Below are 144179 nucleotides of genomic sequence, written 5' to 3'. Positions count from 1 at the left end.
CTAGTGATGCTGAGCATCTTTTCATAACTTTCTGGGCCCCCTGTATGTATTCCTTGGAGAAGTGTGTGTTCAAGTCCCATGCCCATTTTTTAATTGGGTTGTTTGTCTTCCTGGAGTGGAGTCGTGTGAGTTCTTTATATATTTTGGAGATCAGGCCCTTGTCTGAGGTATCATTGGCAAATATGTTTTTCCATACTGTTGGTTCTATTTGTAATTTGGTGCTGTTTTCTTTAGCCATGCAGAAGCTTTTTATTTTGATGAGGTCCCATTGGTTTATTCTTCCCTTTATGTCCCTTGCTAAAGGGACGTGTCTGTGAGGATGTTGCTGTGTGGAATGTCTGAGATTTTCCTGCCAATGTTTTCCTCTAGTACTTTTATTGTGTTACAACTTATATTTAAGTCTTTCATCCACCTTGAGTTTATTTTTGTGTATGGCGTAAGTTGGTGATCAAATTTCATTTTTTTGCACTTACCTGTCCAGATCTCCCAACACCATCTGTTGCACAGGCTGTTTTTGCTCAATTTTATGCTCCTGAATCCCTTGTCAAATATTGACCATAAAGAATTGAGTTTATTTCTGGACTGTCTGTTCCGTTCCATGGGTCTATGTGCCGGTTTTTATGCCAGTACCAGGCTGTTTTGATTACAGTGGCCTTGTAATACAGTTTGATATCAGGTATTGTGATCCCTCCTGCTTTGTTCTTCTTTCTCAAAATTGCTGCAGTTATTCGGGGTCGTTAATGGTGCCATATAATTTTCTGCAATGTTTGTTCTATATCTGTGAAATATGTCATGGGTACTCTAAAAGGGATGGCATTGAATCTATAAATTGCTTTGGGTAGTATGGCCATTTTGATGATGTTCATTCTTCCAATCCATGAGCATGGTACATGCTTCCATTTGTTTGTGTCTTCCTTAATTTCTTTCTTCAGTGTGTAGTTTTCTGAGTACACTCTTTTACCTCCTTAGTTAGGTTTATTCCTAGGTACTTTATTTTTCTTGTTGCTATATCAAATGGGATTTTTTTCCTGATTTCTGTTTCTGCAGTTGCGTTGTTGGTGTACAGGAATGCCTTTGATTTCTGAGTATTGACTTTGTATCCAGCTGTTTTGCCAAATTCATTTATTAGGTTGAGTAGTTTTTTGGTGGCGTCTATAGGATTTTCCATGTACACTATCATGTCGTCTGCAAAGTGACAGTTTCATTTCCTCCTTTCCAATTTGGATGCCTTTTATTGCTTTTTCTTGTCTGATTGCTGTGCCTAGAACATCCAATACTATGTTGAATAGGAGTGGTGAGAGAGAGCATCCTTGTCTTGTTCCTGATCTTAGTGGGAAAGCTCTAAGTTCTTGTCCATCGAGTGTGATGTTGGCTGTAGGTCTCTCATATATGGCCTTTATTATGTTGAGGAATGCTCCCCTTATTCCCACTTTGCTGAGTCTTTTTATCAGAAATGGGTGCTGTACCTTATCAAATGCTTTTTCCGCATCTATTGATGTGATCATGTGATTTTTGTCTTTGCAGTTATTGATGTGATGCATTATGTTTATTGATTTGCGAATATTGTACCATCCTTGCTTCCCTGGGATGAATCCCACTTGGTCATGGTGGATGATCTTTTTAATGTATTGCTGGATGCGGTTTGCCAATATTTTCTTGAGAATTTTAGTGTCTATCTTCATCAGCGATATTGGCCTGAAGTTTTCTGTCTTCATTGTGTCTTTATCTGGTTTTGATATTAGGATCATGCTGGCTTCATAAAAAGAGTTTCGGAGTCTTACATCAGTTTGGATTTTTTTGAATAGTCTGTGAAGGATAGGTGTTAGCTCTTCCTTAAATGCTTTGTAGAATTCTCCTGTGAAACCATCTGGTCCAGGGCTTTTGTGTGTTGGGAGTTTTTTAATGACTGCTTCAATTTCGTCTGCTGTTATTGGTGTGTTCACGTTTTCTACTTCTTCTTCATTCAATTTTGGAAGATTATATTTTTCTAGAAATGTGTCCATTTCATCAAGGTTTTCAAATTTCTTAGCACACAGTTCTTCGCAGTACTTTCTTACGATCCTTTGTCTTTCTGTGGTATCAGTTGTAATCTCTCCTCTTTCATTTCTAATTCTGTTTATTTGGATCCTCTCTCTTTTCTTCTTGATGAGCCTCCTTAAAGGCTTGTCGATTTAGTTTATCTTTTCAAAGAACCAGCTCCTGGATTCATTGATCCTTAGAATTGTGCTTTTAGTCTCTATGTCATTTAACTCTGCTCTGATCTTGGTTATTTCCTTCCTTCTGCTTGCTCTGGGCTGTCTTTCTTGTTGTTCCTCATGTTCTTATAGGTTGTCTCTTTGAAATGTATCTATCTTTTTAAGGTATGCCTGTATTGCTATGAACTTCCCTCTCAGGACTTCCTTTGGTGTGTCGCATAGGTTTTGGGTTGTTGTGAGTTCATTTTCATTTGTTTCCAGAAAGTTTTTGATATCTTCCCTAATCTCATTCTTGACCCATTCATTGTTTAATAGCATGCTATTCAGTCTCCATGATTTTGAGTGTTTTGGGTTTTATCCTTTGGGGTTGGTTTCTAGTTTCAGTCCCTTGTGGTCAGAGAAAATGCTTGATATGATTTCAATTTTCTTGAATTTGTTTAGGTTTGCTTTGTGTCCTATCATGTGGTCTATCTTTGAAAAAGTTCCATGGACACTTGAAAAGTATGTTTATTTTGCTTCTTTGTGATGAAAAGCTCTATATATATCAGTTAAGTCCATTTCCTCTAGGGTATTGTTAAGTGACACAATATCCTTGTTGATATTTTGTTTGGAAGATCTGTCCATTTTTGATAGTGGGGTGTTAAAGTCCCCTACTATAAATGTGTTGTTGTCAATATCTTTCTTGAAATCCTCCAAGATATTCTTTATGTATTTGGGTGCTCCTATGTTGGGTGTATATATATTTACAATGTTTATGTCTTCTTGGTGGATTCTTCCTTTGAGTATTATGAAGTGACCTTCTGGGTCTCTCCTTATGGCCCTTCTTTGGAAGTCTATTTTGTCTGATATGAGTGTTGCTACCCCTGCTTTTTTTTCCTGTCCATTTGTTTGGAAAATTTGTTTCCAGCCCTTCACTTTCAGTCTGTGTAAGTCTTTTGTCCTGAGATGGGTCTCTTGTAGGCAGCATATGTGTGGGTCATGTTTTCTTATCCATTCAGCTATTCTATGTCTTTTGATTGGAGCATTTAATCCATTTACGTTTAAGGTTATTATCGATAGGAAGTTATTCATTGCCTTTAATCCTACCTGTGTTCCTCTCTCTTTCTCTTTTCCTTCTTTTCCTTAAAGCAGTCCCTTTAGCATCTCTTGCAGAGCTGGTTTGGTGGAAGTGTATTCTTTTAGACTTCCTTTGTCTGGGAAAGTCTTTATTTGGCCTTCTATTTTGATTGAGAGCCTTGCTGGGTAATGTAGTCTTGGTTGCAGGTCTCTGGTTCTCATTATTGGAATATTTTTTGCCATTCTCTTCTGGCTTGGAGCGTTTCCATTGAGAAGTCAGTTGCTAACCTTATTGGGGATCCCTTGTATGTTACTTCCTTTTTCTCCCTTGCTGCCTTTAAGATCCTCTCTTTGCCTTGGAAATTTGCCATTTTAATTATGATGTGTCTTGCAGTGGGTCTCTTTGTATTCCTCTTGCTTGGGACTCTCTGTGTTTCCTGGATTTGGGTGACTTTTTCTCTCTTCTATTAGGGAAATTTTCCATCATTACTTTTTCAAACAGGTTTTCTATCCCTTGCTCTTCTTCTTCTCCTTCTGGTATTCCTGTTATACGGATATTGTTATGTTTCATGTTGTCCTACATTTCCCTTATTGCCTCTTCATTCTTTCTGAGCCTCTTTTCCTTTTCTTGCTCTTCCTGGGTGTTTTTTTTCTACTTTGTCCTCCAGCTCGCTGATCCGATCTTCTGCTTCATCAAGTCTTCTTTTCATCCCTTCTACTGTGTCCTTCAATTCAGAAATTGTATTCTTCATTGCCTCTTGGCCCTTTTTGATAGTTTCTATGTCCTTTTTCATGTTGATATAGTTTGCAGTGGATTCATTGTAGTTTCCCTGTATTTTCTGGTAGTTCTCTTTGAGCTCATAGAGCTCAGTGAGCTTCCTGATGACCACTGCTTTGAACTCAGTATCTGATAGTTGACTTTCCTCTTTTTCAGTTAGCATTCTTTCTGAGGCTTCCTCCTTTCCTTTCATTTTCGGATTGTTTCTTTGTCTTCCCATTGTTTGTGAGACTCCTCTTGTTAGCCTTTGCTTCTTAAATTGCTCTATTCTGACTCCCTGGGTTTATGGTATGAACTTATACGGTAGAATGCCAATGGGATTCAGTGGTGCTGTCTCCTTAATCTCCTGTGGTCACTGCTCCTGAGCTGATGTTTATGGGTGTAACACAGTCTTACTCTGTTCTTTTCAGTACTCCAGGTTTTCTTGTCTCACCTGTGGGAAAAAAGAGGAATCGGGGCAAAAAAAAAAAAAAAGGAACGGAAGGAGGGAAACAGGGAATAGAAAAGGAAAGGAAGGAAGGGAGTAGGAATAAAGAAAGATCGGAGGCAAGATAAGAAGGAGTTTTTTAACAAAAATTAAAACAAAAGAACAAATCAAATAAGGCAGGAAGAAGGAATAAAAAAGGTAAAGGATGGAAGGAAAACGGAATTAAAAAAAAGAAAGAGGGACAGAAAGGAAGAAGGAATTCAGGGGGAAAGAAGGAAAGGAAAAAAAAAAGAAAGAAAAGAAAAGAAAAGGAAAAAAAAAAAAAGGTCTTCTGGTGGCTTTAAACTGGTCAGGTTAGTTCTGCTGGTCGCTGGTTGTCCTGTCTGTGGAAGGGGTGGGGGTGGTTGGAAGGTTTGGTTTCACTTTTCTCCCTTCCTGAGCCACACTCTTCGCTGTTGTTCAGCCTTCAGTCTAGTTCCTCTGGCTCCTTCTGTTCCCCACTAGGGCTTTAGTTCACCAGCTGTGGCTGTCCTTGAGTTTCACCAATTAGGGGCAACTCACATTCCACCTTCTTTCTCTTTGCTGTCTTAGATGCTAGGGGCTCTCGGTGCTGCTATGGGGTTGTTCAACCCCCTACTGGGTCGAGTCTTTCCAGGGAATGCAGTCTCTCCTAGCCCTGGAGCTCCCCTCTGCTGGGCGTTCTGCCTTCCTCCTAGAGAGCCCGTAGGCCCTGCAGAGTTTTTTGTGCAGGGGGTACATTGGAGTTTTTCAGAGCCAGTGGTTTTGGCTGTGGTCGCCTGCTGGCAGCCAGGCCAGTGGTCAGGTTGTGTGGCGGATCTCAGCTTTGGACTTCGGTTAGTTGTCGATCCCTGGCTTTGGGTCTGTGTGCGGGGGCAGCCAGCCACTGATCTGGTTGCGAGCTCACCCAGGAGCCTTTTGTCTGTGCTCCCAGGCAGCCGGGCCCTTATCAGGGTGCCCACCCACCTGGGTTTTCAGGTGTGGGCCCCAGGCCACTGATTGGGGTATGCACCTACTGGGACACTTTGGGTCTGGCGCCCAGGCAGCAGGGCCGCTCATCAGGGCTCGCGCTCACCCGGGGTTTCAGGTGTGGGCCCCTAGTTCGCTAATTTGGGTGCGCGCCACCCGGGCTTCAGGTGAGCGCCTGGGCTGCTTTTCCGCGTTCACAGTCCAGGGGCTGAGGGGGGAGGGGCGCCAGAGGCTGTAGCTGCTGTGGAGAGTTCTCTAACTAGCTACTATGTGCCTCTATTTTCTTTTCCTTTTTGAGAAATTCTTCCTATTCAAGCCCCCCTGGTCCAAACAAGCACCTGGCTGCTCACACAGCTCAGCCTGGCTCTCTCCCAAGAATCCTGCAGCAGACCCTGTGCCCGGGCTGGGGCTTCAGCCACCCTGTTCCCGCATTGGTCCCAGGGACCTTATTGTCCTTAAGCAGTCTTCTTACCGTCTGATCTTTCAATGTCCTCTATCTTTGGTCTCCGATCTTCATATATGCTGGAATACTGTTGGCTGTTCGCTCTGCTCCTCAGATCAGCTAGGTATTTCACTGGCTTTGAGAGGAAGTGGACTCTGCTCCCACCTATCTCGCCGCCATCTTCCCACCTAGCACAATTACTTTTCTTACAGCTTTAGAAATTCCAGGACCTGTGAGCCACAGTTTGACATAGGTGTTTAATGAGTCTCTTCCATAGTGTGTGGACTCATGCAAATGCTTCATGACTGGCTTCACTAAATGTTCATGAAAGCAGTATAACTCCATTTTCATTCTTTTTCCATCCACTACCAGCTCCTTCTTCATCATACCTCAGCTCTCAGCTTTGTCTAATTCTGCAGTCGAATATTCAGTGTCAAGTTGTGACAAGTCCAGATCAGGTTCCAAAGGCATTATAAACATTCCTTTAGCAGTCTCTTTTGCTGCCTAATCAGCTGGATTGTTTCCTCTAGACACTTTAGTGTCCTATTTGTGATGCCCTATGACACCTGTAAAGGTACCTGAATAGCCTCTAATAATTTTAAAATTTTTGCTGCTTGCTTAATCTCCTTTTTATTTGGAGGTTATCAGTTCTGTCTTCCCAGATGACCATGTGCATGCAAAATTAGGAAAGCTTACCTTGAGTCGATACACACATTCAGTCTTTTTACAAAACAATTCCAGAGCCCACATCAATGCAATCAGTTCAGCTTTCTGAGCAGAGGTTCCTAGTGGCAAATCCTTGACCTCTACTACTCCTTCAAGAGTCACAACTGCATGCCAAGCCTTTCTGCTTCCTTTGTCCGTATAACTGCTTCCATCTGTACAGAGTCCAGTTTGCATTTTCTACAAGAGGGTCCTGTAAATCACTTCTTCTAGAATCAACTTAATCAATTATTTCAGCACAGTCATGCATCGGTGCAGCCAAATTGGGCTCTGGGAGGAGAAAGGCAGGATTTAACTTACAGTTTTGAGAGAAACGTAGGGATTGTTGAGAAGACTGGCTTGGTACCTGCCCATTCTTCCAGCAGTGAGCCACATATTTCCTTTTCACTCCAACAGGCTCAACACTTGCTGGGGCACATAACTAGTATAGGCTGTCCCAAGGAAACCATTTCATTTTCTTGTAAGAGCTCAAAGGTAGCTGCCACAGCTTTCAAGCAGGCTGGCCACCCCTTGACAGTATGATCTAGTTTCCTTGACAAGTATGTGATGGGCTGCAAAATGTCACTAAGCATTTGGTTGAGGAATCCTAGAGCAATGCCCTGTCTCTCATGCACATATAAATGAAAGGGCTTTAGTAGGTTTGGAAGCCCCAAGGCCAGTGCAGAATCCAGGTGTGCCTTCCGGGACTCAAAAGCCTGAGTGCACTCCTTTGTCCACTCCAAAGTGCTATATTCCAGTCGTTTCAAAGCTTCATACAGTGGTTTAGCAGTGAGCCCAAAGTTTGGAATCCAAATGTGGCAGTAACTTGCCATCCCCAGGAATCTCTTAACTGTTTCCTGGTATTGAGAGCTTTCAGGTGGATTTTTGTTGTACCGCCTGCACCATATTCAGACTTTTCTGCTTAGGGATGCCTTTCCCTCAAGGAGGCACCTCTTATAATGCTTTAACAAAGGAAAGCCATTCCCATTAGGGTCCCAGTTGGGCTCAGTTAGAGGTATTGCCTTGGGAGGGCCCAGTGCCCCATCTGGATTTTCTTGGTGTAACCTCCGAGCCTCTTCATTTGCCTTATCCAACACCAGCCTCCACTCATGCCCCATAACCAAGATATTTAATAAGGCTTGTATGTCTGCCCAGTTGGGATGATGGGTGGCAAAAAGTGATGCAAACAAATCAGTCACTTTAGTAGGATCATCTGTGTAAGAAGGGCTTGAGCTTTTTCAGTTTAACAGGTCCAATGCAGAAAATGGAGTATGTGCCCAATAATATCCAGCAGGCTGTCCCTCTGGCCCTACTCCCCCTGGAAGTCTCCACAAAAGATATTGCCCTACCCGAGTAGGGTTTTTTCCTCCACCTAATTTGGTTCCCTGATAGGTTCGAGAGAGTGATGCCAGTTCAGGTGCACTTTCCCCAGTTCCCTCAGCCAAGCAAGGAAGATACCCTGGACCCGGATGGGCCACAGGAACCCTGATCATGCTCACAGCAGTCATAATATCTAGATCTTCCTGGTCTCTCCCCTCTGAGCTTCTATCTTTTACATGCAAATTCCCTTTTCTTTGAACCATTAACTTTTTTTTTTTTTAATTCTGCATCTTTATGCTGTAAACTCATAAAAAGCCTTCTAGGTAAGACATTTTGTCCCACTTCCCTGATTTTTGACAAAACAACTCTAGTTACAGTATAATACAGTAATTTAAAGACCCATTCAGTGACCAGCGCTCTCCTGAGTTTAAATTATACAATATACAAGCGGAAGTGTGTTACCATAAAACCACATTCATTCCAGTTATACATTTATAAGTTGACAAATTAGCCAGAACTCGTGTCCCAATGGGCTGTTTCCCAGAACGGAGACTTTTTTCCCCATTCTACCAGATGGACCTTCTTCTGACAGAGGGTACCCAAACCAAACTGGAAGTCATTTTTCAGGCTGAGCTCTGTAATCCGGAAAGGTACCTTTATCAGATGACCTAAGTCATGACCGAGGATTGTAAGCTGAACCAGAAAGTGCAATGATTCAATCAAACGTGATAAATGATGAGAAATGCCTGGAGTGAGGGGGAGAGTCCCTAAGTGAAATCACTTGGCAGCTGCTTGGGATTCTCCAAATCCAAACCCCCCAGGACTTCTTAGCCTAGGCAGCCAATGGGACTCCTCACCAAATACTCAGACTTACCGGAGAGTCCCAAAGTCTGTCCCGGTGGAGTTGCCAAAATATGAAACCGGAAAAGACACAGGAACTCATGCTGCCTGTAACGTGCCAAACCCAATAAGCAGAGTCAGGGATTGAATCTTTATGGGCACTTTATTCAGATGGCCAGCAATCTGAGAAGATGGCGGGTTTGCACCCTAACAAAACTGTCTTACATTTTCTTTCCAGGCTAGACTTTTATAATAGAGAACAAAGTGTGGTGATGGGTTTTGAAATTCAGGGAAAATTAGATTAAAAAACTGCAGTATTCTTGCCCTGGGCAGTTAGCTGTTCCCAGGGGCAGGTGGTTGTCTGTCTCTCCCTGGAACAGAAAGGCCCGGATGCCTCCACTTGTCCGTCCCCAGGCAGTAATTTTTAGCAGTGCCCCAGGAGGTTGGCTGTCTTTCCCAGGAGCCAGGATGGGCCTTACCTGTAGTTTCTGAAACAATAGCTTTAACATGTGTATTATTCACTAGGCTTATAACTATTTACCTTTAAAAAATTTTCCAACTCTTGAGTCCTCTATCACTGCTGCCCTCCTCTGATCAGTCTGTGTGGCACCCCTCCTCCTCCCTCTTCACTGGCTTGGGTACTGTGAGGGAGAGGTCCTTGCACAGTAGCTGTATGCCATTTTTTTTAGTGGGCTTCTCTTGGTTTCAGCCTGCCATTTTTATCAAGTGTCAGGCTTTTCACACAGCCCAACTCTCTGCCCAATCCTGAGACTCTCTGGGTCAGTCAGTCATGGCCCAACTCTTCTCCAATCACCAGGTTTCTCCCTGCTCCCCTATTTCTGTGGTACTTTTGAGCCAGTGACCACAGTCCAAGCTGGGGAACACCCCTGCTGTGTGTCTCCCACTGCTTCTTTATCCCCCCAGAGACTTCAAGCACCCACTTATCTCCTAGGTGGGGCTGGATTCCCTGCTCTGATATAGGAGGGAGCTGTGAAGTTACAATTGCTGGCCCAGCTCTCCTCCAAAACTCCTAAGACAGCAGAGACCAGGACCACAGCCGCCACACTGCAGTCGCAGGCACAGCGCCTGATGACTTTCCCGGTTGCCTACAATATTTCCTTACCATCCATTTTTTAATATCCTCTGCAATCTTTGACTTCCAAAATTCCTATAAGCTGGGATTCCATTTGCTGTTCACTCTGTTCTGCAGAAAATCAGCTGTATTTTTTCTTCTTCTGAAAGAAGACCCTTTAACATGTCTTGTAATACTGTTTTGGTGGTGATGCCCTCCTTTACTTTTTCATGTCTAGGAAGCTGTTCATCTGACCTTTGAGTCTTAAAAAAAAATTTATTGTTCAATTACATTTGTTTCCATTTCTCCCCATTACTCTCCCCTTCCCTACCCATCCTCACTTTCCATTTTTAGTCTTCTCCCTCCCAGGGAACATGTCCTTTGTTTCTAAATGACAGCCTTGATGGGTCCCAGCTGGTGTGGCTCAGTTGGCTGAACATCAGCCTGCAAGCCAAAGGGTCACCAGTTTGATTCCTGATCAAGGCACATGCCTGGGTTTCAGGTTAATCTTTGGTACATGGGGGCACCTATGGAAGGTAGCCAATTGATGTTTCTCTCACATTGATGTTTCTCTCCCTCTCTTTCTCACTACCTTCCCCTTTCTCTAAAACCAAAAATAAAAAATAAAATTAAAAAATAAAATTAAAAAAATGATAGCCTCGATGGGTAGTGTAATCTTGGCTGTAGGTCCTTGCTTTTTCATCACTTTGAATATTTTGTGCCGATCCATTCTGACCTGCAAAGTTTCTGTTGAGATATCAGCTGACAGTTTTGTGGGAACTCCCTTGTAGATAGATAACTGTCTTACTCTTGGAGCTTTCAAGATTCTCTCTTTGCCTTTACCCTTTGCTATTTTAATTATGTTTCTTGGTGTGGGCCTCTTTGGACTCATCTTGTCAGGACTCTCTGTACTTCCTGGACTTGTATGTGTGTTCTTTGCACCAGGTTAGGGAAATTTTCCATCATTATTTTTTCAAATAGATTCAGTTCCTTTTTCTCTTTCTTCTTCTTTATCCCCCTCCCCCCACACACATTGATGTATATGTTGGTCTGCTTGAAGTTGTCACAGATGCTTCTTAAACTATCCTCACTTGTGGGATTTTCTTTTTTTCTGTTCTTGTTGGGTGTTTCCTGCTTCCTTACCTTCCAAATTTCTGATTTGAGCCTTTGCTTTATCTATTCTATTTTGATTCTCTGTAATGTATCCTATACTTCTGACTGGTTTTTTAAATGTTTTCTATTTTCATTTTTATCTTTCCTATCTTTTTTTGAAGTTCTCACTGAAATCATTGAGTACCCTTATAACTAGTGTTTTGAACTCTGCATCTGGTAGACTGCTTGCCTTGCTTTTGTTTAGTTGTTGTTATGGAATTTTATTTTGTTCTTTTATTTGGGACATATTTTCTGTTTCTTCTTTGTGCCTGTCTCGCTTTATTTATTTATATGTATTGTCCAGAGCTGCTATATTTTCCTGCACTTGGTAGAGTGACCTTATATAGTTTGTGTCCTATAAGGCCCCGTGGTGCAGCTTCCCAGGTCACTGTGTGCACCTCCTGTTGTAGTTGAGTCTTGATTGCTGTTGGGAGGGATTTACTCTCAGGCCTATTGGCTGTGAGGACTGGCCTCCACCTACTCGAGGGTATGCTGTGCAGGTGTCCATCCCATAGTGCAGGACTCACTTCACTGTGGTTCTGGTGCCTTCTGAGTCTACCCCTTGAATACGTCACTCATGCAAGTGGTTGGTTAGTGTTTCAGCATGCTGTGAAACTATCCACCAGGTGTGCTGGTTTAGGGGGCCTTGTAGAAGGTGCAGGCCAAGGTCAGCTGCTTCCTGTGCCTTGCTTGTGGTCCACATGGCATGAGCTATGAAGTGATCTCTACATGACTACTACTTGTTCTGGAATTTAAGGTGTACAGTGAAGCCTAACCTTCAAACCAAGGCCAGCTACCACAAGTTCTGAATCTGAGGGAACTTTGAAAGGGGTACAGTGCATGCCAAGGCCAGGTACTGTTTGTTTGAGAGATTTTGGGAAAGTCTGCAACATGAGGCAAAACAAGCTGTTTGTATGGAAAAGCCACTGGAAATAGCTTGGGTGGTCCTGCAAGTTAGGTGGGGTGAGGTCTGTGGGAATTACCAGTGCAGGGTGACCTGTGTTATCCAGACTGAAGAAGACTTAGATATGGCACCTTTCTGCCAACTCTGTTGGGGGGGCCTCTGCCAGCACTTTTGTCTGTCTGGGAAAAAGCTGCCCTTCCTGCACTCAACCTTATGCCAGACAATTCACTTCCAACTGTATGTCCCTGGCACCTTTTGAGCTAGTGCCACAGTGCTGGAGCTCACAGTGGGTGAGTCGGTCAGTGAGTAAGTTATTGTGCAGGGTGCACCTGTGAATTTTTTTATGCATATTTTCATTAAATAGATAGGGATCCACTATTGGCCAGGCAATGTGCTAGGCCACAGTGAATGATTTAGAAAGTTCTCCCACACCAGCAAGTGTGACCTATGCATTCTCTAACAGTCTCAATCACTGCATATATGTACATGCAGCTCAAAACAGGAGAAAAAGTCCAATTGGGTTGCCATTTATCCTATACACAGTTCCTTCTTTTATGATTTCTGTGAGTGATATTTTAAATGTGGGATTTCTTTTCAAACACGGCTCTCATGTCTACAACTCTCTATAGAGTGGCTCAGAAGAGCAATTTGCTGTACCTCATTGTGGTTCATTCCAACCTGCTCTTTAGGTGCAGCCTTCTCTCCCTGATGGGCCTACTCTTGTCATCTCCTCTGTCAGTCAGACCTCATTAGGCTGGCATCATTAGCATCTTAAAATGAAAAATGAAATTTTTCATTTGCAAGAAAAAGAGTGAAATTTTCATTTTGCCCCCAAGTTCCAATTTAGTGAGTGATTTTAGGACCACTGCAAACATTTCCTAAAGAGAGGACTCTGCAGATAGGCATTTGGTCATCCTGTGCTGACACACCACTCTTCTATCAGTTGTGAAGTCCACTTTTACATATGCAGAAAACAAAATGGTGGATAAATAACTAGAGAGCACAGTGGTCACCTCTTGGTGAAACTTTCATAGTGCCCTATATTTCAGCTTCACTCAGTGTTCATTCATTCATTTATTCATTCATTTATCCATTCATTCATCAAATATTAAATGATGGCATACTATGTGACAGACACTTTGCCAGGTGACAGAGATGCAGCAATGAACAAAACCCTGTCCTCACAAAGTTTACAGAGGTCCCAGACTGTATGGTAAATAACATTATGTAGATTTCAAGTGTACAGCTTTATAATATGACATCTGTATACTCCATCATGTGCTCATCACCTGAAGTCTAGTCTCCTTCCATCACCATATATTTGACCCTCTTGACACCCTTTCTTCTCCCCTCATCCCCTTTCCCCTCTGATAACCACCATTCTGTTGTCTGTATCTGTTTGTTTTGTTTTAAAACAGTTATTCTTGATGTGTGGTCCATGGAACTATAGAAGTCCCAAGACCATTCGAGGAGCCTATAAAGTCAAACCTATTTGCATTATTTGTACTTTTCATTGTGTTGACATTTGCATTGATAGTACAAAAGCAGCATGGGGTCAAACTGCTGGCACTTGAGCCAAAATCAAGCCAGTGACTCCAAATCATACTAGTTTTTGTATTCTCCACTGCTACCCACTTGCGGTTTGAGGAAAAAAGCCATTTCTACTTAAGATTGTCTTTGGTGAAGTAGATAAATGATGACTAATTTCATTAAAGTTCATATCCTCAGTATACTTCATATGTCTTTTTAATATTCCTTGTGACAAAGTGGGGACGATGTGTAAAGTATTTGTCATACACCATGGTAAGATGGTTGACTCAAAGAACACCATTGTGCGATTGAGTTGTGAGCTGAACTGGCTGAATTTTAGTTTTAGTTTTTTAAATATTTTATTTATTCATTTTTAGAGAAAGGGAGGAAGAAAGAGAGGGAGAGAAACATCAATGGGTGGCTGCCTCACATGCACCCCCAACTGGGGACCTGGCCCACAACCCAGGCATGTGCCCTGACTAGGAATCGAACCAGCGACCCTTTGGTTCTCAGGCTGGCACTCAATACACTGAACCACACTAGCCAGGGCTAGTTTTTCATAAAGCTTAATTTCTACTTGAAAGAATGAGCAACAAACTGAAATGCCTATGTAGAGTTGTGTATTTAGTAGGCATTTTCATGAAAAAGGGAACAAAGTGAGCTTGTCCCTTCAAGAGAAACAATTAACAGTAACTTTTCCAATGATAAAAATTGAACTTTCAAGTAAAAATTAAAATTTTGAAAAACTCAATCCACCGCTCTGAGGTTGACGACTTTGCAATACTTAAAAGATTTTTTCTATCACATTGTTGATAATATTAACAAATGTGGCTTTAGGTACTGTATAACAAAAAGTGTCATTATTTGGAAGATTGACAACTCAGGGCACAAATGTTTTCCAGATTACTAATGCATAGTGTAATAAAATCATGGCTTTTTAAAAGATCCTTTCAAAGTGTGAGATACTAGTGAATTTTATTTTAGCAGAATACAAAATGTTCATTGATGCAGCAGAAAGAAAGAAGGAACTCCTACCTTTTGCAACAGCATGAATAGAACTGGAGAATAGTATGCCAACTGAGATAAGTCAGGGTTGAAAGACAAATACCACATGACCTCACTTATAAGAGGAATCTAATGAACAAAATAAACTAGTAAACAAAATAGAACCACAGGCATGGAAACATCCTGAAAGAGACCAGAAGGGAGGAGGGAGGGTGATAATGGTGCAAAGAAGGGGAAAGGACTAGACAAAGAACATGTATGAATAATCCACGGACATGGACAACAATGTGAGAATTGACTGTGGCAGTGGAGAGGTGGGATGGGTGGAGGAGGGCAAAGGGGGGAAAATTTGGAAAACTATAATAGAATAACAATAAAAAATGATGTAATAAAAAATGTTCATTGATATGGTTTCAGAACTTTATTGCTGCTAACCTTTAAAACAGCTCCCTGTTATTGAGATTTTTAAAAAAATGAAACAATAATATTCCCACTTATCTGAAAAGTTGATTAAAATAGACTTCACTTTTCCAAATGTATATCTATGTGCATTTTCTTCATATACTTCAATTATAACAACACATTGCAACAGATTCAATGCAGAAGTAGATACGAGAGTCCAGCTCTTTCATTAGATGATATTAAAAATTTTCAAAAATGTAAAAACAATGCAGCTCTTTTCACTATTTTTTAAATTTTGGAACAGTTACTTTTCTTAAAACTATGTTATTTATATTATTTTGTATTGGATTTATTTTTTTAAACTGAATTAACATATTATTTTTAATTACCAGTTTTAATTTATAATATGGTAGATAATGATAGATACAACCTACATAAATATAAGCCCTTTAGGGTCTTAAATAATTTTTAAGAATATAAATGAATGCCAGAAATAAAAAGCTTTATGGGGTTGAATACAAAGAATTATGGAGGTAGCAGAACTGTCTTGTATCTTAATTTTGTTGGTTAGCACTTATCAAAACCATCAGAACTGTATGCTAAATAGGATAAATTTTACTATATGTAAATTATATCTTAACTTTTTCAAAAGTAACATAAAAAAACCAAAAAGCTTGAAATCTACTGATGTAGAAGAAGTAGTGAGGCATATGGCCATAAGTTCACACCACAGATCACTTAGCACAGGTTTTATGGGAGCCTCTTGTTAGACTCTTCCTTTTTTAAAAAAGATTTTATTTATTTATTTTTAGAGAGAGGGGAAAGGAGGGAGACAGGGTGGGTGAGAAACATCAGTATGTGGTTGCCTCTCGCATGCCCCTTACTGGGGACTTGGCCTGTGCCCTGACTGGGAATCGACCCGGTGACCCTTTGGTTCATAAGCTGGCACCCAATCCACTGAGCCACACCAGCCATGGCTGTTAGTCTCTTCTTGAGGAGGGGAGTCTGTTGAATTTATTTTGTATCCTTCATGCCCAGCAACATGCCTGATGCATAGTGCACATCCAGTAACTATTGAGCTCATGAAAGAATGAGTCAATAAGACACTGAATAACTTCAAAGAAGAGGAGACTAGGAAGTCAGACAAAGCAGTTCAATTCAGCACGAAGCCAGGCCTGGGTGGACCTAAGCAATGATGTTGTACCTGAAGACCCAGTCCATTTCCTTCAAAAGTTCTGCTTATGCTACAGGACCAGCTGTCAAGATTTATTCCAATGGCTTCTCTCAGGCTGATCCAGTTGGCCAGGTTGAGTCATGGAAACTCTGGGGAAGGATTGTTATATGACAAACAAACCTCAAATGATGTGTTTTGCTTGGCTCTGTAACAATGACACAATTCAAAGGGAAATCTGCATTGTTCTGGCTGCTGCCATCATACCAACCAGGCTCACAAAGATAACAGCAAATAATGAGAGTCTTTGTAGATACATGCTTATGAGTGGAACCCTCTCAACAAAATAAAGGGCATTACAATGTGCCAGTGTAGTTTATTTAATTCTTTCTGGCCTAAATTTATATCCATTGTGTACAATCTCTAATGGCCACTGTCATGTGCAACAGGCAAAATATGTTGTTCAATTTCCTGCAACCAAAGAACCAGGTCATTCCTTCCATGCAGGTTCTGATAGACCACTACAATGGAAATATCTTTAGTGGTTCTGCCAGGCCATGACCTCACACTACAGAAAATGGGAATTTTTTAATTAAAGAGATAGGAACATACCAGTGTACATTAAAATACTAATGCAGAACAATAAATTCTTTGGTTCAGTTGTAACTCTGGCTGCTGTTTGATGGGATACCAACAGAAGTCTCCCTGACACCCACACGAATTTGATCAATTGAGAAATATGCTTCTTTCTACGCCAGAAAGTACTGCCAGATTTGCCCAATTCCTGCATGTTCTTCCAGCTGACTGTTTTCAAATTAACACGAGTGTATGCTTTTAAATATCCTCCCTGACATGAACTTCCTGCTTTATAATGGTAATATCTTCCATATGAAGGAGACCTTCATTATTCTACCCCTTACCTTGGACTAACTGGGTCCTAACAAGATCAAAGAAATCCTTACAGGGAGTCAACTTTCTACCTTGCCTTTCTGTGGTCTCCAAACCACTCTCTTGGCATGAACTAACCCTTTACTGGCCATTGTCTTATTTGTCTGTGGCAGGACCTTGATTGCTTTAAAATACCCCTTTGTAATAACCCAGGAATAAGAAGAAAGGGTTAGTGATCCAGATGCGCTGGTTTTGGCTGGGCCTTCACTCTCAGCATTTGTGGAAGGGAGAGGGCAGAGCAACTCTGAGCTTCTCATGTCTCATGCAAGACTTCCTTGGAGGAATATTTGGGGAGCCCCATGGCCAGCTGTCTTAAGGTATCATTTTGTGTTCAAATGGAACATGACAGCCTCTTGGATTTGACAACTTTCTGGAGAAGTTAAGTTTCCTCCTTTGAAAAATAAAGACAACAAGAAGGTGTAAGAGTGAATGGAAGTCACACTAACCTCCTCCCAGGACCAATCTGGAATTACAACTAAATTGTGGAGAAATCACCCAGAGCAAACAACTGAACAATAGTGAGAGAGAAGCCTTATAACCTTGGACAGACAGAAGAATCAGCTTCAGTACAACCTGCGTGGTAAGGAGTGCAGTGGAGACTCAAAAAGTCTGGCTGGGCACCCACAGGCAGCAGTGCCAGAGGGATAATTAAGTAGTTGGTTGGATCCCCCTGAAAAGAGTGGGGTCTAAATCCTAAGCTGGGCTCTCCAACTTAGAGCACTACAGCCCCCAAAAGACACAGATAACAACCAGTGGCAAAAGATGGCAGGCTTGCTCTCTGCCAGAGATGGATGGATGGAAATGCAAAGAGCTGTTTAAAGGACCGACAAAAAACTTCTCATTTGTAGCCACTTACCTTGGGCTCCAGCAAAGATGAGGGCAGAGTGGGATGGAGACACCTGAGGAGAGACCAGGGACATAAGCTTTGGAGAGAGAACTGAGAGAGTAGCTGCCAGGATATGGGTGCTGAGTCATCCCCCTTATGGCAGCAGCCATCCTGTTCAGGCAAACCACACCCCTCTGAGGAGGAAGAGCCTGAGGAAAAACAATAGCCCCACCCCAGAAGGGATACTGCCCTACCCTACGGTGCTTAAGCCTGACTGCTGAGTGCAGAGTGCCTAGATTAACAATTGAAGGAGACAGCTACAGACAGTAGATCCTTGAAAGTCTCCAACGGGTTGTCTAAGGTCAGACGGGGTCAACATCTAACATCACCAGAGGTGGATCCAGAAAGAAAAAACAGTGGTAAATACTAGAGACCACTGAAATGAAATCCACTGTGGTCTTCTCCATGATTTGGGATATTTTCTTTCCTGCGTAGCTTTTTAACATTCATTTCTTGTCCATCAAATATGTGCATATGCCGCCTTCTTCATTTTGTTTGTTATCTTTACTTTCTCTCTTCACATTGTTCTGATTCCCAAATCTTATTAATGTTCCTACCTCTGTCCTCCAAAAATCATTTTTCTTTCAGTAGGTCATCTCATATTCACTCTCCTTTCTTATAATATTCTTAATCTCTTTATACCTTTTTTAATACTGGTTCACTTGCTGTTGATAGTGGAATTACTGGCTGAGGAGTTATTTTTGTGGGTTTGGGTGTGTTTCCTACCCTTTGTGGTTTTGTTCTGATAACACCTTCACAACAGCATAAAAGGTGTGGTGAGCAGAGTGAACCTCAGTCAACCAGCTGGAGGGAAAGACCCACCAAAATATAGAACCAGCAACAATCAAAACCCATTTACATCCAGGGAGCCAACATATATGGCAGAAAGGGCATCCCAAGAACACCAAGTTCAGGAGATCAAGGAGATTGCACAACTGAATCTCACAGGTCTCCTACATTATGGAATGACACCACAAAATCAGGGACTCAAAACATCATTTTAAGAAGGAGAAGCAAACAAGAACAGTACCACAAATAATGGGATGACAAACAAACAACCCCCAATGAAAGGAAAGGAGGAATCTTCAGAAAAAAGTGCTAAATGAAATAGAGGCAAGGCAACTATAAGATATTGAGTTCAAAACAATGGTTATAAGGAAACTCAATGAGCTTAGTGAAAATTACCAAAATCTACAGGGAAGCTATAAGGATCTTAATACAAAATATATCAGCATGGGATAGGACATAGGAAGAATCAAAAAGACCACAAAGGAAATGAAGAATACAATTTCTGAATTGAAGAATACAGTAGAAGGAACAAAAGCAGGCTAGATGAAGCAGAGGATCGGATCAGTGAGCTAGAGGAGAAAGTAGAAAAAAACACCCAAAAAGAGCAACAAAGGGAAAAAGACTCAGAGAGAATGAACAGGGTTTAAGGGAACTGCAGGACAGCATAAAACGTAATAATAACCATACAATAGGGATACCAGAAGGAGAAGAAAAGGAGCAAGAGATAGGAAACCTGTTTGAAAAAGTAATGATAGAAACTTCCCTAATTTGATGAGAGAAAAAAATCACAGAAGCCCACAAAGCACAGAGGGTCTCAATCAAGAACACAAAGAGGCCCACTTCAAGACACATCATAATTAAAATGAAAGAATTCAAAAACAGACAACCTTAAAGGCAGCAAGAGAGAAACAGGAAATAACATACAAGGGACCCCAAATAAGGCTAGCAGCAGACTTCTCAATGGAAATGCTACAAGCCAGAAGGGAATGGCAAGAAATATTCCAAGTAATGAAAAGCAAAGGCTTGCAACCAAGACTACTGTATCCAGCAAGCCTTTCAGTTGAAATGGAAGGCCAAATAAGGAGTTTCTTGGACTGAAGAAGGCTGAAAGAATACACCTCTACAAAACGAGCACTGAAAGATATGGTAAAGGGACTGCTACAAGAAGAGGAAAAATAGTGAGACAGTGAGGAACACAGATGCAAAGAGGGTAACATGGCAATGAATAAGTGCCTATCAATAATAACCTTAAATATAATTGGATTAAATGCCCAAATCAAAAGACATAGAACAGCTGGACATATAAGAAAACATGACCTGCACACATGCTGCCTTCAAGAGACCCACATCAGAACAAAAAACCTACAAAGACTGAAAGTGAAGGGTTGGAAAAAAATAGCCAGAGGGGATAGTGGGGAGAGGGGTCTATAGGAGCTACTATAAAAGACACAAGGACAAAATCAAGGGGGAGGGTAGGGGTTGGGGAGGGAGGTGGACTGGCTGGCATGGGGTGGAGGGGTGGGGAGAAAATGCAAACAATTGTAACTGAATAAAAATACATAAATAAATTTTTTTAAAAAAGAACTTTCACCAAAATTTCACTAAGTCGAGAAAATTATTACCAAGGAAATGTTGTGTTGGATGAAATTGGCACATCCAGACATGAGTTTCACTCAGAAGGACAAAAACACAATTGGAAATTGTCAGCAGAGTGAGGGGAATGGTGTATTTCAATAAAACAAATCACATGCAATATATTAACAAATGTAAAATGGAAAGAAATAGGAACATTTGCCCTTTCTGTCAAATCTACTAGTGGTAAATTATTGTTATTTGGAAAAATGACAGTTCACAGCTTCACTGGTTATTCCTTTTCTTTCCATATGAAAATGATTACCTTTTTGCTGTTTTTGTTATCAACTGTGGCTATGATTTAAAATACTGAACCATATCTTATTTCTAAGGAATGTAAAAAGTGGTGTGTTCAGCCGCTAACAGGCACAACCCACTGCGGCATTTTGTTAACCCAAGTATACTTGAAAATATTTAGATCATAACTTTTACAAAATAATGTTAAAAGTAATTGTTTAGCATTGAAGAGATCCAAAGACCAAAACCATTTCCCAAACTAAACCAGAATTAATAAAGACTGTAACTGAATGATCTCAAAAAAAAAATTCCATCAAATGGATAGGAATAAAAGCCAGGGTTACAATACTTATATCAGACAAAATAGGACATCAAAACAGAAGCTATAAAAAGAGACACAGGAGGTCACTTCATAACACTCAAGTGAAGTATCCATAAAGAAAACATAAATATTTTTTTTAATTTTTTATTGTTATTCAATTACAGTTTTGTACCTTTTCCCCCATCCCTCCACCCCACCCCACCTGAAAACCCCTCCCTTCCCCACCTCCACCCTCTCCCTTGATTTTGTCCATGTGTCCTTTATAGTAGTTCCTGTAATCCCCTCTCCTTACTGTCCCCTCCCCACACCCCCTGCACATTGTTAGATTGTTCTTAACTTCAATGTCTCTGGTTATATTTTGTTTCCTTTTTTCTTCTATTGATTATGTTCCAGTTAAAGGTGACATCATATGATATTTGTCCCTTACCGCCTGGCATATTTCACTTAGCATAATGCTCTCCAGTTCCATCCATGCTGTTGCAAAGGGTATAAGCTCCTTCTTTCTTATTGCTGCGTAGAATTCCATTGTGTAAATATACCATAGTTTTTGGATTCACTTGTTTGCTGATGGGCACTTAGGATGCTTCCAGTACTTGGCTACTGAAAATTGTGCTGCTATGAACATTGGGGTGCAAAGGTTCTTTTGGATGGGTGTTTCAGGGTTCTTAGGGTATAATCCCAGCAGCGGAATTGCTGGGTCAAAGGGCAGTTCCATTTTTAGTTTTCTGAAAAATTCCATACTGCTTGCCACAGTGGCCTCACCAGTCTGCATTCCCACCAACAGTACACTAGGGTCCCATTTTCTGCACATCCTCTCCAACATTTGTTTGTTGATTTGTTTATGTTGGCCACTCTGACTGGTGTGAGATGGTACCTCGTTGTGGTTTTAATTTGCATCTCTCTGATGGCTAGTGATGCTGAGCATATTTTCATATATCTCTGGGCCCTCTGTGTGTCTTCCTTGGAGAAGAGTCTGTTCAAGTCCTTTGCCCAACTTTTAATTGGGTTGGTTGTCTTCCTGGAGTAGAGTCGTGTGAGTTCTTTATATATTTTGGAGATCAGGCCCTTGTCTGAGGTATCATTGGCAAATATGTTTTCCCATACTGTTGGTTCTCTTTGTAATTTGGTGCTGTTTTCTTTAGCCATGCAGAAGCTCTTTATTTTCATGAGGTCCCATTTGTTTATTCTTTCCTTTATGTCCCTTGCTTTAGAGGATGTATCTGTGAGGATGTTGCTGGATGGAATGTCTGAGATTTTCCTGCCAATGTTTTCCTCTAGTACTTTTATGGTGTTGCGACTTATATTTAAGTCTTTTATCCATCTTGAGTTTATTTTTGTGTATGGCGTAAGTTGGTGATTGAGGTTCAGTTTTTTGCACGTAGCTGTCCAGATCTCCCAACACCATCCGTTGAAGAGGCTGTTTTTGCTTCATTTTATGCTCCTGCTTCCTTTGTCAAATATTAATTGACCGTAAAGACTTGAGTTTATTTCTGGGCTCTCTGTTCTGTTCCATTGGTCTATGTGCCTGTTTTCATGCCAGTAGCAGGCTGTTTTGATTACCATGGCCTTGTAATACAGTTTGATATCAGGTATTGTGATCCCTCCTGCTGTGTTCTTCTTTCTCAAAATTGCTGCAGCTATTCAGGGTTGTTTATGGTTCCATATAAATTTCTGAAATGTTTGTTCTATATCTGTGAAATATGTCATGGGTACTCTAATAGGGATTGCATTGTATCTACAAATCGCTTTGGGTGGTATGGCCATTTTGATGATGTTAATTCTTCCAATCCATGAGCATGGTACATGCTTCCATTTGTTTGTGTCTTCCTTCATTTCTTTCTTCAGTGTTGTGTAGTTTTCTGAGTACAGGTCTTTTACCTCCTTGGTTAGGTTTATTCCTAGGTACTTTATTTTTCTTGTTGCTATATCAAATGGGATTTTTGTCCTGATTTCTGTTTCTGCAGTTTTGTTGTTGGTGTACAGGAATGCCTTTGATTTCTGAGTATTGACTTTGTATCCAGCTGTTTTGCCAAATTCATTTATTATGTCGAGTAGAAAACATAAATATTGTCAACATATATGCACTCAACATAGGATTACCCAAATATATAAAGAAAATGTTGGAGGCCTTCAAGAAAGATATGGATAGCAATGCAATCATAGTAGGGATTTTAACATCCTACTGTCAGCAATGGCTCTTGCAAACAAAATATCAACAAGGATACCTGGCTTGTGTGGATCAGTTGATTGAGTACTGACCTGTGACCCAAAGTGTTGCTGCTGTGATTTCCAGTCAGGACATATGTCTCGGTTGTGGGCAAGGTCCACAGCAGGGGTCTCAGGAGTGAGAACCACGCATTGATGTTTCTCTCCCTCTCTTTCTTCCTCCTTTGGCTTCTTTATAACATCAAATAGCCCTGGCTGGTGTGACTCAGTGCATTGAGCACCAGACTGTGAACCACATGGTCACTAATTTGATTCCCAACCAGGGCACATGCCTGGGTTGCAGGCCAGATCCCCAATGCGGGGTGTGCAAGAGGCATCCATGCATTGATGTTTCTCTCCCTCTCTTTCTCCTTCCCATCCCCTCTCTAAAAATGGATAAATTAAATATTTAAAAATATATCAACAAGGATATTGTGCAACTGAACAATGCATTAGATAAAAGGGACTTAACTGAAAAAAAAAAAAAATATATATATATATATATATATATATAGAGAGAGAGAGAGAGAGAGAACCTTTATGCCAAAGAAGCAAAATGTACTTTCTTTTCAATAGTATGTGGAACGTTTACAAAGATAGACCAAATGATAGTACATAAAACAAACCTCAACAAATACAAGGAAATTGAAATAATTTCAAGCATTTTCTCCAACCACAAGGGACTGAAACCAGAAAACAACCTCATGGAAAGAACTGAAAAACACTCAAATTCATGGAGATTGAATAGCATGTTATTGAACAATGAATGGGTTAATAATGAGATCAAGGAAGAAATCAAAAAGTTTCTGGAAACAAATTAAATAGAATACACAATAGTACAAAACCTACGGGACACAGTGAAGGCAGTCCTGAGAAGGAAGTTCATAATGATATAGGCCTACCTAAAAAAAAAAAAAAAGAAACATATCAAATAAACAACATAACTCTACATCTATAAGAACTAGAATAACAATAACAAACAAAGCGCATAGTGTGTAAAAGAAAAGAGATAATCAAGATCAGAGCAGGATTAAACTACATAGATACTAAAAGAACAATTGAAAGGGTTAATAAATCCAGGAGCTCATACTTTAATAAGATAAACAAAGTCAACAAGTCTTTAAGCAGGCTGGTCAAGGAAAACAGAAATAAATAAAATAGGAAATGAAAGAGGAGAGATGGTAACTGATATCACAGAGATACAAATGATTGTAAGAACTTATTACAAATAATTATATGCCAAATAATTTGAAAACTTGGAGGAAATGAACAAATTTCTAGAAATATATAATCCTCCAAAACTGAATGAAGAAGCGTAAAGCCTGAACAGACCAATAGCAGCCTATGGAATTGTAGCAGTAATTAAAAACAAATAAACAACAAAAAACCCTCCTGGCATACAAAAGCCGTGGACTGGACAGTTTAACAGAAAAATTTTACAAAACATTAAAAGAACAGCAAACCCCTATCTTTCTCAAACTTTTCCAAAAAAATCCATAAGCACAGAAGAATCCCTTACTCCTTTTATGTGGAGAGTATCATCCCAAACTCTCTCTTTTTTTTTCATCCCAATCTCAAAACCACAAAAAGTCTCAACTTAGAAAACAATAGGCCAGTATCACTGATGAACATAGACACTAAAATCCTCAACAAAATATTGACAAACAGCATCCAGCAATACAATTAAAAGATCATGCATCATCACAAAGTGGGGTTCATCCTAGGGATGCAAGGATGATACACTATTCACAAATCAATAAACATAATACATCACATAAACCAAAGGAAAGACAAAAATCACATGATCATATCAAAAGATCAGAAAAAAATTATTTGATAAGGTACAGCACACACTGATGATAAAAACACTAAGCAAAGTGGATTAGAGGAGCATAATTCAACATAATAAAGACCATATACAAGAAACCTACAGCCAACATCATAGTCAAAAGGGGAAAACTAAAAACTTTCCAACTAAGATCAGGAACAAGAAAAGGGTGTCAGCTTTCAACACTTCTATTCTACATAGTATTGGAGTCATAGCCACAGTGACTAGACAGGAAATAACAAATAAAAGGCATCCGAATTTGAAAGGGGGAAATAAAATTGTCATTGTTTACAGATGACATGATAGTGTACATACAAAACCCTACAGGCTTCACCAAAAAAGGAATTGACCTAATAAATAAATTTTGCAAAACAGAGGATACAAAGTCAATACTCAGAAATCAAAGGCATTCCTGTACACCAACAACAAAACTGCAGAAACAGAAATCAGGAAAAAAGTCCCATTTGCTATAGCAACAAGAAAAATGAAGTACCTAGGAATAAAAGTCTTGTCCTCTGAAAACTACACAAACTGAGAAAAGTAATTAAGAAGGACACAAATAAATGGGAGCATTATACGGTATTCATGAACTGGAAGAATTAATAACATCAAAATGTCCACACTACCCAAAGCAATTTATATATTCAACACAATCCCTATTAAAATAGCAATGACATAATTCACAGATATAGAACAAACATTTCAAAAATTTATATAGAACCATGAATGACCCAAATACCTGCAGCAGTTTTGAGAAAGAAGAACAAAGTAAACGGATCACAATACCTAACATCAAACTGCATTACAAGGCCATGGTAATGAAAGCAGTCTGGTACTAGCATAAAAACAGACACATAGACCAATGAAACAGCATAATGAATCCAGAAAGAAACTCATGTCTCTATGGTCAATTAATATTTGACAAAGGGGGCAGAAGCATAAAATGGAGTAAAAATAGTCTCTTCAACAAATGGCTTTGGGAGAACTGTAAAGCTACATCAAAAGAAAAAAAAAAAAAGGAAACCTGATCACCAACTTACACCATACACAAAAATAAACTCAAGATGTATAAAAGACTTAAATATAAGTTATGACACCATAAAAGTCCTACAGGAGAACATAGGCAGGAAAATCTCAGATATACCACACAGGGGATATTTTCACCTATATGCCCCCTAGAGCATAAAGGAAAGAATAAACAAATGGGATCTCATCAAAATAAAAAGCTTCTGCATGGCTAAAGAAAACAGCACCAAATTACAAAGAGAACCATCAGTATGGGAAAATATATTTGCCATTATACCTCAGACAAGGGTATTGTCTCCAGAATGTATGAAGAATGCATATGACTCCACTCCAGGAAGACAAAAAAAGAAAAACAATTAAAAAATGGCCAAAAGACTTGAACACACCCTTCTCCAAGGGGGACATACAGAGGGCCCAGAGATGTGAAAAGATCCTCAGCATCACTAGCCATCAGAGAGATGCAAATTAAAACCACTGTGAGATACCATGTCACATCAGTGAGAATGGCCATCATAAACAAATCAACAAACAAATGTTGGAGAGGATTGGAGAAAAGGGAACCCTAGTGTACAGACTGGTGCAGCCACTGTGGAAAACTGTATGGAATTTCCGCAGAAAGCTAAAAATGGAAGTGTCTTTTGACCCAGTAATTCCACTGCTGGGATTATATATCTTAAGAATCCTAAAACACCAATCCAAAAGAACCTATGCACCCCAATGTTCATAGCAGCACAATTCACAGTAGCCAAGTGCTCAAAGCAACCTAAGTGCCCATGGCTGGGGTGGGAGGAAAATGCAGACAACTGTAATTGAATGACAATAAAATAATTAAAATAAATATATATATAGATAGATAAATATTTGAAAGTCTTTCAAAAAAAACCCCCATGGTACATTTACACAATGGAATACTACACAGCAGAAAGAAAGAGGGAGCTCCTACCTTTTGTGACAGCATGGATGGAACTAGAGAGCATTACGCTAAGTGAAATAAGCCATATGATGAAAGACAAATACCATATAATCTCACCTATAAAGGGAGCCTAATGAACAAAACAAACAAGCAGGGACATGGAAATAAAGAAAAAACTGACAGTAACCAGAGAGGAGGGGGAATGTGTATAACCAGGAATAGAAGGGTAAATGCCATCCAGAAAGTTGTATAAAGGACACATGGGCAAAGCCAAAAGTGGGTAGGATTAAGGGTGGGAGGTGTGGGTGTCTGTGGCATGGGGAAAGTGGTATTGCAAAAATGGAGAGAACTTACTTGAACAGCAATAAAAGAAAATAAGGGCAGTAGTGCAGTTCTGGGAAGAGAAGCATTAACAAGACTAAGGGAAAGGTAGAATGATTCAAGTTAGCAGACAACTCCAGGCTAGGCCTTGTACTAATTGCTAGGAAGAAGGAAAGGAGGGACACAAAAATGAATTTTATTTTGCCAAGCAAGAATGGAGGAAATAGGCATTTCAGGTAAAGAAGATAACATGGGAAAAGAAGGTCACAGGACTTTAGGGGGAGGGGGTAGAACATGCTTGGTTATGGCTGGAGTGGAAGGCGTGCGAATGTGTGTTAAAGGGACAGATGGCAGGGTGCGTGGTGAGAGATAAAATCTATGAGAGACTCAGCTGAAACAAGTTGGTCCTTGAGTTAGGCATTTATTTTCTAGTAACATTTCCTGAACAATGTTTTTGAATACTACATTTCATTCTAAGGTGTTTGTGCCAATGCACATTGCCTTCCTTTTTGTCAGAATGAACTGTTTCTCTTCCTATCTAGCACCAACCCTTCCCAGGCATCCTTGTGCTCTACTTTAGCAGCATTTACTACCTGTGTTCTAGGTATCGTATACAGGTTTATTTTGTGCACTGTCTTCTTCATTGGAACATACAATCCATAATGGCAGACTTTGTCTTTTCATTTTCAATGATGTGTTCTCAACAACTAGACAATTTAGAGCACAAAGAGAATACTTGATCAGTAGTTGCTGAATGAGAGATGGTAATGGTCATTTAACAAAAGTCATTGCCAAGAATATCTGGGAACCTGAGGGTTAACCATAGTTAAACAGCTTTCATTTTCCAGAGATTTTTAAGAGTCTTTAATATGCTAACATGCTGGTAAAATATGATGATGACTTGGATTACAGTGGAAGCAGAGGAGAGAAGGAGACAACTTATGGATATTTATTTAATGCAGAGTTGGCAGGTGTACCTGATGGATTCTATATAAATAATTATGGAAAGGATAAAATCAAGGATAGTGTGTGTGTGTATAATATGAGCATCTAAAAGATAAATACCATATGATCTCACCTATAAGTGGAACCTAATCAACAAAACAAACAAGCCAGCAAAATATAACCAGAAACATTGAAATTAAGAACATACTGACAGTAGCCAGAGGGGAGGTGGGAGGGGATGATGGAGGGAAAATGGGGAAGGGTTTTCAGGAACATCTATAAAGGACACATGGACAAAGCCAAAGTGGGGTAGGATCAAGGGTGGGAAAGCTCTAAAGGAGTTGGTAATTTTTTGGATGAGAAGAGAGAGGTCAGCTGGAAATCAAAGCAGAAGCCAGGTCATCCAGGCTTTGTGAAATCATGTTAAAACTTCTGGTCTCTGTCTTGGGGTAATGTGGAGTCCTTTAAGGATTTTAATTGGAGAATGACATGATCAGATTTGCATGTTAGAAAGGTGCCTCTGGCTATTGTATGGCCAGAGTACATTGAGGCAGTAGGGTGGCAAGAGCAGAGGCAGAGAGAAAAGGTAGGATACAGTTGCTATAGTGCAAGGATAGAGAGTCCTGAACCTTAGAGTTTGCCAAGCAGGTGCCCGTCAGGCTACCTTAACCAGTTGTATGTCTAATACCCTCAGTGTTTATATAACTCCTTTATCTTTACATTCCCTCTTGCAGAGGACCCTGGTTATAATGGACTCTTCACACATTTGTGTTGGTTAAGTGAATGTGCAAACACACACACACACAGAGACCATGTACTTAGCAACCAATCCTACTACTGAGCTTCAGGTGCACTGCCATGGATACCTCTTCAATTGGATTAGTTTCCACCCAGACTTTGGCTATGGCAGGGCAACAGGTCCACATAGTCAGCTGGACTCACCACTACATCTTATTTCAAATTCCCATTGGTGCCTCTTTAGTTATAGTCTAACTTCACTTTGTTGTAGTTCTGGCAAATCATAGCCTATAAAGTATGCAAAGCCCATTCCATTGGAAGAAAATATGTAGCCATGAAATAGTGGATGACATGAGTCTGGGCCACAACAAAGTATGGATATTGAATTCATGAGGTCCAACATTTAAGGAGGAGATGATAGTTCCGTTGTAGTAATGGCCAGGTGGCATGGGTGAGACTGGATAGATGTACACATGTCTAGAGCTGCAGACTGTCAGAGCTGGATGAACACTTAGGACACATCTAATTCAACTCCTTTCATATGTCAACAGAGAGACTTAAATACAGGGAGAGGCAATGAATTTCCCAAGACAGTGAATAGTTGGACTGTATGACTGAACAACAAGGAGGGAGCTTCATAGGTATCAGAAAATGAGAAAATCTGTCTGGAGCATCTGGATATCTGCTTTTAGATCTATATCAGCTCCTTACTCCCTGGGCTTCAGTTTCCCTATCTGAGCAAAGAGGGCTTGGACTGATATTCAAATATAACACATGGGAAGATGGCGGCAAGATAGGTGGGAACAGAGTCCACTTCCCCTCAACACAAGTGAAACACAGGGCTGATTTGAGGAGCAGAGTGAACAGCCAATGGTATTCCAGCATATATGAAGATCGGAGACCAAAGAGAGAGGCCATTGAAAGATCTGATAGTAAGAAAAGTGCTTAAGGACAATAAGGTCCCCGGGACCCAGGACCCACGCAGTACAAGGGTGGCAGAAGCGCCAGCCCAGGTGCAGGGGCTGCTGCAGGAGTCTTGGGAGAGGGCCAGGCTGAGCTGTGAGCAGCCAGGTGCTTGTTTGGACCAGGGGGGCTTGAATAGGAAAAATTTCTCAAAAAGAAAAAGAATATAGAGGCACTCAGGGGATAGTTAGAGAACTCTCAGCAGCAGCCGCGGCCCCTGGCTCCCCTCCCCCCTCCGCCCCTGGACTGCGAGCACCAGATAGCAGCCCCCAAGCCCCAGTGCTCACCTGAGGCCTGGTTGCACACACGCAGATTAGCCAACTGGGGGCCCACACATGAAACCCCGGAGGGGCGCCCACACCTGAAACCTCAGGTGGGAGAGCATCTGGAGCAGAGTCTAGCTGCTCCACCCACAGGCCCAAAACCTCGAACCTGAATGCCGCCTGATTCAGTCCCAGGGAGGCTGGATCTGCCTCCCAAGCACAAAGCGGCTGGATCTGCCTGCTGTGCGTGACCCAAGCCCACTCGGCTGGATCGGCCAGCTGCGGGCTTCCCAAGCACAAAGCTGCTGGATTGGCTGATCAATGGCCTGACAGCCTGCCAGGGACCACACCTACAACGCCTACCTAACACCTGCGCACATAGCCCTGCAAGGCCTACTAGCTCTCTAGGACAAAGGCAGAACACCCAGCAGAGGAGAGCTGCAGGGCTGGGGGAGACTGCAGGGTGAACAACAGCAAAGAGTGTGGCCCAGGAAGGGAGAAAAGTGAAACCAATGCTTCCAACCACCCCCTCCCCTTGCACAGACAGGAAGACCAGCAGAACTAACCTGACCGGTTTAAAGCCAGCAGAAGATTTTTTTTTCCCTTTCCTCATTTCCCCCTGAATTCCTTCTTCCTTTCTTTTTTTTTTTTTCATTCCTTCTTCCTCCCATCCTTTACCTTTTTTATGTCTTCTTCCTGCCTTCTTTTATATATTTCTATGTTTTAATTTTTGTTAAAATTCCTTCTTATCTTGCCTTCGATCTTCCTTTATTCATTCTTCCCTCCTTCCTTCCTTTCCTCCTTTTCTATTTCCTTTTTCCCTTCTTCCCTTCTTTTTTTTTTCCTTCTTCCCCCCTTTCTCTTTTTCCCACAGGTGAGACAACAAAACCTGGAGTGCTGAAAAGACTAGAGTTAGACCGTGTTAAACCCATAAACGTCAGCTCAAGACCAGTGAGAACAGGAGATTAAGGAGACAGCACCACCGAATCCCATTGGCATTCTACCATAGAAGTTCATACCATAAACCCAGGGAGTCAGAATAGAGCAATTTAAGAAGCAGAGGCCAACAAGAAGAGTCTCACAAACAATGGGAAGACAAAGAAACAATGCCCAAATGAAAGGAAAGGAGGAAGTCTCAGAAAGAATGCTAGCCGAAAAAGAGGCAATCAACTATCAGATACTGAGTTCAAAGCAATGGTTATCAGGAAGCTCAATGAGCTCTCTGAGCTCAAAGAGAACTACCAAAAACTACAGGGAAACTACAATGAACTCACTGCAAACTATATCAACATGAAAAATGAAATAGATACTATCAACAAGAGCCAAGAGGAAATGAAGAATTCAATATCTGAATTGAAGAACACAGTAGAAGGAATGAAAAGCAGACTTGATGAAGCAGAAGATCAGATCAGCGAGCTGGAGGACAAAGTAGAAAAAAACACCCAGAAAGAGCAAGAAAAGGAAAAGAGGCTCAGAAAGAATGAAGAGGCAATAAGGGAAATGCAGGACAACATGAAACGTAACAATATCCTTATAATAGGAATACCAGAAGGAGAAGAAGAAGAGCAAGGGATAGAAAACCTGTTTGAAAAAGTAATGATGGAAAATTTCCCGAATCTCAGGAGAGAAAAAGTCACCCAAATCCAGGAAACACAGAGAGTCCCAAGCAAGAGGAATACAAAGAGGCCCACTGCAAGACACATAATAATTAAAATGGCAAATTTCCAAGGCAAAGAGAGGATCTTAAAGGCAGCAAGGGAGAAAAAGGAAGTAACATACAAGGGATCCCCAATAAGGTTAGCAACTGACTTCTCAATGGAAACGCTCCAAGCCAGAAGAGAATGGCAAAAAATATTCCAATAATGAGAACCAGAGACCTGCATCCAAGACTACATTACCCAGCAAGGCTCTCAATCAAGATAGAAGGCCAAATAAAGACTTTCCCAGACAAAGGAAGTCTAAAAGAATACACTTCCACCAAACCAGCTCTGCAAGAGATGCTAAAGGGACTGCTTTAAGGAAAAGAAGGAAAAGAGAAAGAGAGAGGAACACAGGTAGGATTAAAGGCAATGAATAACTTCCTATCGATAATAACCTTAAACGTAAATGGATTAAATGCTCCAATCAAAAGACATAGAATAGCTGAATGGATAAGAAAACATGACCCACACATATGCTGCCTACAAGAGACCCATCTCAGGACAAAAGACTTATACAGACTGAAAGTAAGAGCTGGAAACAAATTTTCCAAGCAAACGGACAGGAAAAATAAAGCAGGGGTAGCAATACTCATATCAGACAAAATAGACTTCCAAAGAAGAGCCATAAAGAGAGACCCAGAAGGTCACTTCATAATACTAAAAGGAAGAATCCACCAAGAAGACATAAACGTTGTAAATATATATGCACCCAACATATGAGCACCCAAATACATTAAGAAAATCCTGGAGGACTTCAAGAAAGATATTGACAACAACACAATTATAGTAGGGGACTTTAACACCCCACTATCAAAAATGGACAGGTCTTCCAGACAAAATATCAACAAGGATATTGTGTCACTTAACAATACCCTAGAGGAAATGGACTTAACGGATATATACAGAAATTTTCATCCCAAAGAAGCAAAATACAAATACTTTTCAAGTGTCCATGGAACTTTCTCAAAGATAGACCACATGATAGGACACAAAGCAAGCCTCAACAAATTCAAGAAAATTGAAATCATACCAAGCATTTTCTCTGTCGACAAGGGACTGAAACTAGAAACCAACCCCAAAGGACAAAACCCAAAACACTAAAAATCATGGAGACTGAATAGCATGCTATTAAACAATGAATGGGTCAAGAACGAGATAAGGGGAAGAAATCAAAAACTTTCTGGAAACAAATGAAAATGGACTCACAACAACCCAAAACCTATGGGACATAGCAAAGGCAGTCCTGAGAGGGAAGTTCATAGCAATACAGGCCTACCTTAAAAAGATAGAAACATTTCAAATAAAAAACCTAACCCTACACCTACAAGAAGTGGAGGAACAACAACAAAGACAGCCCAGAGCAAGCAGAAGGAAGGAAATAACCAAGATCAGAGCAGAATTAAATGACATAGAGATTAAAAGCACAATTCTAAGGATCAATGAATCCAGGAGCTGGTTCTTTGAAAAGATAAACAAAATTGACAAGCCTTTAAGTAGGCTCATCAAGAAAAAGAGAGAGGATCCAAATAAACACAATTAGAAATGAAAGTGGAGATATTACAACTGATACCACAGAAATACAAAGGATTGTAAGAAATTACTAGGAAGAACTGTATGCCAAGAAATTTGAAAACCTAGGTGAAATGGACACAGTTCTAGAAAAATATAATCTTCCAAAACTGAATGAAGAAGAAGCAGAAAACCTGAACAGACCAATAACAGCAGACGAAATTGAAGCAGTCATCAAGAAACTCCCAACACACAAAAGCCCTGGACCAGATGGATTCACAGGAGAATTCTACAAAGCATTTAAGGAAGAGGTAACCACTATCCTTCACAGACTATTCGAAAAAATCCACACTGATGGAAGACTCCCAAACTCTTTTTATGAAGCCAGCATCATCCTAATCCCAAAACCAGACAAAGACACAAGGAAGAAAGAAAACTTCAGGCCAATATCGCTGATGAACATAGACGCTAAAATTCTCAACAAAATATTGGCAAACCGCATCCAGCAATACATTAAAAAGATCATCCACCATGACCAAGTGGGATTCATCCCAGGGATACAAGGATGGTACAATATTTGCAAATCAATAAACATCATACATCACATCAACAACAGCAAAGACAAAAGTCACATGATCATATCAATAGATGCAGAAAAAGCATTTGATAAGGTACAGCACCCATTTCTGATAAAAACACTAAGCAAATTGGGAATAGAGGGAGAATTCCTCAACATAATAAAGGCCATATATGAGAGACCTACAGCCAACATCATACTCAATGGACAAAAACTTAGAGCTTTCCCACTAAGATCAGGAACAAGGCAAGGATGTCCTCTCTCACCACTCCTATTCAACATAGTATTGGAAGTCCTAGCCACAGCAATCAGACAAGAAAAAACAATAAAAGGCATCCAAATTTGAAAGGAGGAAATGAAACTGTCATTATTTGCAGATGACATGATAGTGTACATGGAAAATCCTATAGACTCCACCAAAAAACTACTTGACCTAATAATTGAATTTGGCAAAACAGCTGGATACAAAGTTAATACTCAGAAATCAAAGGCATTCCTGTACACACAACGAAACTGCAGAAACAGAAATCAGGAAAAAAATCCCATTTGATATAGCAACAAGAAAAATAAAGTACCTAGGAATAAACCTAACCCAGGAGGTAAAAGGCCTGTACTCGGAAAACTACACAACACTGAAGAAGGCAATTAAGGAAGACACAAACAAATGGAAGCATGTAGCATGCTCATGGATTAGAAGAATTAACATCATCAAAATGGCCATACTACCCAAAGCAATTTATAGATTCTATGCAATCCCTATTAGAGTACCCATGACATATTTCACAGATATAGAACAAACATTGCAGAAATTTATATGGAACCATATATGACCCCGAATAGCTGCAGCAAGTTTGAGAAAGAAGAACAAAGCAGGAGGGATCACAACACCTGATATCAAACTGTATTACAAGGCCACTGTAATCAACACAGCCTGGTACTGGCATAAAAATAGGCACATAGACCAATGGAACAGAACAGAGAGCCCAGAAATAAACTCAAGTCTTTACGGTCAATTAATATTTGACAAAGGAGGCAGGAGCAGAAAATGGAGCAAAAACAGCCTGTGCAACAGATGGTGTTGGGAGATCTGGACAGCTATGTGCAAAAAAATGAAACTTGATCACCAACTTACGCCACACACAAAAATAAACTCAAGGTGGATGAAAGACTTAAATATAAGTTGTAACACCATAAAAGTCTTGAGGAAAACATTGGCAGGAAAATCTCAGACATTCCACGCAGCAACATCCTCACAGACATGTCCCGTAAAGCAAGGGATATTAAGGAAAGAATAAACAAATGGGACCTCATCAAAATAAAAAGCTTCTGCAAGGCTAAAGAAAATAGCACCAAATTACAAAGAGAACCAATAGTATGGGAAAACATATGTGCCAATGATACCTCAGACAGGGGCCTGATCTCCAAAATATATCAAGAACTCACAGGACTCCACTCCAGGAAGACAAACAACCCAATTAAAAAATGGGCAAACGACTTGAACAGATACTTCTCCAAGGAAGACATACAGAGGGCCCAGAGACATATGAAAAGATGCTCAGCATCATTAGCCATCAGAGAGATGCAAATTAAAACCACAATGAGGTACCATCTCACACCAGTCAGAGTGGCCAACATAAACAAATCCACAAACAAATGTTGGAGAGGATGCGGAGAAAAGGGAACCCTAGTGCACTGTTGGTGGGAATGCAGACTGGTGAGGCCACTGTGGAAAACATTATGGAATTTCTCAGAAAACTAAAAATGGAACTGCCCTTTGACCCAGCAATTCCACTGCTGGGATTATACCCTAAGAACCCTGAAACACCAATCCAAAAGAGCCTGTGCACCCCAATGTTCATAGCAGCACAATTTACAATAGCCAAGTACTGGAAGCAACCTAAGTGCCCATCAGCAAACGAGTGGATCCCAAAACTATGGTATATTTACACAATGGAATTCTCTGCAGCAGAGAGAAAGAAGGAGCTTATACCCTTTTCAACAGCATTGATGGAACTGGAGAGCATTATGGTAAGTGAAATATGCCAGGTGGTGAGGGACAAATACCATATGATCTTACCTTTAACTGGAACATAATCAACAAAAGAAAAAAGCAATCATAATACCACCACAGACATTGAGTGGGGGGAACTGTCTAGCAGTGGCCAGTGGGGAGTGAGGTGGGGACAGTGGGAAGAGGGGATTGCAGGAACTATTATCAGGACACATGGACAAAATCGGAGGGGATGGTGGGGATGGGGGAGGGAGGTGGGTTCAGCCGGGTTGGGGGGAGGGAAAGGGAGAAAAGGCATACAACTGTAATTGAATAACAATAAAAAATAAATTAAAAAAAATAGTAATAAACAAAACAAACCCCCCCCAAAATAAAAAAGATGAATCTAACAATAGCCAAGGTGGGGGGACAGTGGGAAGAGGGGATTACAGGAACTACTATAAAGGACACATGGACAAAATCAAGGGGGTTGGGTGAAGGTGGGGGCGGGAGGGGTGTTCAGCTGGGGTTGGCTGGAGGGATCGGGGAAAAGGCACACAACTGTAATTGAATAACAATAAGAAATTAAAATAAAAAAAAGTTTTGGAAACAGCCTAAGTGCTCATCAGTAGATGAGTGGATCAAAAACCGATGGTATATTTATAATGGCATACTACACAGCAGGAAGAAAGAAGGAACTCTTACCTTTGGCAATAGCATAAATGTAACTGGAGACCTTTACACTAAGTGAAATAAGCCAGTTGGTGAAATACAAATACCATCTGATCTCACCTTACAAGGTATCTAATGAGTAAACTAATGAGCAAAATAGAACCAGAGGCATGGAATTGTGGAACAGACTGTCAACTATAAGAGGGGAAGGGGGAAGTGGGCACTGATGGAAGAAGGGATTGCATTAGGCAAAGAACATATGCATGACCCATGGACATGTACTATGGTGAGAGGTCTGAGTGTGGAAGTGGGGAGCGGCCTTATGGCAGGGAGTGAAGGGGGGAGAAGTGGGACAACTGCAATAGCATGAACAATAAAATATTTTAAAAAGAAAAAAAATATATAACACATGATTCTTTGCTCCTCATCTGGATTCATCTGAATGACCCACAACTCCTTCCCTCCCTCCATCCCAGGTGGTTACCCCTGTCCACAATTGGCAAGGATGAGGCTTCAAAGACAAGTTTCTGACTAGCTCCTGCATAGTCCTGTGTTGCACTAAGAGCATCTGAGAAAACCAGACAGACTCTGACCACTAGAATTCAATAAAGTGCAAAAACTCCTACCTGCTTCAAAAGTTTACACTGGAGCAAAAACAAAATTTTATCCAAACAGCAAATCTGCTAGGCTGCAAGTTTCATAAGCTATTAAATGACACTATCTGAAACCTGAAATCAAAGCAAAAACACTGAAAAATAAGTCAAGAGAGATAAGGAAAGATATCACATTGTTAAATGTTTATGCTATTTTTGTCCTGGCTGGTGTGGCTCAGTGGACTGAGTACCGCCCTGTGAACTGAAAGGTTGCGGGTTTGATCCCCATTCAGAGCACATGCCTGGATTGTGGGCCAGGAGGCATATAAGAGGCAGCCACACATTGATGTTTCTCTCCTTCTCTTTCTCCCTCCCTTCCTATCTGTCTAAAAATAAATGAAATCTTTTTTAAAAAAGTTTATGCTATTTCTGACTTCCTGAAATGTTAACATGAACCTGGGAGTTAATCAGAATTTTTCATTTACCCATTGTTCAGAGCCACAATAAGCACTTTAATGGGGTAAATAAAAAGATCTAAATAAGCAATAAATGAGAATGTCACAAATGGTAATCATCTACTTTGTGAGGCTCATGTGGTACAAAGCATCACACAGCTGGAAACAAATGATTCCTCAGAACACTGTAAATAATCTCCAGGCACATTCCTAATTAAAGAAGCCCCACTTTCTTATGAGCATTGAATATATGAACCAATTAAGAAAATACTATTTATTTCCTGTAAAAGTGCGCTTGTGCTTCCTCTCTCCCTCTCCCTCCCTCTCTCTCTCTTTCTCTCTCTCCCTCTCTCCCTCCCTCCCTCCACCCGCCTCTGTCTGTCTCTATGTAAGGGATTTCTGCCAAAGAGCTGGCCCTCAATGTACCTGAACAACAATAATGTGATATCCTGCTGTAAGCAAATTTTTCACCTGTAACCTGCAGAAACACAGCCATAGCATTTGAAAAATTACTTTCATGTTGTACAGTGCCATGAAAATTTATCTTTGAGATTATTTTATTGCTTGGTTACCCTAGGCAATTAAATCAATAAATCTGATCTGTCAGAAAGGTTGGCCCCATGCCAGAAATAAAAGAAATGTGCAAAATCAGCAAATAAAAGGTTCCTGACAACTCATTCTAGCAATTATTTAGCAGTGAGGTTGTGGGGGTTTTATGTTTCACTCCTCAGCTTTTATTGACAGTATTTGTTAACAAACACAGTGACTCCACTACAAAGAAGTCAGAGTTTGTCAAGACATAAATTATAGTCCCTGAAAAACAGAAAGGAAATATAGCCACATGGACAGAGCTGGTAGGCCATGGCCATTTTGGGTTGGAGACAGGTCCAAGCAACAGTGCCTTGGAGAGGGACCTTGGCCCTTCTTCTTCCCCTTGGCTATTACAGACTTATCCTACTGGCCTTTTCCCTGATGGGAGATACCTTCTATTCAGGGACCCAACTTGCTTGGCCAATATGGTCATGCTGTACCATCTGTAGTCTGCTGTAAGTCTAAGGAAGTTTACTCTTATGGATAAGTTCTGTTGGCCATGCTCCATTTCCAGAAACAATACCAATACAAAATGTGAGTATGGTAAGAGGGATGGGGGTAGGATTGTTATATTAATAATAATAACTTATTATTGAGAAATAGTAATAATTATTATTTCTCTCTTTAGATGAGTTCAATACTGGGAGGCATTGTTATTATGCCCATGTTACAGATGAATAAATTGAGACTTGGAAAGGTTATGTGATGTATTTGAGATGACTTGGCTGGTAAGTGATAGAGTGGAGACTTAAGCCAAGGCCAGCCTCCTCATGGCTCTACCCTGCAACACTTCTGCTGTCTTTAGTTCATGTTTCCTTGACCCAGGAAATTTTGAACTGAAGCCAGTCTTTGGGTATGCTCATTTTGGCCTCAGCTCCCTTGTTCGTTTCTCATCTGAATTCTCCCTCTCCTGCTGATGGGTGCACCCAGTGAGGGTCCTTTGGAGTGTCCTCTTAGAGTTGATGAGGGCTTAATGCCACTGGTTCATGGGCTATGATTCCAGTGGGCATGTTTGAAGGCATGTCATATCACAGGATCTTCACGCCTGCTGCCCTCAGGCCTGAACTGCTCTTGCCTCTGTGCCTTATCTACTTTAAGATTTCAGCTGAATTGGTACCTCTTCAGTGAAGCATTCTTTGACTTGTCACACACTCCCATTAGAGGTTCTTACAACACTGGGCAATTTTCCTTCACAATATTCACCTTGGTTTCAATTTCACATATATTTTTATCTGTGAAAATATTTTATCTGCTGAATGGCACACATATATTTTATCTGCTGAATGGCTCTCTGTCACATGGGTCCATAAGTACCATGAGGGCAGGAGAAGGGTCAGGTTCTGCTCCTCTATGAGGTCCCAGAATTTCATCCTGTGCACATAATGATGCTTTAATGAATGAATGGATGAGGGCAGGTATATTTATTTGCTAGGGCTGCCATAACAAAGTACCATAGACTGGGGAGCTTAAACAACAGAAATCATTGTCTTCCAGTTCTGGAGGTTAGATGTCTAAAATCAAGCTGTCTGCAAGGTTGGTTCCTTCTGAGGGATGCGAAGGAAGAATCTGTCCTAAACCTCTCTCCTTCACTTGTGTATGGCTGCCTTCATGTTCACATTGCATTCTCCCTGAGTGCATGTCTGTTTCCAAGTTTCCCTTTTTGTAAGGACACCAGTCATATTGGATTAGGGTCCACCTTAATGACACTATTCTAACTTGATTATTTCTGTAAAGACTCTGTTTCTAAATAAGGTCACATTCTGAAAAACTGGAGGGTTAGTACTACAACATATAAATTTGGGGGTGGCACAATACAACCCATGTCTAGTGGCCACTGACTTAGGGGCATAAATTGTCACACTGACTCAGATGCTTAAACGGCAAGCTTTTAAAATTGTTTTCCAGGCCCTGGATGGTGCGGATCAGTGGACTGAGCACCAGCCTGTGAACCAACAGGTCGATGGTTCAATTCCCAGTCTAGGGCACATGCCTGGGTTGCAGGCCAGGTCCCCAGAGGGGTGGGCATGAGAGGCAACCACACATTGATGTTTTTCTTTCTCTTTGTCCCTCCCATCCCCTTCCTCTAAAAAATAAATAAATAAAATCTTAAAAAAATGTTTTTCAGGTCAGATCAAAGAAGAATAACAGGTCCAGCTTGCTCCTGCCACTGCACATTTATATCCAGTCACCTTGTGCCTTACAGAACTGTAGCTGAGATATACAGCCATGTTGCCAATGCCTGCATGGGTCTCTTGCACATAGTAGAGGGCTGGGCTAACCCAAAATATGGGGTCAGACATGAGGCATCAGATTTGGGTGTCTCTAGGTGAAGGCCTGCTTTCCTTTACCTTCCCACCCACTCAATCCTCTTTTCTGCTGTTGATCCATTAACTTCCACAGTGGGGTATGGGGGTACAGGCATGGCTGGATTTTAGGGAATGCTCCCAAGGAGAATGGACTCAGGATAACTACGTAAGGATAAGAATGGGGAGGGGAGTTTCCAAAGGGAAGGGGGATGTTGCAAGGAAACAGCTCAGGATGGAGAATATAGCCCAAAGAGAAAGAACAGAAGTTTACAGTGACTTGGGAGGGCGTTCAGTATAATAAGGCTTGGCCCCTTGGATAGTCTAATGCTGTCTGGGGAGGAGAACTCAGATCTTTGAGGAGGGCCTGCTAAGTGGGGACCTGGAAGGGAAGTTACCCCTTGGGCTAAATCATGCCCGTCAGAACAGTAGGGCTTCTTGGGGATGTGGGAAATGCTGGGAGTCAGCACACCATATATTTCTGCAGTCCACGGGAAGTAACAGAGGAAACTGGTGGGAAGATGTACCTCTTGCTTTCTGATTGGTTCTCTTCCTTGACCTTCAGCTAATGAAAAAATTTTTTTATAATTCTTGCTGGCATGTTCCCAGGGCAGATAATTTCCCTCAGCACATCATGAGCACCAAGGTGGTTATTTTCAAATTAATGGTTTGAAGCAAAATATGAGAATTGTTATTTGATGAGATCCCATTTATTTATTTTTTCCTTTATGTCCCTTGTTTTAGGGGACGTATCTGTGAGGATGTTGCTGCATGGAATATTTGAGATATTCCTGCCTATGTTCTCCTCTAGGACTTTTACGGTGACACGACTTATATTTAAGTCTTTTATCCACCTTGAATTTATTTTTGTGTGTGGTGTAAGTTGGTGGTCGAGTTATATTTCTTTGCATGTAGCTGTCCAGATCTCCCAACACCATTTGTTGAAGAGATTATTTATACTCCATTTTATGCTTCTGCCCCTTTTGTAAAATATTAATTGACCATAAAGACTTGGGTTTATTTCCAGGTTCTCTAATATATTCCATTGGTCTATGTGTCTGTTCTTATGCCAGTACCAGACTGTTTGGATTATAGTAGCCTTGTAATACAGTTTAATATCAGGTATTGGGATCCCTCCTACTTTGTTCTTCTCTCTCAAAATTGCTGTAGCTATTTTGGGTTGTTTACGGTCCCATATAAATTTTTGAAATGTTTGTTCTATATCTGTGAAATATGTCATTGGTACTTTAATAGGGATTGCATTGAACCTATAAATTGCTTTTGGGAGTATGGTTATTTTGAGCATGTTAATTCCTCCAATCCATGAACATGGTATATGCTTCCATTTATTTATGTCTTCCTTAATTTCTTTCTTTAGTGTTGTGTAGTTTTCTGAGTACAGGACTTTTACCTCCTTGGTTAGGTTTATTCCTAGGTATTTTAATTTTCTTGTTGCTATATCAAATTAAGTGACCATAAGGGAATGAATAAAAAAAACTATGATACATTTACATGATGGAATACTACACAGAAGAAAGAAAGAAGGAGCTCCTACCTTCTGCAACAGCATGGATGGAACTGGAGAGCATTATGCTAAGTGAAATAAGCCAGGCGGTGAAAGACAAATACCATATGATCTCACCTGTAAGTGGAACCTAATCAATAAAATAAACAACCAAGCAAAATATAACCTGAGGCATGAAATTAAGAACAAATTGACAGTAACCAGAGGGGAGGTGGGAGGGGATAATGGGGGGAACTGGTGGAAAGTTTTCCAGGAACATGTACACAGGACACATGGACAAAACCAAAGAGGCATAGGATCAAGGGTGGGGAGTGGGGATGGCTGGGATGGGGGGGAGTGGTAGGGGTAAAATGGAGACAACTGTACTTGAACAACAATTACGCTAAAAAAAACACAAAAGAAAAAGAGACTAAAAGGATGAGGGCAGTTAGAACAGCAAGAAAGAAGAGTATCACAGAAATAAATATCAAGAGAATATAAAAAAAAAGAATTGTTATTGAAATGGGGCTAATAGATGGCAATGGCATAGTGTCTAATAACTAAGTGCAAAATTTGCAATGAAAACCAGAAGATTTCAAAATACATAGTAATACTTTGCATTTCAGTAGGACCTTTTATTTGACTATTGAGTATAATACAATCAATTCATTAATATCCCATGTTCCCCTAATCAGCACAAAAGTGAGGATTGTTTGAATGATTTTCCGCTTCAAAAAACTAAAGCAGAGAGAAAAGGACTATGTTGATATCAGGGCCACAGTTCAAGAAGCTGTACATCTACTGCTCCAGGGATCATGGACAGGGGGAATAGTCTGCTAGGCAGGAATTGAAGTCTTTTGGTGCTTAAGAAACATGTGGTAGACAGAATTCTAAGATGGCTTCCAAGATTCCTGCCTTTCGTGTACATGTCCTGTGTAAGCCCCATTGAGTGTGGACAGGACCCATGAATAGAATTAATGTCACTTGTGCAATTAGGATTAATTATATACAATAGGGGTCAGGATTTTGCAGAAGTAATTAAGACCTCTAAACAGCTCTAATTGAGTTATTCAAAATGGAGGTTATCCTGGGTGGGCATGACCTAATCAGGTGAGTCCTTTAAAAATTGGTCTAAGAGTTCCACTCAAGATGGAGGCATAGGTGGAAACACTTTACCTCCTCACATAACCAAAAGAAGGACAACAATTTATAAACAAAAAACAACCATAACTTCCAGAAAATTGAACTGTATGGAATTCTGACAACCAAGGAGTTACACAAGAAGCATTCATTCAGACTGATAGGAGGCATGGAGATGGGCAGCTGGGTCAGAGAGGACACACAGCAAGGTGGCACCTGGAGGACCAGGCAGGTGAGGCAGTGGTTGGTGGACTGCAGCAGGCATGACAGTGACTGGTGGACTGGGCAGTGCCATATTTGTGTGTGGATAAACTGGGAGGAACAACTGGGAAGTGAGAGAGACCGTGTAACCCAGGCTTCCAGTGCAGGAAAAGACAGCCTCAAAAACTTTGGCTCTAAAAATCTGTGGGGGTTGCAGCAGGAGAAATGCCCACCTTCAAAGGAGAATTTGTTGGAGAAACAAACAGGGTCCCAGAACATACACAAATCCATGCACATGGGAATCATTACCAGAAGGGCCCAGTTGGCCTGTGGGTACTAGGGAAAGTGACTGAAAGCCAGACGAGAGCCAGGCAAGTGGCATTGTTCCCTCTCTGATCCCTCTCTTACACACAGTATCACAATGCAGTGATGTAGGTTGCTCAGCCCTGGTGAATACTTAAGGCTGTGCCCCTGACAATGTAACAACTGCACCATGACAAAGAAATATGGCCCAAATGAAGGAACAGATCAAAATTCCAAAAGTAAAACTAAATGATGAAGAGATAGACAACCTATCTATCAGATGTGAAGTTCAAAACACCGGTAATCAGGATGCTCACAGAAATGGTTCAGCTTGGTCACAAAGTAGAGGAAAAAGTGAAGGCTATGAAAAGTGAAATAAAGAAAAATATACATAGAACCAACACTAAAGAGAAGGAAATCAGGACTCAAATCAATGATTGGGAGCAGAAGGAAGAAATAAATATTCAACCAGAACAGAATAAAGAAACAAGAATTCAAAAACAACGAGGAGAGGCTTAGGAACTTCAGGGACAACTTTAAATGTTCCCAAATCCAAATCATAGGGGTGCCAGAAGGAGTAGAAGAAGAGTAAGAAATTGAAAACTTATTTGAAAACACTGGGTAAGAACTCCCCCAATGTGGCAAAGGAAATAGACATCCAGGAAGTCCAGGAAGCCCATAGAGTCACAAAGAAGTTGTACCCAAGGAAACACACACCAAGGCACATCATAATCACATTACCCAAGATTAAAGATAAAGAGAGAATCTTAAAAACAGTAAGGCAAAAGGAGACAGTTACCCAGAAAGAAGTTCCCATAAGAGTACCAGGTGATTTCTCAAAAGAAACCTTGCAGGCAAGAAGGGGCTGGAAAGAAGTATTCAAAGTCATGAAAAACTAATACCTATATCCAAGATTACTGTATCCAGGAAAGCTATCATTTAGAAAGGAAGGGCAGATAAAGTGCTTCCCAGATAAAGTTAAAGGAGTTCATCATCACCAAGCCCTTATTACATGAAATGTTAAAAGGACATATCTAACAAAAAGAAGATGATCAAAACTATGAACAGTAAAATGACAACAAAACCAAATGGGGTAGGATCAAGGGTCGGTAGTGGGAATGGCTGGGGTAAGCCAGAGTGGTGATAGTGGTGGGGAAATGGAGACAACTGTACTTGAACAACAATAAAAAATTAACAAAACATTTATAATGAAAAAAATAAAAAGCTTCTGCACAGCTAAAAACAAACATCAGCAAATGAAAAGGGAACCAACATTATGGGAAAATGTATTTATCAATGATACCTTGGACAAGGGTTTTATTGCTAAAATATATAAAGAACTCACATGGCTCCACTCCACAAAGACAAACAACCCAATTAAAATATGGACAAAAGACTTAAACAGACATTTCTCCAAGGAGAACATACAGAGGGCCCAGAGATATGAAAGGATGCTCAGCACCACTAGCCATCAGAGAGATGCAAATTAAAACCTCAGTGAGATAGCACTTCCCATGGGTCATAATGGCCATAATGAAGAAATCAACAAAAAACAAGTGCTGGAGAGATTTTGCAGAAAAGGAAACCCTAGTACACAGTTGGTGGAATGCAGATTGGTGCAGCCACTGTTGAAAGCTGTATGGAATTTCCTCTGATAACTAAAAATGAAACTGCCTTTTGACCCAGCAATTCCACTGCTGGGATTACACCCTGGGAATCCTGAAACCCCAATCCAAAAGAATTTATGCACCCCAATGTTGATAGCAGCACAATTTACAATAGCCAAATGCTGGAAGCAACCTAAGTGCCCATCAGTAAGTGAGTGGATCAAAAAACTGTGGTACAGTAATTGAACACTAATAAAAAATAAATAAAAGATAAAAAAATAACAGTAAACAAAAAACAAAAACAAAAAAACTGTGGTACATTTACACAATGGAATACTGGGCAGTAGGAAGAAAGAAGGAGCTCCTAACATTCTTGACAGTATAGATGCATCTGGACAGCATTTTGCTAAGTGAAATAAGCCAGGCAGTGAAAGAGAAATACCATATGGTCTCACCTATAAGTGGAACCAAATCAACAAAAGAAACATGCAAGCAAAATGTGACCAAAAACATTTAATAAAGAATAAACTGATTGTAAACACAGGGGAGCGGGGAGAGTGATAAGGGGGGAAATTAGGGGAAGGGCCATCAAGGAAGATGTATAAAGTACACATGGACAAAACCAAAGGGTGTAAGTTCGAGGGTGAAAGGTGAGGATGGCGGGAGTGGTGGGGCATGGTGGAGGTAAAATGGAGACAACTGTACTTGAACAACAATAACAACACTTTAAAATTTCCAGCACAAAAACAAGAAACACAGGATTGATCCCCCCAAAAGGGGAATGACCCCACTTAGCAGGAGAGCTGAAATGAGGATTAGGACCCATGCAGGTGGGGCTTTTCCATGGTACCACATTATCTTCTTATACAGATCAAGTATTAAGACCAAAGTTGTCCATAGCAGCTAGGGAACATGGATCACCAAAACCACTGTAGTATCCTCTCCTATCCTCTTCTCTAGTCAAGTGAAGATGACTTGAATTTGGTTCTTTTCCATCTCATTCCTAGACTCTTGTCTATATTCTAGTACATATTTATGATTATCTGCAGATCAGCTTCCCTCAGTCAGAGCTAGCTAAACAAGTCAAATTTTCCTTGGTTGTGAATCTGCATAATGTATGGTATTTGAAAAGTGTTTAACCCAAGAGTAAACAAAATAATTCAATATACCCATCTTCAAGGCAATGGCAAGAGAGGGACACACAGTCTGGGGGTGTGGTGAGTTTCTGGCAAGGGGAATGGGGCTGTGTGACAGTGAATCAGGGAATGCTTGTTTCAACAGAACTGAATATATACCTACTGCCCAACTCAGTAACTAAAAGAGGAAGTGCCAAGGGAGATCCAATTTGGAAGTTGGAGGCCAGAAATCTGGGAAAGCAAAAGCCCAATTACCTTGTTGAAGAAAGTATATTGGGCATAGAGGAGGCCTCAAGGGAGGCTGAACCTGAGGGTCTGGTGAGGGTGATTTGAGAAGGCAAATACAGGCGTCCCAAAATAACCATATTGTACAGAAAGAGGAGAGTTCCTGTGGGAAAGAAATGGAAACAACTCAATCCCGTTGTGATCTGGAGAGGGGTGATACTTGGGGGCAAGTAGAGCTCAAGTGAGGACTGCCCAGGACAGTGGGACATGCAACTGTCCATTCACATACCAACATCATGGGTAACGCTGTGTCTGAGGTGTTTGGCATAGAACTAAGGTTGAGGAACAAGAGGAATGCTCCCACCCATGGGGGAGCCCAGCTCTACTCTTGAGACAGCTTGACCCAGGATAAGAAAACAGGATTCTTAGTTTGGGCCCATCTGAGGAGGACCAACCAACCACCAGGAGCAGCTGGAAGAGAACAAAGCAGGAAACTGGTGGGGGGTGATTGATAGAGGGGTGTGCTACCAACTGAGACTGGGCCCACCACCATTTTCTGGGAGGTACAGTCTCCCAGGGGACCATCTGACCCAGGCAGTCCTGGTGGTAGCCAAGCTGGGACTAACTAGGGTCTTGTCCTTGAGCAATCAAAGAAGCCATCGACAGGCCTCCCCCACCTGTAGGAGTGGGAGTGGAGCTAGGATAATGACTTTTCAACCTGGCAAATGCCTAGCAACATGAAACAATGTGCCTGGCAACAGAAAAGAGCCCTTTCTGGCCATCTGAACCCTATTTTTCTGTACTTTCTGAAAAGAGAGAAGCTTGGGACCGTACACCCATCCACTCCTCCATACTTGGCCAGGGCCCACTCTCCAAACCAGCTGTGAGCCACCTTTGTGACATCACATGACCAATTAAGAGGACTGTGACTTCAGCAGCTGTTTGTCCCATGACCGAGACTCCAGAATTTTGGGGACGATATATATTGGGTATCCATACTGTGACCAAAGGCATTACTGACCCTAGTGTTCAGTGATATGCTCCTGGGTAGTAAATGCTTTTTGATTTAGAGCAGATCCATGGCTAGTCAAAATGTCAATGAGATGGATGAAGCCAAGTGGACCCATCAGAGGATAAAGCACCACCAATAAGGGTCCAAGCTGATAGATCCTGGGATCCAAATGTGGATCTAAGGAAGGCTTTGGAGGGACACAGGGACCAAGCCCAGAGTGAAGATCCAAGCCCCCAAGACAACCCAAAATCACAGAACCCAAACCAAGTTGCTTCCAACATAGAAGGGAACAACATTCTTGTTGGGCTGTCCTTCCCAAGAAAGCTTTGGAGGATAGTGGAGGATGACACCTTCATATCTGTGTGCTGGAATGAAAATGGAGACACTCTGATCATTGAAGAAGATATTTTTCAGAGTGAGGTTCGTTGCCGCAGGGGCACAGAGAACATATTCAAAACAGACAGCCTGAAGAGTTTCATCTGTGTGATGAACCTCTATGAATTCAGCAAAATACACCCAAGTGACTCTTCAATTCATGCTCCAGAAAAGAACAGATTAATGGTAAAGTAGAAAATCCTCCCATTTCCCACATTCTCTGTTACTTGAATATCTTCCTAGTAGACAAAGAAGAAAGATATACTGAAAGAGTTTCATTTCATGGGATAACTCTTTTTTCACATGAGACAGTATTGAAAGATGAGAAAGTATAGATTTTCATATGAAACTATCACCCCCTTAGAGATAACCTGGAGGGATGACCTAAGACTAAGACTAAGGCTCTAAGAGGGCAGTTAATGTCAAACAGATATACTTTCTCCCAGAATGGCTAAAATGATTAATTTTGTTTCAGATCTACCACAATTCCAACTTTCAAGGAGACAAACCTTAGCTCATCAAGAACATTAAGAAAGAAGGCAACTGGATGACTACTGCTGCTTGGCCAGGGACCAGCACAACACCTCCAAAGAGGAAGAAGAAGCAGGTGGCCCCTACAAGACACTCCCCAAGAATTAAATGTAGAGAAGGCACCAAAGCAGCTGACCCAAAGACCCAGAAGAAAGCCCCAAGTGCTCAGGGACCCGGTCATTCAAGTTCTCAGGTCTGTGGTCCACAATCAGTACCATGATAGTCCATTGCCCAAGTGAGCCAGGTGGCCCAAGTAGGGAGGGCACATCTGGGAATGTCACGTTTGTGCCCATGGCTTCTGCCAGAACTGATGGCACAGGGGAAATGCCCACCAGCCACTTAAATTACCCACTGTATGATTTGGCGATGTCTTTGTACAAAGCCTGTTATTCTATCCTGATGGCAGCCCTTTCAGTCATGGCCCCATTCATGGACCCCAAAAAGGACAAGGGGGAGGAGTGCTCCTCTGATGATTCATGTGCACTCTGTGAGCAATGCAAGGACAATGCAGGCCCCAAAGTTCCCAAGTGAGAGAAAACAAATAATCACTTTGTAACCACAAATCCATTTGGCTTTAATAAAGAAAAGCACAACTCCATGGGAGTAAATTAATGATGAGAATTGTGAGTCCATGTTCTCATTTCCATGCTAAACACATCTCATCATATGAGCCCTAGGAGGCTAGAAATCCTGGCCTGAGACAGGCTTCGCCCCCAATTAAAGGTTATACTTTAAGGTAGAGATTTTCAACAGGTGTGCCACAAGAATTTTTTAATTATGCAATACCTAACTGTTTAGTCATGGCACTAAAATTGAGGGTTTTTTCCCTTAGATTGTCAAATTTAAAAAAATGACAACATCCAACAAAACAATAGGAATCTGATATGAATGAATATAAGTTATGGCCATTTTTGCCAGATTGACAAAAATATATATTTTTTAGCATTCCTCAGAATTTTAGTAATTAGTTATATGCCACGAGATAACAAATGTTAAAAATCGCTGCTCTAAGGCATGTATTAACTCATATGGGGATACAACTTGCACTTCAAATTTGGGTTAATTATTTTTGTGGATGACTATTTCTGTCAATAACAGATTCCAGATGGATTTTAATAATATTCAGGGATCCAAGGAGGATACTACGGGGTCTTCATATAAGCTCCCAAGTTCAAATATCTGCTGGTTTTGAATGACTTTTGATGTGCTGCCACAGACAGGCTATAGACCCAGAAATTCAGCCATACACAAAGATCTGGTCCATACTGCCAGGTACAGGGTGAGGGTGGGGTACATTATAGGATACAGCCCCAGCTGGAGGAGCTTTGGCTTAAAAAATGATTCTTAATTTCAATGTCTCTGATTATATTTTGTTTCCTTTTTTCTTTCATTGATTATGTTCCAGTTAAAGGTGAGATCATATGGTATTTGTCCCCCACCACCTGGCTTATTTCACTTAGCATAATGCTCTCCAGTTCCATCCAAGCCATTGCAAAGGGTATAATCTCCTTCTTTCTCTCTGCTGTGTAGAATTCCATTGTATAAATGTACCATAGTTTTTGGATCCACTCATTTGCTGATGGGCACTTAGGTTGCTTCCAATACTTGGCTATTGTAAATTGTGCTGCTATGAACATTGGGGTGCATAGGTTCTTTTGGATTGGTGTTTCAGGGTTCTTAGGGTATAATCCCAGTAGTGGAATTGTTGGGTCAAAGGGCAGTTCCATTTTTAGTTTTCTGAGGAAATTCCATATTGTTTTCCACAGTGGCCGCACCAGTCTGCATTCCCACCAACAGTGCACTAGGGTTCCCTTTCTCCGCATCCTCTCCAACATTTGTTTGTGGATTTTTTTATGTTGGCCACTCTGACTGGTGTGAGATGGTACCTCATTGTGGTTTTAATTTACATCTCTCTGATGGCTAGTGACGCTGAGCATCTTTTCATATGTCTCTGGGCCCTCTGTATGTCTTCCTTGGAGAAGTGTCTGTTCAAGTCCTGGGGAGAAAATGCAGACAATTGTAATTGAATATAAATAAATAAATACATAAATACATAAATAAATACATATATAAATAAATAAGATTCTTAAGCTTGACTGCAGTTAGGAATTATCTAGAGATATTCAGCAACTACCCACCCAGTGGTTTGGGGGTGGGAGGGTTGGTGAATAGTTCTCTAATCAACTAGATCAGGATTTCTGGTGGTGGGCACCAGAAATTGGTAAGACATTAATTTTAGCCAAGTTTAAGGTATCCTGTGTGTGAGGGTGGGAGATGAGCTTGTCCCTAATTCTGTAGCCAGGGCACAAACTATCTACCAAGCTTCTGAAGTGTGGGGGTTAGGGAATTAGCCATTAGTGTAGGAGCCTGGTCTGGGTAACAATGGGGTACTTGGGGTGTCTGAGCCACACTTTGGGATAACTAGCTCTTTCCCATTGAGGGCTTTGCTTAGGATGTGTTTGATGGCTATTATAAGATTTGTTCAGTTAGTTGAGGCCAAGAATTGACCAGTTTAGGGAGTGCTGGGGGTGCTTGGGGACTTCTGGGGACCCTAAATGGAGCCTGCCACTACTCCCTGTCAGTTGATCCTTCAGGCTCTTTTTCCTGCCTGGGTCTAGTGAGTTTGAGTGATTTGGGGGCTAAGTTAAGAAAAACATATGAGTATGAGGTGGCAAGAAGCAGCAAGATGGGGAGTTGCTGAGCCAGAGAGCTCTGAAAGACAACAGTGACTTAGGGTCCTTATAGCCCCAGGGTTTACCTTATAGCTAGCAGATGTTGGGCACAGTTTAATGGAGTGAAAAGAGCAGGCAGGCTTTAAATGTATAAAAATCCGCTTATTTGGATTCTTTTTAAAACAAACAGTTGTGTAAACATTTGAAGCTTTTTGCCAGTGGGCTTTTGAGCTAACCGGTTCTGGCCTACTGTGGAGAAGGGGACAGAATAGTGGACAATGCACAGAGGCCATAATTTACCATGCATATAACAATAAGAGACCCTCAGGAAACTTTCCCCTCAGCTTGGTCTGGAGATTTTTATTCCGTAAGTGCTTCATCTCAACTATGGCTTTCACAGGAACTTTCCAAATGAACCTCTGTGAGAGAAACTTTATGACTGCTCCCTTAGTTATGCTATGCCTTCGGAATTGGAAAATCTGGCAGAATCTCAGTTCTCCACCATCATTCTCTGCCCAGGTCGTCCTGCTGAAGATAATGTTTCCAGAGGTGCAGCCCTCCTCTTGGGTTTTCCCTCACATCTCCAGGCTGCTGCAGGGCCTGTCTTACTTGGGAAATGACAGTAAGTACAACTGAATTGTGGTTTGAGCTAAATGGAAAATTCCTGGAGAGTTAAATAAAAGCCTGAAAGGAAATCCCTGCTCTGGAGAAGATTACTCTGAGCTTGGATTCCTGTAGGATGCTTCCTCTATGGTAGGAGAAGCATCATTACCTCCAGTTCCCTCTTTACTCTTAAAGTCTTTCTCCCACTATCCCCAGGAAGGTGATGGGGATGGAGAGTAACTGGGAGTACTTTCTATAATTAATCATGGATAGGTTCCTCCTGGTTTCACATTAGAATCAATAAAGGTGCTTTAAAGGCCAGAGACCTGGACACAGACACAGACCTATGGAATCAGAATCTCTGGGAGTGAGGTCTGGCATTTGCATTTTTAAAAGTTCCTCTGGAGTTTTCCAAAGATGGAGATTGATAGGGCTAGAAAAACAGGGCTTGAAGGTCATTTCCTGAATTCCACTCTCCTCCTGAACTCACACAGAGACCCCCAGCTCACAATGTGATCAGCACATAACTAATCACAGTAGCAAAGGTCCCTGAAAATGCATGTCAGTTTCAAATGACTATACCTGAAACTGATGGGAAAAATCCCCATTAACAATTATCACAGCTACAGGTTTTATGATTTTATATCCTTTACCAAAAAATTAAAATAAAATAAAATAAAATAAAGAAGGATGAGGACAAAATAGAACACACAAGTCCAAAATGCATCTCCTGCAGAAACTTACAAAGCTAAACAGGTTCTCTGTCTAAAGAATGAGGCTCAGTGCACTCCTAGGCCACTGCATTGTATACTCTGCCACTGCCTACCCAATTGTGGCATATCCCTTGCAATCAATTTAACCTTGAAGATGCCCTCAGAAGAGGAGGACTATTGGCATTGATAATGGCAGTGTGTCAGAGGAAATTATTTGGGCAACACACTCCTTACAGTTGCCAAGAAGGGATGTAAGATGAGAAACACGAGTCTTTATAACATCTTGCTTGTCTCTGGGAAACAGGGAGAAGGCTGATATTATTAACTCCATTTGTTAGAAAAAGGAATTGGGGTGCAGAAAGGTTAAATGTTTCCTTTAAGTCAGGCAGCAAGAGCCTGATCTAAAATCCTGCCTCAAAGCCCAGGGCACTTGCTCCTTTGGTGTGCTCTGCTTCCCTGTTGAACTGGTAGCCACTGCCAGAGACAAGAGTTTAAGCCACATTGGGCCTGCCTTTCCAGTAATTGATTTAAAGCTCTGCCAATACTGGCCATGATCATCACCCCAGCCAGTGTATCTAGCTGGGCTGAGGAGATTGTGTAGTCTCTTCTACTTGCTGCTTCTACGCAAAAGGGGTCCGAACTCAGCAAACCTTTCCTGAGTTGCTGAATCCACTTGGGGCCTGCTCTCAGCCTTAATGGAAAGAGGTGTTTCTAGAAGGCTAGCCCAATGCCTTTCATTCAGGGTCTTCTGGAATTACCAAGAAGATATCCTTTCCTGAAGGCTCAGGTACCTTCTTTACCTTTCTAAAATTCTTTTTACTTGTTTCTTTACTTGTTTCTAAAATAAAATGATGTTATAGCGGCAATAGCATTATGTATAATAGTGAGAAGCTGTAGAGGGAAGTAGTTAAAATCAAAGTCCTGGGGAAGAAGATGGCAGCAAGGTAGATGGGAGTGGAACCCAATTCTCCCTGTGCCCAGCTAGAACACCTAGCCGATCTTCTGAGGAACAGAGTGAACAGTCAACAGAATCCCAGCTTATATGAAGTTTGGAGGCCAAACGTGTAGAGGACATTGAAAAACAGATGGTGAGGAGACTGTGCTGGGATGGCCTGCGCATGCTGCAGGATACAGGGAGGAGAATACAGGGAGGATAGTTAGATCACCAGCTCCCTCCCCTACTAGAGCCAGGAGGGTAAACGGGCACCAGGAATGACCTGGATGCTGGAAGTCACTGAGGGGAGTAGAGATGAAGTAGGAGACACACAGAGGCTGTATATATCCCCTGGAACTGTGAATGCTGGTTAGGTCATTACCAGAGAAATTGGGGTGCCAGGTGACACCTAGAGAAGGGAGAGGAGTTGGGCCATGTCAGACCTTGACCCAGATACTCTCCAGACTGGTTAGAAAGTTGGCCTCTGTGAAAAGCCTTACACTTGTTAAGGACAGTGGACAGCTGCTTTGTAAGGAACTCTTAAGCAGTGGCTGGCTCGCCCTGAGGGTGATTTGAGCTGCTTGCCTGGGCTTGACCTGCACTGTGTGCCCAGAGACTGAATAGCTTGTTGGAGCCACATGCCCTGGCTTGACTCATGCTGCTCACCCAGAGACAGAGTGGCTGATTTGAACCTGGCAGCACATGGAGGACCTGGGCCAGAGGCTGGGCAACTGCGAATATTGTGGTCCAGACCTAGTCCTCATCCTCACAAAACCATAGGAAGGGAGAAAAGCGAATCCCAACCCCCTCTTCCTGTGGAATCCAGGAAGACCAGCAGAACTAGCTCAACTGGTTTAAAGTCAGCATTATGCTAAATGAAATAAGCCAGACAGTGAAGGACAAATACCACATGATCTCACCTTTAACTGGAACATAATCAACAGAAGAAAAAAAGCAAACAAAATGTAACCAGAGACATTGAAGTTAAGAGCAATCTAACAATAGCTGGTGGCGGGGGGAGTGGGGAGGGGACAGTGGGGAATGGGGATTACAGGAACTACTATAAAGGACACATGGACAAAATTGAGGGGGGTTCAGCTGGGGTGGGGTGGTGGGATGGGGAGAAAAGGCATACAACTGTAACTGAATAACAATAAATTTTTTTTAAAAAAAGTCAGCAGGAGGATTATTTTTTCTTTCCCCAAGTAAGACAATAAGAGGTGGAGTTATGAAATGTTCAGAGACAGATACAAAGGGGGAGCACAAGGCTAACCCCCAAAATTGAGAAACTGAGACAAATATCACTTTGCTATCCCATAGAACTGGGATTTATTGTTTATGTGAGTTTTCATTATTTCTACTTCTTTTATTTTACTAGTATTTTTTTTCTCTTCTGTATGTTTAGTTTTCTTCGTTTTATTTCTCTGTTTAATTGCATTGTTTGACTGGATTTCCCTATTCTCTCTTTATTGTATTTTAATTTTCCTTCTTTTACTTCACTTGGGTTCCAATAACACACTACTCTTGATCATGTACTTTCTATTCTAGTTATCTAAATCATATATGTCTTGTCATATTATTGCTGTTCCAGTACTTCTGTCAATAATTGTTGTTCCATACAATTGTACATACTATGCAGCAACCCTAGCTGATCTTAGCCCACATCACTTTATTCCTGAGCATTATTATTGTTGTGGTTAACTCTATTTTCTCTCACACTATACCTACTTTCTATCCTTTACTCTCACTATATCTCATCACCTAACCTTGCACAAGCGCTGTTTCCTGGATTCAGCTCACAATCCTCCTGCCCTCTAACAACAGTCTTCTCTTTCATCTTTTATAAAAAGTGTCTATTTGGGTGAAATATCACAGTTAATACTATACTCATTCAAAGAATCTCCTATCCTCTACTTGCTGGTACTTTATCCCAAGTGCCAGAATACCATGTGGGGGATCACATACTTCCCCCAACCTTTTTATTGCACTGGCCACAAAAAGAACTGTAGGGGCAAAAGAAAGACCAGAAAGAAAGTGTAAGACATGGGTCTCCCCTGGAGCTAACAATTAACTGTGGACACAGGCTTGGATATAACACAGAAATGTTAAGAAAAATAGTATTTTAGAGCAAGTTCTTCAACCTTTCCAGATGTAAACTTATTAGCTGAAAAAGATGCACATGATTAGGAGAACAGGTCCTTTGAGACTTTCTATCCTACTCTCAAGATGACTTATGATGAGGACGTCTAATATAAAAGATGTCTCTGTGTGTCTTTAATGTCTTTAGTGAAAACTTCATTCTCCTATAAAAATATATTCAATTTTATGCTTTCTTGTTAGTGACCTTGTTTTTTTTTTATATTGGGTAGAAAAGGGATTATTTTGGTTTGGATGAATATTTCTGACTATTAATCATGTACTTGATACAGGAGATTCTGGTTTGAATTCAGAGCTAGGGCAGTAAGAAGGTACTTTCAATTAAAAACACATATTAAATGAATAACTTCAATACCAATAAATAATGTAAAAATTTCCTGAACAACATCAGTGAGATGAGAATTACAGAGTTTCCATATTAAGAGAAAACAACCCAATACATTTTGGGTGTTATTCTCCATGGAAGCCCTCATGTTCCCTAATACACAAAGGACACCAATTAGAAGGAGAAATAGTAAATAATTTATCCAATTTAGATTTACATACTAGAAATAACACTTGGATGTTTGTTTTAAAATTATGTCAATAACACTCACCTATGCTTATTTTAAACCACCCATGAAGGTTTTCTAAGTACTTATCTCACTTCCATTTTACCTTTAGGATATTGAAATGATCAAACTACCTCCACTGATCCACCTGTGTTTTAGGCTAAAGATGGTTTTGTTACAGAACAGACAGGTGGGGTTCACAATATACTATTATGGAAAGGATCCCCCCTTTCTCTCTCTGCGGATCCCCCCCAACAGACACCCACTAGGTTCGCAATGCCCACCACCAGAGGAAAGACGTCTCTCAATGCCAGAGACTGGTGAAAAGGAAAGAAATTATTTATTTAAAAGTTGTACAGACTTAGAGTAATGACTTAATATCTTCATTAAAATACTGAAGTCCTCTAGAGCACCCACAGATCCACAGTCCTTCCCTCTCTCTCTGCCCAGTCAGGGGTACCGTATCTCAGGAAAAGAAGTAGAAGTCCGTGATTCAGGCTCCCAGCACCATCAGCTGTGTCGCCACAAGGGGGTCCCCACTCTTCCAAAGCCGCATGGTTCTCCCCGTACCCCACCAAAACCATGCAGTCCTCTGTCTTCTCCAAGACAGCGTGGTCCTCTGTACTTATGGCTGCCACACCTGGGTTTAAATCCCAGCGCGAGTCTTCCTCTGCAGCCCCATTTCCGACTCCTCCTACAATCAGTTACACCTGCCAGCATTCCCTATTCTTCCAGCTTTACTGGGGATCCAAAGTAAGTTTGGGCGGGTGTGGCCCCATGGCATGGAGCCAATCTTCTCCAAGCTCGCACGCAGGCGCTGTAACCAGGGGGAGTTGCCTCCCAGTTATATCTTGGGTGGAAGTCACTCCCATCCTCCTGGCTCAAAGCATGGCCACAGCTATTTAACATATCTATGAAACCAGTTAAAGGTTATAGACATGTTAAATGACCACACTAGGGGCAAGCTACAAAGCTGTCGCCATACAAAATAGCTCCATGTGTCCCTTCCCCCAGCTCAGGTGTGTGGGGCTGAGGACATCCTATATATATTTTCCTAGTATTTCCTGGACACCTTGAGTTCTGGACCCCATTACAAATCCCTATTTGGAGCCCTCCTCTTGGCTGCACCCTGTTTCAGTTTCATTTTTTTTAGTTATCTCCTGCTTAAAACCCGTATCTCTATAGCCACATCATAAACTATCTACATTTATAGAGGATTGATTCATTTTTGAAAATGAATACTTTTTTATTGAAGTGTATGTGTGTGTGCATGTGTATTTGTGTGTGTGTCCACATTAACATAAATGTGGAATTCAAACCCTCTTTTACAGGCCTCATTCAGTAGTGTGTTGGAGTTGGCAGGCTTGATCTCCCAACTTCGCATGCTTCTTTTCCCAACTCCGTGTTCAGTGACAACAGAGTTAGCAGCTTGAAATTATCTATGGTGGAGGTACTTATATCACAGAAATTGGCAAATGCTACAGATCAAGTGCTTTACCTTCTCAGAGACCTGACTGTTAAAAATTTTGTCAATACATCAGTGGTTGCATTCCAGGCTGACCAAAGGAGAAGCTAGCTCTTTATCTGGGAAACATGGCACCAGCTCAGTCTCTTTGGGAGATTCTCCTATTCTCCCTCCTGAAGAGCTCCTCTTCCATTAATTTCACAAGTACTGCAGAGCCACAGAAGGGCATGAGCATCTGGGATGTATTTGGCTACCCATTGTCACCTCACTGGGCTCTACTCTCCCAGACACTCCCATTTGATTACCACATGAGTGTTGCAGGCCAAAAACAAATACGTAAAGTATTTGCAATTCTTATTAAGCTCTGGATATAGCAGGTTGCTTCCTGCTACAGAGGCTGGAAAACAATGAGTCCCTCAGTAGGAACGAGCTATCCCCAGGTGAAAGCATCCACTGGGGCATTCTTCAGGAGATTTCCCACAGCTGGTTTGCATGCTGCTGCTGCTGCAAGTGATGACAGGCAATGTGTTTGCCACTACAGAGGCCTGGTATCAGGCAGACTTCCCCCTTTCCTTCTCAAAGTTTGGTACAAATCAAGCAGCCAACAAAATTGAAGTCACTGGCAAAGCCATTTGAAATTTTGAATATTTTTTTATTAAACACCATTAGTTTATACTGCACAGTTAATGAAACAGCAAAGCACTCTCATCTCTTAGGAGAAAGGTGATTGATCATGGATCGGAAAAGCAGTTCAGTGTCCCTTAACCCAATGTGAACCTGATGAACAATTAATACCTCACATCAGAAGCAGAAAGGGGCAAGAACTTCAGCCTGGCCTGGAAGGTCTTCCTTACCTTCCAGCATCCACCTCCACCCTCAGCCTCCTCTACCCTCCCCACAATGCAATTTTCTTTGAGCCAATCGATTATAGAGGCATTTGTGATGCTCTTGTTAAGGAGAACTTCTAGATTTGTGAGGGGGTGAATGGAAAGGGAATTAATACTTTTTCTTTCCCAGAACACATCAGATGGTAGAATTAATGTCTGAGATCAGCCTGAGATTACCCTATCTCCTGCAGGGTAAATGCTGATTATAAATACACAGATGCTAATTCTGTTGTTGGAGTTTGCTAACATCAAAGAGAAAATGAATCAGAGTTTAACTATGAAATAGGACTGTATGAGTGGAAATGAGAAACAACAACAATGAAGAACAATTAGAGAAAAAAGAAGGAGGACGAGAAGGGGAGAAGAAGGAAAAGAAGAAGAAGAAGAAGAAGAAGGAGGAGGAGGAGGAGGAGGAGGAGGAGGAGTTTAGTTTGCCAGTTGCATTACAGAGCAGTGACAACTAGCTCAACATTTTTTCCCCACTGAACTCAATTTGGGGATAGTGAATTGACCCATTCATTTGATATTGTGTAGCTATATTATCTCACCACACATTTTCTTAATGGGTATAGTGATGGATCTCTAAGCAAGCAGTTCATTGCTTTACTGAGTACTTCTACCCAGTGATCCAGTTTTGTTCTCCCACCTGTCAAATCATGCAGGGGAATTTTATCATGTCTGTTGAGAATTATATGAGGGCCTCACCCTCACAGCTAAACTGATTCTGCATTCAAAAATGCTTTCCAACTTCATACTCCAACTTCAGCCTTCAGGATGAAAATTTAAATAAAACAAAATCCAAATTAGATACTTTTGGGAAAGATACAATAGAACAAGTATCTTTGCAATACAGACCCAATGTAATGCAATTAATGATGTAATGTACAAATGAAAATCCATCCATTTGAAAACTCAACAAAACACTTTTCAGCACATGGTTTCTAATTTAATAACTTGGTTATTGACTTAATATTTGAATCTTTTTATGTCATTATACAGAAGAAGTCATCCCAACCTCAAGTCTTTAAAAAGTTAGCAGTAGCTAATCTGCTTTTCAAGTGTGCCATTCAAATATAAAACTACTAGTATTTTCCCAATGAGATTATTAAATAACAGTCTACAGGCTGACTAACAACATGCCTATGGCTAAATTCTACCCTGAGGACCATACTAGAATACCCTTTTCAGATTAATGCTATCTACCAAACTCAGACAGTAATATGACAAAGCCGCTAAAAAAAAATCCAAAGTCAATTAAACACATAAAGCAAAGACAACATCATAATACAAACTTGCCAAAATCTCTGTGGTTTGAGCTTGGGGGACAAATGAAGTCATAGTGGTGGTCCTATTGGGTCACTTTGCAAGGCTGAGATCCTTCTGTATTCTTGTTCAGTTGGAGCTGCTCTTTGTTCTGCCCATCACCCGACCTCCATGTACTTATTGAGATGTGTCTCACCAAGCCTCCATCAAGGTTTCAAGGCAAGATCTCTCATTGCAATTCACATCTTGTGTCCCTCCCACAAACTGGTACAGTGGAAAGACTTACTTGACAAACTAAATCCCCCAAATAGCTGCACACTTACAACACACATCACCATTTACAATGTGATGAATAGAGTGTCTAGAAAACAGTAACAATCCTTAATCATGAAACTGAAAGATATCTCATCTCCAGGAACAGGAAGGCAATTCATTCTCCATGTTTATTTGGTTTCTAAGCTGTTTTACAAATGGGTATACTGATAACCTGATGGTGATCCTGAGCTCAACTGTCAGTTTAGTAATTGTGATACTGATGTGGCACACACTATAGTCAGCCACTAGAGGTGACATCAGGCAGCAGGATTCTATGCTACCTCCCTGTTGTATATAAAGTAGATATAGAAATTCTCTGAAACTAGAGCTGCAAGTCTTTCATCCATGAGGCAATATGCTTGTTTGCCTGGGAAACTGCGCTTAGCTTTCTAATATCTAGTTTCTGGAGATTTAATTTCAAGAAGAATTTGTTCCTAAATCCATGTTGATCTAGAAATGTGGTCTAGGTTGAACTTGTAAGTCAATCCAGTGGGCTTCATTATACAGGGTGGAACAAAAGTAGGTTTACAGTTGTGAGTATGTGAAACACATAGTTTATTCTTGTATTATTATTTATTAATAATTGTATTATTTTCCATATGAACAACTGTAAACTTACTTTTGCCCTACCCTGTATAGTAATAGTCAGGCACTCTACCTGGTAATCCATTAAAAACAGAGAACTTAAGTCACTGCAAAGCCATCAGCTTAGTTATACGCAACACACACCTTAGATTTGGAGTCTTTCATATTATTATTTTTCTCATTTAAGAGACCCAGAAAAATTTTTCCTAGATTTTATTTTTCTCTGTGTGTGTCTGTATGTGTGAATGTTGTTGCTGAGACTGTGAATGTAAAGCTCAACAACACTGAGAGCAAAAAAAGTGCTGGGTTCAGCTGTTGGGACACTCCCAACAATCATTTTAACAATGTGGCCTCAGGCATTGGAGTAAACGGTCACAACTTTATTATACAACAAAGGACCTTAAACTCAAAAATGACCAGAGCAGAGCTCGAGTCTGCTTTTTGCAACTGGGGAGATATCTAACCTTGACAATAAGAGTGCAGAGTGATCCCTTGCTGTTCCAATAAAAAACTTGCATGACTTGTTTTAAAAAACCATACATGTTTGCATCTTTCATGTGCATGTATCTGTTATTTAGTTTGTTATAACTCAGTGAACAGGACTCAATAACTCAGCAGATTAAATCCTACATTAAATTATATACTAGAAGGTAATTATAAAGAACTAATGTGTAGATAGTGTCTACTACACATGGGAAATTCTTCTGATGAGCTGGAATACCAAAGATGATATCTACATTGTAATATTTAGGGACATAAAATGAATGTACAGGGTCATAAGGGGTGGGGATAGTTGCAGCTGATCTGGAAATGTCCAAGTTAGGTGAACTGTTCCTAATCTTCAGGGTTCTTTCAAAATAACCTAGATTTAAGCATTGTCCCAAGACAAATTTTTGTAAATGGTTAGTTACTACTTAGAAAATTTGGATTTTTTCTGTGGAATTTAAATGGAAATGATTCATCCTAACAGAGACTTGAATAAAATCAGTGACTGCATTTCAGACAAAAGCTAAAGAGTCCCCAAAAAGGAAAAGTGACACGGTCACCGGCAAGCAGTGTCCACAGCATTGTGGTTGAGATGAGACAAATTCAGATGGGCATGGCCACTCCTTCAAGGGGAGAGCTCCTCAGAGCACCTCGTCCACTCCCTCAAGAGGAGAGGCCCTGACCCTTGCCTTGAGAGGCTTTTATTGGCTTAATTTGCATAGGAATGCAGGGTGTATATGGAAAGCTCATCAATCATTGTCAGGCAGTAATAATCAAATAGATAACATTCAAAGAGCTCTGAGGGCTTATTTTGAGTCAGGGTCAGATAGTTAAAGGGCCATAAAACTTTGGGGAAACAAACTCATTTCATGTTTGGACCCTTACCAGAAAACTGAGGACATTCTTAGCAAAGCAGGTTTCACAAGATTTTATGCATTCTTTCTTAGGCCTGATCACCCTGGGGAATCCACCCTTTCCAGCACAGGGCCACACCTACCTCCAGCATTGTTTCAGGCTTAAGGCAGGCAGGGGAAGTAAGGCAGCCAATAGATTAGGAGACTTCTTGCAGACAGAATGAGGACTCACGCTATGTCAAAGCCGAGGGGTGAGGGTCCATACCCCTTTTTCTATAGCCCCCCAAGTCCTTCCCTGAGGGCCTCTTTGTGACCGTCCCTGTCTTAGGTCATCCCTCCCTTGAAATCTTACCTGTCATTGGCTAACTGGTCATGCACTGGGGGCCAGGCAGGGTGAAGTAAAGTGGGCAGAGGTGCTGCTCCTGCCAGGGAGATAAGCTTTGTCTCCTTAGTGGCTCAGGGTCCCAAGGTCTCTCACTCAGCCTTATTCATGGGGGGTTACAGTCTCTGAAACCAGGCAGGGCAGTTCCCAACAGAAAAGAAAAGAAATAGGATAGAAAAAAAGAAGAAGGATGTCACCCTGTAAAATAGAAGATAGGGATAATAATTGGGAAAGTCCATATTTTAAAGCCATTAGGAAACAAACTGTATATTATTACTTCTAGGTAGTGATAACTTGACTTTTGTTTCCAGAGACTTGCTCAAAATGCCAAAAAAAAAAAAAAAATCCTGCCAGTTTTGGATCCACCTACTTACTGCAAAAGAGGCAGAGGTATGAATTCCTTGGAAGTTTTCTAGACCTCCTATCTCTCATTTCTAAAACTGGAGTGTAACATTTCGATTACTAGGTCATGTACCCACTAAACTGCCCCTCAAGAGGAGAGGAGGATTTACACTTCAAATCATGGAGTCTTAAAATATTTATGCCAGCTGATGCCTTAAAGTTGTGAAAGTAAATGTTGCCACTCTTCATCATTAAAATATTAAATATAGGGAATCAGGTAAGGGAATGCTAACAAAAATGTCCTCTGGTTGTGTGCCAGTTTTGTTTTAAGAGTGACATTACTATGCTTAGTTATTTTCTTAGTGTTCTTAATTTTATAAGGTTGCTACAATATATAACTGGTGGATTATGACAGTGAAAATTCTCATCTGAAGATTGAATCTGTGGGAACCACAAAAGTTAAACAATAGATTCAAAATATGTTCTTTTCTGCACATAAGAATACAGTATGGAAAATGACTATTGCTGAAAATTTGAATATTTGCAGGTCATTTGTGTCTAAGTTCATATATATATATATAGTTTCATTTCTCAGCAACCTGTTATGATCACAAATATTTTTTATTCTTTGTTTTGGGTTGTGTGGACTTAAAATAATACTATAGGGACTGTGCTATTCCATTCAGCACAAAAGGATGGTGGGATCTAATAAATCTATACAAAATACTAAAAAATGACTAAGTAATAAAACATACACTGTTTTCAAGTTGTAGTATCACTTACAATGATTTCTGATTTTTACAGGTATCAAGAGAAGCATAAAAACAAACATAAAGAGAACTTTCTCAAATGAGTGGAGTTCCACCAGATTGATATTCTGGTAGAGGTAGAATGATGGATAGTAATGATGGAGATGAGGGAGCACCCATTACAATAAATGGGCATCGATACGCAGCCAACACAGTCCCTGGCGAACGTAGCGGACAAGATTGGTCATGCTGCTGTGCTGGGTCAAAGGCCCCATCAATGTGTCCAGATCACCAAAGAATTCTGAAAATCAGACGAGATCTTGGTTAGGACTTTAAGTGACATCATGAAAATATGCACCAGATTGCTTAAACTGACTTCATGCAAAAATACAACAATGTGGATATTGGAAAAGTTATTCATTATTCATTCATTCAATGAAAATTTATAAAGTATCTATTAGGGGATCAAAACACCATATGTATATCAAACACTATTTTTTTAAATGTTTTAACCATGTTTTATTTATTTATTTTTAGAGAGAGGAAGGGAGGGAGAGAGGGAGAGAAACATCAATGTGTGGTTGCCTCTCAAGGGTCCCCAACTGGGGATCTGGCCCACAACCTAGGCATGTGCCCTGACTGGGGATCAGACTGGCAACCCTTTGATTTGCAGTCTAGCACTCAATCCATTGAGCCACACTAGCCCGGGCCATCAAGCACTATTATTTAATCTTTATTTAGATCCAAAATCTCTGCAGCATAAATAACATTTGTATTATTGTGATTAATAAAACCCAAATTCATTTAAATGTGCTAATTCACAGTACTTTTTTTCAAATAACTATATATTTTCTCAAATAGTGATTCTAAAATTATATTACAACACTGTGGAGGTTTGTGAGATACACACACACATATACTCACACACATATATATACACACATATGTCACAATATGTATATATTATATATAAGATATATGTTTGCTTGTATATTAATGTTTATATACTAAAGATATATAATATTTATATGTGCATTTAAATATATACATAAATTATGCATATAAAATAAAATGTGCTTAAATATATTTTATATTAGTTATTCAATTTATATTTTTATGGAGTATAAATTTATATTTTCAAAGGTATCTTTATACACAAAATGGTAGAGTCATGGTCTATATGATATCCAGCTATTTGTCATTCTATGTGTTACTGAATTAAAAATATTCTCTTTTCCTTTTGTCTCAATTAATTGAGTTTACCAAATTTCCTTGGCATGATGTAGACATAGCCAGTGAACCTGGACAGCAATTATAGCCATCAGTATCTGAGGCTATAATAAATGCCTAGGAGCCATCCTATTTGGTAAGGCTTACTGTCAATTCCTTCAGGGAAGGAAAATGACCTGCAAGCATGTTACATAACAACTTCCCCTGACCCCCAGGACATGGATGGTAAGAATCCCCAGCTGATTCTCCTCCAGGTGACTTGAGGAAAGGGAAAAACACTGAGGCGGCCTACTAACAAATGTAACTGGAGTATTAGACTTTCTGCTTTGGGTTGAGGGTGGGAGATGTGGGAAAGACTATATAATGTCTGGAAACTAGCTAGGTGTCCCCTTTGCATGTCTGAATTGACTTGTTTAGCACTGTATTTATCTTGATTATGAGAGGGTTTTCTGTTGTCCCCTTTGTAAGCTTCCCATAGCAGAGGCAGCCTCAACTATGAGGAAATTATACCTATGTTGGTTGGGGGTAAGTTATCAGGGGAAAGGCTGGAGACTGCCTTAAAGTGGTCAAGATGCTCTCTTGCCTTTTTGGAAAGCAATTTCCATACATGGGTTTCATGCACTTGATTGTCTGGCAGATGGTAGTTCACTAAACAACACCTTTATTCTTCATGTTATGTATAACATAGGGTATCCTTCTCTGGGTACGAACTTCATTTAATTATATGATACTTTTGCCCTGGTTGGTGTGGCTCAGTGGATTGACTGCTGGTCTGCACACCAAAGGGTCACTGGTTTGATTTCCAGTCAGGGCACATGCCAGGGTTGTGGGCCAGGTCCCCAGTGAAAGTCAACCACACACTGATGTTTCTCTCCCTCTCTTTCTCTCTCCCTTCCCCTCTCTCTAAAAAAATAAATAAAATCTTTAAAAAAAACTTTTAATTATGTGATATTTTTTAACCTGTACTATACAATAAAAGTAATTTCTGCCTATAAAACAATAAATTATTTTTAGCGTCTTAAATAGCAATACTTTCTTATTTGAATGAATGTGAGTTGAGTGTGAGCCAGGATTTCCAATGGGTATTCTACAGAAAGACTGCTGTGATATTCCTAACTAGATATCCAGGTCACTATTTCAATAACAGCTTTAAATAAACAGCTGGGGAGGTAGGGTACAGTGTTTCTAGATCAAAGGCCAGAGAGCAACATCAGCCCAATTGGCCCCTTTTTGCAATAGAATCTTCTGCAATAAGTCATCTGCAGCTGCATGGGAGAATAGGCATGGGGCAGAAATGGAGACTTTCCACTGAGATAGCCAACCTCATCCATTTCTATTACATGATTGGGTAGAAAAAGATGGACGTACATAGTTGTCTCTAGTAGGATGCAAAGTACCAAGCAAAGGGAAGTGCTTCTGTTTCCTCATCTGTGTGTGGACATGACAGATGTGGGAAAAATTTTCAACTCTAAGCAGTTCAGAAATGACAACTGTGTAAAATGCAAGACTGCAAACAGAAGATTCCAAATCAGGTTCTCTCCCCAGTCCACTGAAAAGCAAAAGCCTAATGACAACATTAGTAAGATACACTTTCTTTTCTGCTGGTACAATGACAGAGTTTTTATTCAATATCAGGCAGAAAATTTAAAAATTCTTTGATGCATTTGTGCTAAGGACAAGATTGGTACCATTTCACTGGAACATCAGCATAATCACCACATTACTCCTGAAAATTTCTGCAGTTAATGTAAGAGAAATTTCCTTAACAGATTTTTAAGATGGATGCAATTATTCAGGAAATCCACACATACTGAACTGCCCTCCATTTACTAGCACAAAGTAAGATAGTTGTTGGAGGCAGACAAGCTAGCCAAGTTTTAAGATGTTTTGTGCCTTCACATGCAATTCTAGAACACTTGGATAGTCATGGTTGTCTGTAGCAGTTGTCTTTGGATTTCCAGAAGCCTAGAAAAGTAGACAAATTAAGGATTGCCCACTATTCAGGTAACTGAGGGCAGGAGATCACTGAAGGTCTCTGAGGACCCATTGTTAATACTGATCTCTAGATGGGCAGTGTAGTCTATTGGTTAAGAGTTCAGAGTCTGGAATTAGGAGCTGTAACATTATGGGTAAGTTTCTTAACCTCACAGATCCTCAGTTTCTTCATCTATGACAGGGGGTAAAAGAGACAACAAATGATAAAGCAAATAGTGCAGTTGCCAGCATATAAAAATTGAGGCACAAACACATGTAACTGATATTTGCAAATAGTCCCTGAAGTCAGTGTAAATTTATAGCTGAGTTGAGGGTCGAATTCTCAAATTATGGGATATGCTTTGATAGCCACAGAATCTCTGAGTTATATAGATATACAGTGTGGGGCAAAAGTAGGTTTACATTTTTGAGTATATGAAACAGTATATTCTTGTATTATCATTTATTAATTATTATATTATTTTCCATATGAACATAGGTAAACCTACTTTTGCCCTACCTTGCCTAATAATATGGAGTAAGGAAAAATAATAAATATTCATAGTATTTCTACCTTGTACCTGATATATTATGCTATTTGCTTTACACGTATTATCTCAATTAACTTATCTCTATGATCCTTCTGGGTATTTTCTTCATCATCATCTTATTATTGTTATATCCATTGTAGAGATGGAAGCTAGGAAGTAGCTCATAGATTTAAGCAACTTGCTTGAAGTTACACAGCCAGTGCATGACCCAAGCAGGACTGAAACATAAATGATCAGGGTTCAAACTCTGCAATCTTTCTACTCCATTGGGAGTGTTTTTCCCACACACTCAGCAATGCAGTAATAAAGGTGCAGCACAGAGGAGGGGTGGGAAGGCTGTGTCTCATTCCATAATCAGACAGTGGAGAGAACCACCACAGACACTATAGCAGCAGCTTTTCAGAGAGAAGAGAAGCAAGCCACAACCCTGGGGCCAGAGTAGAAAGGAAAGGAGAGCTACCTGGGCTGTGAAGACTCATGTTTGGGAGAAGAATTGGGCCAGGAAGCCTAGTAAATCCTTTGTAGTTGAACCCATGAGAATTTCCATTTGTATACAGGTAGCCTGAAGCCACAGCCTGAATCCAGGAAATCCCTATCACTCATTGTTGGGGACCTAGTAGCACCAAGCCCACTCTGTGTAACTTTCACCATCTCATAGCCCAGCAGCAGCCACTGGACCATGTAGAATGCTGATGCCTCCCTCTTCCTGACCAGACAGTTCTACTAATTCAAATTTCTGGTTAACTCTTTGCTGTCTGATTCCAAAAGGTCCACATCTGTCCCAAACTTGACTGGCATGGGGCTGTCTGTGGTTCCTGGGCCAGAATCACTGAGTCAAATGAATGCCCAAGGCAAAAGTGCTGTTCATTTTTACTCCCCACCTTTACTAGGATAGTGAGGCTTCATTGTGAACCTATGTGACAATTACGGTCATAGATGGCAGCATGAGACACCAAAGACCACTGACTCACTCCCCAGTTAAGCATGACCCTCCTTGCATTTGTTTGGTAGCAAACCTCATGTGTTACCCTTACCCTTTACCTCAGCTGTCAGTGTGTTGAAAATACTAGCTGAGTTTTGGCCCTTGCTTCTGAATTCAAGCCACATTATCATACATTCACTGGAGCTGCTGGATATAAGGAAGGTAGAGGCCTTAGTTCAACCTCACCCCTGAAAAAAATATTAAAGTTGACAACAGAAGCCAACAGAATCTTAATGAATTTGCAAATCATTTTCCCTTTCTTTGCTTCTATTTTTCTGTTTTGATCCTTATCATTGAGTGAAAATCTGAAAACAGTCATTTGCCAACACCTCACAGTTCAGATTAGTTTAAGCTTCAAAAGAGACAAATCTCAGGCTTTTTTCACTTTCTCAGAAAAAAAAAAAAAAGGTCAATGTGTCAGCCCAGAATTAATAACTTCTTCTCTCACCTAAACCCTGGAAATTGGAGACACAGAGATAAGGCCACCAGGAAAATTCAAGTCCTTCAAAGCACAGTTGATTCCAACATGGTCTGTGAACAATGGATACAGCAGATGAGCATACCTTTGTTCTCTCTTGTCAGTTTGTCGGCCATATCCCAGTGTTCGTAGCCCCGTAATACGTTGCTAGTGATGTTGACATGGCTGGCAGCCATATGGTGAATGTGCTGGGGGATGGTGACTGGGCCATTGTTACAGTTTCCCATTGCATTGAGGGGAGAGACGTTGTTGAGAGACACTGGGGATGGAGTGTTCCTGGGGAATGGGAACAGACAGGTCTTGTTAGGCTGGTTGTGAAGAGTGACAGTGGGCTCTCGGCCTCCCTCATCACACTGAGACCTCATGAGAATATCATTCCCACAGTATGGTTTAGCATGGTGAACAAACATGAAGCTCAAGTGGAGTGGAGCTTGTTCCCACATCCCACTGACTCTTATCAAATGATATCCTATAGCTTTTTCCAACACATTAGGTTTCTCCAGGGGCCCCAGTGTAGAAAGAGCTTATTATCTTCCCATTCTTGTTTCCTCTGACCAACCACACAGGGCTACAATGACAGAATGAGCCATGCTCCTCCATTTGCAATGTTAAAAAGTGAAATTGCACTACCTTTGATAACCATTGATGACTCCATGTGCGTTGGTACATTCTTTTAAAATAACACAAAGAGCTGGTAAAATTTTCCCTGGTATTAATTCTACTGATAAATGTAGCTATCTGAATATATATATATTTCAAGTGTTGTGATGTTTCAGAGAGAGAAACAGCTCAAAACTATGATGAGTTCTAATTGGGAAGATGACGGCGATATAAGTGGGACCAGAGTCCACTTCTCCTCTACACCAGTGAAACACCTAGCTGATTTGAGGAGCAGAGCGAACAGCCAATGGTATTCCAGCATATATGAAGATCGGAGACCAAAGATAGAGGCCATTGAAAGATCTGATGGTAAGAAGAGTGCTTAAGGACAATAAGGTCCCTGGGACCTGTGTAGGGACCAGGGTGGCTGAAGCCCCGGCCCAGCACTGGGTCTGCTACAGGATTCTTGGGAGAGAGCCAGGCTGAGCTGTGTGAGCAGCCAGGTGCTTCTTTGGACAAGGGGGGCTTCAATAGGAAGAATTTCTCAAAAAGAAAAACAAAATAGAGGCACTCAGCTGCTAGTTAGAGAACTCTCTGCAGCAGCCCTCTGGCGCCCCTCCCCACCCTCAGCCCCTGGACTGTGAATGCAGGATAAGCAGCCCCTGCACTCAACTGAAGCCCGGTTGCATGCACGCTGATTAGCGGACTGGGGGCCCACATCTGAAATCTGGGGTGGGTGAGCACCGGGAGTAGAGGCTAGCTGCCCCATGCACAGGCCCAAAGTGGCGGACCAGCCACCTCCCCACCCAGGCCCAAAGCAGCAGATCAGCTGATCAACAGACTGGCTGCCTGCAAGGGACCACACCTAAAAGCACCAGTTCTGAACAACACCTACCTAGCCCCTGTGCACAGAGCCCTGCAGGGCCTACTGGCTCTCTAGGACTAAGGCAGAACGCCCAGCAGAGGGGAGCTGCAGGGCTAGGGGAGACTGCATGCCCCAGAAACACTCCATCCAGTAAGGGGCGGAACTACCCCACAGAAGCACCGAGAGCCCCTAGCATCTAAGAGAGCAAAGAGCAAGAAGGGGGACTGTGAGTTGACCCTAATTGGTGCAAAGAAAGGACAGCACAGCTGGTGAACTAAAGGCCTAGTGGGGAACAGAAGGACCCTGAGGAACTGGACTGGAGGCTGAACAACAGCGAAGAGTGTGGCTCAAGAAGGGAGAAAAGTGAAACCAATCCTTCCAACCACTCCCTCCTGTTCCACAGACAGGAAGACCAGCAAAACTAACCTGACCAGTTTAAAGCCAGCAGAAGACATTTATTAAATTCTTTCCTACTTTCCCCCTGATTCCTTCTTCCTTTCTATCATTCTTTCTTTTTTTTATTCTTTCTTCCTTCCATCCTTTACGTTTTTTTTCCTTTATGTTTTTTATTCCTTCTTCCTGCCTTCTTTTATTTATTCTTTTGTTTTAATTTTTGTTAAAATTCCTTCTTATCTTGCCTCTGATCTTTCTTTCTTACTTCTTCATTCCTTCCTTTCCTTTTCTATTCCCTTTTTGCCTCCCTCCCTCCTTTTCTTTTCTTCTTTCCCCACCCACTTTCTCTTTTTCAAACAGGTGAGACAATAAAACCTGGAGTGCTAAGAAGAGCAGAATTAGACCCATATGTTTATGTTACACCCATAAACATCAGCTCAACACGAGTGAGCACAGGAGATTAAGGAAACAAAACCATTGAATCCCATTGGCATTCTTCCATAGAAATTCATACCATAAACCCAGGCAGTCAGAATAGAGCAATTTAAGAAGTAGAGGCTACCAAGAAGAATCTCACAAACAATGGGAAGACAAAGAAACAATCCCCAAGTGATAGGAAAGGAGGAAGCCTCAGACAGAATGCTAACTGAAAAAGAGGAAAGTCTACTGTCAGATACTGAGTTCAAAGCAATGGTCATCAGGAAGCTCACTGAGCTCTCTGAGCTCAAAGAGAACTACCAGAACCTACAGGGAAACTACAATGAACTCACTGCAAACTATATCAACATGAAAATGGAAATAGAAACTATCAACAAGGGCCAAGAGGAAATGAAGAATACAATTTCTGAATTAAGAACACAGTAGAAGGAATCAGAAGCAGAATTGATGAAGTAGAGGATCAGCTCAGCTAGCTGGAGGACAAAGTAGAAAAAAACACCCAGAAAGAGTAAGAAAAGGAAAAGAGGCTCAGAAAGAAAGAAGAGGCAATAAGGGAAAAGCAGGACAACATGAAACATAACCTTATCTGTATAATAGGAACACCAGAAAGAAGAAGAAGAGCAAGGGATAGAAAATTGTTTGAAAAAGTAATGATGGAAAATTTCCCGAATCTGATGAGAGAAAAAGTCACACAAATCCAGGAAACACATAGAGTCCCAAGCAAGAGGAACTCACAGAGGCCCCCTGCAAGACACATCATAATTAAAATCGCAAAATTCCAAGACAAAGAGAGGATCTTAAAGGCAACAAGGGAGAAACAGGAAGTAACATACAAGGGAGCCCCAATAAGGTTAGCAACTGACTTCTCAATGGAAACGATCCAAGCCAGAAGAGAATGGCAAAAAACATTCCAAGTAATGAGAACCAGAGGTCTGCTACCAAGACTACTTTACCTGGCAAGGGTATCAATCAAGATAGACGGCCAAATAAAGAGATTTCCACACAAAAGAAGTCTAAAAGAATACAAATCCACCAAACCACATCTGCAAGAGATGCTAAAGGGACTGCTTTAAAGAAAGGAAGGAAAAGAGAAAGACAGAGAAACACAGGTGGGAAAAAATGGCAATGAATAACTACCTATCGATAATATCCATAAATGTAAATGGATTAAATGCTCCAACCAAAAGACATAGAATAGCTGAATGGATAAGAAAACATGACCCACACATATGCCACCTACAAGAGACCCATCTCAGGACAAAAGACTTACACAGACTGAAAGTGAAAGGCTGTAAACAAATTTTCCAAGCAAACTGACAGGAAAAGAAAGCAGGGGTAGCAATACTCATATCAGACAAAATAGACTTCCAAAGAGGGCCATAAAGAGAGACCCAGAAGGTCACTTCATAATACTCAAAGGCAGAATACACCAAGAAGACATAAACATTGTAAATATTTATGCACCCAACATAGGAGAACCCAAATACATAAAGAAAATCTTGGAGGACTTCAACAAAGATATTGACAGCAACACAATTAGAGTAGGGGACTTTAACACCCCACTGTCAAAAAATGTACAGGTCTTCCAAAGAAAATATCAACAAGGATATTGTGTCACTTAACAATACCCTAGAGGAAATGGACTTAACTGATATATATATAGAGCTTTTTATCCCAAAGAAGCCAAATACATATTCTTTCCAAGTGTACATGGAACTTTTTCAAAGACAGACCACATGATGGGACACAAAGCAAGCCTTAACAAATTCAAGAAAATTGAAATCGTATCAAGCATTGTTTCTAACCACAACGGACTGAAACTAGAAACCTACCTGAAAGGAGAAAAACCCAAAACCCCTAAAATCATGGAGATTGAATAGCATGCTATTGAACAATGAATGGTTCAAGAATGAGATTAATGAAGAAATCAAAACCTTTGTGGAAACAAAAGAAAATGAACTCACAAAAACCCAAACACTATGGGACACAGCAAAGGCAGTCCTGAGACGGAAGTTCACAGCAATACAGGCCTACCTTAAAAAGATAGAAACATTTCAAATAAACAACCTAACCCTACACCTACAAGAACTGGAGGAACAACAACAAAGACAGCCCAGAGCAAGCAAAAGGAAGGAAATAACCAAGACCAGAGCACAGTTAAATGACATAGAGACTAAAAGCACAATTCTAAGGATGACAAATCCAGGAGCTGTTTCTTTGAAAAGATAAACAAAATCGACAAGCCTTTAAGTAGGCTCATCAAGAAAAAGAGAGAGAGGATCCAAATAAACACAATTAGTAATGAAAGAGTAGATATTACAACTGATACCATAGAAATATAAAGGATTGTAAGAAATTACTACGAAGAACTGTATGTCAAGAAATTTGAAAACCTAGATGAAATGGACACATTTCTAGAAAAATATAATCCTCCAAAACTGAATGAAGAAGAAGCAGAAAGCCTGAACAGACCAATAACAGCAGACGAAATTGAAGCAGTCATCAAAAAACTCCCAACACCCAAAAGGCCTGGACCAGTAGGTTTCACAGGAGAATTCTACAAAGCATTTAAGGAAGAGGTAACCACTCTCCTTCACAGACTATTCAAAAAAATCCAAACTGATGGAAGACTCCCAAACTCTTTTTATGAAGCTAGCATCATCCTAATCTCAAAACCAGATAAAGACACTACGAAGAAAGAAAACTTCAGGCCAATATCGCTGATGAACATAGACGCCAAAATTCTCAACAAAATATTGGCAAACCACATCCAGCAATACAATAAAAAGATCATCCACCATGACAAAGTGGGATTCATACCAGGGATGCAATGATGATACAATATTCACAAATCAATAAACATAATACATCACATCAATAACTGCAAAGACAAAAATCACATGATCATATCAATAGATGTGGAAGAAGCATTTGATAAGATACAGCACCCATTTCTGACAAAAACACACAGCAGAGTGGGAATACAGGGAGCATTCCTCAACATAATAAAGGCCATATATGAGAGACCTACAGCCAACATCACACTCAATGGACAAAAACTTAGAGCTTTCCCACTAAGATCAGGAACAAGACAAGGATGTCCTCTCTCACCACTCCTATTCAACATAGTATTGGAAGTCCTAGCCACAGCAATCAGACTAGAAAAAGCAATAAAAGGCATCCAAACTGGAAAGGAGGAAATGAAACTGTCACTGTTTTCAGATGACATGATAGTGTACATGGAAAACCCTATAGACTCCACCAAAAAACTCCTCGACCTAATAAATAAATTTGGCAAAACAGCTGGATACAAATTCAATAGTCAGAAATCAAAGGCATTCCTGTACCCCAACAATGAAACTGCAGAAACAGAAATCAGGAAAAAAATCCCATTTGATATAGCAACAAGAAAAATAAAGTACCTAGGAATAAACCTAACCAAGTAGGTAAAAGACCTGTACTCAGAAAACTACACAACACTGAAGAAAGAAATTAAGGAAGACACAAACAAATGGAAGCATGTACCATGCTCATGGATTAGAAGAATTAACATCATCAAAATGGCCATACTACCCAAAGCAATTTATAGATTCAATACAATCCCTATTAGAGTACCCATGACATATTTCACAGATATAGAACAAACATTTCAGAAATTCATATGGAACCATAAACGACCCCGAATAGATGCAGCAATTTTGAGAAGGAAGAACAAAGCAGGAGGGATGACAATACCTGATATCAAAGTGTGTTACAAGGCCACGGTAATCAAAACAGCCTGGTACTGGCATAAAAACAGGCAATAGACCAATGGAACAGAACAGAGAGCCCAGAAATAAACTCAAGTCTATAAGGTCAATTAATATTTGATAAAGGAGGCAGGAGCATCAAATGGAGCAAAAGCAGCCTCTTCAACAGATGGTGTTGGCTGATCTGGACAGCTACATGCAAAAAAAATGAAACTCGATCACCAACTTACGCCATACACGAAAATAAACTCAAGATGGAGAAAAGACTTAAATATAAGTTGTAACACCATAAAAGTCCTTGAGGAAAACATTGGCAGGAAAATATCAGACATTCCACACAGCAACTTCCTCACAGACATATCCCCTAAAGCAAGAGACATACAGGAAAGAATAAACAATGGGACCTCATCAAAATGAAAACCTTCTGCACGTCTAAAGAAAACAGCACCAAATTACAAAGCGAAAGAACAGTATGGGAAAACATATTTGCTAATGATACCTCAGACAAGGGCCTGATCTCCAAAATATATAAAGAACTCACAGGACTCCACTCCAAGAAGACAAACAACCCAATTAAAAAATGGGCAAAGGACTTGAACAGACTCTTCTCCAAGGAAGACATACAGAGGGCCCAGAGACATATGAAAATATGCTCAGCATCACTAGCCATCAGAGAGATGCAAATTAAAACCACAATGAGTTACCATCCCACACCAGTCAGAGTGGCCAACATAATCAAATCCACAAACAAATGTTGGAGAGGATGTGGAGAAAAGGGAACCTTAGTGCACTGTTGGTGGGAATTCAGACTGGTGAGGCCAGTGTGTCAAACAATATTTAATTTCCTCAGAAAACTAAAAATGGAACTACCCTTTTACCCAGCAATTCTGCTGCTCTGATTACACCCTAAGAACCCTGAAACACCAATCCAAAAGAACCTGTGCACCCCAATGGTGATAGCAGCACAATTTACAATAGCCAAGTACTGGAAGCAACCGAAGTGCCCATCAGCAAACGAGTGGATCCAAAAACTATGGTATATTTACACAATGGAATTCTACGCAGCAGAGAGAAAGAAGGAGCTTATACCCTTTGCAACAGCATGGATGAAACTGGAGAGCATTATGCTAAGTGAAATAAGCCAGGTGGTGAGGGACAAATACCATATGATCTCACCTGTAACTTGAACATAATCAACAAAAGAAAAGAGTAAACAAAATATAACCAGAGACATTGAAGTTAAGAACAATCTAACAATAGCCACGGCGGGGGGGGGGGGGGGGGACAGTGGGAAGAGGGGATTACAGGAACTACTATGGAGGACACATGGACAAAACCAAGGGGGAGGGTGGAGGTGGAGGAGGGAGGTGGGTTCAGCTGGGGTGGGGTGGAGGGATGGGGAGAAAAGGCATACAACTGTAATTGAATAACAATAAAAATTTTTTAAAAAAGTGTATTAAAAAGTGGTAGAAAAAAAAAAAAGAAAATCCTGTAGACTCCATCAAAAAACTACTCGACCTAATAAGTGAATTTGGCAAAACAGCTGGATACAAAGTCAATACTCAGAAATCAAAGGCATTCCTGTACCCCAACAATGAAACTGCAGAAACAGAAATCAGGAAAAAAAAATCCCATTTGATATAGCAACATGAAAAATAAAGTACCTAGGAATAAACCTAACCAAGGAGGTAAAAGACCTGTACTCAGAAAACTACACAACACTGAAGAAAGAAATTAAGGAAGATACAAACAAATGGAAGTATGTACCATGCTCATGGATTAGAAGAATTAACATCATCAAAATGGCCATACTACCCAAAGCAAATTATAGATTCAATGCAATCCCTATTAGAGTACCCATGACATATTTCACAGATATGGAACAAACATTTTAGAAATTTATATGGAACCATAATCGACCCCGAATAGCTGCAGCAAGTTTGAGAAAGAAGAACAAAGCAGGAAGGATCATAATACCTTATATCAAACTGTATTACAAGGCCACTGTAATCAACACAGCCGGGTACTGGCATGAAAACAGGCTCATAGACCAATGGAACAGAACAGAGAGCCTAGAGATAAACTCAAGTCTTTACGGTCAATTAATATTTGACAAAGGAGGCAGGAGAAAAAAATGGAGCAAAAGCAGCCTCGTGAAGGGATGGTGTTGGGAGGTCTGGACAGCTACGTGCAAAAAAACGAAACTGGATCACCAACTTACGCCATACACGAAAATAAACTCAAGATGGAGAAAAGACTTAAATATAAGTTGTAACACCATAAAAGTCCTTGTGGAAAACATTGGCAGGAAAATCTCAGACATTCCACACAGCAACATCCTCACAGACCTGTCCCCTAAAGCAAGAGACATAAAGGAAAGAATAAACAAATGGGACCTCATCAAAATAAAAAGCTTCTGCACGTCTAAAGAAAACAGCGCCAAATTACAAAGAGAACCAACAGTCTGGGAAAACATATTTGCTAATGATACCTCAGACAAGGGCCTGATCTCCAAAATATATAAGGAACTCACACGACTCTGCTCCAGTTAGACAAACAACCCAATTAAAAAATGGGAAAGGACTTGAACAGACACTTCTCCAAGGTAGACATGCAGAGGGCCCAGAGACATATGAAAAGATGCTCAGCATCACTAGCTATCAGAGAGATGCAAATTAAAACCACAATGAGGTACCATCTCACACCAGTCAGAGTGGCCAACATAAATAAATCCACAAACAAATGTTTGAGAGGATGAGGAGAAAAAGTAACCCTAGTGCACTGTTGAGGGAATGCAGACTGGTGAGGCCACTGTGGCAAACAATATGGAATTTCCTCAGAAAACTAAAAATGGAACTGTCTTTTGACTCAGCAATTCCCCTGCTGGGATTATACCCCAACAACCCTGTCACATGAATCCAAAAGAGTTTGTGCACCCCAATGTTCATAGCAGCACAATTTACAATAGCCAAGTACTGGAAGCAACCTAAGTGCCCATCAGCAACGAGTGGATCTAAAAACTGTGGTATATTTAAACAATGGAATTTGACGCAGCAGAGTGAAAAAGGAGCTTATACACTTTGCAACAGCATGGATGGAACTGGAGAGCATTATTCTAAGTGAAATAAGCCAGGCGGTGAGGGACCAATACCATATGATCTCACCTTTAACTGGAATATAATCAATAGAAAAAAAAGGAAACAAAATATAACCAGAGACAATGAAGTTAAGAACAGTCTAACAATAGCCAGTGGGGAGTGGCTTGGGGACAGTGGGAAGAGGGGATTACAGGAACTACTATAAAGGACACATGTACAAAATCAAGGTGGGTGTGGAGGTGGAGGATGGAGGTGGGTTCAGCTGGGGTTGTGTGGAAGGATGGGGAGAAACGGCATACAACCGTAATTGAATAACAATAAAAATTAAAATATATATGGAAAAGGTCTGGCAGGTATCTCATGCAAAGTAGGCACACAACATTTGGTCAGTAAAAGAATAAACAATCCTTCATTGAAAATTCCTAATAGTCTAATAGGGGAGCAGTCTTTATTAATTTTTGGCAATCTGTGGTAAAAGACCAAGAGCTGTGGGAGTTCTAGGGGTGGGATTGTTTGTACTTTCCAACCCAAAACCTAACAATGACAATAAAAACCTTGGCAGTGGTAGCAGCCACCATTTTTGAAAGTTACTGTGTCCCAAACATGGTGATCTGGGATTCATTAATAATATCTCTATGTTTTGGGGAACTCCATGGGTGAATTTCTGTCACCACTGTTTCACAGACAAAAGGGAATAAAGGTGTTCAGCTCTTTTCTGAGGCCCATACAGCAAATCTGTTGAAGAACCAAAATGTGAAAGCAGGTCTGTTTTGAATGATGGTGGCCTGAGGGTAGCGAAATTGAAGGACTGCATGAAAAAGGTAAAGGGATTAAGAAGTACAAATTGGTAGTTAAAAAATACTCACATGGATGTAAAATATAGCATAAGAAATATAGTCAATAATATTGTAATAACTATGTCAGGTGCCAGCTAGGTACTGGAAATATCAGGGGGAACACTTTGTAAAAGATATGATTGTCTAACCACTATGCTGAGCACCTAAAACAAATACAACATAGTATTGAATGTAAACTGTAATTAAAATATTTTTGAAAAGCAGGTCTGTTTTTCTCCAAAGTCCACTTTCTTTCCATTCCACCATGTTACTAAAAGGTCTTAGCAGCACCCACATCCACCTGTGTACTGAAACAGCACATTTAAAGGTCTACTTCTTTCACAGTTCCATAGCCTTTCTAGTGCTCTTTCTTTTCTTCTGTCTGCATGACATTTGAAATTGTTGCCCAGCTCTTTAAACTGTCCACAATATGGCCTCCATGAGTCTGCATCAGGAGTTGGAAAATCTGGACCACTACCTGTTTCTGCACGGCCTATGAGCTACAAACGGTTTGAAAAGATGAACATTTGCAATTGATATGATGAGAGGGAACACTAACTTTGAACCTCAATTAAGTAAAATGTATTTTTTTAAAGTCTTATTCGTATCATTGGGTGACTTGTGTTATAAAAGTTGTGATTAACTGTTACTATATTTTGAATTTTATCAGTACATATTTGCATAAACTTATGTTTTCTCTTATATTCTCTCCATATAATAGCCTCAGTTTTGCCTCTCCACTGGCAAATCCCAAGATATATAAAAGCTGGCAGTTTACAGAATGTTTGCTGACCGTTGCTTTATGCCAAGTAAGTTTTTCTTTTCCTTCCAACTGCTTTTTTGTTCTTTCTTACTCTACAGCCCTCAAGGTCAGGGGTGCTACTTCTGTAATGTGCTGTGAGAGGCCCTGTGTGAGTCCCGCAATACTCATTCACTGGGGAAGCCAGGCTATATCTTTGCTTGCAGACAAGAAGTCCTCCTTTACCAGAGAGGCCTGAGCTCTCTTTCTCCTGGGCTTACACAGAGCTTTGTTCATACATTTCATCTCCCTCCACTGTACAGTGTGCTTCTGGAGTGCAGGAATCACATTGAATTCAGCTGTGTCCTCAGGCCCTCATAAGGAAGTGCTCCTGAAGTGTGTGCTGAATAAATAGTAAGTAACCCCTGGGCAATTGTTTTGAGTTTCCTCATTTATTATCTTTATAGCCTGCCAAAGGGAGTGTACTTTTGTCAGACAGATGCTTTAAAAATCATTTCAAGAGGCTTTTAATGTGACTTCACAAACTTAGGATGTGTTCAAGTTCTTTTATTTCAGACCATGTGTGTGTGTGTGTACACAGATATCTGTCTGTCCATAAAGTATCCATCCATGTAATAAGAAAAATAGAGGCATTTATTGAAGAAGACACAAGACACAAGAAACAATGTACACAGGACAATGACACCTCAGTCCTCCTCAAAGTAGGCACCTTGCAACCTCACACAGATCTTCCAATCGCCATCGGCTGCCCTGTCATATTTTCCTGAATCTCATCGATGGTCTGAAATATTTTTCCTTTCAAAGGTGATTTTAGTTTGGGGAAAAGCCAGAAGTCACAGGGTGCCAAATCTGGGCTGTAGTGGGGCTGAATCACCTGGGTGATTTGATGTTTCAGCAAAATCTCTGCAGGAGACATGATGCATGAACAGGCATGTTTTGTAACGAAGCTGTTAATGACCAGTTGCCCATAGCTGTGGCCTTCTGAATCATCCAAATAGTTTATGCATAGGAACCTTCAAGCTTAATGTAAAATTTGATGAAGATTTGTTGCACTACTTGCTCAGTCATTTAGAATGTGATAGTCACACAGTACACATGCTCACTCAGTGACATCTATCACCCCCACTGACTAGCACAGTGAAGTCATCATTGTTCATGCATGTGCATTCCAGTCCACTTTCCTTGGCTGCCAGGTTACATCAATGTTGCATAAACCATTCTCATTATATTAACAATGGCTGGACTTTTCCCTGACAGACTTTGTATCTATTCTCAGTGATCCATTAATGACTGCTTATCCAAACTTTCCCTTCATTTACTCTGTGCTCACAGAAAATAGCTGTCTCTTAGCCTTCCAATGGCTATTTTTAAAAAGATTTTATTTACTTTATTTTTTAGAGAGTGGAAGGAAGAGGGAAAGAGAGGGAGAGAAACATCAATGTGTGGTTGCCTCTTGTGTGCCCCCCACGGGGGACCTGGCCAGCAACCCAGGCATGTGACCAAGATTGGGAATCAAACTGGTGACCCTTTGATTTGCAGGCCAACACTCAACCACTCAGCCACACCAGCCAGGGCTATTTTTATTTTTTGAACTTGCAGAGATAAATGTTGTCCACCAATATAAGAGTAAGACCTAATTCAACAATTTAAACAGTATTTCCTTTTAATACAGTAACTGAGTTAATACATAATTTTTTAATGAATCTGTTCCCTCACTCTGAATTTTTTTTTATTGTTGTTCAAATATAGTTGTCTAGCCCTGGCTGGTGTGGTTTAGGATTAAGTGGTGGCCTGTGAAGCAAAGGGTTACTGGTTCAATTCCCGGTCAGGGCACGTGCCTGGGTTGTGGGCTGGGTTCCCGGTGGGGGGCACAGGAGAGGCAACCACACATTGGTGTTTCTCTCCCTTTCCTTCTCCTTCCATTACCTTCTAAGAAGAAATAAAGAAAAAATATATTTTTTAAAAGTACAGTTGTCTCTATAGAGAACTGTTCCACATGGCAGTGGTAAATGTAGCCCAGCCCTTGATTCAGCAAACTGGCAGGGAGCAAGTTGGCACACAGGAACCGAGCCCATGGATTGGTTTTCCTGAGGGGAATCAGGCCTGCATTATACCTAGGCTGCTTTGAGGCTTGCTTTTTGCTAAAACTCCACACCCTGAATTGAGGCAGCAAATATTTACTGCATATCTTTAAAGTAACTTCCTAAAATCTGTGCTAAACCACCCAAGGATGGAGTGTAACTAGTTCAACCACTTTTTCGCTTGCATTTGCAAATATCCTTTTTCCTTGTAGTAATTAGCAACTTCCTCTCCTTTGTTATCTGTAAAAGGTAATCACTTAAAGCGAACCTGTGCATAGTAAATGAGGACCATCCTTGATGTCATGTGCCCAGAAAAGCGATGAAAGCCTGTCCACGCAGGGGTAAGGGCACTCCCCCACTCAGAGAGTGGCCATGCTGTTCCTTTTTCTCTACAGGACTTCTGTAGCCCATGTAAATTTGTTCATAGTAGCCACAACACACAGACCCTGCTGGCTGGAGTCCACATCATGTCTCCATTTTCTCTCCACCACTCCCTCCCACCTTAGCCATCTCCACCTCCCACCTTCAATTCTACCCTCCTTTGGCTTTGTCCATGTGTTCTTTATACATGTGCCTTGACGACTCTTCTCCTTCTTCCCCCGTTATCCCCCTCCTCTCCGGTTACTGTCAGTTTGTTCTTTATACCAATGTCTCTGGTTATATTTTGCTTGCTTATTTGTTTTGTTGATTAGGTTCCACTTATAGGTGAGATCATATGGTATTTGTCTTTCACTGCCTGGCTTATTTAACCTAGCATAATGCTATCCAGATCCAACCATGCTGTTGTGAAGAGTAGGAGTTCCTTCTTTCTTTCTTCTGTATAGTATTCCATTGTGTAAATGTACCACAGTTTTTTGATCCACTCATTTACTGAGGGGCACTTAGATTGCTTTCAACACTTGGCTACTCTAAATTGTGCTTCTATGAACATTTGGGTGCATAGGATCTTTTGAATTTGGTGTTTCAGGATTCTTAGGGTATCATACTAGCAGTGGATATTTTCCTGATATTACAGTAGAGTTTATCATGCCCCTGCTTTGGGAATGTGCTTTGCAGATATTTATAAAGTGGCAGAGGAGATTATTTTACTCTTAAAGAAAGTGTTTTCATCAGAGAAACAAGAATTTTGAAGTGATGAAAAATGAAAAAATGAACTCTCTGCACAAGTATGCATCAACACACATCTATTTTTCCTTCCCATACTAGCTTGCATTGGTGAGGGAATTATTGGCATCAGAGTAAAACTAATGCTCAAGCATGTAAGCATAGACACATAGCCAGTTCATGGATGAGCCACAACTAGGACTCAAAAATTTCCCTCTAAGAATAGCTCTTTAGATGGGCCTAGAAGTTATCAGGTCCAGCCCTTTTGTTTTAGAGATGGAGAAACAAATCCAGAGAAAGGAAGGGATTCACTTAGCTTACTTTGGAAGTTAAAGGCAGCATCAGGACTAGGCCAGTGGATTTCTAGGCATCCACCCTACTGCTGGAAGACTGAGCTGTCCCAAGCACATATAGCTCTATCAGCGTTATAGTAGATGCATTTATATTTTAGGTCAGGCTATTTTAGTATTAATATAAAAATCATCATGATGACTCAGATAATTGGCTAGGTGCCTTTACATTTTCAGCACTATTATGCCTTTGGTTTTATTAAACAGCACTTACCATATATCAATAAATATTTCATTGAAGTTTCATTACTGAGTGAACTATTGAAATATCACTGTATTAAACTTAACTTTTACCCTGCCTCTCTCAAATGGCATGGTGCTTGATATCTCATTAACAGATATATTTTATGGTCATAATTTGGTTTATAGATCAAATAGTTAAAAAAATTGGGACTTTTCTGTACTGCCCATTAGATGAAACCTGAGTAGAATTTTTTTGTGTACAAAAATTACTGTAGTTTCAAAATTTACCTTTACTTATGAGTTGTCAATACAAAATATTTGTGGTCTATTACATCACTAATTTTCTGAAAGATTAATTTTCATAAGATACTTACTTTCCATTGCCTACCCATGAAGATGGTATCTGAGTGACTTTTGAAGCATTTTGCTAGAAAAGAGGAAGAGAAAAAGAGAGGAATATAAGGACATCTATTTGTGTTTTATTAGTTCAGAAACAAATGGAAGTATAATTTAGAGTACATTAATATTGCCTGCAGCATTTCAGAATGCCTCCTGTTTCATTTGCAGAACTGGGATGTATGTGCACATCAGCACACCGTGATATACACTCAATGCAAATAGCTGGTTAGGGTAATTAGTGGGCTCCAATCAAGACCATGAAGGTCACTTGATAAAAGGAGTTATATACTAAAAGGCCCAGTGAATCAGACTCAGTTCTCCAAGAAGTGGTTTAATTATCCTCATCTGAAATTTATTCTGCAGAACAAGCTCCTTAGAGTACAGCAAGCTTTTCACTTTTAGCTCAAGTTGCAAATGTTTTTCCTGGAATGCAATGTGGGCTGTAATTTCTGATATCCTAAGAATGTACCAGGACCAAATAGTCCTTTGTGTTTTGTTTTTTCATGAATTGACTTGAGTTGATATCTTTACCTGCAAAGCCTCGTGGCTGACAGTTTTCACTATTTAGCAATTCAGCTGGTCCAGGGCTACATTGCAATGGAATTCTAAACATTGTATTTTTCTTTGGTGGATCTGGGATGGTTTAAAGAATGGGCCTCATGTATTATCATGGCCAAACACTCATGGAGTACAGAGAACCCTGATACTAAGCATCGCCACAATAGGACAGTGATCTGGCTTATTATAATAAACTTATCAGGTTGGAGCCCAAGTAGTACAAGGCCAGGGCACTTGTGGCATTGAGCCTGACTCAGGCCTGCCTCTATGGCCTCATGGCCCAGGCTCTGCTCCTCTTTTTCCTCTCAAGTGCCACCCAGGCCCTTTTGCAAATGGGGTACAAGGGAGAGAATCAGCACTTTCAGGAACACAGTGACAATGTAACACTTCTCTGGACCTTAGAGATCCATATCTAAGGTGAATTCTGAAGACTTCAGCTTTTAATCTCAAAGAACCTTAATGTACTGCCAGAGGAGTGAGTTATTAAACATCTGTTTGGTATTTTTCAATGCTGCTAAAACTACACAGGACAGGCTGAAGAGGGAAGTAGCTCTCAAAGTGTGATCACAGGACCAACAGCATCAGCATTATCTAGAAAGTTGTTAAAATGCCAATTCTCAGGCCCTATCCCAGATCTATAGTATCAGGTAATCTGGGGGATTGGACCCAGCACTCTGGTTTTATGAGCACTCTAGGGGATCGTGATGCCCACTCAAGTTTAAGAATGACCTTTCTAGAGCATAGGTTGAGACAGTAGACATATGAAGGGATTGACCTCTGTTGTATTTGAACCTGTTCATCTACCACAAGCATCAGATCTACGGCATTATGGCCACACTGCATAATAGCTAGTGGACTTGCTCTTTATCCCAAACCAGTCAGTGTCCTCATATAACTGTACCCTGCCACTCACTGGGTTTGGATGATTGATGCAAGGTCATGATTTAATTCATTTCATTTTCAAAGTTGCTTTGGTACAATTTAGCCAAATGGTGCCATTCACTCAGCAAATAAATAAATAAATAAATAAATAAAAATCTTTTCTTCTCTTTTCTTTCTTTCTTTCTTTCTTTCTTTCTTTCTTTCTTTCTTTTTCTTTTTTTTTTTTTTTTGAGACCAGCCCAGCAGGAGCCCTGAACCTCCTCAATTCTACATCATGACCACTGTTAGGGGGAAGAAGCAGCAGAAGCTCCACTGACCCTCAAGCCAGTTGTATTTGGTATAGTGGCCAGGCCTAGTACCAGACTATTTCTTGTAATTTTCATCCAGGCTTATTCCTAAATTTTGGCATTGCATCTTGAGGTAAATATATATTTTGCTTGTAAATTAAGCACTTTATCTCTCCTGAGGGTAGATTTATTTATTTATTTGTTGTTTGTATATTTGTTGATTTTGGTAAGAAAAGCAATCAATTGTATTAAAGTTCAACTACTGTATTTTAAGACTCCTCACGGTCAAAGGGCTCCATGAGGTAAGAAATTTCTGGACTAGATTCTCCTTTAACACAAGGTTGACTATAGTCAGCCACAGGCTGTGAGTCCATCATGTAGGGTGGGGCAGAAGACTGCAACTGGGAAGCTGCCAAGGTCCATTTGTACAATCCAGAGAATAATCAGGTGATTGCACTATTGTTGTGCCTTTTCTCCCTGGAATCAAATCAAACCTAAGCTCTCTGCTGAGCTCCATAGCAGAAGTGGGAGGACCATGGCATGCAGAGGTGAGGGAGGTTAAGCCTTTGACAGCAACAACCTTGATATTTAATAACACACCTGTCATATCTTATTACTGATTTAATCACACAGGATCTATAAATTATACAAAATAAGGATTACCTTAAAATATTCCATCAGTGATCTGGAGTACTTCATAGCATGGTCCTTCTTCAGTTTAAACATCCTCAAGTAGAGAAGAGATAAACATCGGTAGCTATGGTGATGAAGAAAGGATTATGTTAATACCAGTGCTTAAGGAAACCAGTAAACTGTTTTAAAAAATGCTGATTCATATTTTGCAGTTACTTTCCTATAGTTACTGAGAAACAAAAGTAGTAAGAACATTAAAAGAGAAGGGGTAAGCATTAAAATCCCATCTTGATAAGGTTATAAATTAGGAGAGTAAATGTTTAGTCAGTGCCTGGAGAATCCATTAGTTATCCTTTAATAGTTTAATGGAAAACAAGAATAATGATCTGGGCTAAGCAGCTTAAGTAGATCTGGAGTTTTCAAATTGTTCTGCAACATTTCAATGATTTCCCCTTGGCCTCCATGAGACTTACCATAATACTGCCAGCTTTTTGTCCCCATCTGAAGCCAAGGGGCTTGCAAAGTTCTTAAGTCTCATTGCATACCTTTGAAGAGAAAGGACAAGCTCAAGTGGAATCTATATGACCCTTCAGAAAGTTCCAAAGTTATTGGTATCCTCATAATCTGAATGCTTTAGCCCCATATTTGTGTTGGGTGGGAAGACTGACTAGGGCACATGGGCAAAAGCATGCTTTCTTGAAAACATAAACAAAAGATAATTGTGAATGCCACTTGACTTACATAAATTAGCTCTGGAGAAATCCAGTGAAATCTGGAGCTCATGTTCTACGACAGTGCTGTAGAATTGCTGTTGGTTATCACTGTGTATAAATGCTGTTTCTAGGAATACTCTAGCTAAACATTATTGGTTTCTCAATGGGAGGTTTACCCAAATGTCAATCTCACTTGTGTTTATGACAGATGAGTTAAATAATACACAACTATGTCTGACATGAGCATGGGGAGACCACAATTACACAGTTAGTAAGGTCTTTTCTAATGACTCAGGTATGGAATATATTCCTATAGAAAATGGTTTTGTTTCTTTGCAAAGTAAGATGATTTCACATTTGATGGTCTAAGCACCTTTAATTTATGGTCCTTCTATATTTTGTCTTTCCATTCTCTTTAATTTTTACTTTCCACACTGGGGTGATCAAAAGCTGAGTAATTGTTAGTTTTTTCCTTTTAGTTGAGCACATTTCATTCTAGGCATTTAGATTCTTGAAAATCAATTCATTGCATAAAATCATTGTCTGAGCTTCAATGAAAATTCAAAGGTACTTGTGGTGGAATAAGTAACAGAGTTCAGTGTTGCAAAAGAAAGTTGAAAGTGCTCAGGCAGCCTGGACTAGTTCTCATTTATGATAAGCCAATGTTTATCAGCAGAGACTCTGTGTTTATACCATGGACTCATTTTCAGCAGCCTCCCCAGGACAGCAGTGCCCCTGAGCTTGCCTCTCAAGACTCTGCACATTCCCAGCATACTCTATGCCCCTGTTCTCCCACTTATTGTCCCAGTTCTGTTCAGTGAACATTTTCCAACAAGAGGACCTGTGCACTTGATGTGAGACCCTCCTGTTGTTGCAATACTAACCAAAAGGATTTTTAATATGTAGTAAGTCTGATTGAATGTCAAATTATTGTGATGCTCCACTTGTTTTCACAAATACATTTCCACTGCAGATTTGCCAAGGTTCAGAGCAACTATAATTACTTGAATGAAGAAAATGGGGCTCCCTCTGTAGTCAGCATACTGTTTGGGATAGACTAATAAACATCTCTTCAATATAATATTACACTACTAAAAGTATGTTCATATTACAGTCACCCTCTAATTGCAACCACTTTTGAAGTGACTTGATAGTGCAGCTTCAATTGCTTAAATGGATCAGAAGATCTAGGCACTTTAGCCTATTTTATTCCCAACTAAAATTTCTCTCAAAAGAATTATACATACATTACAGTAAATGTAAAAAATGTACATATACAGAGAGAGGACACACAAGGGAGTGCATGTAAAATTGGTGTCATCTGGAAAAAGGTGGCCAAATCTTAAAAAATCCATGGATTATCAAAGTCTATGTTCTGGTTGGGGTTCTGTACTATAATTATGCAAGCTATTACTCTGGGGGTGGATCTGGGTGAGGGTGCACAGGAGCTTTCCGTATCATTTCTTACAACTAACTATGTGAATCTATTATTAACTCAAAACTAAAAATAAAGTTAAAATATTGACTTTAAAGTGAATGTTCATAAATTCTTCACTGACTTTGATCAGGTTACACTGAAATATACTTCTGTTGGCAGTAAACTATTACATAATTTAAAAAATGTGATTAGAAAAAAATAGCATCTTGGAAAAAAATTAAGGGAAGTGTTTTCTAATTGAAATAAATAACAAACATTCACATTTCATTTTTACAAAAAAAGAAAACTGATGTTTTTGTTTTTATATATTTTAAAAGAACATAAATTTCCTAAAAGAAAATTAATAAGAAAGAAAAATATATAGAAAGAGAAAACACCCATAATTTTACCTCATTACAGCTACAAACTCATTTCTCTTCCAGGTTGGTCCACATTCAGAAACATGCTTTTCATGGTTAGAAATGTAATGTATATAGCTTGCTTTTACTTTAACATCATGATATAAATATTATTATGCAGCTACATAGTTTCCATCATTGTTGCACTTCAATGGCTGCAAAGTATTCTGTTGAGTGTACTGTGATGTAATTCATTACTCTTCTATTACTGATTTTGTGTTCACTTCTAATTGTGTGCTCTAATTTATGCCAAGCAGAACACTTTACCGAAATTCAAATTTCCAGAGTTTGACTTACTGGTTCAAAAGATATAAATGATAATTTTTGTGGGTTTTCCTACAGAATGCCAAATTATCCTCAATTTACAATGATCATTTTCTACTCCCATCATCAGCATAGGACAGGCCTAGTTCACGAATATTTTGTGTGTGTGTGCTAATACCAGGTATTAACACTTTTAAATTTTCTTGTTAATTTAAAAAGTGCCTTTTGTAAAATTCTTGGATGAATAGAAGATGTGAATTTTCTCCATGTTTGTTGATTGTTTTCTTTCAATTTTTATTGCTTACAATTTTTGCCAGAATTTCATTTTGTGCAACTTTGAAAATCACAGGCAGCCTTGAATAGACACTGAACAAAAATAAATTTTGTCTTAAAAGCTACAGAATGTCAATGGCAGCTTGCACTGTGCATGATGTTGGAGAGGTACTTTACATGTTTCTCAGAGCAGAGAAAAGCCAAAGGTGGCTGGCTACCTGTGATTTTCCTTATGATCTCTTTACTTTTGTTGCTTTAACTAAATCTTCTTATTCCACATGAGCGTATTTTTTTTTATAATAGTTCACATTATTTAAAAATTTTGGAATGCTTTCTTATAAAATATGCATGCTAAATTTGTCTAATGTTTCTAAAAGTTTAGGTACCAGTGTCCTTAGATTTGTAAACATTTTGTTTATAAGTAACATAGTAAAAACCTAAAAACCAGGCCTGGAATTATTGATTAATCAAGCCAGAGGTGACCACGATATAAGAGCCTATCAGGTGAAGTACAGTTCACTCAATCAAAAGCAATTATTTAGTCAATCCAGCAAATGATCGTGCTTATCCATTATTCAGTGGTGTGCTAAATTATTTTACAAATATCTGCAGGGTACTGGAGAACACTAGAATGGATATCATTTCTTCTCTTTCTCCTTCTCTCAGGAATTTTTTGATTACCCACAAATTCTACTCTGCTAAGACAAACAGGTCAAAAAATTTCATTTAAAATGCAAATGAAACTCATAATCTGTGCAGTTAATATACCCTCTCCCATGTTCATCCTTTCATCTCTACCCTGCCCCTGCTACCACCTTGTCTGTTTCCCTGAAATTCCAGATGCATGGAAAGTCTAATTCACACTTGTGGCCTTAATACTGACTTTATGTTAGAACAGTGCTCCCTCCCTTTTTAATAACCAAGGCAGAAAAATTCTTACAAAACATGATTTATAACAGAAATCCGAATAATACCACTTTTTTTGAATTATAAAATTGTACTTTGAGTAGACAAGTGTCAATGCCAAACAGTGAAATTATTACATTTCTACCCACTACATTTCCATTTTACTTTTATGAATACTGCAAATTATAAACCATTGAACCTCTGGAGGGATAATATATAAAAGCAGTTTCCATCAATTATAAATTTCCATGATATTAAATGAATGTCCATGAATGTCCATAAAATGGCAAGAACTAATTTTCATGATTTCTAAGAAGAAGATGCCTTGGACAAATCATTACTATGTGGAAATAATATTTCAAAAAATAGCAGCTTCCAATTATTACTGAAATGGGTTTAGGAAGATGGTTGCAGAATGGCCATTTACCTCAGGAGCTCCACAGTCTCAGAGTACATGGTATAGGGCGACTTTGCTTCCAGAGGGTTGCGCTCCATAGCATTGCCACATTCAGTGAAAGACAGGGCTGCGTCAGCATAATTCACAGCTTTGCCAAATTTCTCAAACTGAAACAGGAAGAAGAGTCATGAATATAATATTCCCCCTTATCCTTTATATTAAGGAGGGGTTCACAAAATGGGGCAATTTGCAACCCCACCTCAGGGAACATTTCACAATATCTGGAGACATTTTTGCTTGTTGCCACTAGGGACAAGGGGCATCTGGTGGGCAGAGGCCAGAGATGTGACTAACCATTCAGCAATGCACAGGGCAGCCTCCACAATGGACAACTATTCAGCCTAAGAGCGTCAAGGCTGAGAAACCTTGATGTAGAGGTGGGACAATGTATGAATGTATGTTGAAAATAACATAAGTGATTTAAGGTTACATTATCATTACACTGAAGCTGGTTAAACTTTTCTTAACCAGCTTCAGTGTAATGATACCATATGTTCTCACCTTTAACTGGAACGTAATCAACAGAAGAAAAAAGCAAACAAAACATAACCAGAGACATTGAAGATAAGAACAATGTAACAATAGCAAGAGGGGAGGGGGGAAGGGATAGTGGGGAGAAGGATTTTCAGGAACTACTATAAAGGACACATGGACAAAACCAAGGGGGAGAGTGGAAAGAAGGGAAAGAGGTGGGTTTGCCTGGGGGCAGGGAGTGGTGGTGAGAAAATGCAGACAACTGTAATTGAACAACAATAAAACGATTTTTTAAAAAATAAAAGAAAACTTCACCTTAGGTATCATGTGTGGTGGTAATATGTATATGTGGTATTATTGTTGTTGTTACCTTTTTAGTACACCAGAATCCAAATCACTACCTTGACTAGATTCTATTCACAAAATTTATTAGACTGCTCATTGTAGTGTCCTATACACAAGCTTGCAATGAAACTCTTCTTTTTCCCTGTTGTTTTGTTTTTTTTAATTTCCCTTTTTTTGATATATTTATTGATTATGCTATTACAGTTGTCCCATTTCCGCCCCTTCACTCAACTCCATCCTGCCCACACCCTCCCTCCCACATCCCCCCCGCCCCCATAGTTCATGTCCATGGGTCACACTTATAAGTTCTTTGGCTTCTACATTTCCTACACTATTATTACCCTCCCCATGTCTATTTTTCAAGTATCATTTATGCTAACTATTCTCTGTACCTTTCCCCCCTCTCTCCCCCTCCCAATCCCCTATTGATAACCCTCCATGTGATCTCCATTTCAGTGGTTCTGTTTCTGTTCTAGCTGTTTGCTTAGTTTTCTTTTGTTTTTGTTTTAGGTGTGGTTGTTAATAACTGTGAGTTTGCTGTCATTTTTACTGTTCCTATTTTTTATCTTCTTTTTCTTAGATAAGTCCCTTTAACATTTCATATAATAAGGGTTTGGTGATGATGAACTCCTTTAACTTGACCTTATCTGAGAAGCACTTTATCTGCCCTTTTATTCTAAATGATAGCTTTGCTGGATACAGTAATCTTGGATGTAGGCCCTTGCCTTTCATGACATGGAATACTTCTTTTCAGTCCCTTCTTTCCTGTAAGGTCTCTTTGGAGAAATCAGCTGACAGTCTTATGGGAACCCCTTTGTAGGTAACTGTGTCCATTTCTCTTGCTGCTTCTAAGATTCTCTCCTTCTCTTTAATCTTGGGGAATGTAATGATGATGTGCCTTGGTGTGTTCCTCCTTGGGTCCAGCTTCTTTGGGACTCTCTGAGCTTCCTGGACTTCCTGGAAGTCTATTTCCTTTGCCAGATGAGGGAAGTTCTCCTTCATTATTTGTTCAAATAAGTTTTCAATTTTTTGTTCTTCCTCTTCTCCTTCTGGCACCCTTATAATTCAGATGTTGGAACGTTTCAAGATGTTCTAGAGGTTTCTAAACCTCTCCTCATTTTTCCAAATTCTTGTTTCTTCATTCTTTCCTGGTTGGATGTTTCTTTCTTCCTTCTGGTCCACACCATTGATTTGAGTCCCAGTTTCCTTCGCATCACTATTGGTTCCCTGTACATTTTCCTTTGTTTCTCTTAGCATAGGCTTCATTTTTTCATCTAGTTTTCGAACAAATTCAACCAATTCTGTGAGCGCCTTGATAACCAGTGTTTTGAACTGTGCATCCGATAGATTGGCTATCTCTTCCTCGCTTAGTTGTATTTTTTTCTGGAGCTTTGAAGTGTTTTGTCATTTGGGCCCTTTTTTTTTTTTTTTTTTTTTTTTGTCTTGGCAGGTCTGTTACTTAAAGGGGCAGAGCCTTAGGTGTTCACTGGGGTGGGGTAACGCTGGTCTCTGCTCTGTGATGCTGTACATTGGGGAGGGGCCCAGAGGGAGCAATGACGCCTGCTCCACTCTCCACCGGACCTCAGTCTTTCACTCTGCTACCCACCATCAAATTGGGCCCCTCTGATGCTGGTTCCTAAGTGGGTGGGCTTGTGCACACTCTAGACCCCTGTGGGTCTCTCCAACGATCTCTACTGTGAGGCTGGGAGCCTCTCCTGCTGCTGCCCCAACCCCCATGGGCGCTTTCAATCAGAGGTCTGAGGCTTTATTTCCTGCACTGGAGCCCTGGGTTGCTTGGTCTGCTTTGCTCCCCGTCGTTAGTCCTGGTTTATCTGTGCCCGAGTGTGGGGCCGCGGGGTGCTACCCACTGCTCTGCTTGCCCTGTTCTCCGCCACTCTGAGTCCAGCCCTCTCAGTTTATCTGTGTACGAATGTGGGGCTGCAGGGTCTGCTAGTGGTCAGACTGCCTGCCCAGTTTGTCCCACACTCCGCCAGTCTGGGTCGCCCCATGGCCACGCGAGTCCTCTCCACCCCGGTGCCCATCTCCGTCCCTCCTACTGGTTTGGATGTATGTTTCTTTTTTATCTACTTGGTGTCGGACTTCCTTGCGGTTCGATTTTCTGTCAGTTCTGGTTGTGCGAGGAGGCGCAGTGTGTCTACCTACGCCGCCATCTTGGTTCCGAAACTCTTCTTTTTTAAGACTTGTGGACAACTAACACATACAGCCTTTACTTAGAATTCTTTGTAAGCATATCAGCCTTATTTCCAGGAAAAGAGTAAAAAAATACATGCAATTGTCATGAAAAATGTGAAGCTATAGTGTGTTCACAATAATCACATCACTTTCACTGTAAATAATTGTCTGAAATAGTTTGTCAGAAGCCAAAAAATATATAACACTACTAAATATTTTAGTTTAGTAAAATTTTCTTGCAAAAGATTTGAACCTTGATAATGGTCACAATTAATGTGACTTAGACAAACTGATTTCTTTTTTATGTGTAATGAATATTATATATGAGACTTTTATACCGAGTATTTTATAATAGATTTAACATTTTCAGTGTCTGATAGCTAGATAACAGAATTCCACTAATGCACAATTCTATGTAAAAGAACAATATAATGCAGATTTAGCTATTTTAATTTTCTTATATACCTTTTTTAAAAAAATATTTTATTGTTGTTCAATTACAGTTGTCTGCAATTTCTCCCCACCGAAACCCACCTCTGTCCCTTGCTTCCACCCTCTCCCTTGGTTTTGTCCATGTATCCTTTATAGTAGTTCCTGAACACCCTTCTCCCCACTGTCCCCTTCCCCCTCCCCTCTGGCTATTGTTAGATTGTTCTTAACTTCAATGTCTCTGGTTATATTTGGTTCTCATATACTTTTCATCAAAATATTTTCTATGCAACTGAGCAAGCTTCAATTCTCAAAATGGCAGAGTAGCATTCTCTAGCAAAGGATTAAATACAACTATAAAATGATGAGTTACTGGTCCTACAGAATCTCTTGTTGTAAATGACTTTTTACAATACATGTTTTTCAGCTTTTACGTACTGCAAGAATTCTGTGGTTTCATTTCTGTGAAATGCTGTGGAAATATTTTCAACCAAATTCAAAGGGTTTTTTTTGAAAATCTATGTATGTATGCAAACTATCATCCTCTCTAGCTTTAGAAGATAATCTCCTTAGGTTATCTGGCTCCAAATAGCTCTCTCATTTGGAAATTCATCTTTATATTCTGATTTTTGAAAATGTGATTTCATTCACAAATCCATGGCTACAAGAATCTTTAAATTGTTTTTTTATTATTAAACATTTTTTATTGATGTTCAATTACAGTTCTCTGCATTTTCTCCCCTCCCCCCACCCCACCTCAGACAAACCCCAACCCAATTAAAAAATGGGCAAAGGACTTGAACAGACACTTCTCCAAGGAGGACATACAGAGGGCCCAGAGACATATGAGAAGATGTTCAGCATCACTAGCCATCAGAGAGATGTAAATTAAAACCACAATGAGGTACCACCTCACATCGGTCAGAGTGGCCAACATAAACAAATCCACAAACAAATGTTGGAGAGGATGCGGAGAAAAGGGAACCCTAGTGCACTGTTGGTGGGAATGCAGACTGGTGCGGCCACTATGGAAAACAGTACGGAATTTCCTCAGAAAACTAAAGATGGAACTGCCCTTTGACCCAGCAATTCTGCTGCTGGGATTATACCCTAACAGCCCTGAATCACCAATCCAAAAGAGCCTATGCACCCCAATGTCCATAGATACAAGAATCTTTAAAGATCTCCTAGCCCCAATACCCACTTTTCAAAAAGGAGAAACTGTAGTCCAGAGAAATTTCATGACCGTAGTGCTAGTTAGTGTTCAGGTCATATCCGCTTCCTGGGCCTCAATTTCTCCATCTATAATATAAGAAACTTCAACACCAAGGGGGCTTCCAACTCTAGAATAGACATAAGCCTAGCAAAGATATCTTACTCTGAAATAAATAAATGTTTTTCAACCATTTTTTCATTATCACCACCTCCTGATGGAGCTTTTTAAGATATTTTTTTCACATACTCCCATTGAAATTTTAATGCCAACAATATCCTGATGATCTCTCTCTCTCTCTGTCCCTCTCCCTCTCTCTCTCTCTCAAATAGGTTCCCACTGACAGTTTTATGTGACCAGCACAGTATTTTTAATCCTAATCTGAGGACATGTTTCCATTTATTATTAGAGAGAGAGAAAAGAAGAGAGGGAGAGAAAAAATAAAACATCCATATGGAACTGGCAACCTTTAGTGCATGGAACAATGCTCCAACTAACTGAGCCACATGACTGGGACTCCTGATGATCTCTTTACGTACTGTGGCCCTTTGAAGGGTCACACACAATTGAAATGTCTAAGGCTGTTTCACCCCACTCTCAAGAACCATTTTTCCCCTCATGGGGGCAGAATTTCCTCAATTGAAAATGCATTGTCTAAATGGATTAGACCAACAGTGGTTTGGGGAGGCGGGAGCACTTAACCAGACCCTGGACAGCAGAGAGTGTTGCTTATTTTTAATTACATGTATATGTTTTTCTGTATCACTGATTTTTCTCAGTTCTTTCATCATTTCTTTTCTGTTTGTTTGCATGTCTGTGGATGACCACAAAAACATCATGAGTTCTGATTTGGGGATTACAAATCAATTTAATTGAGTAGGCAAATTCATAAATACAAATCACCAAATGATGAAAATCAACCATATTTAGACATGTATCTTAGGTAAGACTTCCATTTTGTTAAAATAACAATACTATTTTTTACTTCATATTAGCAATAAAAATGGGTATTTTTCTTTTTTTCTTGTTGTTCAAATACAGTTGTCTCCATTTTCCCCCCATCACCTCAGCCATTCCCACCTCCCACCCTCAATTATGCCCCCCTTTGTCTTTGTCCATGTGTCTTTTATATATGTTCCTTGATGACCCTTCCCCTTCTTCCCCCATTATCCCCCTCCCCTCTGGTTACTGTCAGTTTGTTATTTCAATACCTCTGGTTATATTATGCTTTCTTGTTTGTTTGTTGATTAGGTTCCACTTATGGTGAGATCATATGGTATTTGCCTTTTACTGCCTGGCTTATTTCACTTAGCATAATGCTCTCTAGATCTATCCACACTGTCACAAAGGGTAGGAGCTCCTTCTTTTTTTCTGCTGTGTAGTATTCCATTGTGTAAATGTACCATAGTTTTTTGATCCATTCGTTTACTGATAGACACTTAGGTTGTTTCCAGCACTTAGCTATTGTAAATTGTGCTTCTATGCACATTGGGGTGCATAGGTTCTTTTGAATTGGTGTTTCAGGATTCTTAGGGTATAATCCCAGCAGTAGAATTGCCATATCAAAAGGCAGTTCCATTTTTAGTTTTTTGAGGAAATTCCACACTGTTTTCCATAGAGGCTGCACCAGTCTGCATTCTCATCAACAGTGTACTAGAGTTCCCTTTTCTCCACAACCTCACCAGCACTTGTTGTTTGTTGATTTGTTTATGATAGCCATTCTGACCAGTTTGCATTTGCATTTCTGTGGTGATTAAGGATGTTGAGCATCTTTTCATATGTCTATGGGCCATCAGTAAGTCTTCTGTGGAGGTGTCTATTCAGGTCCTTTGTCTATTTTTTAATTGGTTTCATTTTTTAGTGTTGAGTTTTGTAATTTACTTATAAATTTTGGATATTAACTCCTTATTGGGTGTATTGGTGAATATGTTCTCCCATTCTGTGGGTTGTCTTTTTATTTTGTTTATCTACTTTGCTGTGCAAAAACTTTTGAGTTGGATGTAGTCCCATTTGTTTATTTTTTCTGTTGTTTCCCTTGTCTGAGATTATATAGCAGATAAAATATTGCTATGAGCAATGTCTGATATTTTACTGACTATGTTTTCTACCAGGATTTTTGTGCTTTTGGGTCTAACATTTGTGTTTGATCCATTTTGAATTTATTCTTGTGTATGGGGTAAGAAGGTGGTCTAGTTTCATTTTTCTACATTAAAATTAGTAACTGTCCAATTTCCCAACACTATTTATTGAATAAACTATCTTTATCCCATTGTATGTGCTCGTTTCCACTGTTGAATAGTAATTGACTATAAAGATGTGGGGTTGTTTCTGGGCTTTCTATTCTGTTCCATTGATTTAAGTTTCTGTTTTTATGCCAGTTCCAGGCTGCTTTGATTACTTTGGCCTTATAGTATATTAATAAGCTTGATTCCTCCAACTTTGTTCTTCTTCCTCGGGATCGCTATTGCTATATAGGGCCTTTTGTGGTTCTGTATAAATTTTTGAAATATTTGTTCTAGTTCTCTGAAATACATGTTTGGAATCTTGACAGGAAGTGTGTTGAATCTATAGATTGCTTTGGGTAGGATGGACATTGTAATGTGTTATTTCTTCCTATCCATGAACATGGTATGTGCTTCCACCTATTTATATCTTCTTCAATTTCTTTCTTCAGTGTATTATAATTTTCTGGGTACAATCTTTTACATCCTTGGTTAGATTTACTACTAGACTGTTTTGTTTTTTTTTTTGGAAGCAATAGTGAATGGGATTGTTTTCTTAATTTCCTTTTCTGTTAGTTCGTTATTGGTATATAAAACTATAACTAATTTCTGGATATTAATGTTGTATCCTGCTACTTTGCTGAATTCATTTACCAGTTCTAATAGTTTCTCTTTTTTTGTTGTTCTACATAACTTTTTTTTCCAATTTTTTTGTTGTTCAAGCACCATTGTCTCCATTTCCTCTCTAGCTCTCCCCTAATCTCATTCAGCCGCCATCCTCAATCCTACTCCCCTTTGGCTTTGTCCATGTGTCCGTTATACATGTTCCTTGACAAGCCTTCCTCCTAATCCCCCCAATATCCCCTGCCACCTCCCCTCTGGTTACAGTCAGTTTGTTCTTAATTACAATTTCTCTGGTTATAATTTGCTTGCTTGTTTGTTTTGTTGATTAGGTACCACTTATAGGTGAGATTGGAATCTTTGGGGTTTTCTATCTACAGTACCACGTTATTTTCAAATAATGACAGTTTTCTTCTTCCTTTCTAATTTGGATGTCCTTTATTTCTTATTCTTGTCTGATTGCTGTGGTGAGGAATTCCTGTAATATGTTAAATAAGAGAGGTGAAAGTGGACATCCCTGTCTTGTTCCTGGTCTTAAGGAGAATACCTGTAGTTTTTCTCCATTGAGTATGATACTAGCAGTGGGTTTGTCATATGTGGCCTTTATTATGTTTAAGTATGTTCCTTCTAATCCCACCTTGCTGAGAGATTTTTATCACAAATGGGTGCTGGATATTACCAAATGCTTTTTCTGCATCTTCTGATCTGATCATGTGGTTTTCATCCTTCATTTTGTTTATGTGGTGAATCACATTTAGTGATTTATAAATGGAGTACCAACCTTGCATTCCCAGAATAAATCCCACTTGATCATGGTGTTTGATGTATGCATTGCTATATTTGTTTGCTAATATTTTGTTGAGAATTTTAGTGTCTATGTTTATCAGGGGTATTGGCCTATCATTTTATCTCCTTGTAGTATCTTTATCTGGTTTTGGAATTAGGATAATGCTGGCCTCATAAAACAAGTTTGAGAGCCTCCCTTCTTCCTGAATTCTGTGAAGTAGTTTGAGAAGGAGAGGTGTTTTTTTCTCACAATGTTTGGTAAAATTCTCCTGTGAAGCCATCTGGTCCATGGCTTTTGTTCGTTGGGAGTTTATTGATTACTGCTTCAATTTCACTAGGTGTAATCTATCTATTCAGATTCTCTGATTCTTCCTGTTTTAATTTTGAAAGTTTATATGTTTCTAGGAATGTATCCATTTTGTGCAGGTTGTTCAATTTGTTGGTATATAGTTGTTCATAATATTTTCTTTAAATTCTTTGTGTTTCTTTGGCGTCAGTTCTTATTTCTCCTCTTTCAACTCTGCTTTTACTTTGGGGTCCTTTCTCTTTCTTTCTTGATGAGTCTGGTGAAAGGTTTGGCAATCTTGTTTATCTTTTCAAAGAACCAGCTCTTGGATTCGTTCATCTTCTGTATCACATTTTAGGCTCTATTTAGTTTATTTCTGCTCTGATTTTTATTATTTCCTTCCTTCTACTCACTTTAGGCTTTGTTTATGGTACTTTTTAAAGTTCCTTTAGGTGTGAAGTTAGATCATTTATATGAGCTATGTCTTTTTCTTTTTCTTTTTTTATTTCAGCCTGTAATGCTATGAATTTCACTCCTAAGAATGGTTTCCCAGTGTCCCACGTATTTTGAATTATTGTGTCCTCATTTTCATTTGTTTCAAGGTATCTTTTGATTTCTCCCTTGATCTCATTGTTGACCCATTCATTGTTCAATAACGTATTATTTGCTTCCATGTCTGCATGTTTTTCAGTGTTCTTATGATTGATATCTAGTTTTATGGCATTTTGTTCAGAGAAGATGCTTGATACGATTTCAATCTTCTTAAATATTGAGACTATTTTTGTATTCTAACATTTTGTTGTGTCTAGAAAATGTTACATGTGCACTTGAAAAGTGTGTATATTCTGCTGCTTTGGTGTGAAATGGTCTGAAGATATTAGTTAATTGCATTTGATCTAGCACTTGGCTTCTATCACTTCGCTATTGTAAATAATGCTGCTATGAACATTGGGGTGCATAAGTTCTTTTGAATTGGTGTTTTAGGATTCTTAGGGTATAATCCTAGCAGTGGAATCACTGGATCAATAAGCAGTTCCATCTTTAGTTTTTTTTTAAAGGAAAATTCATACTGTTTTCCACATTTGCTGCACCACTCTGCATTCCCACCAACAGTAAACTAGGGTTCCCTTTTCTCCACATCCTTGCCACAATTTGTTTTTATTGACTTGTTAATGATGGCCATTCTGACTGGTGTGAAGTGGTATCTCATTGTGGTTTTAATTTGCATCTCTCTGATGGCTAATGATGTTGAGCATTCTTTCATATATATATATTTGGGCCCTCTTTATGTCTACATTAGAGAATTGTCTGTTCAGGTCCTTTTCCATTTTTTAGTTGGATTGTTTGTCTTCCTGGGGTTGAGTCATATTACTTCTTTATATATTTTGGAGGTCAAACCCTTGTCTGAATTATCATTGGCAGATATGTTTTCCTATATGGTTGGTTCCCTTTTCATTTTGATGATATTTTCTTTAGCCATGCTGAAGTTTTTTTAATTTCATGATACTTAAGGGAAAAATTATTGAAGAAGTTATAACCATTGTAAACATACATATGTTCAACATAAGAACCCCAAATATATAAGGAAAATCTTGGAGGACTTCAAGAAAGTAATCGACAGCAACACACTCATGGTAGGGGATTTTAACAGTCCACTGTCAACAATGGATAGCTCTTCCAAACAAAGAATCAACAAGGATATTGTGGCACAGACCAACAGTCTAGACAAGTGAATTTAATTGATATATACAGAACCTTTCACCCCAAGGAAGCAAGTATGTATTTTTCAAATGCACCTGGAATATTTTCAAAGATAGACCACATGGTAGGACATAAAACAAGCCTCAACACATTATAGAAAATTGAAATCATATCAAGCATCTTCTCAGATTACTATGTCTTGAGACTAGAAATCAAACTCAAGAAAAACTCAAACACATACAAATTCATGGAGACTGAATAACATGTTATTAAAAAAATAAATGGGTTAACACTAAACTAATCAGTTATGAGATTGATCAGTTATTAAACTAATCAATCTGTGATCAGCAGCCTGGCTTAAGTTCCACAGGTTAGGGCAGAGGTACTCCTGTGGGAGCTGTTGCTTTTTTCAGACTGAAGGCACTTGGAGGGGAGTGCTCTGCCTGAGAAAGATGCTGTGTAGGGAATGACTTAGCACTCGAATCCTGGAGGCTGTTCCTTCAGTTCTGTCCCAAGTGCCACCAATCCCAGACTCTAGTACACTCTGCCAGAGCCCAGGGTAAGTGGTTGCAAAATAAATTTTGTGCATTGGCCCTGTAAGAGGCTCTCTGCGTCTGCATCTGTCTCTCCCTGGCAGACAGAAACCCTGCTGCTTTTCACAGCTGAATGTTACATGGGTTCCTTTCTGGCTCTGGTGCTGTAGGCTGGGGAGCCCATCTTGGAGTTTAGACCCAACACTTCTCAGGAAGAACCCCCTGGCCACTGAAATATCCCTCCAGTATATTAGCTTTCACCCATGGGAGCCCAGCCAGCCCTTTTGTGTTTCCTCCACACTCTCTATTAATTTTGTTGTGGGGAAGTAGTTTCTTCTGTGTGTCCCTGATTGTAAGGCTTCTCTCAGCTAGTGTTCAGTTGGTTATTAAGGATGATTTCTCTATAATTTAGCTGTAATTCCAGATTGGTCCTGGGAGGTGGTTAGTGTAGCTTCCACCTACTCCTCTGACATCTTGGATCTCTGCATCAGGGTTATTTTAGAGTTCCCCAAGTGATTGTAACAACACATGTTTGAGACCCCCTATTACGAGGATCAATCTAGTCAAACAATTCAACACACTGAGTTCATCATTGTTCTAGGTGCCCAAAACCTTCAGAGGCAGCAAGGCCAAATGTCCTGGGATATCCAGATGACCAAATTTCCTCTCTGTCTGCAAGGTGCTAGGCTGCCTATGGGTCTCACTCTGGAAACATAGTCAAATGCAGCAAAGGGCTGGGTTTTTTTTTCTATACACCCAAGTTTTGCAGAACTAATTTTTGAGGCCACTTTATCAGCTCTCAATAAACTTATTTTCCACGCTATTTTCTGGTTTACCAGAACCAAAGAAAGCCCCCAACTTCTCCAGACCAGTATCAGCAGTCATTTCAAATCCATTTGAAAGACAATGATAATAGTACATGCCATTTAGCTTCCGAAATTGGTGCAAGAGGAAAACTAATGGAAAAGGCAATACATGAATGGCAGGGTAACACAATGCAAAACAATTTGAGAAATACAGTGTTAAGGAATTAAGCAGTCCCAATCTCTCCCTGTCACAGCAGCAATGAGAAAGTTTGAATTGTTTGTAAAGTTCCTTTGTTTACCTTCACAGCATAATACCTTAATGGGAACAAAGCAATGAGTGAAGGAAACCTACCAGTGCATCAGCTTTGTGCTTCAGCTTCTTAGCTTCTTGCATGTAATAATCAGCATTGCAAACCCTAAGCATACAAAATGACCTCTATTAGAAACAAATGGTTCATCTTTTCATTAAAACCTGAATAGTCAAAAATATTTTTTTATAAATCCATTCCTATGTAATGCCTTGAGAAGGGCAGAAGAATGCTATCATTCATACAATAACTAACCTCAAAATAAGTCTGTAAATGAAATCTGAAGTGCATAATGGTCCATTAGAATAAATAACTACATCCTCCAACCACAATCATTCTAGTTATCCAAACAAATCCAACAAAATTGAGCTATAAAACCTCTTTGTTGGCCCAGAGCTCTATCTGAGAACATTGATAAGAAAGGAGTACAAATAACTAGAATTAAACATCTGGCTTTGAAAACAGTAACAGAGATTGACAATTAAAATGGGTCAAAGATATTTCTTGGTAAAGATAGGAGAGTGTGGGGAGGAGGGATATACTTTTAATGCTATAGAAACTGCTGCCAAGGTCTTATATTGGATGACACATTGCATGGTGCTAGAAAAATTATACTGACTCCATCTCCCATTCACCACTCCCAAACTGAGTCCATGACAATCTGGGGACAACATACGAGTCGTCAAAAGTGAGCTTGGATCTCCGGACACTGGTGATGCTGGTGGACAGAAGGGGCAGGGCTGCCCAGGACGTCATCTCCAGGTGACTGCAACCCATTAGGCCAGTAGTGATGGTAGAGGTGGTGGTGGAAATGGTAGTGGTAGTGCTTGTGGTAGTGGCTGTAGCAGTGACAGTGGCCATGACAGAGTCAGTGACAATGGCCGTTGTGGTGGCAGTGGCAATAGCAATGTTGCTGACAGTAACAGTGGCAGAGGCTGCCTTTTTTGGAGTGTCAGCATCCTGGGAGAAAGGAGGACAAATAACTTCCATTAGGTCTAGCTTTTTGGAACATCTTTTCATAAATGCTATGAATGTCGAGCACACTAACAAACAAGGCAAGGGAAAAGAAAACAATGGATACAGCTTGAGGATAAATAGTTACCTTGGTATATTTTATTAACTCTATAAATTAACAGATTTTGTTGTATGATGACACCAAGTACTAAGTTAGTCAGGTGCTTGGGATACATAATACAATCATCCCATGAATAGAGCCATTGGCAAATGTCTAAATCTGGTAAGGGATGTGAGGGGAGAAGGAAAAATGGGAAAGGGAGGGAGGGAGAGGGAGTGGGTGAGGTAGAAGTGTGTAATTTTGATCAGTAAACTAGCCCAGAAACTTTCACTAGGATAAGTACTCAGGTCACTCTGCAAGATACAAGATACAGTGCAGTCAAATGCCATCAAACCAGACATTGTACTGCAATAATCATTATGCTAGGTAGTACCAAGACCAAACCTGCCCTTTCATTCATGTGAGGAGCTTAGCTCATTTCCAGCTAAGTGAATGGCACATGAATGTCTCCTCATTTTGAAGTCTTTGGATGGTGAAAGCTCATTTGACAAGGTCAAAAATCAAATGGGTAAGAGACTTCTGAGATTCACTCAGAGCTGTCATTGCCATTAACATAATAGGGTCCAGATGAAGAAATTAAGTGGTGAGATTTCTAATTATGTGAGAGCATGTGCCCCAAGACTACTTGTGGGACACTCCTGGCTATTCTACACCTGAACATAGTTGCCATGATGCCTCTTCCTTTTCCTGTATGCATTGCCACAGATTTGATGATTAGTATATCCTAAATGGAAATATCAATCTTATCCTCTATTCAAAGCTCCAGATCTGCAGTGACCACCTCTGGATACTTCCATCAAGATGGCCCATTCATAAAAATATTGCTGCATGGAATATCTGAGATTTCCCTGCCTATGTTTTCCTTTAGGACTTTTATGGTGTCATGAATTATCCACCTTGAATTTGTTTTTGTGTATGGTGTAAGTTGGTGATCGAATTTCATTTTTTTCATATGTAGCTGTCCAGGTCTCCCAACACCATTTGTTGAAGAGGCTATTTTTAATTCATTTTATGCTTCTTCCCCCTTTGTCAAATATTAATTGACCATAGAGACTTGGGTTTATTTCTGAGCTCTCTGTTCTGTTCCATTGGTCTAACTGACTGTTCTTATGCCATGCAGCAATATTTTCACCGATATGTTCCCTGGAGCAAGGAACATACAGGAAATAATAAACAAATGGGATCTCATCAAAATAAAAAGCTTCTGCATGGCTAAAGAAAACAGCATTAAAATGAAAAGAGAACCAACCATATGGGAAAACATATTTGGCAATGATACCTCGGACAAGGGTTTGATCTCCAAAATACATAAAGAACTCACATGACTCTACTTCAGGAAGACAAATAACCCAATTAAAAAATGGGCAAAATACCTAAACAGACACTTCTCCAAGGAGGATGTATAGAGGGCCCAGAGACATATGAGAAGATGCTCAGCATCACTAGCCACCAGAGATATGCAAATTAAAACCACAATGAGATACCACTTCACACCAGTCAGAATGGCAATCATAAACAAATCAATAAACAACAAGTGTTGGAGAGTATGTGGAGAAAAGGGAACCCTAGTGCACTGTTGGTGGGAATGCAGATTGGTGCAGCCACTGTGGAAAACAGCATGGAGTTTCCTCAGAAAGCTAAAAATGGAAGTGCCTTTTGACCCAGCAATGCCACTGCTGAGATTATATCCTAAGAACCCTGAAACACCTATCCATAAGAACCTATGCACCCCAATGTTCATAGCAGCACCATTTACAATAGCCATGAACGGGAAGCAACCTAAGTGCCCATCAGTAAATGAATGGATCAAAAAGCCATGGTACATTTACACAATCGAATACTACGCAGCAAAAAGAAATTAGGAGCTCCTACCCTTTGTGACAGCATGGATGGAACTGGAGAGCATTATGCTAAGTGAAATAAGCCAGGCAGTGAAAGACAAATACCATATGATCTCACATTTAAGGGGAACTTAATCAACAAAACAAACAGGCAAGAAAAATAACCAGAGACATTGAAATTAAGAACAATCTGACAGTAACCAGAGGGGAGGTGGGAGGGGATAATTGGGGGAAAAGGGGGAATGGTTTTCAGGAACAACTATAAAGGACACATAGATAAAACCAAAGGGGGTGGAATCAGGGGAGGGAGGTGGGAATGGCTGAGGTGTGGGGGTGGGGAGTAAATGCAGACAACTGTACTTGAACAACAATAAACTAATTTAAAAAAAAGAAAAAAAAAAGATGGCCCATTAGGACCTCAAATTTCTCTGAAATCAAATTGATAACCAAAAAAGCTCCCTCTTTATGTTGATGATATGATGGTTTTCCCTGTCACCAAGGCTGGATTTTTCCATGTCAGTAAGGGTATTGTTGTCATCCCTGGTCCAGGAGCATTGGAACTTGTGTACTCCCCACCATGCCTCCCATCTGAGCTTCTCTGCTTTAATTGGCTTTATATATTGAAATTCTGTAAATGGTTTTATTTCAAAAATTATAATGCTCCAAAAACTTTTTGAAAAGCAGTAGTCTATTATATTCTTAATACTTTTCTCTCCATTACATTATCCAATCAGTGACAAATTTTTATTCAGTGTATCCACCAAATGTTTCCCAAATCTGTTTTTTCTATTCTGAAGCCTCAAAGTGCAGGCCCTTGTGCCTCCTGACCAAGACTATCAAACAGCCTCCAGGCCAACACTCAAAATCCAAGCTATCTTTTAAAATCCACCGTCAATCAGCTGCCTTCCAGTCTGAGCTTTTTAAACAAAGCTCCACATATTTCACTACCTTGTGCCCAAATGCAAACTAAATCTGAGTTCCTTTGCTGGTATGTAATGCCATCCCTGATTATCTCCCAGTATTCCCTCCCATGAACCTATCACTAAACTGAACATATCCTGCTTTCTTCACTTTCCTGCTTTGCTTCATGCAGACTCTTAGGGTTGAGAAAACTTTCCCTTCATTATTTTTTTTCTTTTTCACCTCCTGATAATTAACTCCATTTTAATTTTTTAAATTATGGTAAAATACATATAGCAGCACATTTACCATCTTAACCATTTTTAGGTGTACAGTTTACTAGGATTAGGTCCATTCACATTGTTGTTTCACCAATATCCAGAACTTTTTCAACTTGCAAAAATGAAACTCTCCCCATTAAAAAAATGTCCAATTCCACCCTCTCCCAGCTCCTGGCAACTACCCTTGTACTTTCTGTCTTTTCGAATTTGACTACTCTAGTTACCACATATAAGTGGAATGATACGATATTTGTCTTTTTGGGGACTGGCTTATTTCACTTAGCAAAATGTCCTCAAGGCTTATTCATGTTGTAGCATGTGTCAGATTTTCCTTCCTTGTTAAGGCTGAATAATATTCCATTGTATTGTTATACCACATTTGGTTTAACTACTTCCCTCCATTTCTAAGCTCTACTTGTCTATTGTGAACTAGCTTAAGAAAAAAACTCCTCCAGGAAACTGCCTTAGGTTTATGGCCAGAAGTGCCGCAATCCTCTTTGGTCCCTTTAGAGATCTGAAACGTTTGTCTTGATCCCTTCTGTATGATACCAATCACCAAATATTTTATATTCTGGTTCTTTGAGTGCATGTCTCATTGCTCACTTTAGGTTGAGAGATTTTTGAGTGCTGGACCCACCTCTGATTTATGACATTGGTGCTCCCACCACATCTACCCTACGCCACAGCCTAGTATTGCTAATTATTTGTTGAATGCATGCTTGTGTGACTAGTCAAAATGATAACTACCTATCGATAATAACCTTAAATGTAAAAGGATTAAATGCTCCAACCAAAAGACATAGAATAGCTGAATGGATAAGAAAACATGACCCACACATATGCTGCCTACAAGAGACCCATCTCAGGAAAAAAGACTTACACACACTGAAAGTGAAGGGCTGGAAACAAATTTTCCAAGCAACAGACAGGAAAAAAAAGCAGGGGTAGCAATACTCATATCAGACAAAATAGACTTCCAAAGAAGGGCCATAAGGAGAGACCCAGAAGGTCACTTCATAATATTCAAAGGAAGAATCCACCAAGAAGACATCAACATTGTAGATATATATGCACCCAACATAGGAGGACCCAAATACATAAAGAAAATCTTGGAGGACTTCAAGAAAGATATTGACAGCAACACAATTATAGTAGGGGACTTTAACACCCCACTATCAAAAATGGACAGGTCTTCCAAAGAAAATATCAACAAGGGTATTGTGTCACTTAACAATACCCTAGAGGAAATGGACTTAACTGATATATATAGAGAGAGCTTTTCATCCCAAAGAAGCAAAATACACATTCTTTTCAAGTGTCCATGGAACATTTTCAAAGATAGACCACATGATAGGACACAAAGCAAGCCTCAACAAATTCAAGAAAATTGAAATCATATCAAGCATTTTCTCTGACCACAAGGGAATGAAACTAGAAACCAACCTGAAAGGAAAAAACCCAAAACACTCAAAATCATGGAGACTGAATAGCATGCTATTAAACAATGAATGGGTCAAGAACGAGATTAGGGAATAAATCAATAACTGTCTGGAAACAAATGAAAATGAACTCACAACAACCCAAAACCTATGGGACCCAGCAAAGGCAGTCCTGAGAGGGAAGTTCATAGCAATACAGGCCTACCTTAAGAGGATAGAAACATTACAAACAAACAACCTAACCCTACACCTACAAGAACTCGAGGAACAACAACAAAGACAGCCCAGAGCAAGCAGAAGGAAGGAAATAACCAAGATCAGAGCAGAACTAAATGACATAGAGACTAAAAGCACAATTTTAAGGATCAATGAATCCAGGAGCTGGTTCTTTGAAAAGATAAACAAAATCGACAAGCCTTTAGGAGGCTCATGAAGAAGAAAAAAGAGAGGATCCAAATAAGCACAATTAAAAATGAAAGAGGAGAGATTACAACTGATACCACAGAAATACAAAGGATTGTACGAAAGTCCTACGAAGAACTGTATGCTCAGAAATTTGAAAACCTAGATGAAATGGATACATTTCTAGAAAAATATTATCTTCCAAAACTGAATGAAGAAGCAGAAAACCTGAACAGACCAATAACAGCAGACGAAATTGAAGCAGTCATCAAGAAACTACCAACACCCAAAAGGCCTGGACCAGATGGTTTCACAGGAGAATTCTACAAAGCATTTAAGGAAGAGCTAACCCCTATCCTTCACAGACTATTCAAAAACATCCAAACTGATGGAAGACTCCCAAACTCTTTTTATGAAGCCAGCATCATCCTAATCCCAAAACCAGACAAAGACACAAGGAAGAAAGAAGACTTCAGGCCAATATCGCTGACGAACATAGATGCTAAAATTCCCAACAAAATATTGGCAAACTGCATCCAGCAATACAATAAAAAGATCATCCACCATGACCAAGTGGGATTCATCCCAGGGATGCAAGGATGGTACAATATTCACAAATCAATAAACATAATACATCACATCAATAACTGCAAACACAAAAATCACATGGTCATATCAATAGATGAGGAAAAAGCATTTGATAAGATACAGCACCCATTTCTGATAAAAACACACAGCAGAGTAGGAATAGAGGGAGCATTCTTCAACATAATAAAGGCCATATATGAGAAACCTACAGCCAACATCACACTCAATGGACAAAAACTTAGAGCTTTCCCACTAAAATCAGGAACAAGACAAGGATGCCCTCTCTCACAACTCCTATTCAACATAGTATTGGATGTCCTAGCCACAGCAATCAGACAAGAAAAAGCAATAAAAGGCATCAAAATTGGAAAGGAGGAAATGAAACTGTCACTGTTTTCAGACGACATGATAGTGTACATGGAAAATCCTATAGTCTCCACCAAAAAAGTACTCGACCTAATAAATGAATTTGGCAAAACAGCTGGATACAAAGTCAATACTCAGAAATCAAAGGCATTCCTGTACACCAACAACGAAACTGCAGAAACAGAAATCAGGAAAAAAATCCCATTTGATATAGCAACAAGAAAAATAAAGTACCTAGGAATCAACCTAACCAAGGAGGTAAAAGAGCTGTACTCAGAAAACTACACACTGAAGAAAGAAATTAAGGAAGATACAAACAAATGGAAGCATGTACCATGTTCATGGATTGGAAGAATTAACATCATCAAAATGGCCATACTACCCAAAGCAATTTATAGATTCAATGCAATCCCTATTAGAGTACCCATGACATATTTCACAGATATAGAACAAACATTTCAGAAATTTATATGGAACCATAAATGACCCCGAATAGCTGCAGCAATTTTGGGAAAGAAGAACAAAGCAGGAGGGATCACATTACTTGATGTCAAACTGTATTACAAGGCCACTGCAATCAAAACAGCCTGGTACTGGCATAAAAACAGGCACGTGGACCAATGGAACAGAACAAAGAGCCCAGATATAATCTGAAGTCTATACCTACAATTAATGTTTGACAAAGGAGGCAGGAGCATAAAATGGAGCAAAAACAGCCTCTTCAACAGATGGTGTTGGGAGATCTGGACAGCTACGTGCAAAAAAAGGAACTCAATCACTAACTTACGCCATACACGAAAATAAGCTCAAGATGGATAAGTCGTAACACCATAAAAGTCCTTGAGGAAAACATTGGCAGGAAAATCTCAGACATTCCACGCAGCAACATTCTCACTGACACATCCCCTAAGGCAAGGGACATAAAGGAAAGAATAAACAAATGGGACCTCATCGAAATAGAAAGCTTCTGCATGGCTAAAGAAAACAGCACCAAATTTCAAAGAGAACCAACAGTATGGGAAAACATATTTGCCAATGATACCTCAGACAAGGGCCTGATCTCCAAAATATATAAAGAACTCACACGACTCCACTCCAGGAAGACAACCAACTCAATTAAAAGATGGGCAAAGGACCTGAACAGACTCTTCTCCAAGGAAGATATACAGAGGGTCCAGAGACATATGAAAAATGCTCAGCATCAGTAGCCATCAGAGAGATGCAAATTAAAATCACAATGAGGTACTATGTCACACCAGTCAGAGTGGCCAACTTAAACAAATCCACAAACAAATGTTGGAGAGGATGCGGAGAAAAGGGAACTCTCGTGCACTGTTGGTGGGAATGCAGACTGGTGAGGCCACTGTGGAAAACAATATGGAATTTCCTCAGAAAACTAAAAATGGAACTGCCCTTTGACCCAGCAATACTGCTGCTGGGATTATACCCTAAGAACCCTGAAACACCAATCCCAAAGAACCTGTGCACCCCAATGTTCATAGCAGCACAATTTACGATAGCCAAGTACTGGAAGCAACCTAAGTGCCCATCAGCAAGGAGTGGATCCAAAAACTGTGTATATTTACACAATGGAATTCTTTGCAGCAGAGAGAAAGAAGGAGCTTATACCCTTTGCAACAGCAGGGATGAAACTGGAGAGCATTATGCAAGTGAAATAAGCCAGGGGGTGAGGGACAAATACCATATGATCTCACCTTTAACTGGAACATAATCAATAGAAGAAAAAAGCAAACAAAATATAGCCAGAGACATTGAAGTTGAGAAAAATCTAACAATAGCCGGGGGGCGGGGAGATAGTGGGAAGAGGGGATTACAGGAACTACTATGGAGGACACATGGACAAAACCAAGGGGGAGTGTGGAGGTGGGGGAGGGGGGTGCGTTCAGTTGGGGTGGGTTGGAGGGATTGTGAGAAAAGGCATACAATTGTACTTGAATAACAATGGAAATTTTAAAAAAAATACAGAAATGAAAAAAAAAAAGGAAGTCTATCTATTCCACTTGATTATGGACTTCTCTGATTGTCAAAACTTCTACTACAAAGAGTTCACTGACATAAATGTGCTGAGAGTCTACACATCTAAAAATTGTAATGATGGATATGGAGAAAATAGTTTAAAGATGATCGTGGATTTTATTCAGTCCAAACACATTAAAAAAATCAGTTTTCTAAAACTCCTAATCCAGCTCCATGTTTCTAGTGCCAGAGCCAGATAGCCAAGAGCAAGCAGTGGAAGCCAAAGGCAGTGCCACAGTCTCTATAGTCAAAATATGTGATAAGAACCCTAAATGTCCACCATGAATATGGCATCAATGTCAGTCCTGACACATCTGACTGGAAATGGCAGCAATTGGCCATGGTCATGTAAATTATATAAACATGCTCTCTGTCCATACCCACCCATCCTTTGAGTTAATAAAAAGACTTTATGCATAAATGGAAGAAAGAATTCTCTGAGAGCACAAAATTGAAGACACTTTTAGAGTTGGGAGAAGTCTTATAGATAATCTAGTCAAACCCACTTATCTTATGGAGATTTCATAAATTGTCCAAGGTCTCAGACCAAAGTTATTGAAGTGCTAGTCCTATGCATCAAGTCTCTTAACTCTGAGGCTAGCGAAAAATATATTACAAACTCTCCCAAGATTTCAAGCCATTAATAGAAAGGAGGAGTGGACAAATAAGAGGCAATGGGTGCTTTTTTATATCATGAGGTACACAAGTGATTTCCTTCAAAGGAATGATCAACTTATAAGTGCAAATATAATAATATTTATCAGGTTTAACAGTAGTTTCTTAGTTCTTGTGGAAATTATTTTGTAGATTCTTGTAAGCATTATCATGGTCATAAAGGCATTTGTATTAAGCACTTAATTATTTGTGAGAATATACTAGGCACTATACAAAGAGAATTGCCTAGATATGGTATACACCCTCCAAAAACTTGCAATAGAAAAGAGCATCAAGTGGAGTTTAAAATATTAATTATATTCATTATGAAAAATAGGATTGATAGTGTAATTACTATTTACAATGTATGTTTTAATTCCTAACACTATAGTCAATGTCTTTAAATGTGAATGCAAATATTATGTGTGCATACATACCGATACACATAAATTTCTTATGGAACATGACAATCCTATTATACAGCAATTTCCTTATATCAGTGATACTATTCATATATATATGTATATGTAAATCATCTCAGTCATGTCAGATGATGGAAGGCCTATAAATTGGCTTTCTTACAGCTCAGAGGACTTACTGATTTCTATGGAAGGTTAAATTGATACTTTTGATTCAGGGTCCTCCTGGTTAGTACCAGGCACTTGAAAACTCATTGAGTTTCACTCATTTGCTTTTTATACGACATTTAAAGGAGAATAGATACATACAGATGCTACATCTGCATATACATATATTTACAAGACAGATACATTTGTCATTAATATTTACTAGTGATACTATGGCTCCTGGTTCCCACAGTTTATGTATTTATACCTGAGAGAGATGAAAATATATTCTGTGTGGATGTGAAAAGTGATACAAATTTGCAATTATATACACTAATTAAGCAGCAGTGTAGAAAATCCAAAGGACTAGTTAGTTAATCATTTAGTTGAGCTTAGAACAATTGTGTTATTTTAGCAACAAATTTACCTTTTAAATTCCAACATCATAATCATTCTTTTTATTTATTTATTTATTTTTAAAATTAAGTTTATTGGGCCATGGCTGGTGTGGCTCAGTGGATTGAGTACCAGCCTATGAACCAAAAGGTCACTAGCTTGATTCCCTGTCAGAACACATGCCTGGGTTGTGGGCCAGGTCCTCATTGGGAGGTGCCCGAGAGGTGATGGATGTTTCACTTGCACATCGATGTTTCTTTCCCTCTCTTTTTCCCTCCCTTCCCCTGTCTCTAAAATTAAATAAATAACATCTGTTAGAAATTAAATTTATTGGAGTAGTATTTGTTAATAAGATTATATAAAAGTTTCAAGTGTTCATTCTAATCTTACTGCTCCAAACAGATAATTACGACGAGACTTGGGGCTTTGGATATCCTTAGGTCCAAGTCTTTATATTTGGGGGTGGGAGGCACTTCCAAAATAGTGACCATAGCATCTGGTACATTCATACCCGTTAATATAGGTGGTGGAAAGATGTAACTTGGAGTTCCAGCCCCAGTTCAGTGACCTTGGGCAATCCCATATCAGCCATTTGTTCTTTCATTCATTAAATGACCAGTGCCTACCATGTACCAGATTCTGTGGTCAGTATTTTGGAAGTGTACTCACCCCCAATATATGAAAGGCTTGGACCAAAGGATGTCCAAAGCCCCAGGTCCCTGCATAATAATTTGTTTGGAGCAGTAAGGCTGGAATAGAAAATTCATTCTAAATTAGAATAATTGAGGTTTGGCTGGTGTGCTTCAGGGGATTGGGTACCAGCCTGTGAACCAAATGCTCACTGGTTTGATTTCCAGTCAGGGCACATGCCTGGGTTGCGGGTCAGGTCCCCAGTAGGGAGTATGCAAGAGGCAACCATGCATTGATATTTCTCTCTCTCTCTTTCTCCCTCCCTTCAACTCTCTAAAAATAAATAAATAAAATCTTTAAAAAAAAGAATAATCCAAATTTGAAATAATGGACAGTTTGTGTATTTGTATGTACATATATATTTTCTCTCTGCCTCTTCCTCCCATTACCCTGCAACACCACCATGTGGTCAAGTCTAGTTAGATAAGCTGTTTCAACTTGTTTCTACTTGACAATCATAATATTTCTCCTAAAATGCTTACATTTACGGATATCCCTTTGATAGTAGCACAGATTTTGTTTTCACTCCACTTAGGTTTGGCAGAGGTGATCTGTCCAATCACAGGGATGTTTTTGTCTTGACTAAAGGGACCATTATTGCCACTGATGTTTCTGCGATGTGGATGATCTGGCAGTGGGGAAAGTGAAGTAGGGAACAGCTTTTCTTCTTTTCTTCTATTTGCTCTCCTGGATGAATTATTTCTGTATTAACAAAGGATTTAGGGTATCATTAAGTTTTGTCTGTATTCCAAATTTTCTCATTATGCCAGTATGTTCAGTTGAAGTAACATTTTAGTTAGTGTTCCTTTACCTGTGATGAAGAGCATATATAAAAACACATATAGAGATGTCCCTCTTTATAGATATAGCTGTAGACAAATGCAAACATATGTATCTAAGAGCAAACACATGTCTTTGAAATAGAACTCTATAATAAATATGTGTCTAATGCAGTGTGCTCCAATGTGATATTTGTAACCTTTCAAGATTACTATTAATTAGATTTTTATGGAAAATTCAATGTACACTTTAATCTTCATTTTTTAGGATAGTTCCTACTTATTTGGCCTTAGGACTTAACTGCATAATCACACAATAAATGATATAGTAAAATAATATTAGTGGGAGGACATTTTCTTAAGAAATACTACGCTTATATATTACCTAGAAATAAATAATGCAATAAATAGTTTAGTGGTACATTACAAATTGCATGTTCATAATGTTCTGCCCCAATGCCAAGGCATAATGAGCTCTCAAACTTAAGTTGTTATATTGAGGTATTGATGTACTCCACTTCACCAAAGTCCATATAAAAATTTTTTTTTCATAGTGCCGCACACAAGACATCTACTGTCCTGTGCTTTCAAATTGATTTATCTACTAGTTAAATGGGCACCATCAAATAGACAGGCTTCAAATGAAACAGAACAACTAAAACCTTATGCTAGTTGCTTAACATGGTAATTGAATCGTGGATTTTTGTTTCAGTTACTGTCTTAGAGTAATTTATGCAAATTACTTGAATTTTAATATTTTCTTAGACAAGTCATATCGTACTGTGCAGCCATTTATTTTTCTTGACTACTGACTACAATTTTTAACAGCATATTAAGTCAACAAGAATTTATGTTTCCCTCTTGGTCAATTTTAGTCAGTGTTTAGAAATACAGATTTATAACGTCTCAAAGCAACAAATCAAAGGTGAACAAGCGTTCAAGTGGTTTGATTTTCTGAAATGGCAGAACTCAATGGAGTGTCTCCTTATTCCACTTCCTCTGTGTTGCCCAAATATTCCCATTGTAATAATATTTGTTGATCCACCTTTTGTTTTATAATGTGGCTCTATGTGAATTCATATATGGCAAAATTTAAAAAATAACTGTTTTTACTATTACCTTAATTGGTTAAAATAAATTAAATATTTTCCAGTGGATTTTTAATATTTCTTTGATGTATAGAACCATTTTAAGAAAGTTGTGATGCCTTATTAAAATAATAGTGACTAAAGATTAAGATTCATGTCCATGAGGAAGCTCCGCAAACATCAGCCTGCACAAAGTATAATCATAACAGAGACATCAGACTTTTGGGAATCTATGTATAAAAATGTTAAGTATTGGCATCTGTTAAGGTGTTAAGCTAGGTAACTATAAGAGGTGAATTTTTCATTAGCTACGACCATTCCATTACCTGGGCTGTCTGAGACAGCATTGGGGGCTGCAAGGTGAAGAGCTGCTTATTAAAGGCAGTTGATTTGTTGTTGGCTACTCCAGTCATGTTAGGCCTGCTAATCTGCCATTTCACATAGTACATTACACACAGTACAGTACAATCTATGCAGTAGGAACTGGTCCCCTGGCTCCCTCTTCATTTGTTTGGTCGTGGGGTCTTTAATAACTTTACTAGTGAAAAATACCCAGGGAGCATTTTGTAGAGACAACTCTGTCGCCATTATAGCTTCTTACTACAAGAACATTTTTTGTTACTTTCTGTACCTCTTATAGGAGGCCAGAAGAAGACAGCAGACAAGAGAGGTATATTGTCACTCCTTCTCAATGCCTCAGAGGTCTTATTGATTGTAACTAATGGTTCAAGCTTCAAAGAATCAGTGAGGAACTCAGCAGGGCCCTTCTGGTGTGGCATTCTTTGCTAGGTTTAGAATATTCATTTAGAAAAGTGAATGTTGACTCATAGAAATTTCCAAGGATTTAGTTTGCAGGATGAAAAAATCACAAAGTTTGAGGAGAGGTTCCCAGGAGAAGACCTCTGAGAGGTCCATGCTTCATTCTCCCTCATCTGCAGAGATTTTTTCAGACTCGAAATTTTTGGATGACCATGAAATCCTGACTCAGGTCCTCCTGAATAAAAAAATACTACTAGGTAACCACTGTTTTCCTACCTACAACAAAAGCAGAAAGACCATAATTACCCTGAGTTAAAAACAGCATTTTATGAGAACATATTCAAATTATTAGACATTTACTTAATATTTGATCATCTCCCTTCCATGAAATGGAAATAGTGACAGGTCCTTGGGGAGCAAGGAGGACTGATGTTGTGGTGATTCTCCTCTGTCCTCTGCCTTTTCCTTTTGCCTTTAGGTAGCCTGAACTGCTCAAAGCCTGGAAACTGTCATTGTAGTTCTTCCTCCTTGGAAGATGACCATGTTTAACCACTGGGGAAGAAGCATGTTTCCCCAGATGACTGGCTCACTCTGGGGTGAAGAGCATTAGCTTGCTCCACTATAAGGGTTTCTAGTTCTGAGAACTCTAAGTAAGTGAAGAGATGTTTCAGATCAAAGTTATACCATGGAATACAGACACAGTTCACAAAGAGCTGTGGGTCTTTAGGGAGAGGGGGAGCTCAGGGCCCAAATTGCTTTGTTATATTGAGTGGATCTAATGGTAGTTGTGCTTTTTCTATCTTTCATCTCAAAACAACAAGGATCAAAACAAATGCAAGCCAATAATTTCTTTCTGACATCTTCTCTGTGGCAGATTGATGCTATATCACTGACATTAATAATCTGTGAAATCAATTGTTAGCAGCAGTTAGCCAGATTGTCTCTTCTGCTCTGGGCTGCTAATAAGCTCCAAAACTGGTATTTGATGGAAGTAGTCTCTAATGTTGAATAAATTTATGGCAATAATTATCCAGACAGAATGATTCCAGTAACTGACATGATTGTTAACTGATATTTGTAAGACAGAAGAATGTAGTCACAATGCTTGGTAGAAACAGAGAGGGAAGGACTTCTCTAGGGAAGGCTGAGGCTGTTTAAGTGAGGAGGAAACAAGGAGACCTCCTGCCTGACTCTGGAACCTTCCATAAAGAGGGAGAAGGGTGAAGAGGTGACAACTGATTGGAATTAACCTATTGATTCCTAGCTTGATTTCCCCAACACAGAACTGCCTAGGGAGGGGGATTCCCAGATAGCTCATCTCTGATCCTCCTGGACATGTCATTCCCCTGGCCCCTGAGGAGTTCAGGATGTAGCTACTGATCTTCAAGCTTCATATTAAGGTTAAACAATGACACCACACAGGAAGCAGCAGCTGGGTATTGTCAAGGCCAAAAGGTTGCTTTCCAGGGAAATTGTTTAACCACCAACAGAACTGGAAGTTGTCCTGAATCAGGTGATCTGGTTCAAGTGATAGGTGTCTCTTGATGCTGCCCATTTACTTTCTTTTAACATTCACTTAGTGATAAAAGTTCACATTGGCCAAACAGAATGGTTGTCAATCTGAATTAGGATAAGGAAATGTTGCTAAAAATCTCATGGTGCCACCCCAAATCTGGTACCTTATATTTCACCCTTTAGCCTCCTCTTGTTAGACCAGGAACAGCAGTCAGGACCAGACTGAACAACTCTTGTTTTTCACCTAATATTCCCCTGAGACAAGAACTCCCAAAAGATGATTGTTTAAGTGTCTGAACAATTGAAGTATCATACAAAGACAGGGGAAACTCACTCTTTAGTGCAGGGGGGCTTTTGGGATGGGGCTGGAGAGATGCAAGGGGGAAGCAGGCAGATAGTGGTGGCCTCCTCCAGGTGTTGCTTCTTCTCAGGGATTTTCTCTGCAACTTCTGTTGGCTTTAACAGGAAAAAATATGAAGTTTAAAATACATAGCACATGCAGACTTTTAAAACAATGAGCGCCTTTGATTAAATGGAAAAACAATTAGCCTTGCCTAACCTAATCCTACCAAAAAGTTGGAATTTGAAATAGTTGAGCTGTAATGTGAACCTCTAATTAAAGATTGGGTATGTAGTGTAAGTGGAGGCAGTCTGGCTTCCTCACCCAGGTGTCTGGGTAGCTAAGGAAAGCAGTGTTCCATACCCTTGGAAGGGGCCTGATAACTAGTGTTCTCGAGTTATAGCCTTGAGACTAGGTCCGATAAACTGTTCCTATAACACGAAGTGGGCTCGCATGCGCAGAACTATGTTATGTTATGTAATTCCCTGTCAGTTTTCTGGCTTTGTTCCCCTCTAGTACCTAAACAGGTATGGACTGCCTGCTAGGGCAATGTTGGGAGACACACACAAGGAGACAGGTGCCATGATGGGTGCCATGCTAGGGAGCAAGGGTTATGATGCAGAGACATGCAGGTAGACATGCACCTTGCAGTGTGCATGGCTCACCCACCCATGAATAAAGGCATGCCAGACATCCCAATGGCTCCATGAATATCATTCAGTCTGCTTGAATACCATGGACCTGCCTCGCCTTCAAGGATCACAACACAGGGTGGCATAGGAATCTCACAGCAAAAGTAAATAGAATCTGTACTTTTCAGATACTTCTCCCATCAACAAATGAGTAATTTAGAAACTAACATTTCAACTCTAACATGACGTAAATCATGTCTAAGCAGCATGGGGGTTGTGGGTAATATGTAAACATCACTTATACAATCAACAGCATACAAGGGAATTAATCATGTGCAAGGCACAGCTTTGGACATTTGCATATGCTTGTTATGAAAGTACATTCTTTACCCCTAGTTGTACTGTTGTCCTAAGAGTGGAGAAAAAGTGAAAAGGTAAGGATCCCAGACTTTGGTCCCTATTTTGGCATACTCTCATTGCATAAGCTGGTGCACAGCACAGAGCCTCTGCTTTGAATTGCTAATGCTGAGTGAAGACTTAAATTATCCATGCAGTATACAATTCAGCAGTAAGGCTTGGCCACAGGTAGGGGTATTCCCTAATGAAGAATCTAAGCCATTTCTGATGATTCTTAAGTCACTCTGGGAAGGGACAGAATAAATGGGAAAGAATAAGAAACCTCCTCTCCAGCCACTGTGCCAGCCATTAAAAATATTCCCCAAATCACCACAAGATGATGTTACTCTTAAAAAGTATCACACTGTCTGAAGTTACAACAGAATGAGTCTATTAGATACAAAGTCACTTCTCTAGGTGTGTTTGAAATTGAAGAGGCCACTCTGCATTTCACCTTCTCATTATAATTCGTAGCCCTAGTCTCATGCATGGAAGATTTTCACAAGTCAAGCTGGGTCACACAGGTCAGGGGACCCAGCAAGCTGGGCAGAACATGTGTCTAGCAAGAGCAGGATAATCAAAGTGTAACTGGATTGTGGGGATGCAGATGTTTGTTCTGATAAACTAACAAGGCCCAGAGGATGCATTTTGATCTTAGGAACACTTGGGTTCCTTGCTGCTGTTGGGGTGGGGACTGTAGAGTAATGACCTATGAGTCCATGAAAGCAGGAGCTGCTAAAGGAGCTGACCCCAGAGACTGACAGCCTGAGGAAGGGGACTTTTTTCTTTTTTTTTTTTTCAAATATTGCTTTTATTTTAATTAGCCATTTCTGCAATAATGCCATGTTAAAAAAAAAAAACACTCCAAAAATCGTGCTTCTAACAATTAGTATCTATTTTTTCTTTCTTTTTTTTTCTTTCTTTCTTTTTTTTCTTTTCTTTTCTTTTTTTTTTTTTTTTGAAATAGCAGTCCTTTAATTCACAGTCCTAAGAGTTCACTGTTTCAAGGTCCTGATTTTCTCATCTGTTCTTTCATTTTCTTTCTTTTTTTAAAAAATTTTTATTGTTATTCAATTACAGATGTATGCCTTTTCTCCCCATCCCTCCACCCCACCCCAGGTGAACCCACCTCCCTCCCCCACCTCCACCCTCCCCCTTGGTTTTGTCCATGTATCCTTTATAGTAGTTCCTGTAATCCCCTCTTCCCACTGTCCCCGCCCCCCCCCACTCTGGCTATTCTTAGATTGTTCTTAACTTCAATGTCTATTTGGTTATATTTTGTTTGTTTTTTTCTTCTATTGGTTATGTTCCAGTTAAAGGTGAGATCATATGGTATTTGTCCCTCACCGCCTGGCTTATTTCACTTAGCATAATGAGGAGACTTTTTTCATATTCTTCTTTCCTACACATCATAATCCCTCCTGTGACATATTGGATATTCTTGACATTAACTGCCAAACCCCGATCATTACTAACATTTCCTCCTTAATCATGTCAAATACAGCATTTATCATGGAAAGTACCATTGTCTTCACCAAAAACTACAATCCACTGCCATTTTAGTCCTTAAAAATAAGACTCAAGATCAAATTAGCCACTACTATGATCAAGTGGCAGCCAACATTAAAAAGCTTACCTTCTGCTTACGCTTGCCCTTAGGGGTAGCTTTTTCAACATTTGCCCCAGCAATCTGGCACTTGGGTTTTGAGGCAGTCTCCTTGTTTTCTGGCTTGGCTGTGGATGCTTGGAGTAAGTTGTGGACAGGCACTCGAGATAGTAAGTCAAGATCAATCTTCACCCAGAGATTTTTCATATTCTCTTGTTCTTGTAGAGGGGATAGAAGCTCAGTTTGCATGACAGGGATGGGTGACAAAGCTGGCTCCTCATTATTGATGAATAAATTGTTATTGCTGCTGCTACTGATTGAGGTGCTGAGGGTCAGTCTAGCACCACAGGTCTTCTTGGATTTGGCTAAATTGTGCCCAGGAGCAGTACAAGGAGGTAGGACTTTGATCTTCAGGGTTTGTTCCTGATCTGTGTTACAATTAGATGTAGATGAATCTGTTTCAATGAATTCCCAGGACTTTGGGACAATTTTTCCAAGCCCTATATATTTCTTCTTCTCAGTGGCCAATGGGATATTAGGCCTTGGTTCATTCCTAGGAACTGGTTTGTGGGCAGTAACTTCATTGCGGCTTCTTGGTGCATCAGGAAGCTCCATACTTCCTTTTTCTTTGGGAGTGCTGCTGGTAATATTTGGTTTGGGCCAGGTAAACTCATTAGTGCTGGTATTCTTCTCGAACTTTTTGGGCTGCTTTTTCCCAATTGTCCTTTGAGAAGCTGTCTCAATAATTTTTGACAACTTATGCTTCAAAGCCTTTGCTTCTGTAGTTTTCTGGGTGTGCTGTGGATGGGTTTTCTCCCTGATGACACTGAGGAGAGGCCTCTCTTTGGGTTTAGCCAGTACCTGGCTGGGGGTTGTCTTCACTTTGACCTGGACTTCCATTGTTTGGGTGATTGCAGGAGGCACAGAAATTGTCTCCATGGGTGTCTCATTTTGGCCACAAATAAATGATTTGTTCTGGGATGTCACTTTGTTAAGCCACTTATCCAACTGCCACTTGTTGGTTGTGGGCGGCTCAGGCTGCAGATTGAGAAACAGCAGCAAGAATGAATTTCACATCTGGGAAAGATTCAGGATGACCCTCAGTATAGTGGCTATTTGCTGGTAAAAGCTTTGGATGTTAAGTAATCATTCACACATTTACAAATGCACACACAGATTCCACATTAATCAAGTTACCCAGAAAGTCAAATATGCCACAAACAAGCCCCAATATACTTATTTAAACTAATTTACACCCTCCTTATGAAAATATTCTCCAGTCTGGCAAGGAAGGAAAAAGTTATTTACAAAGAGTTTTTTTCGGAGAGTGGATAGGGAGGCTTGGAAGGAAAACATGTTCCCAAAATCCTTTGGTGAGACTCATACTAAACCTTTCACCAGGAAACAGGTGTAATGATCTCTGGTCCTGAAATGAATGTAAGCAAACCTCAAGTGCAGTTCAAAAGAAAAGGCTTTCTTATCTGCCAGAGTGCCAGTGCTTCCTATATGATGCTGTAATCCACTGCAAAAAGAATAGGTCTTTTCTATTTTTACTGAAGGATGAAAAGATTTAACTTCTGAAAAACTACTGAACTCTGTGGTGTATGGGGACATGTATGCTGGCATTAGCATCTGCTGTTAAGCCATGGAAATGATGCATACAATTCAGATGCTTGATTCCTAACTCTGAATTCTGCTGTTGAACTAAAAGAGCCATTATTTTTATTAGAATTGCTGTTCTTTTGAAAGACATCAGCTGTGGCTTATGGCACCAGCTAATAGAAGGTGACAGAATTAAAAACACTTGAGTAGCTGTGATTCCAACCTGCACAGGGCAATGGCCGGTGAGGGTCCAGAAAATTGTATTGGCTGCCACTGTTGGCAGCAGAGCTCTGACTTTAAGGGCACCAGCTCTGGTAACACACAGAACCTGGTTTCAGTCCTGACTCTGCCATCGCCTATCTATGACATTTTGGGAAAGTTCTTTCTTAACTGCCCAGAATCTTATTCTCTCATCTGTAAAATGGGGATAGTAATAGCAAGGACCTCAAAGGGTATTTTTATGAGGATGAAATAAGTGAATGCAAGTCAAGAGCTTCTCACAGTACTGGCACATCATGCAAGTTCAAAAAGTATTAGCTATTACTAATAGTAGTAATATTGCTGCTGCATCTTCTATTATTTTTTCTGATTATTGAAAAACAAGTGTGTAAAGAGCTTGCTGTACAAGGTTTAGGATCGGGGGAACTGAGGAGCTATCCTGGACTCAGAGAGGATAGGAGGGAAAAGGCACATTCTTTCATTTCAAAATTATCATTTCAGTATTTTTATGGACCAGTGTTGAGTGTTTTCATGAATTATTATCAAACACATTCATAGGATGCAACTGAATTTTTTTAAAAAGTGACCTGCTTGTGTCTTAATTGCCAAGTGGCAATTCATTGCTTCATCCTAGAGTAAGAAGGCATGGTATCCCCAAGGCTAGAAGTGGGTCTTCACTAGTTCCCTAGAAAGACAAGCTGCTAGACCAGTTATTAACATTTCAGTTTACATGTGAGGAAGCTTGAAGGCTCAAAGTAGCTGAGTCATACAGCAAGTCAGTCACATAGCAAGAAGTTTGCCTGGTAGAGACTGTGTGAATATGTTTTTAATTGTTCTTTTTAATATTTTATTTTTGTTCTATTACAGTTGTCCCAATTTTTCCACCTTTGCTCTCCTCCACCCAGCCCACCTCCTGCTCCCACAATCAATTCCCACACTGTTTTAGAGGGAAAAATGCTATCAAATACAGTGGTACCTCTGTACTCATCGTTAATTTGGTCCAGAACTCATGACAAGTGCTAACGCCAACGAGTACTGAAGGAAGAAGAATTTTCTCTTCTGGAATGGTGTCGTTACTCATACAAGTTCTAGCAAGTGCAATGAGTTCCAAGCAACTGCTGAGTGCTGACACATTTTTTTCTCATTAAAATACAACAAGTAAAGGGTTCAACAAGTTCTGAAGCTGATAAGTACTTAGGTATGACTGTTCCTGAATACTTTTGTGAAGTATTTATTGTGATAAATTAATTATTGTGTTGAAAGTGTGTGCATGTCTGTGTGTTTGGGATGCTGCCTCAATGACAGGCAGATCATGCTTGTGGCATTAGCTACTTCACCCACCTCTGGAGTGGCCACACAAGGCAACTCATTGGATTCACTGTCCGTGGTGCTGCTTTCAGTGTCTGAGTCTGACTCAGAGCTGCTCTCTGAATCACTGGAGCTGACAGATCCCTCATTGGCTTGCACTGTAGGTGGGAGCTGAGGTGTCGCCAAGAGTGGGCTGAAAGAAAAATAACATCATTCATTTCCTTTTTCAGTCTCAAGCCACCTGGAAGAGCCCAGTTCAGCATAAGGGCCTATGATTTGGGGGATACAGGTAGAGTGGAGCATTCCATCTCAATTTACAAATGAGAAACATGAGGCTTAGTGAGGGGCCCATGGTCAAAGGTTCCATTAGAGCCAGGTCTGTTTGTGTCCAAGTTCCTTGGGTTCCATCACATTGTCTTCCTTCCCAAGAAAGCCTTGCCCCCTCACTCCACATGAAAACTTTAAACCAAGGTTGAATGCAGATAGAGATGCACAGTATTGCATTCTTAATAGTCCCATTTTTTTCCAATTAAGATCATTTTTATTTTCTGTTGCCATATTTTTCAGAAACCCATAAGTTTGTCAAGGGACTTTGATCTTAGCATACACACAGTATAGTCCTCAAACCAAGAAGGGGTGAGTTCAGTCCTCATTTTAATCTGAGGAAACTGAGATTCAGAGAGGGGTTCAGCTTGCCTCTGTCTCATAGCTAGTTAGAGAAGTGAGACTACAACCATACCCTCCCAGTTCCCTCAACAGCAGAGGCTGTGTAAGGCATATTCACTGCAGGTACCCAGTTCCAAGCACCCAGCATCTAGCACCAAGGTGACCAGAGTTGACTGCATGAATAAGAAAATCAGAAGATGTACTTCTAAGCTTCCTCCACCATAATTTCTTGTAAACTACTTTTAAAACTCTTACCAGGAGGTATGATCATATAGGACTAACCATCTCTAATGATTGATTTTAAATGTGTAAAGCTGACCAAGCAAAACATTTGAAAGTTGATACCATTTGCCACTCTGCCTTTATTGACAATCAATAATCTTCTTTAGTAATCATTTGCTCTCTGTGTCCAATCACAAATCATTCTTAGCTGCTCTTGTCACACTGGGGTATGTCATCACCTGTCTTTCCTTTTGCTCTTCATCTCTTTGGACTGAGTTTTGCTCTGTTTTTGCTCCATAATGGGGGTCTAAATACGGGGGAGGATTCTTATCTCCCTTTGTATCTTCACCCAAATTCCCTTTTTGATAATCAGGGTAAAGGGTGGGTTGGGGGATACAGGGCATTCACTGCTGTACTGGGGCTGGCCCGCTGATCTGCCTGGCTGGCCATCAGAAGCTTACTGCCCCTCACACTCCCAGATCCTTTCCTGGCCTTTTCCCACTCAGCTCAGTAGGAGAGTGTAGGCTTAATCTTGGAGGACACCTGGTCCTGTGGCCCTACCTTCAATGTGGAAAAAGATATTCCCCAAAGATCTGTCTGTCCAAGACTCTGTAAGCATAGAACATTAATTCTTGTCTGCTCCCACTCCACGCCTTAACAGGAGCTTATTCTTCATCAAAATTAAAGCTCTTGAACACTGAGCTAGATCCTTATGCAGCTGTTGCTTGGGAAGGTACCACATCACTTTCAAACCAGCATAGACTCCTCATTAGACACTATCCAATGCACAGACCCTTCCAATTATATGTACCTTGTGTCCATAAAGACATCCCCTGTAATCTCCCAAGTAGGTATTTCTTTCATATAGCAAAAGCTCATTTTAAAATTCTATTTGCTAAGTAGATGTTATCTGCAAATACAGTCCTGTGCCAAATACATCAAGAGATTAGGGGAAGCAGAAGATATAGGGGACTATATCTCATGGAAAAAAATGTCTCTGTGTGTGTTTGTGTCTCCGTGTATGTCTAACAGTTTAAAATATAGTGCAGAGCATCAACAATACTGAGACTACTGGCTGGTGGATTGAAAGATAAGATGTAACTCATACTTTGTTATTACTTTCAAATTAAATGGTACTTTCTTAGTTTTCTTTCATATTTATACATTAACTTCTGGCTTTAAAAAAATATTGATGATCAACTACAGTTGTCTCCATTTTCTCCCCAATGCTCTCCCCTCTTCTGCCTAGGAGCCCTCACATTCAATTGCCGCCCCCATTGTCCTTGACCATGGGTCCTTTATATATGTACATTGATATTACCCTTCCCCATTGTTACCATTATCTCCTGCCCGGCGTCCTTTACGTCACTGTTAGATTGTTCTTTATTTCAGTGTCTCTGGTTATGTTTTACTACCTTGTTTGTTTTGTTGATTAGGTTCCAATTATAGATGAGATCACATTTTAATCGTCTTTTTCCTCCTGGTTTATTTCACTTAGCATAATGCTCTCCAGTTCCACCCATGCTGTCCTGATGGGTAGGAGCCCCTTTCTTTCTGCTGCATAGTATTCCACTGTGTAAATATACCACATTTTTTAATTTCATTAAATTACTGATGGTAATTTAGGCTGTTTCCAGCGCTTTGCTATTGTAAATAATGCTGCTAAGAACATTGCAGTTCATACTTTCATTGGGACTAATGTTTCAGGATTCTTAGGGTATCATCCCAGCAGTGGAATTGCTGGGTCAAAAGGCACTTCCATTTTTAGTTTTCTGAAGAAATTCCATGCTTTGTTCCACAGTGGCTGCACCAGTCTGCATTCCCACCAACAGTGCAAGAGGGTTCCCTTTTCTCCACAGCCTTGCCAGAACTTGTTACTTGTTTGTTGATTTGCTTATGATGTCCATTCTGACTGATGTGAGGTGGTATCTCATTGTGGTTTGAATTTTCATTTCTCTGATAGCTAGTGATACTGAGCATCTTTTCATATGTCTCTCAGCCCTCTGTATGTCCTCCTTGGAGATGTGGCTGTTTAAGTCTTTTGCTCATTTTTTAATTGGGTTGTTTGTCTTTCTAGAGTGGAATCATGTGAGTTCTTTATATATTTTGGAGATCAAACACTTGTCTGAGGTATCATTGGTAAATATGTTTTACTATATGTTTGGTTCCATTTTCACTTTGCTGATGTATTCTTTAGCCATGCAGAAGCTTTTTATTTTGATGAGATCCCATTTGTTTATTCTTTCCTTTGTATCCCTTGTTGTAGGGGACATATCAGTGAAAATATTGCGGCATGGAATATCTGAGATTTTCCTCCCTATGCTCTCCTCTAGGAATTTTATCATGTCATGAGTTATATTTGTCTTTTTTTCATCTTGAGTTTATTTTTGTGTGTGGCGTTTTGGTGGTCGAGATTCATTTTTTGCACATAGCCATCCAGATGTCCCAATACCATTTGTTGAAGAGGTTGTTTTTCCTCCATTATATTCTCCTGCCCACATTGTCAAATATTAATTGACCATAGAAACCTGAGTTTATTTCTGGGCTCTCTGTTCTTTTCATTGATCCATGTGTCTGTTCTTATGTCAGTACCAGACTGTTTTCATTATAGTGGCCTTGCAATATAGTTTGATATCACGTATTGTTATACCTCCTACTTTGTTCTTTCTCAAAATTACTGTGGCTATTTGAGTTTGTTTTTAGTTCCATATTAATTATTGTAATATTTGTTCTATATCTGTGAAATATATCATTGGTACTTTAATAGGTATTGCATTGAATCTATAAATAGCTTTGGATAGTGTGAACCTTTTGATGATGTTAATTCTTCCAATCCAAGAACACGGTTTGTGCTTCCATTTATTTGCATCATTCTTAATTTCTTTCTTCAGTGTTATGTAGTTTTCTGAGCACAAGTCTTTTACCTTGTTGGTTAGGTTTATTTGTAGGTACTTTATTTTTCTTGTTGCTATATCAAGTGGGATTTTTTTCCAGGTTTCTGTTTCTGATATTTCATTGTTGGCATAAAAAATGCCTTTGATTTCTGAATATTGACTTTGCACCTCACTGCTTTGCCAGATCTACTTATGAGGTCAAGGAGTTTTTTGGTGGAGTCTATAGGGTTTTCCATGTACACTATCATGTCATCTGTAAACAATGACAATTTTATTTACTCTTTTCCAATTTGCATGCCTTTTATTTCTTGTTCTTGTGTCATTGCTGTGGCTAGACCTTCCAATAGTATGTTGAATAAAAGTGGTGAAAGTGGATAGCCTTGTCTTGTTCCCAATCTTAGTGAAAAAGCTTTCAGTTTTTGATCATTGAGTATGATGTTGGCTCCAGGTTTTTCATATATGGCCTTTATTATGTTGAGGTATGCTCTCTATACTCCCAATGTGCTAAATGTTTTTTTTATCATAAATGGGTGCTGTACCTTATCAAGTGTTTTTTCTACATTGATTGATATAATCATGTGATTTTTGTCTTTCCTTTCATTTAAGTGATGTCTTTTGCTTATTGATTTGTGAATACTGTACCGTCCTTGCATCCCTGGGATGAATCCCACTTGATCATGGTGTATGATCTTTTTAATGTATTGCTGGATGTGGTTTGCCAATATTTTGTTGAGGATTTTCACATCTAAGTTTATCAGCGATATTGTCCTGTTGTTTTCTTTCTTTGTTGTTTCTTTATCTGTTTTGAGAATCAGAATGATGTTAGCTTCATAAAAGGAATCTGGGGACCTTCTATCTCCTTGGATTTTTTGGAAGAGTCTGTGAAGGATAGGGGCTAGCTCCTCCTTAAATGGTTTGTAAAATTCTCCGGTGAAATCATCCAGTCCAGGACTTTTTTGTGTTGAGAGTTTGTTGATTACTGCTTAGAATAAGTCAGCTGTTATTTGTGTATTGAGGCTTTCTGCTTCTTGTTCAATCAGTTTTGGAAGATTATATTTTTCTAGAAATTTGTCCATTTCACCTAAGTTTTCAAATTTCTTGGCATGTAGTTCCTCACAGTAATTTCTTACAATCTTTTGTATTTCTGTGGTATCAGTTGTAATATCCCCTCTTTCATTTCTGATTGTGTTTATTTGGTTTCTTTCTCTCTTTTTCTTGATGAGTCTGGTTAAAGGCTTGTCAATTTTGTTTATCTTTTCAAAGAAACAGCTCCTGGATTTATTGATCCTTAGAGTTGTTTCTTTATTCTCTAAATCGTTCAGTTCTGTTCTAATCTTGGTTATTTCCTTCTTTCTATTTGCTCTTGGCTGTCTTTGTTGTTGTTCCTATAGTTCTTGTAGATGTAGGTTTAGGTTGTTTACTTGAAATGTTTCTATCTTTTCCAGGTAGGCCTGTATCACCATGAATTTTCCTCTCAGGACTGCCTTCACTGGGTCCCATAAGTTTTGGACTGTTGTAAGTTCATTTTCATTTATTTCCAGAAACTTTTTTGATTTCTTCCTTGATCTCATTCTTAACCCATTCATTGTTAAATAGCATGCTATTCAATCTCCATGAATTTGAGGGTTTTTGAGTTTTTTTTCCTTGAGGTTGGTTTCCTGTTTCTGTCCCTTATGGTCAGAGAAAATGCCTGATATGTTTTGAATATTCCTGAATTGTCGCTTCTTTTGTGTCCTATCATGTGGTCTGTCTTTGAAAATGTTCCATGTGCATTGGGAAGGAATGTGCATTTTGCTTCTTTGGGATGAAAGACTCTAAATATATTACTTAAGTCCATTTGATATAATGTGTTGTTCAGTTCCACAGTATCCTTCTTGATATTTTGTTTGGAAGTTATACCCATTGTTGACAGTTGAGTATTAAAATCCTATACTATAATTGTGTTGCTGTCTATAAATTTTTCTTGAAGTCCTCCAAAAATTTCCTTATATATTTGGTACTCCTATGTTGGGTGCATATATGTTTGTAATATTTATGTCTTCTTGATGGATCCTTCCTTTGTGTATTATGAAGTATCATTCTGTGTCTCTTTGTATGGTGTTTGTTTTGAAGTCTATATTGTCAGATATAAGTATTGCTGCCCTAGGTTTTTTTTCCTGTCCTTTTTCTTGGAATATTTTTTTCCAACCCTTCACTTTCAGTGTGTGTAGGTCTTTTGTTCTTAGGTGATTCTCTTGTAGGCAGCGTATGTGTGTGTCTTGTTTTCTTATATATTCAATTATTCTATGTCTTTTGATTGGAGCATTTAATCCATTTACATTTAAAGTTATTACTGATGGATACTTAGTCTTTGCCATTTCCCCCCATTTGTACCTGTGTTCCTCTATCTCTCTCTCTCTTACTGTTTTTCTTCCTCTTCCCAAATGAGTCCCTTTAGCATATCTTGCAATACTGGTTTGGTGGAGGTGTATTCATTTACTCTTCTTTTTTCCTGGGAATCTCCTTATTTTTGCCTTCCTTTTCAACTGAGAGTCTTGCTGGATCGAGTAGGCTTGGTTGCAGGCCTTTGTTTTTCTCAAGTTCTGCATTTCTAACACATTCCCAGGTAATGTATATTTTCCTGGTTGGTGGACCACACTGAGAGTAGCGAGGCCAAAACCTACATTGGCTATTTAGCTCTAAGCTTCTGGGGCAAAATGTTAATCAATTTTATACTAAAGGCTAAAGCAGTTTTGAGATCAACAGAGGATTTTATTTTTCTATAATTATTCTGTCCTCATTTAGCCAGAGAAAGTTAACTGCCTTATGTCATATTTAATCAAACTTGGTCAAGTGTAAGCTTTCTTTAGGCAATTATTCCTGCAGAGGTTTTAATCAGATTACTTCTTACAACTTGCAACTTTCCTTAGGCTACCTGCCTGCAGCAGGAATTGAACACACACACGATTCCACAACATGTGTGCTACAGATAACTGTGAGGAAAACAGTGGCTTGCTAGTGTCAGAATCAAGTACCAGTGCAACATTAGACTGCATAACTGGCCATGGCTGGGACCCAGTGCATAATTCATAATGGAAATACTAGTCTTAGCTATGATGTATGGAGCATACATTGTTTTCCAGGAACCAGGTTCAACACTTTCCCTGCATTTTGTCTTTTAATCTTCATTACACTCCTGTGAGTTAGACACTTTTACTATTTCCATTTTACAGCTGAGAATACTGAGACTTAGTATCAAACAATATCAAGTTGAAAAACATTTTTAAGGGTATTATGGGACAAACTTCAATATGAAGTTTCAAACAAATGAAACAGAAAAAAAAAGCATCTGGTTTCAGCCTCACCACAGTATGAGCTGTGATTGCACTGTGGAGGATGCTGGCATGTTTCCATTAAGGCTGGTCAATGCTGGCTAATGGGACATTGTATCTAGAGAGCAACAGTCTGCCTTTGGGAGAATAAACTGATAATTTATTTTTTTCTGGAAATAATTAAAAGCCACACCAACTTTTATGCTATTAGTCTGACCTGTTTTGACCAAGCAACTGAACAGGCAGAAAAAAAATCATAGATAGCCAAATATTTTCATCTCTTTTGCCATTAATGAACATCTAAAAAACGGGAGCAAGTGAGAGAGTGAAGGCAAACAAGTGGACATGAATGCTGACTCTCATGAACCCTCATCTTCACCAAAGAAGAGAATGGACAATTGGCAGCTACATTCATAAGGAATTGAGAGAGGGCCAGAGGCTGGAAATCTATAAAAAAGTCAAAGCCTTCTGATAAAAAATTACAGCAGTCACAAATCCTAGGTGGAGCAAGGTGTATACTTATTTTGGGTAACTTTAACCTGGAAGCTGTTTCCATATAGAAATCTCTGTGTCTAAAGAACAGGTATAGAGATAAAGTAGCCCAACTACCTACCAGGAGAGCCTGGGCAGTGGACAGACTGAATTCTCTGGAAGAATACATTGGCTCAGAGCAGTTCCCCACAACCTTCTGTCATTTTCCCTTGCTTGATGTCTTCTTTGTGTTGCCCATCATACTTAAAGTTACCTCTTGATTTGGGAAGTGGGTATCCCTCTTCCTGTCTCTCCCTAGACTACATTTGCTCTTTGAAGGCTCTCAGTGCCAATCTCCTTATCAGTATTATTTTATCCACTTCCCACATATGTCTGATTTGTTATCTGATGTATTGCTGACATCAGATTAAGTGGTAATTTTTCATGGCCAGAGGCACACTCGGTTTAATGCCTGGTACATTTAAGATACCTAGAGTGAAGCCATAAAGAAGTTTTCCCTATAGATCTCTGGGAAAACTGTCCCCAGGCATATCCACTGTCTACTATCTATGCCCATATGGTCCACTGCAATATAATCATTATTGGATCAACAAAACCAAAATACTTTTCAAGTGCAGAGCACTTGATTATATTTCAGCATTTTTGCTCTTATGACCTCATTTGATTGCTACAAGAACACTGGTAATGCTGGAGTCGGGTGGGGTGGGGGTTAAATGGAACAGGTATCCTCCCCACTTTATCCATGAAGCTCCAGGACCTTTTAGCCAAAGTCATGTGATTGAGTTCTGAAGATGGGGGGAAGGTTTCGCCAGGCTACTGTGACTGTTTCTTAAACACCACACCAAGTCTAGCTTGAGAAAATAAAAAAGAATCTGGGGTCTACTACAATATTCAGCCTTGTAATCATGTCAAAATGCAAAGAGAACACAGAATTAATCCAAACCACTTTCTTCAAGTGACATAATGAGATAAATTGCAAGATTTTGAAATGTTTAATGCTAGGATAACCTTGTTGTATTTGATTCATTCAAATGACAAATCTCACTGAGGCTAGAGTAAAAGATTTATAGTTGACAGCTATTAATTTCACATGCATTAACAGTTTGGGAAGAATAAATAGGGAAATTTAAATGTACTTTATGTTTCATATTATTGTGGTTTTTTTAAATTGTATTATTTTAAATGCATAATAAACATGGTATAAGCATGGTACTAAATTCAAACTATACAGAAAAAGATACAATGAAAAGTATATCTTCTTACTCTTTACTGTCAGGTTACCCAATTTTCCAAAGGTTTCTACTGTCACCAGTTTCTCATGATTCTTCCAATGATATCGCACACATTGATGAATATTGATATATGTTCTTTTAAAATAAAGGTTTTTAAATTATAATAGTTATACCTAAAAAATTCCTGTATGTGGAATGCCAGGGCATTCAATAAATGGCACTGAAAATCACATAAACAATTTATAAAATAAAACTCATACATCTTCTTACTGAATGTATCTTCATAATCATGTATGAAACATACTGTAAAATGAAAATTAAAATACCTAAATGGATGACAAAAATTGCAACTTGCAAAATTGCAGTGTCTCACCCTAACACATGAAAAAAGAAATAACATAACACAACTAGGAAGAGCAAAAGCTGCTCAGTCCTTCTGGATGGGACCAGACTGCAGGTTCCTAATCAGAAAAGAGTCACTGACTGTTCTACCATAAAATTTCTTAAAGATGTGGTCAACACATGCCCCCAACAATCCCTGTCCTATCCATTGCAAATCATGTGTTTTTTCTTTATTCTCCTTAACCTTGCTATCTGGTAGACTAAAACTTGACTTCTTGTGTACTTGGTCCCAGTGACCATATACAACATAAGATCTCTTGGCTTCAGAATTTACAATGAATTCCTCTCAGATATATGTGCTCTTTTCCACAAGATTTCACAGAGATCTATCTCCTTTACCACTCTACCTTAGTGTCAGGTTTTATATCCTTCTATTCCCCAAAACACCTGCCCCTTTTCTCTTTTCCTGCTCTGACATTGCCTCATGCTTTTTCTTATCCTGTTTTCCCTTCTAATACCACATTTTCCCTCTTTTCTGCTTGCTTAAATCTTTACCTGTTAAGCTCAAATTCAAATCAATGTGACATCTTCTCCAATGATTTCAATTCTCACATATACTGCCCTGTTTTGATTTTTTAATTGCTTCACAATCTATTTAATTATTTTTGAATTATTTTATTTTTTGCCCACTTGACAATATGATTTTTATTGTTTTTAGTTTTTGTTTTATTATCAAAAATTTTTCAAAACACTGTTTATCTCCTCTATACCATCTTCTACCTCCACCCAACCCTCTTTCCCTCACAACTATGACACTGTTGCCCATGTGCTAAATTTTCCCAGTTCAACTAGATTGTACATTCCGGATGACAGGGGCCATACTGTAGTTATTTTGTTTATCCTGAATGATGAATATTATATAATTTCCTTGTTATGAAAAAATATTCCAAATTGCCTCATAATAAAAGAAAATCAGCACAAACAAGGTCACCTGGTAGAGAACAATATTTAACTATGAAATATCTACATATTGCTGACTTTCTTCTTTAAAAAAATATTTATTGATTATGCTATTACAGTTGTTCCATTCCCCCCTTCACTCAAATTCATCCTGCCTACCCCCTCCCTCCCACATTCCCCCCCCCCCCATAGTTCATGTCCAAGGGTCATACTTATAAGTTCTTTGGCTTCTACATTTCCTACACTATTCTTACCCTCCCCCTGTCTATTTTCCACTTATAATTTATGCTACTTGTTCTCTCTACCTTTCCCCCCTCTCTCCCCCTCCCCCGCCCCATTGATAACCCTCCATATGATCTCTATTTTTGTGGCTCTGTTCGTGTTCTAGTTGTTTGCTTAGTTTGCTTTTGTTTTTGTTTTAGGTGCGTTTGTTAATAACTGTGAGCTTGCTGTCATTTTTACTGTTCCTATTTTTTATCTTCTTTTTCTTAGATAAGTCCCTTTAACATTTCATATAATAAGGGCTTGGTGATGATGAACTCCTTTAACTTGACCTTATCTGAGAAGCACTTTATCTGCCCTTCCATTCTAAATGCTGGCTTTGCTGGATACAGAAATCTTGGATGTAGGCCCTTGCCTTTCATGACTTGGAATACTTCTTGACAGCCCTTTCTTGCCTGTAAGGTCTCTTTGGAGAAATTAGCTGACAGTCTTATGGGAACTTCTTTGTAGGTGACTGTGTTCTTTTCTCTTGCTGCTTCTAAGATTCTCTCCTTCTCTTTAATCTTGGGGAATGTAATGATGATGTGCCTTGGTGTGTTCCTCCTTGGGTCCAGCTTCTTTGGGACTCTCTGAGCTTCCTGGACTTCCTGGAAGTCTATTTCCTTTGCCAGATTAGGGAAATTCTCCTTCATTATTTGTTCAAATAAGTTTTCATTTTTTTATTCTTTCTCTTCTCCTTCTGGCACCCCTATAATTCGGATGTTGGAACGTTTCAAGATGTCCTGGAGGTTCCTAAGGCTCTCCTCATTTTTTTGAATTCTTCTTTCTTCATTCTTTTCTGGTTGGATGTTTCTTTCTTCCTTCTGGTCCATACCATTGGTTTGAGTCCCAGTTTCTTTTACATCACTATTGGTTCCCTGTACATTTTCCTTTGTTTCTCTTAGCATAGGCTTCATTTTTTCATCTAATTTTCGACCAAATAAAACCAATTCTGTGAGCGTCCTAATTACCAGTGTTTTGAATTGTGCATCTGAGAGGTTGGCTATCTCTTCGTTGCTTACTTGTATTTTTTCTGGAGCTTTGATCTGTTCTTTCATTTGGGCCTTTTTTTTTTTTTTTTTTTTTTTTTTGTCTTGGCGCTCCAGTTACATAAAGGGGAAGAGCCTTAGTTGTTCCCTAGGGTGGGGTAAGGCTGGTCACTGAGCTGTGATGCTGTCAGTGAGGGAGGGGCCAAGAGGGAGCAATGGCACTTGCTCCACTCTCCATCAGATTTCAGTCACTCCCTCCGCTACCCACAATCAAATTGGACCCCTCTGGTGCTGGTTCCCAAGTGGGTAGGCTTGTGCATGCTCTAGGCCCCTGTGGGTCTCTTCAAGGACCTCTCCTGTGAGGCTGGGAGTTTCTCCTGCTGCCGCCCCAACCCCCACAGGTGTTTTCAATCAGAGATTTGAGGCTTTATTTCCCCACGCTGGAGCCCTGGTTTGTGAGGTCTGCTTCGCTCCCCTGCCATTTTTCCTGGTTTATCTATGTGTGATGGGGGGCCGCGGGGTCTGCTACCCACTGCACTGCCTGTCCCGTTCTCTGCCATTCTTAGTCGGGCCCTCTCGGTTTATCTATGCATGAATGTAGGGCTGCGTGGTCTGCTAGTGGTCGGACTGCCTGCCCTATTTGTCCAGCACTCCTCCAGTCTGGGTCCCTGCGCAGCAATGCGAGTCCTCTCCACCCTGGCTGCTGGTCTCCACCCCTCCTACCGGTCTGGATGAATGTTTCTTTTTTATCTCCTTGTTTGGCAGACTTTCTTGCCATTAGATTTTCTGTCAGTCTGGTTGTGCAAGGAAGCACAGTGTGTCTACCTACGCCTCCATCTTGGTTCTCCCATATTGCTGACTTTCAACAGAAGTCTACACTTAGCCCAGCCTACCCAACACCAATACATCCTGAATCATGTTAATTTGATGAAAATAATTAAGTAAATATATTGCCTAATGATGAATTTATAACCTTTCAACTGGTTGTATGGATGCTGACCCTTCACAGTGCCTGATTCATCAGTTTCAGTTCTATTTTCAAAATGCAACTTCTTTGGGTGAACATTTTCAAGGTGATTGGTATATACAGCAGTAGCTATCAATGTGTCACAGAATATACATATATGCATGAACATAAGAAATAAATGGTGTGTCTCTTACTGAAAATGAGTGCTACACACACACAGACATTACTATTTTAATTAAAATGATGATTCCATTATTACAATTTCCATGAAACATAAGCTACTCTTGTCATATTTTGATACATTAACCAGCCCAGTCTACCTTGTGTCTGATATTAACTCCCTTTCCAGTTGATGTTTTTTTGTGGCATTATTAATTTCCTCATGGAATTAAAAATATCTAATCAATTTGGGATTAAATATGAGGTTGAAGGACTTTTACGAAAGATAGAACTAAATCTCTTAGCCCATGTGCCCTGCTAATTATGAAACGATTACATTATGAACAATAAGGTGTTCCCTTCCCATTATAAATGGACCTGAAAATTTCCCCCAGCATTTTAATCACAAAGACTATCAATAAACAGGCAGGAAAAATGACAGTTTCTACAAGAATTCCCTCCCACTCTTTGCCTAAGACTATCAATTTCTTATTTAAAGCTGACATCTTAAATCTTCTATACAGAAGCCCTCTAAGTAAAAAATCCCAGTTTTTTCAAACATAATTTCCTGTTCCTGCTATTTTGAATGACAGCAAAGGGAATACTGCATCTTTAATCCCATAATGCTATCTTTCTGAAAATCTTGCCTTCTAGCTAACAGTCTCCATTTTCAGCAACGATAAAATTAAGGTCAAGTGCAAATGACAGCATAGGTTATCACACTTTCTTCATACTTTGGGAGCTAATTTGATATTGCACCCGACTCACTTTTGATATCAAGAGGAAGAATCTGATCATGTAATAAGATAACTAAGTACAGGCTGCCTTATTCAACACTGACTCCTGTATATGGAATGGCAGAGCTTACACTTGGATCTAGATCAATAGCAACAAGAATGGCATTCCCATATTATAAACTCAAACAGAGTCACTTAAAAGATGATTTAAAATGAAACAAAAATAAATACAGGCATTTCTCCAAGAACTAGCAGAGTCTGTGGTATTGACAAATAGGCTAGTAGCAATAAGGTCAGAGTGTTTGGTTTTTGTCGCTAACAGGAATTTTGTTCAGTGGAGGAATTTCTCATGAAGAGAACTTCACAAATTTAGCAATTCTAAAGAAGGCAGAATTTAGAATAAAAAGGATTCAAGGACGGAGAAGATAGTGGTTGAGTAGGTGGAAGCTGAGTCCACTAGCTCTTGCCCACTACTCAGATTCTCAGCTGATCTTCCAACAAACAACCTGAACAATCAATGGAATCATACCTGATATGAAGTTTTGAAGCCAAGGAGTACAGAAGATGCTTTACAATTGGTGGTAAGGTGTTGGGAACTGCCCTGCCTGGTTTCGGAGGCTGTAATCCCCCATGGTTAAGGCTGAGTCAGAGTTGGGACCATAAGCCATGAAGGAGACAAAGCTTATCTCCCTGGCAGAAGTGCCACCTCTGCCCACTTCACCCTGTTTGGCCCTGAGCTTGGCCAGTTAGCCAATGATGGGTAAGAATCCTCAAGGGAGGATCAACCTAAGACAGGCTCTGGTCACCAGGGATAAGCTCGCAGGGAAGGACTCGGGGGGCTGTGGCAAAAGGGGGTGATGGACCCTCGCCCCTTGGCTTTGAAATAGCCAAGAAATAGACAGAGTCCTCATTCTGTCTACAAGAAGTCTCCTAATCTCTTGGCTGCTTTACTTCCCTTGCCTGACTTAAGCCTGAAGCAATAACAGAGGGCAGTGCAGTCCTGTGCTGGGAGGGGTGGATTCCCTGGGGAATCAGACCTAAGAAAAATAAGGACATTCCTGTGAAACCTACTTAATTTGTACCCTCAGCTTAAAAGATAAGGGTCCAGACCTGAGATGAGTCTGGCGCCTAAAGTTTTATGGCCCTCTAGCTGATTGGCTGTAGCTCAGACTAAGCCCTGGAAGTTCTCTGTAAATCCTGTATTGTTTAACCCTTACTGGCTGACAATGATTGATGAGCTTTATCTGCATTCCTATTTGAATGAACCTAATAAAAGCCCATGGAGGGAAAGGATCAAGGCCCTTCTCCTTTGAGAGATTGGCCACCTTTCCTCCCCAAGCAGATCATGTCTTGGTAGTCTTATTCTTCATCTGTGGCGGACCGGGGGTGGGGGGCAGCGTTAAAGCTCCCCGACAGTAAGGAGATTTTATAAGTAGCAGGGGAAATACCCCATGTGTGGTATCTGCAGCACCAGAAAGACTAGTCAGAAATCTCAGCTGTGTGGCTCCCTCCCCTCCCAAGGCAAAGGGCCCCAGTTCCCACAGAGATATATTTTTGAAGGTATGTTGCCATATTTTATTCATTACATTTTTTTCCAATTTTTAAATTATTTTATTGTTCAATTACAGTTGTCTGCATTTTCTCCCCATCCACAGCGAGATTTTTTTTTAAAAGGGAGCTGAAGCCTGCTTGGCAGGGGCCCCATGGGCATCTTCCATGCCACCAAGGGGACAAGATTGAAATTGCAGTTTGCTTCCACTGAATACAGGTGGTCAAGGAGATCAGAAAATTGCACAGCAAAGGAATTTCTGGACCCCATCCCGGTGCAGCTAGAAAGCCAGGGCTATGCAAAATGGAGAATTCAGGACTGTGTCTACTGCAAGGGCAGTGGGTTGGGAATTGGGCAAGAGTTAAGCACCTGAGATTATTTACAGCAAGTAAGAACCCCCTTCCCTGGCAGAGTTCAAACCTCTGGGAAGGGAAGGATGTACCCAGCCCCCACCTCCTGCAGGATTACAAGCACCAATGGGGAAGATTTGCAGATCAGTCAGGACAGGCTCAAGAACCCCTTCAGGGTGCATGTCTGCAGGAGAAAAACAGTAAGAGAAACTCCAAAAGAGCACATTTTGAACTTCTCTCAGGGAGACAAAATAAAATGGTTCTTGGTGTCGTATTCCACTGAGGCCAGCAAGGCAGGGAGATCAAACATCAGTAAAGCAAGGAGTAATCAGGACCCTTCCTAGCCTTGGTTGCCACACAGAGCTGCTGTCAGTATTAGGGTGGTCAGTCCCATGGGCTGTGGAAGAATTCACAAAGAGAAGAAAGCATAGAGAGTAAAGATTTTATTCACTCTCCAAGAAAGGAGGGAGGCATGTTTTGGAGAGATACATCAGCATCTAGGGGTGGGGGCTTTGAACTTTTATTGGATTGTAACTGGATTAAAAAGGGGTGGAGGTTGGTGTTGTGTGGCCCTTGAGCAGTTGGGGCATTGTAGCAGGCTAAAGTTTGTTCCAATGTTATCTTCTGCCTGTGGCTATAGGGAGCAATTAGTTCTGTGGTTAGATCTGTTCTTGCTCTCCAGTAATTTCCAGTCCTGGGAACATAAGCTCAGAAGAGTAAAATGGCAGTCATGTTTAACAAGGTCATAGGCCTGTTCTGCAAATGGTGCTGATGTGGAACTCAAATGTTGAAAAATTTTAGGTAGTAGCTAATAAGCTTAGTAATCAATGATTGTAAAAGCTATTGTTTCAGGAACTGAAGGTATGACCCACCTTGATTCCAGGAGACCATAAGCAATTCCACCTTGGTGCCTCAGGAGCACTACAAATAATCAACATGGGATCTGAGCCATAGTATTCCAGGGTGAGAAGCCCACACAGATAAAGACCACTGCCCAGGACACAAATAAAATGATGTTGCAGGATTTATCTGACTAACTTTTCCCCTGAATTCCAAACCCCTTACCTATCCTTTTATCCTTATAAAAAGGGTCATTTAAAAATGGAATTTAAGATAGTCTGTTAGGGTACAAACCCGCCATCTTCTGAGATCACCAGCATCTGAATAAAGTGCCCATAAAGATTCAATCCCTGTCTCTGCTTATTGGGTGTGGTAGGTGACAGGCAGCATGAACACCAGCTTTTCCAGTTTCATATTCTGGTGACTCTGGTGGGACACAATTTGGGACTCTCCAGTAAGTCTGGGTATTCAGTGGGGAGTCCCCTTGACTGCCTGGACTGGGGGGCCTGGAGTGCAGATTTGGAGACTGCCTAGCAGCTGCCAAGTGATTTCATTTGGGGACTCTCCTTATCTCGCTCTCAGCACCTCCAATTGTATTCACTTTTTGATTGAATTGCTGAACTTTCTGTGTCAGATTATAATCCTGGGTCATAATTTAGATTGTCAGGAATTAAGGTGCATTCTGGTTTAGAGAGCTCTGTCTGGTAAAAAGGTTTCTTCTGGTTTAATTAAGGTACCATCTGGTTTACAGAGCTCTGTCTGGGGAATAGGGGGGAGATCCTCCATTCTAGGAAGAAGCCCATTGGCACAAATTTTAGCTGATTGGCTGACCTATGCTTATTAATCTATGACAAAAAAGAAAATGCTTTTTTATTGTAACACTGGATTACATATAATCTAGACTCAGGAGACTTGTAGCCACTGAATGGGTCTTTAAACTACTATAATATACTGCAATTAGAGTTGTTTTGTCAAAGATCAGGGAAGTTGGATGAAATGCCTTACATAGAAGCTTTTATGAGTTTACATAATAAAAATGCAGGATTAAAGGGAAATAAGGTAATGGCGCAGAGAAAAAGGAATTTGCCTGTGAAAGATAGAAGCTCAGAGGAGAGGGACCAGAAAGATCTAGATTTTTTTTTAAGAGTTTATTTATTTTTAGAAAGAGGACAGGTGGGAGAAAGAGGGAGAGAAACATTAATATGTGGTTGCCTCTTGTGCACCTCCTACTGGGAACCTGGCCTGCAACCCAGGTATGTGCCCCAACTGGGAATTGAACCAGTGACCCTTTGGTTCACAGGCTGGCACTCAATCCACTGAGCCACACCAGCCAGGGCAAGATCTATATATTATGGCTGCTGTGACCATGGTCAGGGTTCCCACAGCCCCTCCAGTCCTGGGGGATCTTCCTCTTTAGTCAGCTGAGGGGACTGGGAAAAATGAGCCTGAACTGGTCTTGCCATCTCTAACTCAGCAGGGGACCAAATTTGGTGGAGGACAAGCTCCTACCAGTCAGGGCAATATCCTTTGCAAAGACCTCCGGTGGGAGTAGGGCCAAAGGGCCAACCTGCTGGATATTACTGGGCACACATTCTGTTTTCTACTTTGGATCTGTTAAATTGGAAAATCTCAAATCCTTCTTATAGAGTAATCCTACTAAATGACTAAGTGTCTTCAATTTTTGTGACCCACCATCCAAATTGGGCAGATGTACAAACCTTACTAAATAGTTTACTTATGAGTGATGAGTGGAGGAAGGTATTGGATAAGACAAATGAAGAATCTTAGAGACTATCCCAAGAAAATCCAGATGGAGTTCTCAACCCTACTAAGGCAATACCTTTAACTGAGCCCAAGTGGGATCTTAATGGGAATGGCCTTCCTCGCTTAGAGGATTATAAGAGGTGCATTCTTGAGGGAATGAGGAAAGGGGATAAGCAGAAAATTCTGAATATGGTGCAGGAAGTACAACAAAAGCCCACAGAAGACCCCTCTGAGTTTCTTGTAAGAACCTGCCAGGTGTATAGAAAATATACTGATTTGGATCCACAAGCCCCTGATAATATTAGAATGGTGAACATGACCTTTATCTCTCAAAGTGTACCTGACATCAGAAAGAAGCTCCAGAAGTTGGAGGGGGGAATAGGCATGAATACTTCCCAACTAGTACACATTGCCTTCAAAGTTTATAATAACAGAGAACAGAAGAAAGCCCAAGTCACCACCACTTTCTTAGAACAGGCTTCAGGGCAATTCCACCAGTGGGCAAGAGGCACATGACTCCCATCTAAAATGCTTGCCACTGATCAATGTGCATACTGCAAAGGAAATGGGCACTGGAAAAATGAGTGCCTCAAGTGAGGGAAGAGGGGGCCAGAGCCTGAGAACTTGAGAATTATGCTGGCAAAAAGAAATCATTCTGATGATGATTCATGGTACCCAGAGGTTCTCTCATTACAACAATCTATTAAAGTCACCCCTAGGAACCTTGGGTAAGACTAACAGTGGGAGGCAAACTGTAGACTTTCTGACTGATACTGGAGCAACATATTCCATGGTCAATAGACCTCTGAGTCCTGACGGCAAACTGTGACTGTAACCAGAATTTCTGGAAGCCCTGAAAGCCAATTTTTCTTAAAACCATTGGAATGTGCTGTGGAGGATAGTTTTAACTCATAACTTCTTATATATTCCTGAGTATCCAATACCTCTTCTGGGAAGGGATTTGCTGCCAAAACTTGCCCAGATCACTTTTTCTCCGGAGGAACAACAGCTCCACCTACAGGTCCCTCCAGAGCATGCAAGGGAATTCCTCATGAGATCATGTGGGGAGCAGGAAGAAGTACATCCTTTGCCAGAGAAATCAAGAACAAGGTAAACCCCATCGTGTGGGCTGCCAGAAGGCCAAGAAGAGCCAAGCGATCTTCCCCTGTTAAAGTTGATCTCAAACCAGGGGCAAGGACTCTCAATAAGAGGCAGGATCCCTTGTGGAAGGAGGCCCTAGAAAGAATATACCCAATAAATAAAAACTTTCAGGAATATGGACTTATTCAGCCCTGTCACTCTCCATACAATACCCCCATATTGCTCATTAAGAAACCTCACTCTAATGAGTATCAGTTTGTGCAAAACTTAAGGGCCATAAATGACATTACACAGGACATTGACCCCACTGTCCTGAACCCTTACACTTTGGTGAATAGTACACCCAGGGACTATATCTGGTATTCAGTATCAGACTTAAAAGATGCCTTCTTTTGCATTTCAGTTGATCAAGACTTTTCACCATTGTTTGCTTTTGAATGGCAGGACCCAGAATCTTGGGTTAAGACTCAGTACTGCTGGATAGTTTTACCACAAGGGTTTAAGAACTCCTGACAATTTCTGGGGAGACCCTGAGTCAGGACTTAAAGGACCTAAAACTAGACAGAGGAACTCTGCTACAATACATAGACGACCTCTTAATTACTGGGACATCATTTCAGCAATGTTTAACTAACATCATAGCTACCTTGAACCATCTGGCATCTTATGACTATTAAATATCAGCACAGATTTGAGAAGGCCCAGATTTGCCAACAAAAAATAGGATTTCTTGGCTTCTTACTTTAACCTAACAAAAGGAGTATTATTGGAAACTGAAAAGAAGCCATAATCCAAATGAGAGCTCCCAATACCAGGAAACAGTTGAGAGGATTCCTGGAAATGGCAGGCTACTGCTGCATTCGGAAATCAAAATTTGGACTCATTGCTAAACCACTGTATGAAGCTCTGAAAGGACAGAGCTATATCCTTTAGAATGTGAAAGGACATTCTAAAGGATATAGCCCTTTAGAATGGATGAGGGAGTATACTCAGGCTTTTGAGTCTCTGAAGGCATGTCTGGCTTCTGCACCAGCCTTGGGGTTTCCAAACCTACTAAATCCCTTTCAATTACATGTTCATGAAAGGCAGGACATTACCCTAGGAGTCCTCACCTGAATGCTTAGTGACATTCCACAACCCATAAAATACTTGTCAAAGAAACTAGATCACATTGTCCAGTGGTGCCCAGCCTACTTGAGAGCTGTGGCAGCCACCTGTGAGCTCTTACAGGAAGCCAAAAAGTTTTCCTTGGGCCATCCTATCACCATTTATGCACCTCACCAAGTGTTGAGCCTACTGGAGCAAAGGGAAAATCATGGCTCACTGTTGCAAAAAATGGGTAGGTACCAAGCCATTCCTCTTGGCAATCCCAATGTCTCCCTCTAGAAGAGGCATACAGGACTCTATATGCAGCTGGAAGCAATTATATGGACAAAGGAAACAAAGACTGGTTATGCGGTTGTGATTCTTGAAGGAGTAGTGGAGGCTAAGGCTTTGCCACTGGGAACCTCTGCTCAGAAAGCTGAACTGATTGCATTGATGAGGGCACTGGTATTGTCATGCAAAAAGGAGAGTGAGTGTGTGTATCAACTCAAGGTAAGCTTCCCTAATTTTGCAATCACATGATTCCATCTGGAAGGAAAGAGGACCATTAACCTCAGCAAATAATGCCTCACTTTGGCCTCC

The 144179-nt window shown here is 40.0% G+C and overlaps 2 protein-coding genes across 2 annotated transcripts; one reads left to right on the top strand and one right to left on the bottom strand.

Annotated features, from left to right (window-relative positions):
- Positions 1-45756: 45756 nt before the first annotated feature.
- Positions 45757-48954, top strand: LOC112296291 (heat shock transcription factor, X-linked member 3). Its single transcript, XM_071220262.1, is given in 4 exon segments — positions 45757-45794; positions 47673-48078; positions 48368-48495; positions 48729-48954. Coding segments are annotated over 4 exon segments (798 nt in total).
- Positions 48955-63560: 14606 nt separating this feature from the next.
- AFF2 (ALF transcription elongation factor 2) lies at positions 63561-124843 on the bottom strand. Its single transcript, XM_071220261.1, has 13 exons — positions 124785-124843; positions 123691-123850; positions 120559-121566; positions 117889-118010; positions 113896-114115; positions 102855-103138; positions 102223-102286; positions 90232-90368; positions 86286-86357; positions 85843-85936; positions 83428-83480; positions 68682-68872; positions 63561-63682 (listed from the first exon to the last, which is right to left on the bottom strand). The coding sequence occupies exons 1-13, from the start codon at positions 124841-124843 to the stop codon at positions 63561-63563; spliced, it is 2586 nt and encodes an 861-aa protein (XP_071076362.1).
- Between the last annotated feature and the right edge of the window lie 19336 nt (positions 124844-144179).

This window comes from Desmodus rotundus, chromosome X, assembly GCF_022682495.2.
Source record: "Desmodus rotundus isolate HL8 chromosome X, HLdesRot8A.1, whole genome shotgun sequence".
Classification (NCBI taxonomy): domain Eukaryota; kingdom Metazoa; phylum Chordata; class Mammalia; order Chiroptera; family Phyllostomidae; genus Desmodus; species Desmodus rotundus.
The sequence above is the reverse complement of the archived record's forward strand: the minus strand, read 5'-3'. Positions and strand labels throughout refer to the sequence as shown.

Coding starts and splice junctions, on each gene's coding strand:
- AFF2 (XM_071220261.1), bottom strand. CDS start 124,843: ATGGAGCAAAAACAGAGCAAAACTCAGTCCAAAGAGATGAAGAGCAAA. Junction 90,369..102,222: donor AGCACAAAGCTGATGCACTG/GTAGGTTTCCTT, acceptor TTCCTGTTTCAG/TTTGAGAAATTTGGCAAAGC. Junction 68,873..83,427: donor TCATGGGTAGGCAATGGAAA/GTAAGTATCTTA, acceptor CCCATTCCCCAG/GAACACTCCATCCCCAGTGT.